This window comes from Haliotis asinina, chromosome 13 (genome assembly GCF_037392515.1).
Source record: "Haliotis asinina isolate JCU_RB_2024 chromosome 13, JCU_Hal_asi_v2, whole genome shotgun sequence".
In the NCBI taxonomy this organism is placed as follows: domain Eukaryota; kingdom Metazoa; phylum Mollusca; class Gastropoda; order Lepetellida; family Haliotidae; genus Haliotis; species Haliotis asinina.
In genome coordinates this window covers 30,842,625-30,974,690 of record NC_090292.1, presented here as the reverse complement: position 1 = coordinate 30,974,690, position 132,066 = coordinate 30,842,625, and the positions used below count along the sequence as shown (strand labels likewise).

Below are 132,066 nucleotides of genomic sequence, written 5' to 3'. Positions count from 1 at the left end.
GTGAAGCCCTAGAAAACAGCACCAGGAATTCTCGTGAGGACGTTAGGGATAGGTAAACCTAACCTAACCTAACCTAACCTAACCTATAACCTATAACCTAATGACCTTCAGTATAACTACATCAAAGTTAGTGGTGCTGTATTCCAAAGGCAGGCCGTGCTATACATAAAATATTTTCAAGACGACAAACTTGTTTTGTGATCGTTGAATTTGTCTTTGGACAAGAAACTTGACACTGGTGGTCAAAACATTTACACGCCCACACAGTTTCTTAATGAAGCAACCCTAAATTATTGAGTGGTGCCTTGACCGCTGTTAGAGTCCTGTGTCCCGTTGTTCAAAACAACCTTAGCTAAGATCAACCTTAAGCACTAAGGTTAGAGTTACGATCACCTTAAGAAAAAGATACGCCCGTTGCACAAAACAACCTTAGGGCAACCTTAACTTGGGCTCCAACCTTAGCCGTAACCTTAACCCCGTGGATGCCGAGTTTTTTTCAGGCGCACATTTTCGTAAGGTTTGAAAAGTGAACGTTGTGCGAGAATTGCACTCGCGTGGTCCTGGATCTGCGTACGGCTATAAAATTACACAGAAATATAGAATATTTAATTTCCTATCCATTGGTATAAATATAACTGCGACAACCTCAGGGGTTTGAGAAACAGATACTGCTAAATGTTGTCCAAAACTTTTGTGTGCGTTAAAAATCCGTAAATTTCTCCGTTTTCATCGTGTACCAATAAAAGCACTATGCTACGAGTTTTTAAATATATCATCATTACGAAAAGTGTGAGGGAAGGAAATACAGCCTAATGTCAGAACGACATAAGTGTATATGAAATGGATTTATGTGCTAATGCACAACGTTATACGCTCAATATTAAAATGGCCCGCAATAAATGTCAAATATGGATTCTCTTCTATGACGTCAAACATAGGCAAGGAGATGATGCACGCATAAAGATAAGGGGGCATAACTCCGCTATGCTTTACATCAGGTCAGTGTAGTGAGTGAGTGAATTTAGTTTTACGCTGCACTCAGCAATATCCCAGCTATATGGCGGCGGTCTGTAAATAATCGAGTCCGGACCAGACAATCCAGTGATCAACAACATGAGCATCGATCTGCGCAATTGGGAACCGATGACATGTGCCAAGACGGAGCCTGACCACCCGATTCCGTTAGTCGCCTCTTACGACAAGCATAGTCGCCTTTTATGGCAATCAGGTCAGTGTAACTCAGATCACATGGAGAGAATTAGCTGTGAATACGGACAGTATATTTTCGTTGCGTTTTGTACATAGTGAACAAAACTATTCCAATACAAAGTTCCCCGATGTGAGCGGATACCTGTTGGTAGTTTCACAGTTTATAAGTAAAGATACCAATGTACTTCATGAGAAAGCGATTTGGATGGCAATATCCGATACATAATTTAGTTCTTAGATTCCAAAATTCTCCTGTTTGTGTAGATGTAATTTGATTAATTTTGCATCACTATTAAAAGAGTAACAGACACATCTTCAAATGTAATGATATTATATAATAAGATAACTGAAAATGATGCAACATTTTAGCTGACGTCATGGCATGTTTTGTGCATTTTGTGACGTTCGAAAAAGACGACACGGCTGATTAGTATATATCTCACCTAATTTCCATTGAATATGTCTAAGGTCTCGGCTTCTATGCTAGAATTCAACACACTTAGACAAAACGAAAAACGAAATAGTGTCCTGAATATATCAACAAGTAGACGGCTTTACTACGTATATTATTGTGAGCAACACGCGCACCTGCCTGGCATCAATTTAGCGTAAATGAATATTCATTTAGGATATAAACATTTATGATTATGTTATTTCTTTTCATAAGTATGTAATGAAAGGTAAAAAGAGAGAACTATTAGATTATGGACGTAAGGTTTGTCCAAATTAAGACATGATCTGTTATATATTCTTAAGCAGTTTTCGTATAAATATTGAGTTAGATATCCTAGCTGCTATCAAAATATGTTTCAAAATATTTTTGACAAACTCGCACCTGGTCAAAATACGCAGAGTATACACCACAATACTGAAAGTGCAATCGGAATGACATGGCCATTGTGTTTACTCTTGTTCAACCGACCTTCACCTAAAACAAATTGCCTAATATGTGCAACAATGTTGACGTGTGACATCACTACCCATGACCGATTTCTTTCAAAATGGCGGCTTCGCTGACAAGGGTACATCGGATTTTGCGAGGACTCTTGCCTTGATTCAGGGATCTTTTGAACATAAATATGAGCTGTATGTAATCAGAATTATTCTGACTATCTGTGTATTGTTATATGTTTTTATCGTTTGCATTGTAAATGACGGATGAAGCCAGAAATGCCGATAAGTACCGTTGTCGTTCTGCGTGATTTTGCGTCAGTCATGGCGTTACGCTGCACGGAAACTTTGACAGTTGCTTATGAATCATTAAATGATTTTACATTGTATATATTTTTAATTTGCTATTTCTAGCAGCGATACTCTTCAACTCAATATTCTAAGCGTACTGAGTCATTGCAAGCAATGATTACACGGTTGGATGCTGGAAAATTTCCGAAAATTTCCGTAGGGTAAAATCGGAATTTTTCTTTCAGTTTGTTTACATTTGAAACGCACAGTCTTTCGAGCACAGCGTTCGTTCTCATGCCCAATATATTTCGTTTTGTTTTATCTAGACAGTTGCTATTGGTGACAAAGACCATTTGTAATTTGATTCTATGATGTGTGGAGAATTCAATGATGCATTTGTCGCAGCAGACAATGAAGTATACGTGATGTAATAGGTGTCTCAATATCGGCCTTGTCGAAACGTGATTTTGTAAACACTAGAAAGCGGAAAGCACACTTCGGCGTTCGTGTAAGTGTATTTTCGAAAACATCCCAACCAAATCTGGGTTCATCGGCGCTAAGTGAGCTTCGAAAATCTAGGCCCTGGCCGGTCACCTATACAGTCGGGCAATCGGACATTGTCCATCCAGAAAGATTACGTTGGATTCAACTCTGGTCGAAAATGTTGTGGTTTTCCTTCATCTTAAATCACCAGGTATGTTATATTGGCTCTGTAGACTAGTGGACACGGTATTTTATCAGAGTCACGTGAACCAATCAACACTCGACATTCTAACATGAGTCTAGATGATGACATTTAGTGATTAGAAACTGTTGTTAACTTGTTGTTTGATTCAATAGCTGTTGGTAATTTGTTGTTTGATATAATAATTTGTTGTTTAAGCACGTGTTCCGGCCGTTTGAGGCATGTCAGTAAATAATCCAATCGGACTGTGCAACGTTGCGCTGTCCAGAGTGTACCGGTTTCAAGCATTACGATGGTTTGCCATCTTTCATTTTCAGTTAGCCGTGGAGAGGAATTTAAGTAGACTCTTCCACCTTTGTTGTTTTTGGACCCGTCGATTTGGGTAACAATGATTCGAGTTTTAGAGTCACACTTTTTAAGGGGCACATTTTATACCCTTTTCCACGGAATTCTTGAGAGCACGAAAAACGCATGCGATGCTGTAAATACTGAGAGATACCTGTTTCAGTATATTTTAGGGAATATTAAAATGCCTTATCTAAATTTCCTAATTTATGTAAACAAATGTGTTGATCATAGTGACCTTTGCCTATAATGGTTAAAGCGTTCGCTCGTCACGCCGAAGACCCGAATTCGATTCCCGACATGGATACAATGTGTGAAGCCCATTTTCTGATGTCCCCCGCCGTGATATTGCTTGGATATTGCTAAACGCGGCGTAAAACTACACTCAGTCAGTCAGTAAGCCTACATTTCTCACAATGTAATGCTTAATGCACATCGAATGCCAAACAGAAAACCAGAAAATAGTTTTAACGTTTTCAACAAACTCATGCGGATCACAAATGTGGGTAGGATATGTATAATCGGAAGAATAGTTTGTCCAATGCTAACAGGAAAAAACTGTGAATAAGATAAATTTGCATAAGATGGAAGTTATTTGAAAAGTTCTGGAAATAATCCTAAATAAACACGCAGCAAAGCACTTTGTATGAAATTTGATGTTACGTAACGCGCGTGACACGTGCACTTTGTGCATAATAAACTTACTTGCTGCATGCTTTTTAACACCTGAAGTTCATACACCTGGCATTGAAAATTGAAGAACGGTTGATTATTCTGTAGCCTCTGAATGTTGTGGAAACACTTCTGACACGGATTACAGGACGTCAGCGTCTCTGCGCCGTGATAAACATAATGGCCCGAAATGACATCGCCAGGTGTTTTGGTGTCTCATCTCTATGTAGACGTGTTCAACATGAGATATTTGCTGCGAACCGGAAATGAAATCAATTCTAGACAGCCAGTTTGACTACTCGGACCATTCCAGGCTTACAAGGAACCGACTTAGGGAGCAGCGCATCCGACCCCGACGACCAGTTGTTAAATAATGCCCAGTTACTTTATTCCAGTAGTATGTGTAACCCATATACGTATGTACTGATAAGTGTAGGCTGTCCTCAGATTTGTGATTTGGCGAGAGATGTTTAATTGCTGAGCGTCCGGATAGCAAGTGATTTTACAGCCGTTTCTTACCACACAACAACCATCCTTGTGTCACCCTTCTGACATTGGCAAGCATCCATGTGCTCCTCTGTGCATAAAAGTTCTCTGACGCATGCAGTTAATGTGATGATATCTTTTTTGGTCACTTGGTAAGTTGTCGTTCGATCACATGTGTAAATCGTGTAGAGATGAATTTAAACTGTCTTTGATTTTACGAGATATACTGTGTGATGACCGACCGTCCGAATGGCAAGTCATTTTACAGCCGTTTCTAACCGCACACCCCTCCAATGTGCAACAAGAACTGGCGCCAGCAGGCGGAGCTGTGCTTCTCCTGTATACACAAATTCTCTGACTAACGTTGCATCAAAATATGACCATACAGTGAATGTGGTTGTAGAGTATTATATCTCATAGTTCTAAATGAACAGACCCGTGATGGTCTACCCGGGGTACAACAGGCCTTCAGCAACCCATGCTTACCATAAAAGGCGACTGTGCTTGTCGTAAGAGGCCACTAACGGGATCGGGTGGTCAGGCTCACTGACTTGGTTACCTCATGTCATCGGTTGCCAGTTGCGTTGCTAGATCGATCGAGAAATATTGCTCTGCAGATATATTAAGATAGAAGGCGATCGTGTGCTCGTGTGATCGTGAAGGTCTCGAACAGTAATATTACAGCCATGATCGATTCTGAACCTGACTATTCACACAAATGGGATACGTCTATGTGTAAGTCAACCACTCGATAACGCCAGTCGCCTTTAAGACATGCATGGGTTGCTGAAGCCTGCTTCTTACGTAGATCTTCACTGGTCGCCATCTTGTGTTACTGAAATCTGATACATAGACATGGTATGAATAACTGTAACACGGTACACAATGTCACACACTTTAAATGCCTTGAAAGTTCACCTTACTATCCTCGATAATTTTAAATAAATATCAAAATTTGAAACTTAACGGAACGAATAAAAGGAACAAAAGAACGCTCATATGATAGTAAGTCATGGGCAGGTTTGTTGTGATCTCGTTGACAGATGTTAATGGCTTCGATTAATGCCACCCACGCTGACAAAAGATCCGTGAAGATTCAGGTCCAGGTAAGAACTGATCTTCAGTAATAGTCTAAGTAAACTTAGTCTCAGTATTATTCGTTACACTCTCTACCGAGTCTAACAAACCCAAGCAGGATCGCGTAAGGTAACCTTTGAGATTGACCAATCAGAACAAAACTTACCAAATCGCGAAAGTGGACAGAATATTAGGGGGGTTGGGGTGGGTGGGTGGGGGTGTTTGGGGGTTGGGGTTGGGAGGGCAGCTGTTTTGCTTTTAATTTATTATTTTAAATAGGCAAGGCGGGTGGGGTGTGGGGTGTGTGTGTGTGTGTGTGTGTGTGGGGGGGGGGTGTCATGTGTTTTGTACATAGAAAACGGGAGGGGGGTGGGGGTGTGTATTTAAGGGGGGACTACCAGTTTTGTACAGATAAAATTTTAAAAATCCTCATCGGCCCCTCTAGTGATAAATTATGAACGGTCCCTAACAAAGTAAGAGACAACACCAGAAGTACAAGGAGATGGATATTTTATTCCAAGCAGGGCATCAGTCGCTTCATAGGCCCAGAGTGACGTTAGGACCAAGCTGACCGAGGGGTGTACTAGACTGCTGCCGAGACTGTGTCTACTCAATGCTTTGAGTCCTGGGTTCTTATATGCTTCGAATTCATGTGCCCTGGACAGATCAACAAGGGGACAAGCAGAACTCATCGTTTATCCTCTGTTATCGCGTGGCCTCTTGATGGGTAAACATCATATACCCTTGACCGGTCAACCATGGTTTAGATATGTCATCGTTTCTCCCAGGTTGTCTTGTGGCCACTTGGTGGGTAAACACTCGTCTGTCACCCTCTTTCGCCGCTGTTGTGGTTTATGAGGGTCTCCTGTTTGTTCTGCAATTCAGGAGAGTACTTCAAGAACAACAGTGAGTGAGAATCAAAAACAGTTTTCACTATGACAAACACCGTCATTGTAGTTATTGAGCAAGTTCAAACGATAAATGAAAACGTTTTTTTGTCTTGAGACAAAAATAGCGTCATGATATTTGTAGTACAAGTAGTGTCATACATGTACAAAAAGTTACATGCCATACATATCATGTACCAAAATATACATGCCATGCATACCATGTACAAAATGGTTGCATGTCATACATATGTACAAACAGTTACATGTCATACACAAATAGGTTACATAGAACATATTACTGGTCAATTGGTGGACAAAGTGAAATAACGAGGTTCAAAATCAGCCATCTATAATACTCTCACTCCTGTTGGAATGCATACAGTCAAACCCCTCTGTGTCGAACTCCTCCGGACCAAGGGAACAGTTCGACACATCCGTCAGCACAGAAACGACAAAGTATTTATACTTGGTTGTCATATGTGTTAACGTGAAACTCGCAACTGATAACGGCCATTTCCAGCTCTTCGCCGTTTTGAACAAAAGATATGTTTTTTTTCGTTCAGATCAGTGACATATATTATGATATTCATCACTATCACGTGACGATTCTGGGTCTGATTTGGTCTTCTGAAATAATTCTCTCTTTGAAGTGTGCACGGACTAATGGTAACAGCAAGAAAAAATAATACATACTTTGCTTAATTACTTGCTGGTATCTTATCTGGATGGTTGTTGAACGCCCCTCTCCGCAGTATTTCAGCAACATGTATATGGCAGCTGGTAGTATGGGCAAAGGTCAAGGTCGAATGCCGTCACTCTCAATAGTGACGTCATCTGTTTTGTTCTATGGCGTCTCCATGTTTGTAACACGTGGGCCAGTGACCTCTGTCGTTTGTTGTTAGTAGTAAATGCTTCAAAACCGACACCATTGTTTGTTTTTGATTTCTAAAGCAATCTCTCCATTTGAGCTATATTAACGATAATGCTATTTTTCAGGGCATTGTCATTCGCGGAAGCTCTCGATCTTTGCAACTGAGCTCCATCGACGGGCAGTTAATGAAAGACCTCGGGCTTCCACACATGATAATACCCTGAACAAGTGTTACACTTATTGTATGTTTATATATTCATATCTTAAGTAACCAGCAAACGAACGTATAGACTAGCAAAAGTTGGCTGTCTGAAAAAAATGAGATTCACAGAGATCAGTAGGTATTCTGATAGTTGTCTCTTAAGCACAGAGAGGGAAAAATAACATGGTCGAAACTCAACTCACGATGTCACGAAATATTGGTAAAACAGGTTTTAAGTCTACAGAACAAAATGTGTAGGTGGTGTACAGATGTGATCACCGCACAGCGTGGTAATGCTGCTGATAAAAGAGTGAGTGAACAACTGATAAAAGAGTGAATGAGTGAATGAGTGAGTTTAGTTTTACGCCGCACTCAATAATATTCCAGCTATATGGCGGTGGTCTGTAAATAATCGAGTCTGGACCAGACATCCAGTGAACAACAACATGAGCATCGATCTGCACAATCGATCAACCAGGTCAGCGAGCCTGACCACCCAATCACATTGGTCACCTCTTACGACAAGCAGAGTTGCCTTTTATGGTAAGCATGGGTTGCTGAATGCCTATTCTACGCCGGGACCTTCACGGGTCGCTGATAACAGTAGAGACCTACCGTGATTGACACGTAAGGAAAGACAGCGAGCCATTGGTGTTGCCAATATTGGGGCAACGCAGGTGCTCATTTGCCAGAAGGTTCGGCTATACGCCATTGACGGTATCCAGGCTTCAGCAACATTACCGACACAAGGAAATACTGAGGACAGGCCGAGAACAGAAAATGAGTGAGTGAGTGAGTTTAGGTTTACGCCGCACTCAGCAATATTCCAGCTGTATGGCGGCTATCTGTAAATAATCGAGTCTGGACCAGACAATCCAGTGATCAACACCATGTGCATCGATTTACGCAATTGGGAACCAATGACATGTGTCAACCAAGTCAACGAGCCTGACCACCCGATCCCGTTAGTCGCCTCTTACGACAGGCATAGTCGCCTTTCATGGCAAGCATGGGTTGCTAATTCTACCCCGGACCTATGCGGGTCCGAGAACAGGAAGACTACCAGTTACAACCCCACCGGAGGACCCTGATGGACGTCATCATACGTCTGACGTCATCGGTGAGACGACGACCTGCGGCACGAATTGAAACACATGGGAATTCTACGTCTGACGTCATCGGTGAAAACAACGAATTGCGGCATGCATTGAGGCACGTGGGGTTCATACGCAGTACTGATAATGTAATTGTTTCTCACATGAACTTAACGCTCATGTTTCACTGTTCACATATGGCAAGAAACAACATTTCCGAATCCACCAATGCTCAACTTCCGGTCACGAGTCACGTGTGGTCAGTACCTCGTTCAAAATGTCACTAAATGGTCATCTGCAACAATTCTCCATCTTACATTATTCTTGTGTGTCTTTCTACGGATCATCAAACTGGACCTATACTTTCTTTTGCCGCCTAGTTTATGTTGTCAACAGACAGGTATTCCGACTCTCTGTAGGAAGGACCGCTAGCAGGGTAATGCCCTGGTAACAGACGCCATGTGGTTGAGCTGGAACTCCGCTCTCCTTCATGTCTCAGCTGGCAACCCAGCTCACAGCTATCTCGAGTATTTGTTTATCATGTATTGTAAATAGAGAATTTTGGACTGTGAGCTATAGTCCGTTTGACTAAAAGAGGAAAGGTGAATTGCAATCTAGCTCGAACTAATGGACATAAAGTACTCAATGAAGCGCTGGTCATAATCCAGTCTAAGTAAACATAGTCTTAGTATTATTCGTAACACTCCTCTACTGAATCTAACAAACCCTAGTAGGAGGTTGCGTCAGGTAAACTCAGTAGAGGAGTGTAACGGATAATACTGAGACTAAGTTTACTCAGACTGATCATAATGAAAACATCATGGCTTTCCCGTTCTCTGCACTCACTCGTAACAAATAAAGAAGCGTGTCAATATTTTAATGATTGTTAAACAACTTTTTAAAACATTTTTACGACCAATATTCCGTCAAAACCTCACAGAGTGGTATATTTTGATTACGATCACCGTTTCATTGAGTAATTTATATATTGAGTCCAGTTCATCACCCCGCTTTTGAGCCAGACGGACTGCAGTTCCCTTGTCGACACTCAAAACATTCACATATTTTTTTTTTATCTCATCAAGGTTTTAAGATTTGTCTAACAGCTGAAGGGATGGTATAAAGCGAGCTAGGGTTCACGCAGAAAGCAAATGTACGGTAAGTCCCAAAGGCCCCTAGTATGGTGTTTCACGGTGCTTTGTTGGCAGTGTACATACCCTGATCTCCTATTGTATTGTGTTCTATAGTTAAGAAGCATTATATTTCCATACTAGTTTTATATCTAATAATCTGTGATATTCGGGTATTTTACTGTCCTTTCTTGACAGGCTATTTATAATTCAGGTCCATTTATACCTTTACTGAGGGTGTGAGTTTAGTTTTACGTCGCTTTAAGCAATGTTCCGGGAAATATCACGGCGGGGGACAGCAGTAGTGGGCATCACACATTGTATCCATGTGGGGAATCGAACCAGAGTCTTCGGCGTTACGAACGAACGCTTAAATCACCAGGCTAACCCACCACCCCTTATAAATTTAGAATTGTAACTCATTCATTCACTCACTCGCTCACTCGCTCACATGTCGACATATATAGTAATGAATGAGTTTATCTTTACGTCGCTGTTAGCAATATTCCAGCAAAATCACGGCAGGGGACACCAGATATTGGCTTCACACATTGTACCTATGTGGGGAATCGAACCTGGGTCTTCGGCGTGACGAGCGAACACTTGACTTGACTACCCTATACAGAAAGTGATTTGACATGAACCAATGGAGGCAAACTACGAGGGCTGGCTTAAAAGTTCTAAGCCTCACTGTGAAAAAAAGTTACAAAATCCACGTTTGTAATTTATTTTTCTACATAGTCCCCTTCTAAGTTCACACACTTTTGCCAGAGATGCTGCAAGGCCCGAATCCCGGTCAGGAAGAAATCTTCTTCAGCTACCCTAAAAAAATGACGTCATCATTACTTGCAAAATGGCGACCGGCGAGTTCCTTTTTCATTTTGGGGAAGAGGTGGAAGTCAGAAGGAGCCAAATCAGGTGAATAAGGAGGATGGTCAATGAGTTCAAAGCCACAATCGCGGATTGTTGACATGGCCACCACCGATTTGTGAACAGGTGCATTGTCTTGGTGGAAGAGGACACCTTTAGCGATCATCCCTCGTCGTTTGGCTTTGATTGCTTCTCGCAACTGGTTCAGTAGATCAGCATAGTATCTGCCGTTGATAGTTTGACCTTTTTCAAGATAATCAATGAGCAGAATACCCCTGGAATCCCAAAAGACTGATGCCATCACCTTTCCAGCTGAAGGAACAGACTTGGCTTTCTTCGGAGCTGGTGAATCAGGATGCTTCCACTGGTTTGACTGTAGTTTTGTTTCTGGTTGAAAGTGATGTATCCAGGTCTCATCCATGGTTACAAATCGTGCCACAAAATCATCGGGATCTGCTTCAAAACGACGCAAATTGTCAAGGGACGTCTGGAACCTGACACGTTTCTGTTCTGCTGTCAAGATCTTTGGCACCCATCTTGCAGAAACTTTAGTCATTCCTAATTCGTTGGTGATAATATGCTCAACCCTCTCATGAGAGATGCCCACTACACTAGCAATATGTCGAGTAGTCAATCGTCGATCATCCATCAACATATCGAGCACTCGCGTGATGTTTTCTGGAGTGGTTGCTGTTGAAGGCCTTCCTGAGCGTGGGTCATCATCAAGGCTTTGTCTGCCACGCTTAAATTCTGCAGCCCACTTCTTTACTGTGGAAAATGAAGGAGCATCATCCCCTAGAGTGGAGACTATGTCAGCATGTATCTGTGTTGGGGACATCCCTTTCTTTTGCAAGTACTTGATGACTGCCCTGTATTCAGTTTTGTCCATTTCTGATGAATTCAGAGGGTAGGTTTACCAAAAGAGCTGTACTTAAGATAAAACTATTAGTACGTTTGTAGTTCTTGTGTCTATGATTCACTAAATGATTGTCCTCATTGGTGGCAAACACCCGTCTCTACCTGGTGGGGAAAAACCACTCAGGCTGAGAACGTTTCAGCCAAACCTCGTACAGCAGTACCCAGACACAATTTGATACACCACATGTAAAGATTATGGATTTGTCACGAACAAGTACATCAACACAAATAATCGATATTAAGTCAGTAAGTAAATGAAATAGAAACATGTTATATTCACATCAAACCCTAGAGCCACTTGGTGCAAGTGAAATTCATTCATGCGAATCTAAATAATGAAATACGAGCAAATAGCCATGAATGTTTTACAGCCTTATTCAAATGTACCTTAGTCAGCGCCACGAAGTGTCATTTTCGTGTGATCATGGAGACAATACGAATCAACAATTTAAAGGAACATAGTTCCTGGAGTTATGACAACGCTAGGACATGTTTGAGACTTTTGAGACGTTTGAGAAGCGAGATAGATTCTGACAGCCAACTTGTGTGGAATAATTACGAAATGAACCTTACGTTTCATCTTTTGATCATCTTGAGCATGGATCTGCATCACTTCCGGTATGTCTTTATTTGTTGTTTGCTGTTAGACGCCGCTTTCAGCAATACTACAGCTACATGCTAGTGGTATGCCAAGAGGGCCCATAAGTAGGTCACGGTACTTCCCGAGACCTTAGTACTTTCGGTTACAAACACCGTTTCATACCTTTCCGAATGGTATCACGATTGTCAGTTGTAAATTGACAAGGAGCCGACAATCCTTGCAGGAATAAGTAATTTCTGATGTAGCAATTCCCCGAATTAGCATGGTTGTTGCACTGGTCCGGTCCAGTAATGTCATATTTGACGGCCGCGCAATTTTGAAGCAGAACTGGTTATGGAATATACACTGGTCACTGGAAATCTGAATGAATTCATTTTTACTTGAATGTCCTTAAAATGAAAATACATAATATAGAAATATATAGCTGAATATTATCTATGTAAGCCACCTCCACTGGCATTCAAACAGAGGTACTTAAGTCATCAACTGGCCACCACGTAATAAAAAAATTACTAATATCATATCAATATATATATATATATATATATAATAACAATTATGTAATATTATATCAATTATGTTCTTATCAAACGTTGCAGTCTGGTTTCGTAGAACCATCGTATTTCACTACCTGTACGTAATTTACTGCCTGTATAATGGTTTGCTGTTTGGATCACAAATTACTACTTATTGCAAGATATGTATACTAGACACATAAAGAAACTATACAAGAATTTAAAATAAAAATTTATCAAACCTATGTAGACACATAAGGATTTAAACCCAGAGATTAGTGACATGTCATGACGTCACTGGTTTCGTCCTTGAGACGTGCAATACGTTGTTGCACGTGCATTCCGGGACAGAGAAACAGAGCAAATGTATGCCACACAATACTGTCACTTTGGAAAGCTCAACTGGTGTGGGCTACAGGGATCAGATTCTTTGGCCTGTGGCAATTCCTTTTCTGCAACACCACGGCCCTGAGTTTACATTCCAATAGGACAATGCCCGCCCTCATACGGCAAGGGTTGCTATGGATTTCATGCAACACCACAACGTTGACTTACTGCCTTGGCCTGCAAATTCACCGGATCTCTTCCCAATAGAGCATGTTTGGGACGAGATGGAGCGACGTCTACGCCGTCCTCCTCATCCTTGCAACAGAACATGAGAGAATCTGGTGTCACATCCCACAGGCCTTCCTTGCACGTTTGATAGGCTCTGTGCGTCGTTGATGCACTGCTGTTCTCAATGCCGATGGTGGACATACCCGTTATTGAGCTTGTGACGCGGTTGTTTGACCCCTTTCCCGCTTGTGGACTCGTGACGTCAATGTGATTAACTTTTCAGACTTTTTAAAGTGTCCCTACATGTTATGGTTTCATGATCCCTCTATTAAAGTTTATATGTACGTTTGATATTGTTATCGTACTTGTCAACTGGGATACTATTTTGACAACGCACAGTTTCTTTATGTGGCTAGTATATAACGTACATGTTTAACTCCAGTGTATATCTTGTATGAGCCGAAGACCTTTTGTACAAAAAACATCTTTGACCTCAAGCGAATTGGTTTTGCTATGTTCCAACCTCGCGATCCCCATTTTGTTTGACTGTTTTATCTTAAGGAAGGTTGAGGTATCGGGATAGAGCCCACCTGTGACTGGGTGTAAAAATCTTGGAGTCAACTTTGTGTGCAGACTCTTCCCGTGTTGTCACAACCCCTAGTGTACAGTACACAACCATGTGCACTTAAAAGACCCCGCGAAAGCAGTTGGTATATGACCAGATGGTGGCCAGAGGAACACGTGCAAACGGTAGTTGCGGGTACAGCAACGTGCAGTGAACTTGGACAAAGTACTGTGACTATGTGTCCCAGTCCACCCGGCTGTTAATGGGTACCTCGTTAGGATGACAGAGCGATAGTAGCTCGGTGCGCCTAGTGGCTGCAAGAGTTGTATACTCTCCACGGAGCTGAGATTGATAAAGCGATGAGCTGTTGAGATTGACATCCAGGGGAAAAAACCCACCAGCACCTTGAACATGTACTAGTTGCGTGGATATGCGCGCTATATAGGTATCCTATAACCAATCTTCCAGCGTGGTGTGTATCACAATCGATTAATATTAATGAACCGTGTAACGACTGGGATCAGGGTCACATGGGAAAACAGGTGTGCTCTCCATTAAATGTTAAACAGACAGCAATTGATACCATCAAGTAGAGAACACCTTGCAAATGGGGACCGGTCAAATCAATTTGATCTTCCATGCTTGTCATTTATAAAAGGCGTTAAACAGGAATGCGTGGTCAGGCTCGCTGACAAATACCATCGGTTCCCAATTGCGCAGATCGATGCTCATGGTGTTGATCACTGGATTGTCCGGTCCAGACTCAATTATTCCCAGTGGTGTAGCTCGTTGGGCATGCTGCTGATCGTCTGGTTGAGACTTGGTTATTTACAGACCGCCACCATAAAGCTGAATACTGCGAAGTGTGGCGAGTCGGTCATAGAACAAAGTGAAATGTATTGACACCTGATTGGCTGACTGATTGATTAACTGACTGACTCAGCGATTGGTTGATTTATTTAAGTCTAACGTCCAAGAGGTATTCCATCCGTTTTCCTGCGGTTTGTAAATAAACAGTGGGCTCTGTTATCACTCATGATCCTTCTGGTCAGGCTGTCAACACTCTTGTCAAGATATCTTGTTTTGTCCAATCAACTCAGGAGAGGATGGGCATAGCGAAAGTGTTGGTGGCTTTGACATTGTTTCGAGCACTTAGCTCTGAACTACAGATTTTCTTTAAACGAGATTTATGCTGTGCCCGAAGATTGTCTTGAATCTTGGTATTCTGGAACTTGTCGTGAACTTGCATTTCAAGATAGTGTAGGCCTGATCTTCCACAAGATCCTCAATAACTGCTCTACCTTTGAACCTGACAGATCCACCTTGCCGAGTGTCAAATGAAGATAATTATATTTGTCGAGTCCAATGTCAACAGAAAAGGGCCTCGACAAGGAGAACCTGTTCTTTCAAATTGGTATCTCCTTTCACAAGGAGTTTCATGTCATCCATATAAAGGAGATGGGTATGCAATGCCTTGGATCTGTGCTGAGGTCAAGGATGGTAATCCTCCTCTTTATAGATCACAAAGCTCAAAGGTTTTAGAGACCTTTTATGTTGCCTCAAAGGAACCGACAGTTTGGAGAAGTATTGTTTCCTTTTTTGTCTTTTTTTGTAATTTTATTTTTTTCCAAAGTGCCTTTTGTCTTTTAGGCATGGGGTTCCCTGATGATCTGATTTTAAGACACATCTCAACCCAGGAAATATTTCTTCCTGTTACATTAAGTTTTACTAGAAACCGATTTTATAACCATTATTATTGATAGTTTTAAATCATTGGTGATGATATTTAATATTATGTCTCAGATTACATTGTTCTGGTGGCAACATACAGAATCTCAACTACGCCCACTTCGGAGACTACAAGGACAAGATGAGAACTAGCAGGATCATTATGGACGGGTCCACCAGAAGCATGGTTCATTGTGCACAACTCTGTTCGGAGACTGCGGCATGTGTTTCCTTTTTCCACAACAAGAACACAAGACACTGTAGTCTCCATGACGTCATCTTTTTCAGCCCAGATGATGGCGTCCATAGTCTAGGAATGAAGTATTACGTTTACGATGAAGGTAGGTACTTCACCCCAGATGATGGCGTCGATAGTCTAGGAATGAAGTATTACGTTTACGATGAAGGTAGGTACTTCACCCCAGATGATGGCGTCGATAGTCTAGGAATGAAGTATTACGTTTATGATGAAGGTAGGTATTTCACCCCAGATGAGGAACCAAGAATTTGTCTGTAGTCTATGAAGGCAGCATTACTAATTGAGAACAAAATTGGTTTCAATCCATTTTTTTCTTTTCTGACAACCCATGCTTGTTGTAAAAGGCAACTAACGGGATTGGGTGGTCAGGCTCGCTGACATGGTTGACACATGTCACCGGTTCTCCATTGCATTGATTGATGCTCATTTTGTTGATCACTGGATTGTCTGGTCCAGGCTCGATGGAATATTGGAGAGGTTGGTTCTTTGGGTCCTGCGTTGCACCATGCTGCAAGGTGAGAGAACCATGCTGAACTACGGCTATAGCTCTCCATAGCTTTATTTTCCCCGAGGTTATTCCAGAAGGATGCTGAGAAGCGTTTTTATCCCTGATTTCTGGACTTTATAACATTGCTTCTATTGGAAATTGTTTGACCATTTCAACACATTTGTTTTCGCTGATGCACTTTCCTCTCTTGGACATAACGTCAAACACGACAGTATAAGTACTGGAAATTTGACCGACAGAGTATTGGTTTTTAGCAGAGTATTTAGTTTTTTTTACACGTTTACAGACCTATGGAATCCATCGTGGCTGAATGGCTGAGATTGGCTCTTTGTTTGGGCGATGAAGTGACTTACTCTACTTCACAGAGAAAGCGTTATACCAAAGTTATATATGATGTGTTATTTTCTAAATATTCAAGACGTTTTCACTGCAAGAAACCCAAGTTCATGAGTAGTTCTCATGAACGAAAGCTTCAACCATTTTGCTTTTCAAGACAATTTTCTCCGCAATTGAGATAAATGAGCTGTTTGTTAAAGCTTATTCACCGAAAGATTAATAATTTACCCTTCTCTCTTAAGGTTTTGGGAATGTTAAAGTAGAATGCAGCCAACAATCCTCCAGCAGAAATTCCAGTAACGCACTTATGAACATTCTAAGACCAATTCTAACCAGAAATTTAGATGTTCCTGAATTCCTTCTAAATGGGTTAAGATGTTTTCAGCTGCGACACAGGCTCATTTTGCTTTCAGGAGACTGCTCCTTCAAAGAAGGATTTTCCTACAGTAGGATCAGCAGAGCCTGCTTCAGCATCAGGAGTAACGATGGTTTGAAAAACTGGGCTTCATCCAAACTGTTTTGCAAGGACAGGAATCTTCGACTCGCAACAGTAGACAGCGAGGAGAAGTTTGACTATACTGTTGCGACGATCAGGCAGTCCTCGCGTAAGTATTTTTTATGTCATGTTTTCATGCTGTTTTATTTGAAACAGCGTGAGAATACAACCACCGCGATATGCACACAGTTCAATTTTGAATTTTGACAATATTCGTCGATAAATGAAATGCGATATTCTTGTCTATTTTTTAAAATGTCCAATGCCTTGGTATTAGACGTTTTTTGTTTAGATTAGTGTCTGCAAGTAAAGCTAATCAACATCCTCGAAACCTTTACAACACGGTAACTAGTAAGTTCGCGTCAAAAGGACCACCTTCACGTGTCACATTGTGTAATCAAAATATTTTCATTATTTAATTAATTAATTAATTAATTAATTAATTAATTAATTAATTAATTAATTAATTAATTAATTATTTAATTAATTAATTAATTAATTAATTAATTAATTAATTAATTAATTAATTAATTAATTTATTTATTATCCCTCAATTACATACAATCACATTGAAATGATACTTGCAACTTATACACAAATAATATTACATACATTAATAGTAGGAGGGCAAACCGTAATCATGACATCATTAAACCTCATCGTTGACGTTGAAGTGTGAGACTAATTATGAAATCACACATTTGTTTGTGTTGTGTGTTTCGGTCACTGCACGTTCTTCTGAACTGAAAATCTGAACATTTTTGCATTTTTGGTAAAGATGTTGTAAGGACACCAATTTGTCCTCGTCCCCCAAAACCAACCAACCAACGAACCAACCAAACCAAAAAAAATCCCCAACAGACTCCATGGAGAAAAGTGATTTGATTTCAGCGAAGAATGGTTTGACATTTTACGCATCTAAGTAGTGTTCTGTATTCTGAAAGTATGTTAGCTGAACTAACCATGAAATGACTGCAACTGCACTTGGACCAACAACCAGTGTTCGCAATACCTTACCTTACCAGCTGGCCATCAGGGCCTGCTGCTTTCTGCAGGCCCTCAAACCAATGAATTGCACAGTTTCACACTGTTCCTACAGACACACAGAAACTTAGCCTGGTGATTCCCGAACATTAATATAGAAAAAGGGGAAACATTCCAGCTGAAACATAACTGACAGATAATTTACTGAAGGTCATAAGGGCCTGCACATATTTGAAACTGCCGGCCCGACACAATAACAAATGGCTCCTGATTTCCGTGCCGGCGATTATTTCGAACGATGCCAACAACGGTACAAAATGTCCTTGCACAGAAATAGTGTGATCTCTGGTTGGAACTGATATAACTCTATAGAAATCCAGGTCTTTCAAAGGTTCTTTTTAAGTATTTGTATTAAGTGAGTGAGTGAGTTTTACGCCAAAGTCAGCAATATTCCAGCTATATGGCGGCGGTCTGTAAATAATCGAGTCTGGACCAGACAATCCAGTAATCAACAGCATGAGCATTGATCTGCGCAATTGGGAACCGATGGTATGTGTCAACCAAGTCAGCGAATCTGACCACCAGATCCCCTTAGTCGCCTCTTACGACAAGCATAGTCGCCTTTAATGGCAAGCATGGGTTGCTGAAGGCCTATTCTACCGAGGGACCTTCATGGATATTTGTTTTAAAAAAGTTTGCTTAGGTCATATACTGATAGATAATGAAACCAAAGCTTCACGTATAATTTCAGGTTTAAATTTCAATATTTATAATAATATATATCAATACAGTAGAATACCTTTATAACGAACAGGGATATAACGAACTCACGGCTATAGCGAACTGTTTTAAAAGTCCCGAATAAACCACTATATGTTATCATATAAAAATGTCGTGAATAACGAATTCTCTATAACGAACTTACCGGCTATAGCGAACTGATTTGCATTCCCCGCGCGTCCCAGGTAACACTATTAACGGTGTGAATAACGAACTGAGCGAACTCAATCAGTGTCACAGCGTACACAGCAAACAGAATGGATGAATGCTTTGAAATGTTTTTGAATTTACACAATGTCCTCTTCAATTTATTTCAAATAGCTTTGGGATATCAAAAAAAATCCCTTCAATGTATTACCTCACCTTTATTATGATTTTAGAAGTAACGATGATCTAAGGGCCTGAATCATGCTGGTTTCATTTTATTAACACCTTTTCCTATAATGACTGATCAGGGTTCAAGACAAGTGCCAACTACTACATTGGACTTAATGACCATGCAAAGGAAGGCAAGTTTGTATGGGTTGATGGCACCCCTGCACAGTGGACCAGGTGGGAGAAAGGCAGTCCTTTGAAAGATGTCAAGAGAAATTGCGTCATGTTAGCAGGTAGAAGTACGTACAGTGGAGAGTTCCTATTTGTGGATAAATATTGTCCTAAAAATTTCTTTCGTTGGATATGTGAAAAGGTTCTGCCATAACTCAAGAACGGCTCCAAAGATGATTCATAATGCGGACCAAAGGTAACGTGTGTGTGAATGTGTATGGGCCGATCTACCTATGGCAGTATCAGATACATCAAAACTTAAAGTAATAAGTTTGGATGAACAACCATTTCAAGCTATGTGGGAGGTACTGAGGAATAAAACAGACGTTGATCCAACATCGGGTCAACATTTCTTTGCCAATACTAGGCCAACGATGGGAACTAAAGCTGCCCGAATGTTGGCCCAGTGAGTCACAATGACGTTGAGCCAATGTTTTGAATTAAACATTTGGAAAACCTTGGTGATGATGTTAGACCAACGCTGGCCCAACCAGAATGCTATCTGGGAACTTATGACAAGATTGTACCGTATTTCCTATGGCCTAATGTCATGCATGTTGCAGCTGAATGTTTAACATCGCTGACTAAATGGTTGGTAAATCTGGACAGGAAATCCCAGCTGCACCTTGGAAACCTGGTCTTGATGAACTCTCCAGCAAGATCATAATTGATTGAGTTGGTCTGACTCAAAAACGTCAGCAACACTGACCACCAGTTCCCTGTTTAAGGATGACGCAATGCCTATGTGACTTACTTAGATCCATGCTACATATTGTTGTTTTGTCAATATTCCAGCTATATGTCGACAGTCTGTAAATAATCAGGTCTGGACAGAATAATCCAGTGATCAACATTCGGAGAAGAGATCTACCTAGATTTGATGCGATGACACGTGTCAAACGGGTCAGCAAGCCTGACATCAGTTGCCTCTTTCCAGAAGCATTGGCTTGTTGAAGGCCAGTTCCAGCCAGGTATATATTCTCACCTGAGCTACCACTATTGAATTGAATCACAGTGACTTGAGTAAATAATCGAGACTGGACTAGAAATTGATTTCATGAGCATCGATCTACTCAATTTGAACGATGTTTGTAAAACCTACTACGTCCCAATGCCAACGGAATCGGTCAAGCCATGTACATGTGTAAGTTTGACCAAATCAAGGGTTATGGCAGATGCAACTGCCAAGTTTGTCTCCGTTTTGTGCCTGCGAATGGACTTCATCAATACAGAGTTCCATCATTCAGACTCAAGGGCGTTCCAGTCACCTTTCAGCGTCTCCTCTGTGACGTTGTCAGTTAAATGGAGTTGCACGTAAGCTAATGTCAATCCGTGCCTTCTGAAAGAAAAGTTCACTGAAAATTTAACGAAATGTGACCTGTGGTCCTCTTACTGCAAATTCGAACCAATATAATGAGAAATAAATGTACTTTCGAAAGCACCAATTTAAATTGTCTTAAACAAGATGAGAGTTATTGATTTGTCTGTATTGTGACTATAGTTTCAGACACTGACATAAAGAAGGGGGAAACCTGTTTAAGACTTTGGCATATAATTTATAATAATTTTGTTGACAGTGAGCAAATTAAATGCAACACCTATGCAACAGTTGCTGATGCATGTTTGAGGGTGATCATGTTTGACTTTGAGTATGACCATGTTTGACTGTATGTGACCCGTGAACACCCGGAGTAGAATAGGTCTTCAGCAACCCACGCTTGCTGTGAAAGGCGACGCTGATGTCGTAAGAGGCGACTAACGGGATCCTGTGGTTGGGCTCACTGACTTGTTTGGCACATATCATCGGTTAACAAACGCGCAGATCGATGTTCATGCTGTTGATCACTGGATTGTCTGGTCCAGACTCAATTATTTACAGACCGCCGCCATATAGCTGGAATATTGCTGAGTGTGGTGTTAAACTAAACTCACTCACTTGACTGAATGTAATCATGTTTGGCTGTTGACATAAGTCGGATTTTACGAACGCTTCTCGTAGTTATATTTTGTGATATGTATAATTGTGACCTGTGAGTCTGAATATGTATAATTGTGACCTGTGAGTCTGAATATGTATAATTGTGACCTGTGAGTCTGAATATGTATAATTGTGACCTGTGAGTCTGAATATGTATAATTGTGACCTGTGAGTCTGAATATGTATAATTGTGACCTGTGAGTCTGAATATGTATAATTGTGACCTGTGAGTCTGAATATGTATAATTGTGACCTGTGAGTCTGAATATGTATAATTGTGACCTGTGAGTCTGAATATGTATAATTGTGACCTGTGAGTCTGAATATGTATAATTGTGACCTGTGAGTCTGAATATGTATAATTGTGACCTGTGAGTCTGAATATGTATAATTGTGACCTGTGAGTCTGAATATGTATAATTGTGACCTGTGAGTCTGAATATGTATAATTGTGACCTGTGAGTCTGAATATGTATAATTGTGACCTGTGAGTCTGAATATGTATAATTGTGACCTGTGAGTCTGAATATGTATAATTGTGACCTGTGAGTCTGAATATGTATAATTGTGACCTGTGAGTCTGAATATGTATAATTGTGACAGCAAGAAATCTAGAATTGCTTTATTAGTGGCTGTATTTGAGCGTTCGCATCGTGGGGAGCGTGTCCCATCTCCTTGTTAATTTAAATGGGTTTGGTTGTATCAAATTTACATGTATTCTGATCAATTGTGGCAGTGCAAATCATTTCAAAACAGTGTCGTAATGCAATAACAGACTACAGGTATTGCTTTTGAAATTTTGACTGATAGTTTTAGTGAGCGAGTCGTTTTACACCGCACTCAGCAATATTTTAGCTACATGTCCGGGGTCTGTAAATAATCGAGTCTGAACCAGACAATCCAGTGATCAGCAACATGAGCATCGATCTGCGCAATTGGGAACTGATGACGTGTCAACCAAGTCAGCTAGTCTGACCACCCGATCCCGTTAGTCGCCTCTTACGACAAGCAGCATCGTCTTTTATGGGTTGGTGAAGGCCAATTCTACCCCGGGACCTTCACGGATCTCTTTTGTATCTCATGTTACATCAAGACTAAATGATCCGTGAAGATCTGGTTTAGAATTGGTCTTGAACAACCCATGCTTGTCGTGAAAGGTGATTAACGGGACCGAGTGGTCAGGCGCGCTGACCTGGATAACTCATGTCATCGTATCCCAATTGCGTAGAGAAATGCTCATGATGTTGGTCACTGAACTGTCTGGTCCAGAGTCGATTATTTACAGACCGCCGCCATTTAGCTGTTGCCACGTAAATATTACACGAAACCTTTTTTGCTGTTAACTTGTGTTTTATGACTCTTAAGATATATTTGTCGAATTCTCATTGGTCAATACCCAAAGCACACTAAATCATTTACGCGTCAGGCCGCGTTAATCCGGACACTTCTGTTTTTCATAAAAACGTTCGGATAGTGAAACGTACGGACTACTGAAACGAACTTTTATGAACACAACTAATGTATGGTTACTTCCCTTTGACATGGCAATACAAAAACATACGAACGTATTCAAGGTTCAAAAGACTTTATTACAGTTTGTAGACATAATAACTTGAATATTCATATAATAACCAATCAATGCATACAATCATGTCTGGATAGATTATACATACACGTAACAAAACTCACTTGTGAAAGAAATCTACATGACGAAAGTTCTGAATGGTGGAGCTTTTTACTTCGGACCAGGCAGTTTTCTCAGTGCTTCACGGAGATTAAGCGTCTATGGCCGGTCGGCACACTGGATGAAATGCTTGATGAGATATTTCTTGTAGTGGGCCTTGAAAGTTCTCATGATGCCAGCATCCATTGGCTGAATGTGCGATGTGGTGTTTGGGGGCAAGAAATTAACTTTCACATTGGTCAGTTTGACATTCTCACACTTGTAAGATCACATGTCAACCACGTGATTGCATCTGTCTGTCAAATGATCATAGCCAATTACAAAACATATCCAATGTCCGAAAGTGTGCTCTTGCCGATAGAATGTCCGAATTCTTGACCAAAATATTTACACATAAGATAAAAATTGACTTTAGGGTTTTCTCTTTTTTTGTGTGCGGTAGTAATTTCACATCTTTTACGCCTAGGGGCGGGACTTGCCATTATGACTGACAAACGTCAGGTGATCTCATTTTGACACGATCAGTGTTTTACGAGGGTTGGCTGAAAAGTTCTAAGCCTCACTGTGAAAAAAAGTTACAAAGTCCACGTTTGTAATTTATTTTTCTACATATCCCCTTCCAAGTTCACACACTTTTGCCAGCGATGCTGCAAGGCCCGAATCCCGGTCAGGAAGAAATCTTCTTCAGCTACCCTAAAAAAATCAGTCACAGAGGAAATGACGTCATCATTACTTGCAAAATGGCGACCGGCGAGTTCCTTTTTCATTTTGGGGAAGAGGTGGAAGTCAGAAGGAGCCAAATCAGGTGAATAAGGTGGATGGTCAATGAGTTCAAAGCCACAATCGCGGATTGTTGACATGGCCACCACCGATTTGTGAACAGGCGCATTGTCTTGGTGGAAGAGGACACCTTTAGCGATCATCCCTCATCGTTTGGCTTTGATTGCCTCTCGCAACTGGTTCAGTAGATCAGCATAGTATCTGCCGTTGATAGTTTGACCTTTTTCAAGATAATCAATGAGCAGAATACCCCTGGAATCCCAAAAGACTGATGCCATCACCTTTCCAGCTGAAGGAACAGACTTGGCTTTCTTCGGAGCTGGTGAATCAGGATGCTTCCACTGTTTTGACTGTAGTTTTGTTTCTGGTTGAAAGTGATGTATCCAGGTCTCATCCATGGTTACAAATCGTGCCACAAAATCATCGGGATCTGCTTCAAAACGACGCAAATTGTCAAGGGACGTCTGGAACCTGACACGTTTCTGTTCTGCTGTCAAGAGCTTTGGCACCCATCTTGCAGAAACTTTAGTCATTCCTAATTCGTTGGTGATAGTATGCTCAACCCTCTCATGAGAGATGCCCACTACACTAGCAATATGTCGAGTAGTCAATCGTCGATCATCCATCAACATATCGAGCACTCGCGTGATGTTTTCTGGAGTGGTTGCTGTTGAAGGCCTTCCTGAGCGTGGGTCATCATCAAGGCTTTGTCTGCCACGCTTAAATTCTGCAGCCCACTTCTTTACTGTGGAAAATGAAGGAGCATCATCCCCTAGAGTGGAGACCATGTCAGCATGTATCTGTGTTGGGGACATCCCTTTCTTTTGCAAGTACTTGATGACTGCCCTGTATTCAGTTTTGTCCATTTCTGATGAATTCAGAGGGTAGGTTTACCAAAAGAGCTGTACTTGAGATACAACTATTAGTACGTTTGTAGTTCTTGTGTCTATGATTCACTAAATGATTGTCCTCATTGGTGGCAAACACCTGTCTCTACCTGGTGGGGAAAAACCACTCAGGCTGAGAACTTTTCAGCCAACCCTCGTACATCTTACACCGAAGTACACACTGAATCATGTTTCTAAGTTTTTTTCTGTGACTTGCATATCTGACAACTTACAGAAGTACATAGTCAATGTATGTGCCATGGGTCTGTGATTATCTTGTGTATTTCACGCCTTGCAGAAGTACAGATTCAATTTATATTTCCTTAGTCTGTGTGTCTCTTCTTCATCTTACACAGAACAGAAGTACAAAGTGAATGCATGTTTCAAAGTTTATATGCGACTTGTATATCAGACTACTTACGCAAGTACATGGTCGATGTATATGACAAAATCTGTGTGTATCTTGCAATCTGACACCTTGGAGAAGGACACAGTTAATGCATGTGCCCCGAGTCTGAGGAGATCTTGTACATCTCACATCTCACATCTTACAGAAGTACACACTCAATGTATGGGACTTAAGACTGTATATGTCTTGCACATCTCACACCTAACAAAAGTACACAGTCAGTTAATGTGACTTTAGTCTGTGTGTATCTTGTATATTTCAAATCTTGCAGAAGCACACAGTCAATGTACATCTCCAAGGCCTGTGTGTATCCTGTACATTTCACACCTTACGGAAGTACACAGTCAATGCTTTTGTGAAAGTCTGTGTGTCCTGTACACCTGACCTACTTATAGGAGTAAACAGTCAATGTCTGCATCAAAGTGCGTGTGCATCTTGTACATCTTACAAATTACAGAAGTAGATAGTCAATGTTAATGTTAATGTGTATATCTTGCACATCTCACATCGTACAGGAAAGCATCCTCAATGCATGTGAAACTGAGAAACTGAGAAAATTTATGTGTATCTTGTATAACTGACACCATACAGGAGTACACAGTGAACTGGCACGGCTCCCACGGCCGAAAGCTATGATTACACGATACCATTTAGAAAGTGGTCAAATGCAACAAAGGTCATATTTGACTTTGTTGGCTGGCGATTGGGTACCTGACTCTGACTGTGCGGGTTCGAATCTCGGATGGGACTCAACCAAAAAGTACTAGAATTTGTACTTTACAGAGAAAGTGAAATCCCAAATATGACATATGTTGAGTAGGTGCATGTTTGAAACGCTACAAGTACATAAGTATCGTTGGATATATTATCCGTATGAGAAAATTATCCATACATTGTGAATCATGGCATGTGCAGGGATAATAATATAGGATTCAAATAGAACTAAAAAAACGGATATCCTCTTTGTTGTATAGACATTATCTTTTTCTAAATTCATGCACTCATTACTCGTGTACAATTTCGTGCTCTATAGTCTATTTGTGGACGAGTTATACAAGTTCGAAATGTTTCGCAACAAATTTCTCGTCTATGCGTTTCTTGTCTTGGGCAGATTATCATAATGATAACAGTCCATTTGTGTGGCGTTTTCCCAATATCACTTTCAAAGCCGACCTAAACTGTCTTTGAGGTATCGGATGGATAAGTGATATTTCATTCTACCTGGTATCCACCCACTGCTGGCTGGCAAAGGCAGATCTCGAACAAATTCATCAGCATCGGACATGACTGTACCATGAAAGTGCGTCAGGAGTCACACTATCGAACACAGTGACCCATTCGAGGATATCAACTGATGTTTCTGCCGATGTGGCCTGAATTTTGACAATATTTCAGTTTTTACAGCCTGTCAGCTTTATATCGGCGAAATGTCCTAAGTGATTAATGTGTATGGTGCTGGGATTCGAACTTATGATCATACTTATCTGGTGTGACTAAGAGACATAACTCTGCACAGCAAATTGCCTCGCCTTGAATGGCTGGGCCACCGTGTGCCGTGATTACTATAAATATTTGCGCAAATAATTGCCTTGCTGCTGAAACACACTTGATTGGCTAAATACATTTATATATAAAATAATTTTCAAACCAACAATGGAAGATTTGCATTACGTTCAAGAATAGCAGCCCAAATGCCATTCCGAGCACTGCCCCAATATTAAAAACCATTGGAGGTAGCGAAAAGATCACGGAAGTGTGAAAAAGTGTATAACTATTCCTGCGCATGCGTACTATAATTGACTGTATACGCATGCGCACTGGTAATCGAAAAGTGCCACAATGCGACAATGCGACATTTCCATTTTTAGCATTTTCTTTACAAATATTAGATAGGGCGACAATGCGACAACGCGACATAGTTTGACATTGAAAATTGTCGCTATGTCGAGTGTCGCACTTCAGAGGAATAGAGAAAATGTTATTCAAAACGCGACACGCGACATAGCGACAATGTGACAGATGGGCGAAATGCCGCGTTGTCGCGCTTTGGTTAGTTTTTGCCTCATTTTGTTGTTTTTGAGAGGGCGATAACGCGACAACGTCCCTTCTCGGATTCTATGATCAGTGGATGTCAGTCTCAACGACGAATCGTAATTTTTCAATCTCAACTTCCCGGGGACCATACAACTCTTGCATCCACATTGCACACCGATTATTGCGGTTTTCTCATCCTTACGAGGTTTTCATTCAGTATTTTCTATATTATCTGAAATTAAATTTTGAATATAAAGGTCAAAACATTACTGTTTTGATTGACGTCACACAGAATTCTTTTACATAAATTTTGTCAACTGTTAATTTATCTTACAATTTCCCTTGGTAATATTTAAGCGTAAGACACGTGCTCACTGATGATGCACATTATAATATTGTAATTGATAGTCAACTTACGTTGTGTGAATGAAGCACACATTATTCATTATTAGGGAGTGAGTGAGTTTAGTTTTGTGCCGCAGTCAGCAATATTCCTGCTCCATGGCGACAGTCTAACCGAATCTGGACCAGACAATCCAATGATCAACATCACTCAATATTAAACAGTCTTCCAAAGAATGTACTTAAAATAGCTTTGCTATGTCGATTGGTTTGTTGTTTTACGCCGCACTCAGCAATATTCCAGCTGCATGGCGGCGGTCTGTAAATACATTATTGTTTCTCAAACAACAACGTCGCACTCGGCAATATCATAGCTATATGGGGGTATAGGGTAAATAATTGTGTCTGGACCAGACAATCAAGTGATTAACAACAGGAGCATCGATCTACGCAATTGGGAACCGATGACATGTTTCAACCAAGTCAGCAAGCCTGACCACCCGATGCGGTTAGTCGCCTCTTACGACAAGCATAGTCGCCTGTTCTGGCAAGCATGGATTGATTTTGACGAAGTGGTTTGGCAGGTAATCAGTTTCATCCGCGTATGTGTCCCGTTCACTAAGATCCCATTCCCACCACCCCTTCGCACTTATCAGCTTCCTACTTACTACTTACTACTAACTTACTTCCTTCTTACTTTCCTGTTGCTTTCTTCTTACTTTCCTGTTGCTTTCTTCTTGATTTCTTCTTGCTTTCTTCTTTCTTCTTCCTTTCTTCTTGCTTTCTTCTTGTTCTAGGACACATCTGTCCTTCTATTGCTGAGTGCGGCGTAAAACTAAACTCACTCACTCACTAAATATCTCAATCAACATCTCTCTCTCTCTATTTCTCTCACTATATATGTTATCTCACTATCTCTTTCACTAAAATATTGTAGGTCTAAAATGCTGCATGTCACTGCAGTGTTATATTATGTGTACGCCAATAACCTTCTTCTTCACGTGTCAAATATTTATCGCACTTTCTATATTTCCCACTCAAGCCCGCCCTCTTTACTTATATGTATGTCTGTCTCTCTCACATACACGCACAGGCAAACGAATACGTACATACGCACGCGCGCACAGACGCACGCACATAAACGCGCGCACATAAACGCGCGCACATTTTCCTATCACACTATCACTGGCGTGGTGGGGTAGCCATTCGGTTAAGGGGTTCGCTCATTACGCCGTACAGTGTGTGGAGCATATATTCCCACAAGCATACTTGTACGTAACACAAACATGCTTCCACGACAGTCACACATTCCAAAGCACCACCCTACCCGCTCTTGCTTACACCACACACTTAACCTTAAAAATAATACCCCGCATGTGTGCATTGTATCTTAAGCGCATCCTCATTCACCCATAAACATTGTGCAAATATCTGGGGGCATTTTCACCAGTCACTGACAACAAACGTGTTTGTACGTTCAACAGAACAAGATTCCCACAAGGAAATTAATACCTGCGAATTTATAAACAGTTTGATTCAACGCTTAATTCAAACTTACGCTTCAGTGACTCTCGTGCGGTGACAACACAATGACGTGGACCCGTTGAGAAACTTGAGTTTAGAATTCACACGGCCGGGGGTGTTATCAGATGCCGTGAGAAGTCATGATTTACAAAAAAACAATCTAGCAACAGAGGTTTTCGGCATGGTTAAAGTGTCTTGAAGTCTGGTCATGTTTTACACTTTAAATTTTGTATGGATATACGTCAATAAACTGGTTTAATAATAATAAGGACGCTCGTATAATAAACGCCGTGCTCGATAATCTCTATGGTATACGGAGCATACAACCTGAAGATTATCGAGGATGATATAGCGCTGAGTGTAGATTTTCGAAGGTCTCTTAGCGCTGAGGTAGCCGTAAGTTATTGTCTGTGTATGGCACTTAAGACTATCTTAACGCTAAGAGAGTTTCGAAAATCTAGGCCCTGAACTTCACGCCATTCTCTATGCGCGTACAACATAGACATAATAACCGTGATAACTCAAGCTGATTGCAGACAGCCAGATGGTTAATAGTTGTATGACTTATCCCATCGGGTACCCATTTTCTGAAGTTAATTTGTTGTTTAATGAGGATATTACAACCCTGAGAAGTTCACACAGTTGGTCAGAGGGTTAATAGTTAAAATATATAACTTATCCCACCGGGTACCCATTGTCTGAAGTTAGTTTGTTTTCAGTCAACAGTATTTCCGTTATATGATTGAATAAATAATTAGGTCTACACCAGACACTGTTCTGATTGATGTTATCAGTATCTGGCATGGATGGACCCGATATGTACTATGACGTCATAGTTTTGCTGCCGAAACGGATCGGATCATCACAAGCAATATCTGAAAGTAAGCAGCAATGAATGAATGAATGGATGGGTGGATTGGTGGATAGATGCATGAATTAGACAGACAGATAGAAAGATAGATTAAGAAACAATTTGAAAGTGAGCAACAATAATTATCCATTTACGCATCACAGCACCACCAGCGGACGGATAGATAGATAGATAGCACACACTCTATGACAAACAATATATAGATAGATAGGACACACTCTACAACAACTAGATAGATAGATAGATAGATAGATAGATTAAGAAACAATATCAAAGTGATCAGCAATAATTATCCATTTACGCATCACCGCACCACCTGCGGACGGATAGATAGATAGATAGATAGATAGATAGATAGATAGCACACACTATCAGAAACAATCGATAGATAAATAGATAAACAGATAGATAGATAGATGAAGAAACAATCTCAAAATGAGCAGCAATAATTATCTATTTACGCATCACAGCACCACCTGAAAGTACAAACCAGTCATCCAGTTTAAATATCTCCCCGAGGTACTTTTGAGACGGTCCCTGCACGCAGTTCTCCCTAAATCGATGTCGGGTATTCATCTACCCAGTACGTGAGATAATGGCGTCTCCTTCCTCGCTGCACGGTTCATGGCGTCTGGAAATTACGTTCTTGATTTGACAGATGAGTCCCTCTTCGCCGTGAATCTGTCGACAGTGGAATGTCATTGTCCGAGTCAAACAGCTCTCTTTAGCCGTGCCCCAGGTGTGGACAGCGGCAGAGTGTCCACTTGTAACTGGACAAGGTAGACGGGTTACCTGGTGGACTACATGTGGATTGTATCGTAGCAGGTAGGTGCTCGTTTGTGGTTAGTGTGTGGTCTGTAGTGGGTCTGTTGAGTTACCTGTAGGTTTGTGAAGGTCTTGACATAGTTTTATGTAGGTAGTGCTTGTAACGTGACGAGGTGTGGAGATATGAATATAGTGGGGCTGGCATGTGAGGTGCAAGTCGTCGGTGTAGTTGGTAACCCTGTAAATCACACACGAACATACACACACACACAGAGAGACACACACAGACACACACACGAACAAACGGAAACGCACACATTTGATTTCACGATTTAATATGATACATTCTCAAGCCTGTCCTCTCTCTTCCTCTTGCTCTCTCTCTCTCTCTGTGTGTCTGTCTGTCTGTCTCTCTCTCTTCCATCTCTCTCTCCACTGTCAGTCCCCCCTCCATTTCTCTCTCCCCCCTCTGTGTCCTCCTGTCACTCTCCCTCCCCGCCCCATCTGTCTATCTTTCTCCCACTCTTTCTCTCTCACGCCTACCTGCAACCTACATGTGTAACATCGATGCCCGAAAGGCTTTCTGCAGCAGTGCCTCTTGTCTATTTACAAACAATACCTTTCTAAAATGCAAGTCAGCAATGCCCTAATAGGATCATAAACAAAACCAGACCCTCCCGGCGCCAAGTAGAACAAGTGCAGTACTCTCAAAACACCTGATGTCAAGTTTATTATTGGTGTTACACACAACAAGTGTCGCGAAACCATTTGACCTGTAAGCCAGGCCACATACTGTAGTTGATGTAGATCGCCTCGTAAGGTAAGCGTTGTGCCTGAGGCCTGTTTTGGTGTCAGTCCAGATACAAGCTGTTTGTGCTGGTATTTGTTACACTGTTAAAGCTACTGCTTTGTACACTGTTGAGATGAGTCATGATATTATATACCATGCCAGGGTGATTTGTGTGAGATTGAGGCTTTATGTTGTGGGTGGTTGCAGTCAAAGAGCATATGTCATAGCGAGTGGAATACAAAACAACCCAGCGCCGTCTTGTAAACAACAAAAAAACCCGGCAATATAGGTGTAACAAAATCCCTAATCAACTGCACAACAGAATAGCCCATACCGACGGAGACTGGCACTACGCAGCTTTTAGCAAATTATATTCAAGCAATATCACGGCGGGGGACACCAGAAATGGGCTTCAAATATTGTACCTATGAGGGAAATCCAACCCATGTCTTCGTTGTGATGGGCGAAAGCTTTAATCGCTAGGTTTGTGCTTTTAGTAAATTATATTCAAGCAATATCAAGGCGGGGACATGAGAAATGGGCTTCAAACTTTGTATTCATGTGGGGAATCAAACCCGGGGCTTCGAAGAGACGAGCGAACACTTTAACCACTAGGCTACTCCGCCACCCCTTTGACTCTACTTACGGGGTACAGACTCAGTACAGTACGGGGCTGTACTGATGCGGGAAACTGTACCGACTGTACATACTGTGTGATATTGTACTGATATATCATCTGTGGATTATGTACCATCCAGAAGATTCTGTACGCCTATGGATTATGTACACTTTCTTGATAATGTACTGTCTGTGGGTTATGTACAATGTGTGGATTATGCACCATTCTGCACCATAGATTACGTGCAATCCTGTGGATTATGTACAATTTATTTGATAATGTACCATCTGTGGGTTATGTAGTATCTTGTTGATTATCGGTGGATCATGTACTATCCCTTGGATTATGTACCGCCTGTGGATTATGTTCTATCCTGTGAATTTTGTACTATCCTGCACTGAAGTAAAGTTGGTACCCGGAAGGCCTCTACCTCTGTTTGTAATGCACACTAGCCTAACACCAGGGCAACGCGGGCAAACCCATAACGACAGCTGAACTGTGAATATGTGTCTCCGACGATGTGAATACCATGTGTGTAAGGGGAGAAGCATGTCAGCCATTACGCTCTGTATCGACTGTTCTCAATTGAAGGCCCTGTACCGAGTGTTCGTTCTCACGCAAGGGCTTGTGTGATAGCATCTACTGACAAGATCTCACTCTTCTCAAAACTCGTCAGGATTGTATATGTACCCTTTGTATGACCTCAAGCGAGGACACCTCTCAGTGTTCGTGTCTGTGTGTGCGTGTGTGAGAGCTAATGCGTATGTGTGTGCGTGCGTGGGTGCGAGAGAGAGAGAGAGAGAGAGAGAGAGAGAGAGAGAGAGAGAGAGAGAGAGAAAGTATGTGAGTATGCGTCCGCGTCTGTGCATGATAATTCGTATGAGTGTGTGCTTTTGTGCGCACGCGTGTGCCTGTATGTACATGTGCAAATATATGACATTTGTTCTACACTGCCGACAAATGGAATTCACAAGATCAAACTGAAGTTATAAAACTGTACTTCCAAATGCATCATATAGGTTGGTCGATTCATTAACTTTCAAAGGGAAGGGGGTGGGGGAATCCTGTTTGGTCCACCAATGCAAAACATTAACTTCAATGTGGTCCTCAGGGAGGGGGAGTCTGAGCTAAGAATGCCGTGATATTGCTGAGAGCGGCCTAAAACCATATTCATTCACTCACTCAAGTTTGTGATGGGAAAGGATCTCTGATATTACTCCCAAACCGAAGTTAGGACGGCCAATAGACGGCCGCTCTGTTGATTTGTAACTTGACACATTCGCCTTTGGTATACTGTGATAAATACCTATATAAACACGTATATAAATATACCAAGGGGATTTTACGATAAGTCATCGGGGCGTAAGTAGGACATATGATGTACTGCTCCCGTCACCATGGCAACCGCTTCAGGTAATGGTCACGTGTGACACCTTTAAAGGTACAACTGGTAATTTAGTTTCGGCTTCAAAATCGGATGCGGCATTACGCAATATTCTTTCGCTCACTTGTGTATTTTCAGCTTGAATATCTTCTTAAAAGAAGTATCCGTGAAGATCAGGGTTAGAATTGATCTTCAGTAACCCATGCTTGTTGTACGAGGCGACTAAAGGGATCAGGTGGTCAGCGTCGCTGACTGGACAGATACTTGCATCGTTTCCCAAATGCTTGGACTGATGGTCATAATGATAATCACTGGATTGTCAGGTCATGCACTGGAAAGGTTACGGCAGCATTAAAATAAACAAACAAACAAACAAAACCAATCAAACAAACAAGATACTCCTTTACGTTCTTTGAATAGTGGCCATTTTTGTCATACAAATCACAAGGTGTACTGATTAGTGCATTATATGTTTGTATAGTGTTTTAAATCTAGTGTTGATTATGTTACAATATTGTTCACAGTGGAGATTCAAATTTAGAATATGCCCCAGCAGCTTATGCAGCAACCGTGTACACCATATTACCATCTTTATTTTCCACTAACCCTTTAGGAGCCGTGAAGATCCGGGTTAGAACTGGTCTTCAACAACTAACTGACGCTGCTCAGGCAGCATGGCATCGTATCCCAGTTGCGTAGCTTGATGCTCATGTTGTTCATCACTGGATTGTCTGGTACAGACTCGATTATTTACAGAACGCTGCCATATAGCTGGAATATTGCTGAGTGCGGCATAAAATTAAACTCACTCACTGGCATGGAATGGAGCAACGTTTGTGAACTTCAGCAAATGGAATATGGAATGATCGTGGTGCTAAGAATGAGTGCGTTTTGTTTTTCGCCACACTGGTGAAAAAAAGGCGAAGCTGCAAGGCCTACTTCACAAGGTAGACATACTGGCCAACGTGTAAAACTCTCACTCACTCACTCACTCACTCACTCACTCACTCACTCACTCACTCACTCACACACTCACTCACTCACTCACTCACTCACTCAATGTCTTGTTATACACGGGAAAAAATAAGGGATGACATGAACGCCTCCCTTGTTTTTTTTCCAGGTTTCTTAACACGCTATGCGATACATGGAAAAAAATAAATGACCACTTGTCCTTTCATGTGATCCCTTATTTTTTCCATCAGTATATAAGTAATTAACTGCCAGTGATATGGGTTTCAACGAACAGTCAAAGGTGAATGATGGACCTCCAGCTTCGAGAGACCGAGCTCAAATTCTGAGGCAATGTGATTGATTTATTGTCAATGGTGCATGTACAGTTGACCTACTTTTACAACAATACACCCCTTCCTCGACCCTTACAATGGTTCCATCAGTTGAGGGCCAATAAATAGTTCAGGTGAATCAAATCCTGTAATGGGGGAATTTGATACCTCTAATCTGTGGTGACTGCCAGCATGAATGATTTGAGCAAGCCGATAGGGGAGGATCTGCAGACAAAAAGGCGGTTCACTGTGCAGACAGCGCGACATCGTCAGCAGGTCACCCGCTGGGTTCTAGATCATATCGATCAGGATTTGGTCATTGAACATGGTTAACTGGTATCAGATAACTAACAAAAGGGTAGTTGACGTGGACGTTTTCAAAGAATTATACTTAAATGCCCAAGATCTTTGAACAATCAGACTGAGTACAATCAGGGGCGGTGGGGTAGACTAGTGGATAAAGCGTTCGCTTGTCAAGCTGAAGGCCTGGGTTCAGTTTCCCAAATGCGTACAATATGTGAGAGACCCGTGCGGTGTGGGATAGAATAGGCCTTCAGCAACCCATGCTTGCCATAAAAGGCGACTATGCTTGTCGTAAGAGGCGACTAACGGGATCGGGTGGTCAGACTCGCTGACTTGGTTGACACATGTCATCGGTTCCCAATTGCACAGATCGATGCTCATGTTGTTGATCACCGAATTGTCTGGTCCAGACTCGATTATTTACAGACTGCCGCCATACAGCTGGAATATCGCTGAGTGCAGCTTAAAACTAAACTCACTCACAATACGTGAACCCATTTCTGGTGTCCCCTATTGCTGGAAACTCACTCAACTATTTTGTGACGTTTCCCCGGAAACATGAATGCTCTATGTTGATTGTGGTGGCTAAGTACCCCTGTTCAAATCAACATATCTCGGGAAATATAACAAGTTGTTGTAGCGTTTATCCCTAAGGGGGAATATGAATATCAATAAGGGGGAATATGAATATCAATAAAGGGGTATATTGAGAGTAATTTGCATGATTATTATATATTAGCTAGTATTATTTCTAGTAACATATTTCCAAAGCATGACAAGGTCATCCCGGTAAATGAATTTTCACATTAGTACCATGGGAGTATACTGTGAGTGAGTGGGTGGGTAAGTGGGTGGGTGGGTGGGGGAGTAAGTGAGTGAGTGAGTGAGTGAGTGGGTGGGTGGGTGGGTGGGTGGGGGAGTAAGTGAGTGAGTGAGTGAGTGAGTGAGTGGGTGGGTGGGTGGGTGGGGGAGTAAGTGAGTGAGTGAGTGAGTGAGTGAGTGAGTGAGTGAGTGGGTGGGTGGGTGGGGGAGTAAGTGAGTGAGTGAGTGAGTGGGGAGGATACGGGCGGGTGGATCTGTTAGTAGGTCTGAGGGTGAGTAAGGGAGGTACGTAGGGACTTAGAGTAGTAAAGCACTGTATGTACATCGTTGTGAGTGTTCACAACGTCTTTACATGCATTCCTCTAAATAACAGCTCGTACTCACAACCTGAGCCCCCACATATAGCTGGAATATTGCTGAATGCGGCGTAAAACTAAACTCACAACCTGCATTCATATCACAAATCCCTGGTCAAAGTACACGGGTGTCATTTGAGAATATTTAAGCGTACCTTCATATGTTTACCGTTATCAATACATATGTATTTACTCTGTCAACAACAGCGGGATTTCATAAGGTAGGCGAGGATTTGTCCTGACCTCTTAGGTTTCAATAGTTTTATTTGACAGCAGACTACGTGTGATAGAAACAACACGTTTCCTAATGCGAGACATTTACTTATCTTCCCGTACACTTTCCCGATAAAGGTAGGTTTTATCCGCATTCTGCAATGATAATACACTTGACCGAATTGTTTCGTTTACGATATATTCAAAAGAATGCCACGCTACATCCAAGCCTATTACTACGTGTGTATCATGGGCGAGAGAAAGTATGCGCTGTAAATTTAGACCAGAGCTGTGCAGGATGTGATGTCATTTGCTAACCAAAACAGTGTTCACGATATTCGGGACTACTCGCCTCATTTCGTGGCCCACAAGAAGACTCGTACCTGAATTGTACGCCATTATTGAAAAGAATCGTGGCAAACCAATTAAATTGCGCGTAGTAAAACGCATTTCGAAGCAGGGAAATGGCGTCACCGTCGAACTTTGAAACAAAACTATGGAACGCACAGTTCAAACGTAAACCTTGAGCTGGATCAGCATCTTTCAACACCGACACATCTTTACGAAGGGTATGACTGTGTAACTGTTTGTCTATATGGGATATGGATTATATTTTAGGAGTAGCCATATTTGGGATTCCACAGTTATCTTTCCTTTGAAATAGTCCTAGACTATTTTCATCTCCTTGCCCATTTGCGGTTAGGTAAGGTCCAGTCCTGATAATGGTGCGAGCCGCCTCTAAGATGTCGGAATGACACGAGTAGTTACGAATGTGTTGACATTGGGGTCTTGGATATTTACTAAAAAGAAATAAGGTTCAAAGCGGCATAAAACAACTCAACAACAGACCATTCGCTCTCCAGGCAGATGCTCTATCTAATACAACCCCAGCGATCAATTAATCAAACAAAACGACCATTTTCATAGGAAAACTGAAGTGCTGACAACCTATTAACAATGCTCAACATTACATTGATATGTGCCATGATCAATTAAAAATTAAATATTTATAGCTTATAGCTTTACAACCAATTAAGGGTGGATGCAAATCGACATCATTATTGACGGGTCTAGTTAGGGAAAACTTTTTACACAACGACAACTAAGTGGATGATTATTTCCACTGATTATTTTCCGTCGGCGCAGTCTTGCATAACGTTAGAATAGTGATGTTGGTCACGTGACCTGGACGTTATTCTGAAGTTGGCGTGAGAAGAGACAATCGTTGACAGTCGTTGACACTCATTGGCCACTGCTGGTAATGAGCAGTTGTAGGAGCTCCAGGCAGCCCTTGAGGGGATGTGTCACAAATTAATTTCCGCGTTTTTCAGTGGCTGCGCACAACTTAACACCACTTTGAATAGAATACCAACAATTTGGACCGGCACGGGTCCAAATTCTCTGCCCGGGTACCCAATCCCTTATTACCCTACCGTACCCGGATAACCTGTATGTTAATTCGCAACATTAAATTTGTAAGAAATGGCATTATATTCCGCAGCTTGGAGGCTACAATTTCGGTTATTTAACATCTTAACTATGTATAATATTAAAAGAAGTGACTGTAATTATGCCCAAATCTCCAAAAACAGCCTTACAATCGTTTTAAGATATGACCTTGTTTGATCTATTGGTCACATGACCATAACAGGTCCAGGTATTGAGACGGGTACCCGGTGCAACTCATTACCGACCTGTCCCGGGTATACGACTTACCCGTCCGAGCCCTAGCAGCAGTGTCCATTCTTAACTGCTCGCCACCAGATGACTTATACCTGTATAGTATGCCATTATTAGCTAGAATGGTAGGACATCAGTCTAATCGCGAAGAGTAAGATGTGAAATGAGTGAAATATTTTCGTTGCGATTATCGATTTTCATTATCATTTCCGTGGTTATGAAATTATCTTGTTACGATCGATGCTCATGTTATTGATCACTGGATTGTATGGTCCAGACTCGATTATTTACAGGCTGCCGCCATATAGTTAAAATATGCTGAGTGTGGCGTAAAACAGTTCAATGCTGGAGGAGAACATGAAACGGCGAAGTTTCCCATTTCTTAAACATGTTCAAACGTGCGACTCCTCGATCGTTTCTTGAACGGCTCAGGGCAGTGGAGGTCATCACAACGAAGACCTGGGCCCATATTTTCGAAGCTCTCTTAACTCTAAGATGGTCGTAAGCGCTATACATTACCATTACCGTTACCACCAAATCTAGGCCCAGGGTGCAACGTGTGAAGCCCATTTCTGGTGTTCCCCGCTGTAATATCGCTGAAATATTTCTAAAAGAGGCGTAAAACTAAAGTCACTCACACACTCTTGCATGCTCAAGGGGCGTAACTCCGCGTACCGAATTTCGGCGCCTATCCTTACAGCAAAACCGTGATCACTAATCTGTTTCATAACATTTGAATTACATTATTTTCCCTTTCTGCAATGCATAAACTCGTTGATGAAAAATGCCAGGATCTTCTAACCTCTGACCTCAGTGGGACGGCTCTTGCTCACTTGAAAGGGGACCCGTGAAGATCCGGGGGTCACTGATCTATGACTCTTAAGTCTGTGTTAGAGTAATGGTGTTACAATCGTCGACAGCTAAGAAACAATTGATCTTCAGTAATTCATGCTTGTCTTTAGAGGCGACTAATGGGATCGGGTGGTCAGGCTCTCTGATTTGGTTGACACATGTTATCGGTTCCCAATTGCATAGATAGAAGTTCATGCTGTTGATCACTGGATTGTCTGGTCCAGACTCAATTATTTACCCTCCACCCCTATATAGCTGGAATATTGCTGGGTGCGACGTTGTTGTTTAAGATGCAATCATGTAGTATTGTCTTATTTCACGCTTTACAAAAAGGGGGGTGGGGGTGGGGGTGGGGGTGGGGGGTGACAAACGGTTGATGGAACAGCAGCGTCGGAAGTTAGCACACCCAGGTGAGATGACCCGCAGCTTGTCAGGCGCTGTTCCATCACCCGATGTGAAGCGTTAAAATAACACAATATTATTACATGATGCTTTCTTAAACAACGTTTTCCGCGATCGATCAAAAACGTCAAATTTCAGATCCTGTTGGGTACAGCTGTTTCAGGACCACGTTTCTTATAATTTTTGGTTCAAGTGTGCCAAGTTATTTAATCATTTGTCGTTCTCATTTGCACCAAAACGGACTGTAAGTTGCCATAGTTTGAAGAGTGGACTTACTTCCCTTAACCATATCAGGATTTGCTGCTTGTTTGTCCGAACCTAATATTTTGAACTATTTTTATCATTCCCATGTTCTTAAATCTAGCCTCATTGCTCCGATGAGCAACGTGACCCGCATGGATTACAAATATATATCCTTTCACATCAAGATATTACTGAACTATATTAGAGTTACCTTAAACCCAAGCATGAATAAGACAAACTTTACTTCTAACTGAAGACCACAGGTCCGAAGTATATACCGTGTTCAACAACAGACAGGATTTCCATTCTCAATTACATGATAAATGAACAAATCAATAACTTCAGTAAATGTTGAAAATAATGGCTAATCTTTTGACATGGAAATCTTGTGGAGGTTCTTTCGTAAAAACAAACTAAGTATATTTGTTCTGCTTAGGTTACTAAAATATAATGACCCCCCCCCCCCCTCATTAGTAGAACATAGTGTTGTAAAGTAAACGAACCGTATGTTCTTGTTTATATAGTATGCTGTATATTTTCTCTCGTTGCCAACTGTAATGTAGAATGGGCCTGTGGTCTCCACTACAAGACATAATGGTTGATTGACTGATATAGCGATCGTTCGGTTGATTATTTGATTTAGTTTGATTTGATTCGAGTCTTTTCCATTCCATTGATTGATCGATGGATGGATGGATGAATGGATGGATTGATTGATGCTTCATACAATTGTCAAGACGCCTGAACATGCCTATTACATAGAATTTTGGAATGCACTACAAAGTGTTTCCACCTTCATGCAGTATAGCGAGAATATTATCAGTCCTTGAAGTCCACTTTGTTCGCCTGCAGCATGACATACACGTTCATAGACAGCTCTTTACGTCTAATGTCACCATTAGGGAAGTTATATACATTTTATGGGCATTACCAAAACTATAATATACACGCTGCAAGCCTTTGATCCGGACTTATTGTCCGACATTCCTTCATATAAAACTAGACTTAGTAGGAAGTCAATACGTATGGCATCTTTAATACGGCTTTTATTCGGACTCGTAGTGAGTCCGAGAATAGGGGTGGGATGTTTATCGGGTCAGTTGTTGCTTCGTTGGCGATGGAAGGTTAATTAAAGCAAATCGGCCTATTAAATGATCCTATAATATTTCACAACAGCAGACGTTGATAGCATCGTAGTACTTTATGGTAGTTCCAAAATATTATTATTGTTATATCGGGTTTTGGATTATGCAGCGGAACCCCATGTGGTTCTCTTGTTATGCACAGATCTCCCCGTGTGTCTTTCGTTCAGTATTGCACTGAGCTGTCTGGATTGAAGAAGGTGTTCGATTAGGTCCTGACCCCATAGACGCCGAAATCGCCGAAAGAGTTATGTCCCTTTGGAACACTTGACACCTGGCGTTGTGTGGTTCGAATCTCAGTTCGCGTCAGTTATTATTCCAAGATTGTCAGCATCATGTAATTAGGCATGCAACACCGGGGGTTTCCATGCCACCAAAATGCTGACACGTCATATCTAACTGGAATTAAACAAACACCAACATACGGGAAAATGATGGCAATCTCAGGTCCTGTCCATTAGAGGACAAAACCCATACCCCCACCCACACACCCACCAACACCCACACCCCAACAATACACAATGTACAGAAGGGATGTGCTGATTTTCGGTCTCCGAAAGAAGCAAACAAACAAATCAAACATGTTCCTGATCAACCTCCGCAAGGCGGATTCTGCTCGCCGTAGTCGCAGCACGAACGGCCATGCTACCATTCTTTCTGAATATATACACGAGACTGGGTCCTTTATATACATGTCGTTACATAAAATTAACACACAAAAATACATCTGACAATTGTTCATGTCACGGGTGGAGATAACGAAGTGAGTGAGTTTAGGTTTACGGCGCTTTTATCAATAATCCAGCGGGGGACATCAGAAATTGGCTCCACACATTGTACCCATTTGGGGAATCGAAGCTTGGCCTTGCCGTGACGAGCGAACACCTTAACCATTGGCTACCCCACCGCCCCAGATAAGAAAGATATCGTGTGAACATCAAACATAAGTTACGCACACGCACACGCACACGCACACGCGCACACACTTGCACAAACACATTGCGTCAGTATTATCGTTTTGAAGAAACAGTCAAATTGTGTTTCTTAGATTAACATAAGTCGGATTTGTTACCAAACTACCTTATATTTCACAACCATTTCAGCTTTTCCTAATAATAAATAATAAATAATAAATAAATGATAATAAAAATTCCGTTTTCAGATGACCTGAATTAAGATCAACATGGAAATGCCTAACATTGACCTTGACCTTCACGAAGAGGCGCTCGTGGTCCAGAGAAACCCCGAGGCGTTATTAGGTGAGTGGTTGCTTTTAATGTGTTGGTAAGCATTAGCTCAGCGATCTCACCCGTGTAGGTCCCGGGGTAGAATAGACCTTCAGCAAACCATTGCGTGCCACAAAAGGCGACTGTGCTTGTCGTAAAGGGCGACTAACGGGATCGGGTGGTCAGGCTTGCTGACTTGGTTGACACATGTCATCGGTTTCCCATATTTTCTGGCAGAAAATATAAAAATGACCACACAATCAATTTTGTTGGAACATACTGCAAGCATCTTTCGGGGTTATCTACCTCGGCATGTGCACGAAGAAACGAAGCCCTTTAAATACACCACTCAAGTCTTGAGAGCCATACACGAATAGATCGCACTGTTACCTAACTTTGAAACACCAGCACTGCACACAAATCGTGTCCTTACTTTCATAAACTTTTCATTTTCGTTTCGTGAAGCTGAATACAATACAGTTGCCTGGTAACATGTTGCACTTTTTTCATGACGTGATTCTTGGAATTACCTATTCCAGTGTTGAGCTGTACATTGTTCCACTCATTGCCCCATTGGTCTGTTTGTTGTTTTTACACCACACTCATCAGTATTCCAGCTATATAGGTCGGTCTGTAAATGAGCAAGTTTGGACCAGGCAATCCAATGATCAATAGCATGAGCACTGGTCTAAGTAATTGGGACATGATGACATCCGTTTCAACCAAGTCAGAGATGTTGACCACCCGATCCTATTAGTTGCTTCTGACAACACGCATGGGCCACTGAAGATCAATTCTAACCCGGATCTTCATGGGTTCTGATTGTTCAGAGCAAGTTGCAACAACAACAACAACCCTCTAAACAGGGCTTCTACAGATACTAATGATTTTAGTAGGGATTCTTCACTTACAAATGGACCCGTTACTTACTTCATCAAGAAAGAATTTATTCTGAAAATACATCCGCAACGATTATTGCAATTTGAAGAGTCAATCCCATCATAGAACATCGTTTTCTCAAAAACAGTTTGTGCCAGATGCACCATTCCAGCGTCCCTTGTTCTGATAATGCTGCAGGGCAGTGGGGTAAAAGTGTTCGCCTAGTGGTTAAAGTGTTCGCTCGCCACGCTGAAGACCTTGGTTCGATTCCCGACATGGGTACAACGTGGAGAACATTTCTGGTGTCCCCAGTGTGATATTGTTAGAACACTGCTAAAACAGCGTAAAACTAAACTTGCTGAATGTAACACAACTATTCAGCATAGTAAGTGAAACGTTTTATACACACGTTGCTAACCTGTCGCTAAAGCGATCGGATCAGTTCGCCGTAAGATTATTATGAAATTATGGAGATGAAATTAATGAGAATTTGGCTTCGACAACTAAACTTACAACTCCGAAAAGTGTGTGAAGCACTTTAAAATCATTCAAATCAAATATACGTGCGCTGCCTAAAGAGAGTTACTTCCCTTGGATTGGTTTTGGCAAATATATTTCACCAACGTTTGATCGCATTAAATGACGAAACAGCAAGACATTGTTGATGGTTTAATGCATATCAAAAAGGAAAAATAGTTTTGGAAACTGATTGTTTAGTATTTCTGTGACTGCTTTCATCATGGTAACATTTTGAACGTTTGTAATGTTTTGGTCCCAATGTGTACTTTCCTTGTTTAGTTATAGTTATAGTTTAGTTATAAACCATTATAGTTACAGTTTAGTTATGAACCATCCCAAAGAGTAGAGGATATTCAGTTTTGCGAGCATACCACTAACCGATGCCAATTGATATGGGAAAGAGTAATATATATCCATACAGAAACATTTTCAAAGGAATTGACTAAATTGTCACACTGTCCTTGAATTTCTCTTCATCATCTGTTTCCTCCTTGGCTTCATCATTTGCATTTTACCAATCTTGTAAATCCAATACTTTTTTGAATGATATAGTTAACTCAGTACTTACACATTTATAATAGAATACATAATAATAAAATAATAATTATTATTATCATTGCGACATATACAGATTTGTATTGTACACTTTAATAGAGATATGAAAACATAAATAAAAATGACTAATTCACTCTCACTGATCCCAGGTTAAAATAAGATTGTAAGAGGTAATCTGATAGATTGTGTGACTTGACTGATGGCGTGTCATCGTGCCCTGTTGCCGTGGATCGTTGCTCATGATGTCAATCATTGGACTGACAGGTCCAGACTGTAGTATTTACGGCCATCGTCATTCTGCTGTGAACCAGCTGAATGTTGCTTTCAACAAACACACAAACCAAAGCAATCCAAACCAACCCCCAAACCAATCAAGCATCCAACCAACCAACAAACAAAAAACAAACAACCAACCAGCCACATATATACCATCCCACCCAACAACCAACCAACCAGCCATCCAACCAACCCCAAAACCAACCAGTCATCCAGCCAACTCCCAAACCAACCATCTAGCCAACCAACCAGCTATAAAACCAACCAAAGAGCCAGCCAGCCAACCAACCAAACGAACATGTGTCCATCGGTACATGTAATATAAATGTCATTATGTCTTCTTGCAAGTATACACTTACCAGAAATTTGCAGACAGAGGTTCCATTTACCATGTGTCGTTTTGTTACAGACGTTCTCACAATAAGATCTCTGCGCTCCCGAAAAATGGACCCGGAAGTGACCAGCATAGCATCGGAGCCCCTGCTCTCGTTAGATCGAGATATCGACACATTCGTGCGAGACTTCAAAATAGATGATTCAATTTCGGATATTTTTGCAATGGAAGAAGAACCAAAGACGACAAAATCAAAGCAGGTAATGTCAACCAGTTGAAAACGTGAACGACTAAAATTGGAAACATACGTGGCCAAACATGCAATGAATGTCTGAGTATAGTTTTGCGCAATCTTCAAGCAATCCATGGCGGGGACAGGTGATTTACTGCACATATGCACACAAAATCAAACCGATCTCTTCGGTGTGACGAGCAAACGCTTAAAAAACTGGGCTACCCGCAGCCCAAACGTCGGAATAAAGCATAAGCCTGAACGTAACATACAGCGAATAGACCAGATATTCCAGTGATTGATATTTTGATCTAAGATTCTCGACGTTTGTGTTCGTTGCCGTCACCGGTCACCAATTCTGACTACCGGATCCATTAAGTTGCCTGTAACGAATAACAAAACATCATTCATCAGGTTTGGTAGGATTGAGTTCGAGTCTTGTCTACATCTAACATGAACATGAAATGCAATCTGCAAGATTAATTATGAGCATGGAAAAATGTCTTGGCCTCATCTTTTTCTAATTTTGTTTTCATTATTAATGCAACGCTTCAGGGCTTGTTCAGGAAAACCTCGTATTCAAGATTAACAAAAAGATGAAACCCAGAAAATTATCTATTGTCATCAGAAAAACCAATCAGGAATCTAAGGTCAATCATCATTTTTAATGTCGGCCCGCACATCTAGTTTAGATTTTAGGATAATGTCTTTTGTCATAGTTCAAAGCCAGCGACAGTTAATGTTATGTCCTCTGACACACACTTTGTTGCACAAATAGAGTTATTTCCATTTACTTGTTTGTGTGTCGATAAAACAATGCACCATATGACTCGCATGTTGGTAATTCGAAGTGATCATGTGTTATTCTTCCTGGTTTAACATCCGTGAAGTACCGTATCTGGATTACCAGCCCAGAGAAGATCCTTGTTTAGAATTGATCTTCAAAAACAATGGTTGTCATGACAGGCGGATCAATGGGGGCTCCATGATTTTGACAAAATGTTTGGGGCTGGGTGTGCAATTGACCGAGCACGTAGATGTTACAATATCTAAAGAACATTTCTGGATCGGGTGGTCAAAGTTGCTGTGTTGACCGATACAAGTCATGGTATCCCCATTGCGTATATTATTCATAGGATCAATAAGTCATAGAAGATCCTGGTTAATATTGGTCTTTAGCAACCGATGCTTGTCGGAGGAAGTGACAAACTGGGTAGGGTGGTCAGACGTGGTTAACACATGTCATCGTTTCCAAATTGGTGAGATTAATGCTCACGACGGTAATCACTGGATTGCCTGGTCCAAACTCGATTATTTAGAGACCGAGGCCATATGATTTTAATATTACCAAGTACAACAAACAGAGGCCTTCATTTTCGAAGCTTTCTCTTCTCTACGATAGTCGTAAGTGCCATACATTAACATTATCTTATGACTATCATAGCACTAAGAGAGTTTCGAAAATCTAGGCCAAAGATGATAGTGTCCGTTACTGCCTAATCCAACCTGCCTGATATTTCCGAAATTGAATAATTTGAAATATTATTCCTAATGACATTGGACTACGACAATTCTAGTGTCTTAATGGTTTTGTACTGGTACTGACCAAGAGTGAGTGAGTGAGTGGGTGAGTGAGTGATTTGGTGAGTGAGTTTGGTTTCACGACCGCTTTTAGCAACATTCCAGCAATATCATAGCGAGGGACACTGGAAATGGCCTTCACACATTGCACCTATGTGGGGAATCGATCTCGGGTCCTCGGCGTGACGGGCGAATGCTCTAATCTATGTGCTACTCTACCGCCCTCATTGACCAAGAACTACCGATTACTTATTGTCATTCAATATCCACAAAAATTAACGAGTGATATTATGCATTCATGTCCCTTTAACTATTTCTTTCAGAGCGCTGGACTACGGTTACACGGTCCGAGCCAAGCAAAACTTTGGAAGAAAACATGTCGACGAGCTCAGTCTGTGGACAATATCCTTGAAGCAGCTGAACTGGGTTCTACCAGTTCCAAGAAGCAAAAGACATTCGGAAGTATTTTTTCCAGAAAACCAAAGGCGAAATCCGAAAGTCGAAAAAATAAAGTCCTAACATGGCATGCAGATACCAATAATATGCCTCAACCAGCGTTAGAAACAAAAGAAAGGGGAGGTAACTCTAAAACTTTTCGTGACAAAGTTGAGGATGTCGACGGTGGCTATATGACTATGAATAAAGCTGTGCACACTGGATTAAGTCCCACAACAAGCAGCAAAGAGGAGCAAGACTCTAGCCAACTGGACAGTGGGTATGCAGTGTTACACACTGTGTGCACACACAACTCCACGTATGACGCTCTAGTGCAATGTATTGACAGAGGTCAAAAGGAGGACTTGGTAAGCTGACAATTTCTATGATTACACGACGCCATTTAGAGAGTGGTCAAATAATGTAACACATATTAAATTTAGGATCACTATTTCTTGGATAAGTACAGATTCTAGTTATTTTTCTTGGGTTCGAGTGAGTGAGTGACTGATTTTGGTTTTACGCCGTGTTTAGCAATATTCCAGCAATATTCCATCAATATTCCAGCAATATAACCCGAAATTGACTTCACACATTGCAATCATGTGATGATTCGAATCCGGGTCTTCGACGTGACGAGCCAACGCTTTAACCACTAGGTTACCCCACAATCCAGTTTAGTTGTTCTCACAAACAACTATATCACAATAGCCTTTAAATATTCTGATTAAATAACTGATTAATGTCATATACAATAGCACCCGTGAAGACCAGGGTTAAAATTGTTCTTCAGCAACCCATGCTTGTCATAAGAGGCGACTAACGGGATCGGGTGGTCAGGCTCGCTGACTTGGTTGACTCATGTCATCGTGTCCCAATTGCGTAGGTCAATGCTCATGCTATTGATCACTGGATTCTCGAGTCGAGACACTGTTGTATGCATACCTTGATATAACAGGAACAATGAGTGGGGCGTAAAACTAAACTCACTCACTTAAAGCTAAGATTGCTTTGAGCAAGCGTGTCCAGAGTATGACATGACGAAAACTGGCTATGGGTCCCCATCGACCAAAATTGGAACACCTTAATATGACCGAGCGAGATTTTCTTCATTGCTGCTGGCGAGTTCTAGTTAAGCAGACCTTTTCAGTTAACATAATTCACGATTATAACAGGACTAATCATGGAACTGCTTCAAATGACGAGATTGTAGCCCCATGCAGGCCACCAGCAGAAAACACGTGGCAGACACAAATAACATAATCCAACAGTAGCCTCTCTCTGCGAGGGTCAGAAACATCGTCGAAGAAGTCTTTATTTGACGCAGGCCTAATTACATGGCGGAAGTATTTTGAGAGACATAGTCCCCCGCTCAATCTCTAAGTGTTCCCAAAGTAGATTCACATCAACTTCAGGCAATTACGCCTGTGAGTTTGTGACCAGAAAGGAGCGTCTCGAAAGACACCATGGTTTTTGCTAGTCATTATCTGTGTGTGGTGTTTTACACACGGTGTGCACAGTTGAGTAGATAGATATTTGTGATGTTAATCACTGGCTTGTCTGGCCAAGACTCGGTTATCTACGCACCGCCGCCATGTTGTTGGAATATTTCTGAGTGCGTCGTTAAATAAGAAGCAAACATATTTAAATTGGGTACAATATGCCTTGCCAAAAGTGGTAAAATGTAACATATATATATATATAAGATGATTACACTTTCACAGTAAAGTGGAGATTTCTCGCATTCATCTCCTCTTCATTGTGTCTTGCTTACTCTGTAACCCGTCGTAATATCGCCATGGTGACCACTAAGCATTATGTGCACTGATATAAAATGGATGTGTTTTTCTGAGCTGAATTTCTTAATGAATATATCTCTTCGTCAGATTCATGACCTAAGCACCATGCCACCAGAGGTTGCCTATACACTCTGCGATGTCCGAGGTAACACACTACTGCACAGGTGTGTTCTGAAGAACAAGGCCAGTTTTGTGTCAGCCATTGTCTCAATACATCCGGGACTTATTTCACGTCAAAACAAAGAGGAGATAACTCCAGCTGAATTGGCTGTAAAGGTAGGTTGTCGGGTAGCACTCAAGGTTTGACATTGTAGATATACAAAAACTTGGTAAACCGAACAGTAGTGTGCCAGAGACATCGTCCTGACTGACTAAGTATGTCCAGTGACGACCTATACTGCAAAATACATTCAGAGTCGCCATTATTTCGACATATCCGATTCGACTTATTGGAAGAAAGAAAGTTGTACAAATAAAACACATTCGTAACTACTCGCCTCTTTCCATGACCTACAAGAAGAATTGTACCATTATTGCCAATAATCGTGGTAAATCAAATCGAGCATGGTAAAATGTGACATGAGTCAAATAGTTTCTTCGACAGTTTCATTTTATCGATTTTCATATTATTTCGACATAAGATATTTACTAAAACTGAATTTCGGGTTGTGTTATAAATTTCTATCAGTGGCCATGTTTTGAAATTCTCGAAATATCACTTGCCTGATAAAGGCGTTGGTACTTCATTGCCATAATGAAGCTGACTATCCATAGAACTTGCTTTTCCTTCATGTTTACAACTTCTACAATGCCTCTCAAAGAAGTTGTTGTTTGGAGTTATCTTTCCTTGGATATAGTCCTAGACTATTTTCACCTCCGTACCATTTGCGCGTAGTCAAGGACCAGTCGTGAACGTAGCCACAAGAGAGGTGCGAGTCGCCACCAGAATGACATGAATAATCACGAATGAAATGAAACGATGTGTTGGAGCGCAGTTCAGCTGCAGCTGTTTTCCTTCCAGTGTCCCCCTGGTGCAGTCGAGATGTTGTGTAAATGTCGCCCCGCGAGGTTCCGGCTTAGAATACTGGCCTTCAGCAATCCATGCTTTTTTGTATGAGTCAGCTAACGTGAAGAGTTAGTCAGACTCGCTGACTTGCCTGACACATGCCATCGTATCCCGACTGCGCAGATTAATGCTCATGCTGTTGATCACTGGAGTGTCTGACCCAGACTCGATTATTTACAGACCGCCGCCATATACCTGGAATATTCCTGAGTGCGGCGCAAAACTTAACTCACTCACTGTTATGAAAATGTAAAATGAGATTTGAGGTTCTTCATTAGTGAAAACAACAATGCAGCAAGGTGTGAGCTGGCGGCATATTTGTTTGTCTGGGACGAATTTACACATTATTGGTGTCAAAATTCGGACACGCCGGAAGTAGTTTAGAAACGAAGGACAACGAAGGAAAATTATGGAAGGTTTTATGATCATGATAGCATTCTATTCCATAATCAGGAAGCAGCAGTAGATTCGGACTGTGGGGTAGCCTAGTGGTTAAAGTGTTCGCCCATCACGCCGAAGACCTGAGGTCGATTCCCCACATGGGTGCAATGTGTGAAGCCCATTTCTGATTTCCCCCGCCGTGATATTTCTAGAATATTGCTAACAGCGGCATGTAACTAAACTCACTCACTCTGACTATAAAAATGTGTAGATGTGTTTTTGAATCTCTATTAAATAGTATCCTCGAACTAGAACGTACGCGAATCCTGACCTCCAAATACATGCAATGTCAAGTCAATTTGTCACTTAAATAGAACCCAATCACGGAACTGCATAGTAAGGTCAAAATACGGAGTTGAGTGAGTGAGTGAGTGAGTGAGTTTCACGCCGCACTCTATCTATTCCATCTATTTGGCATCAGCACGTAAACGGGAATTGAATTTGGACACAATATTTGAAGCTGATTTCATGTGTACATGGATTTTATTTCTTTGTTGTACAAGATCTTTTTGGCTGTAATGATCTTATGAAACTAATTGTAACAATGACGGTGTGACTTTAAATCAGGCAATTAGCTTACTAACAACAAAATGTCACAGTATCTAAGACTGAAAAAAGTAAAATGTTTCTCGCGCATCGGCGCGCCATTTATATTTATGTGCGTAACAATATTTGATTGCCATTCAAAAAAAGAAATTTTGACTGTGCCGCGTACCTATCATTCATTTGTCCACTACCAGAATGAGTGTTTGTAAAAACGTGGGTACCTGAATCTACAACTCGTAAACACGTGCTAAACTTCCTAAGCTGTATATCTGAAACAAAACCAAAGCAACTAAAAAACCAAAACAAAAAAAACCAAAAAAAAACAAAAAAAAAAAACAACAACCCAAAAACAAAAAACAAAAACAACAAAAAACAATAAAACCAAAAAACCAAAAAACAAAACAAAAACAAAACAAAACAAAAAAAACCCCACAAAACAAAACAAAACAAAAAACAAAACAAAACAAAAAATACGTTCCGCTCTCCTCACTTTTCTCTAACTTAAAAAAAATAAAAATAAAGTCCAACCGCCCTCGTCACTTGTCATGGACGTTTGCCATGTCCTCTACACGAGTACTTCTGGTGTCCCCCGCCTTGGTATTGCTAGAATATTGATAAAAGCGGCGTATAACTAAACTCACCCAATCAGTCGACATGAGTAGCGTCATGTAAAATCTCTGATAAAATTTTCCTTCAAGCATCACACAAACATTGTCACATTAGAAAAGGAACATGGTTTGAAACATCGTCCACTGTCTCTTCAAACTGCCCTGGCCATTTTCATTATCGGGGCTGTAGGGTAGCGCAGAGGATAAAGCGTTCGAACCAAAAGCGGAAGTATCCCCCATTAACCATGTTGTTAAATTGCTTCGACCTAATGGCACGTGTCCTATACATGTATCTGACGTCACAGGGTGCATGTTTTTTCAGCATCTATTAATGGAAGCTATCAGTAGTAATTTCCGACTGTGCTATATTCTACCATCCATTTGTTGACGTAACACCGTCAGGTACTGCCTAGTACTGTTCTTTATTTATCACACGTTACCAATTCTGGCAAAATACCTTGTGGCAAATCATATCATTATGCAATAAATCCATATCGGTACACACGCACCCTTGCTGTGATATGTAGTAGTTATTTATGTTCGGTAGCCATGGAAACTGGTGCAGTTATGGATAGTTAACAGGAAGCTGTGGTTCTGAAAATGTACCGGGCAAACTAAATGAGCGTGGTGTCTTTGCAGAAATATCACTTTAAGGAATGCTCACTCACAAATGCTTGACAAAGACAAAATCTGAAAATGGAAATATAATGAAAAACATGATGAAAGAAAATGACTGTCCAAATCGTCCCCCCAATCCATTACAGAATACGGGGCAGTGGGTTAACCTCGATAGGGCTGAGACGAGCTTCCAGTGTTCCACAATGATCGGACTGGAGCCAAGGCTGCCTGTTTCCGATTCTGAACATTTAAGGCGCTCTGCGGGACTTATTTGATTACGCTGTTGTATGCTTAAAGCAAACATCAATATGATATCGACTCTGGAGATTAATTCCTGACAGTCATCATCTACGTGGAAGTGATAGCATATATTGTATATTGTATATTGTACTAAGCAAGATATTAGTCTTAAAAATACTAACCAATAAATAAATAAAATTAAAAAAACAACAACAAACAAACAAACAAACAAATACAAAAAGAAACTAAAAACAGTTACAGATTGGTACCTGATGCTATTATTCCTGTTCAAACTTCTGTTATGACTTGCCAAAACTTCACATAAAAAAGATACATATTTTAGCTAAACAAAACTAAAAAACGTTTAAAACACATCAACACGTTAAGTATACAGGTGACCCATTTGCTGTGTTGTTGTTGTAGCACTATTAACGTAAATGGAACAACCAGGACTTGGGTGTTTCAAACTTTAATGAAGCAGTGATACAACCTGATCCAGTACGTTAATGTCTCTCACAATATTAAATTTCACCCCATGTGGATGTATTTTACACTGAAGGTCAATTCTAACCCGGATCTCCACGGGTATTGGCAAGCGAAGCTTTACAGTTACATGATATAGTGAAGCGCTGAAAGCGGCGCAGATAGAGATACGTTTGAGAAACCTACGAGCGGCAGCATTGTCCGAGTAAACAAGGGTCGTTATAAAGAGGAACTGGAGGTTCGAACCCATATCCTGGACCTAACTAGGAACGACTAGCCGCGGTATGTCAGACCAGCTGGGTATCCACATGTGTCTTTATACTGCATGCTTCACAGCCTGTCGCGGATAATCATGATACTCATTACTAACACAAATACTCTATCCCTTATAAGTATTAATAACCCGTCTCAATAACCCGTGCTTGTCGTTTGAGGCGAGTAACGGGATCGGTTGGACGGACTCACTGACTTGGTTCACACGTCATAGTATCCTAATTTTGTAGGCCAGTGCTCATGGTGTTGATCACTGGATTGTTTGGCTCGGACTCGATTGTATACATAAGTGACGTTAAACAACTATCTAACAGGAGTACAAGTACGACCTGGTACCCATCTGCAGACAAGGTCTGGACTCCTTAACACTTGTGTATTGTATGAAACTGACAACGAGCAGCATGAAGTTAGCACATAAATTCGAGGGCGATGAACATAATAGCAGTGGCTGCCAGTTTGCGGGACACACGATCCCTTTAAAATTGGAAAACAAAATGACATGCGAATATATACATACCATCGACATCAATGCTCGGTCATCCTAGAAGGGATGGTGTGGTAGAATTGCGGTTGGCTCGTCACGGCGAATGTCGATTTCCGACATAGGTGCAATATGTGAAGTCCATTGTCGAGAGTCCACTGTCGCGATATTGCGGGAATATTGCTAAAACCGGCATAACACCAAACTCACTCACTCACTCATGCCTGCGCGTACATAAGCGACGTCAGAACGGTGTTCGCGAAAAGAGGAGGCATGTTTTGCTCTCCCGGTAGTTTACGAATTCACACAGAAAGACAACAGATCATGCAACTATTTGTAACCGAATCAGTAACGATATTACAAATGCATTTTTAGTTTATCTCGTCAAGAAAGAAATACAATCAAACCCCTTTGTATCAATGATTAATGTTTTGAACCTCCGGTTTTCTCAAAGTAAAGTTTAGTTCCAGCGTATTCGTAATTAATTATATAAGCCATATATCGGGTTTATGTCGAACTTAGACAACTCAAAGTACTTAACTTGGACGCCCACAACAGTGGGGCGTTGAGTAGCCTAGTGGTTGAAGCGTTCACTCGTTACGTTAAAGTGCCGGGTTCGATTCCACTGATGGGTACAATGCGTGAAACCCATTTCTGGCGCGCCCTGTCGTGATATTGCGGGAATAATCCTGAAAGCGACTCAATGATATTTAGCTGTATTTACAGGTCACCATCAAATAGGTGGACTATCGACCACTGTAATCTTAACCAACAACAGAATCGGCTTAGCTGATGGATTCCTGTTTAATAACACCGCGCTATTTAGGTAACCTAAGGAAGCAACATAACTGATATATTTTCGTATTAAGTCAACACCTTGTTCGTGTAGCCATTAATATTTCCGAAAATACATCTGAACATCGATTAACTCTCGTTGCTTTCCATTTACAACCCCTGAGTGTCATTTCCAGATTGGGAGAATATCGACCGGTCGATCACGTTATGTCACAGGATATTCCGGGTTGTGTAACAGGCCGTGTTTATTTTGCACTAAAAGTCGGAACAAAGTTTGTAATAATTTAGGACGTTTCACGTATGTCAGTTGGATATCTACAGGGTAGAAATAGCTGTTTTTGTGACTACAGTCAACTGCGGTTATGCCAACGGGCCCTTTAGCGTTACGACAGCCGTTGGTCTATGTTAAGGTATGGGAATTACGGCCCCTTTAGCGCTACGATTGTCGTAAGTCTGTGTTAAGGTATGGGAATTAGATCTCCTTAGCTATACGATTGTCGTAAATCTATGTTAAGGTATGGGAGTTACGATCACTTCAGTGCTGCGACAGTCTTAGGGCTATGTTAGGGTCTGGGAGTTACGATCACATTAGTGCTACGTATGACGCACGTCAATGTTAAGGTATGAGACTTACCAATCACCCTAGCGCTGCAACAGTCGCACGTCTATAAAGGTATGCGAGTTACGATCACCTTAGTGCTACCACACATGTCTATGTTAAGCCATGGGACTTGCGTTCATCTTAGCACCGCGACATTCGTAAATATATGGGATTAACTTTTTAAATAACTGCTATGTGTTGACATGACTAAGCGGACGCTACGATCATAGTCTCTCCCTCCTTAATTCTGAATGCGTTCATCTTAGCACCGCGACATTCGTAAATATATGGGATTAACTTTTTAAATAACTGCTATGTGTTGACATGACTAAGCGGACGCTACGATCAGTCTCCCCCTCCTTAATTCTGAATGCGTGGAGATCAATCGCAAAACAAAGATCGTCAAGCGTGTCCGATAATCGGAATAATGTATATCGATGCTCACCATGTCAGTCACTGGATTGTCTGGTCCAGATGTGTTATCACAGGACACTGTCTTACACTTGAAACAACAGCTGAATGTGCAGAACAAACTGATACTTTGTCACTAGATGTAGTTTGACTATGGCTTCACAATGGTCAAATAACTGACGATATATCTTAGACATCAGACATTACCCGCAGGTTTCCGCATGTGAAAATCAGTTTAGGATTGTAAACAACGAACTGCCATCACCATTCACAAGTCAAGCTAATTTTGTTATCTTCCGACTATTTGCATTCGTTTGCCCATAGTAAAACATTTCTTTCAAATTTCACATTTGTTTGTAACGCAATAAGTAAATACCACGCTTGAAGCCATTTTCAGCCCTAACAAATGCCCGTTATAAACAAGAACCATTTGCACGTTTTTAAATAGAAATAGATGCCTTTTATTCAGACTGATTTTTTTCTCGTACGGATTGGACATGAATCTTGTATTTCAGTGATACTTAGATATACTTCAAGCATATGACACAAGTTTAAAAAGTGGGTAAGGAACAAGGTGGCGTATCGCACAGGGGTGTTCTGGGGTTACACTCTTTGCCCGCTTCTTTTTACATCTGGTGTTACAGTAGCTCTGGTAATAACTCATGGAGTATAGGATAACAGTTTAACGTGGCGATCTCTTTAAAGGATCGAGCAAAATCGGATCGGCTATCAGAAAAGTGAATATCTTTTGTGTCACTTCCAGGGAAAAAACATCACTTTATAATGTGTTCGCGAGTGTTTAATTCAATCATGAATATTGTTTTATTCCACTTTCATGTCAACCAGACAACCGGTGGAGCAAGCAATGCACCTGATCATTGAACATGACGCTGTCCTTAAACACTGACGTCATCGGGTTATGCTTTATGAATATTGTTTTATTCCACTTTCATGCCAGCCAGACAACCGGACACTGACGTCATCGGGTTATGCTTTATGACGTGGTGTCGTACAGCGTTGCTGTTGACGTTGGAGGACGTTGTGTGTGAACAGGTCCTGAATTCGTAAGTGAGGTGGTGAATCAGAAACAGTAGCCCTAAAAAACAATATCCTTCACATAAAACTGAAAATCGAATAGCACTTTCAGGACTTCCCAGACAGAATGTCCTACCGTGCAAGACTTGTAGTCAAGTGGATTTATGTGTTTTATCTTCACGCTTGGCTTCCCGTCTTCACGTCGGCAAATTGCCCCACGGTCATTGCAGGAGTCCCCGGGGTGATAGAAACATAGATTGAGCGATAAAGCCCATCGGCTCGATAAACTATGAATTGCAAGGTATGTTAGCGTTGGAAGGGCGGTCAAGGGGAATAGGAAAAAGGGGATATTTGATTGAGGAGGCACCTGTATTGCATATGCATTCAAAGAGGACAAATACTTGTGTTTCTAGATCTGTGAGTACCTTGCTCAGTGAGATCACAAGAATGCATACCTCTGAGACCGGCATTTCTTCGGGGGTTTCTCCCACGTTAAAACAGACACCCCGTAACGTAACTGGAACAATGTTCTACACTCCGTAAACCCACAACCTCAGTTACATATTGGAATTTCATTGACAAAAGTATCGCGTTTGTATGGGGAAGAGTAGGGCAGTGTCAAATAATGTGACATGGTGAAATTTAGGTAAATGATACAAATGAATGGTTCTTGCTTTCAAATAGTACTAGTCGTAATCAGTTTGTGGGATTGGAGGGAGAAGGGTGGGATTCGGGAACAGCAATATGAAGTTAGAAACGGATTGGGGATTGGGGATTGGGGATTGGGGATTCGAATCCCGAATCTGAACATTTTCGAATCCCCAATTCCGAATCCCGAATCCGTTTCTAACTTCATGTTCCCTTCGGGAACGCCATATATACTGGTGTTATTGCATCCACGTGCTCCATGGAGTAGTGGGAGGGTCTTTGAGAGTATGGTCCTTTTGTGCAGGAGGTCTTGCATCCACGTGCTGCTCCGGGAGTAGTGGGAGGGTCCTAGAGTGTATGGTCCTCTTGTGCAGGAGGTGTTGCATGCACATGCTCGGGGAGTAGTGGGAGGGAGTAGTGGGAGGGAGTAGTGGGAGGGTCTTTGAGAGTATTGTGCAGGAGGTGTTGCATCCACATGCTCGGGGAGTAGTGGGAGGGAGTAGTGGGAGGGGCAGTGAAGGAGTTCCAAGGTCAAATCACTGCGTCACGTCTTGACTCTGCGACACGAAACACCGCCATGCTGAAATAATGCATGCTGGAGATTACCAATCTTCTGTTGCCAGGCGTCCAAATGACGGTCCCCGTAAAAGCAGACCTCGAGTTAACACTGCAGCTTAAGATCGGCATATCCGGGTATTACCGTTGCATGATCGCACTGCGACTGGTGAGAGAACAGCAGTCAGGATGCTTGGACTTCAGAGGATATCCGATCAAACTGTACAGGTTGAAAGAGATTGGTCTAAGAGCCGGGAAACCCGACGTCGAGGTCGTGCTACGTCGTCACCATCGCGCTCAGCATCGTCGTTACCTAAAAGTATCCACTTGGTTGTATAGACATTACCTACAGGGGTGTGAAATTTCATGCACTAAATTCTATTTGTGGACGAGGTATACATGTTTGAAAATACAACATTTTCGCAACAGATATATCATCTATGCGTTTCTTTTTTTTGATAGCATATATTTAGAGAGCTAGCGTTGGTTTAGGGTCGCCAGTACCCGGATAATACATCTTCTCACTTTATCACATTCTTGGCAAACACTGTCACCTATCAACAAGATCGCCCGGTAAACGAGGTGGTCGGTCTCATAGGGTCAACAGACAAAGGGGATACTAGGAAGTAGAGTATGTAGCAAGTCTACTAAATCGTTTTCACCTCCCATTCCAGAACAGCTTACACAATCAACTTAAAGATTTACGATCGTGCACTGACATCAATTTATGTCACCGAACATCGACCCGAGCACTGAAGCATTCTATGTTTCGTAAATGCAGTGGAAATTCAATCAGAGTCATGACCCTGTCAAGATTCTGTGTCCACAGTGGAGGCCAAGGAAATTCTATGGGACTATTTGATCCAGCTTGTGGAATTCTGTTTACATCCACCAGGAGGAATGTATGGGTTCCAAACGCGCTTTCAGCTTTCCTCACACTTTTAATGAAGCTGCTCTTGAGTAGGCGAGGCTTGCTGTGAAACCCTAGTATTAAAACCCTGGCCGAGGGCTGTATTTTTGCGTAGGAGTGATCGATATTTTCCTCTCCTAATGGTTTTCTTCGTTATTGTGAGTAATGCGTTATTTTGATCATTAAAGATGCGATTATTATAATGTTTAACAGATTAACAATTAGAATGCAGCAGAGGGAGGTCTTGTGGCCCTGGCACAGTCAAGTTGGCCAGGTTCATCACCAGCACTGGGCCATTGTCCCCTCTACACGCAGCCCAGACAGTGAATTGGACTTGGCCCAGGAAACGCCTCCTAGGCGAACCCCCCAAAACGTTCCGGAGAATATGTAGACTCCTAAACACTACAACACTCTGCATTACTCAGAGTGTCAGAAGGACTGTGCTCCTGGTGGAGAACCCGGATGCTTTCCCTATCTACGCCAGGATTTCGTCTTGTCGACTTTATGGTTTGGATGGTGGCACCCGATTGGTTTTGGCGCCATTTTCCATTGATCTATGAATCTCAACGTCTGTGAACTCCAGTACGTGTTGTTTAGTCTTGATGATTGCACATGAATTGTATAAACAAAAACACTGACAGTGTTTTCCTTTCATCTCGAACATTCCTATTCTTGAAACTTAATACTTTGTATCATATTTCAGATGGCTCCTTAAACGTAATGTCTTAATAATGACAAAAAACATTGTGACAGCCTGTTTTTGTTCCAGATCATTTCCGTGTGTTGACATTATGTGATATGGGTTTTTGTGTGTATCTTTGTATGGACATTTTTATACACCTCTTTCTTTTTTTTCTTTACGTTCATTAACAACAGATCACATTTCAAAATTGGACGCCAGATTCTAGCAGACTGCGATTAGCAGCATGCTAAAAGAAAACGATTCCTGCAAATTCATATTTCTGCACGTCTTTTTCCAGTGGGAATTGGAGAGATGAATTTATTCCGGTCACAAACTCTCAGGCATAAATACCTTAAGATGATATGAATTTAATATTGGTAACACTTAAAGACAGTTCTCAGAGCTAGAAGGGTAATTTTCTCGAAATACTTCTGCTCATGGAATTACCCTTGAGTCCAATAAAACCTACTTGTCGATGTTTCAGTAACGCATAGCATCCCGTTGAGAAGCTATTGTTGGACTATGTCATTTGTGTCTACCACTGTTTTATTAGTGGAAAATGTTTAACCTATATTTTCGGCTTGATTTGCAACAGCCGGTTGAGTGGTGGTGTGTTTTCCGCTGGGGTTCTGCAAGTGGCTGTTGTACGACCTCGTCATTTGAAGGAGTTCCTGGTTCAGCCCTGTTGTTGTCGTTGATTATTATCCCCGTCGGGTTATAATGGACTCCGTCCGTGAGTCCGTGCTCATTCGTCTTTTCCGGGTGCAGAGGATAAAAACGTTCAATATTTCTTCACCATATCGCTTAAGCAGGTCTGGTGCTGAACTAGTGCCTTTTGTTAGTTTGGGATTTCTGAATATGTTTTTGGTGTTTACATGGCAACAAGTTTGATTTCGATTGAATTTTGTAGTGGTGCTCCTGTCAACGCATTTCTTCCAATGTGCTATATAGTTGCCGACTTGACTGACACATGCAAGCGCTTCCCAGGTGCGTAGATAGATGCTCGTGTTGTTGATAACTGGATTGTCTGGCCCAGATTCATGCATTTACAGACCACGGACGTATAGCAGTAATATTGCTGAGTGCAACGTAAAACTAAACTAACTCACTCACTGCTATATGCATGCCAAAGCATTTAACATGAACCGTAATAAATAGTGTTTGTATTGATGAAGAGCATTTTGCCATTGTAGGGGATATTGATGACTTTGCCTTCTTGTGTTTATCTGAGATGTCTGCTTAACTACAGACTGTATCAGTCACCAGCTGCAGTGGTGTAAACGATATTGGATCCATGATCCGTGGACCATGTTAAAGTGTTCCAACTTTGGTTATTGGTGACCCATGGTCAGTTTTATTATATGTGGCGTCATGTTATACTCTTCACTCACTTACTCAAAAAGATCTTTAAGTGAGTGAGTTTATTCCAGCTATATGCCGGTGGTCTGTAATAATATGGACTGGACCAGACAATCCAGTGATCAACGGTCATCGATCCCTTGAGTCGCCTTTACGATAAGCATGGGTACCGGTAGATCAATTCTAAGGTGCAGTAAACTTGGACAAGGTAATGTGACTATGTGTCCCAGTCCACCCAGCTGTGATTTGGATACCTCGTTAGGATGAGAGAGCCACAATAAACTCGGTGCGCCTAGTGGCAGCAAGAGTTGTATACTCCCCAGAGTGTTGAGATTGATAATACGGTGTGACGCTGAGACGGACATCAGATGACCGAGGGAAAGCGAATACCAGCGCCTTGAGCAAGCAATAGTTGCAAGGATATGTGCGCTACATAAAGATGAGGTGAGATGAGATGAGATGAGATGAGATGAGATGAGATGAGATGAGATGAGATGAGATGAGATGAGATGAGATGAGATGAGAGAGATGAGATGAGATGAGATGAGATGAGATGAGATGAGATGAGATCTCACGGGTTTCGTAGTTATAGACGATTGTAATACCATTACTCTAACACAGAACTGAGAGTCTTAGAACTAAGGCCACTTTATTCAACTGGTTCCTGTTTGACCAGTTCTTCAACCAGTATCAAAAGTAAAATTATGATATTTTACAATACATAATACGGTAATTATGAGACTGTTTTTAAATGAAAAAATGAAAAACAACGCATAACCTTGTTCGAGTTATATTAATGCTGAATTATTACCGACGGAATTTGAATTATACCAATCTGAGGAAGCAATTCATGTATTCTCCTTATAAACAACTCCTGAATAATTCATCCAAGATAGCTATACCAGTGTAGGGTGATAATAAAAGAGCGATGCGCACGTTATTTGTGTCTTCAAACTGATGCTTTAACGGAAACCGTCGTAATTCAAGACCATGTTTGATGGGTACTAGAAAAGCCTAAAGGGGGTAATTACAATATTTTCTACCAAATGGTGATTTATGCCATCCCGATATTAGAGACTGCCCAAAATAGCAGTGACATTTTGGCTGTGATTAGTGGAACACGACGCTGAGGTCTTTATATTCGGCAGCCAAACGCATTTGTTTATTGAGCGGCTCTATCATATCCATCCATAATACTTGATCTTGTAACTTGGGTCAGGTAACGTTGTGGCACCATCGAGTACCAGATGGTGAAATGTCTGCCCAAGAGTCTGTGTTGTATAATGATAAACCACACCGTCTGTATCTTCTATACTCCCGTTGACTCCAATTACATCAGTCAGTAACACGTCTTACGTCATGCATTGTTTGTAGGCGTCCATGTAGAAAATCCGGATGCACACGTGGTCAAGACATTTATGCATTATTCAAGACCATTCCCTAATCGAATATTTAATAATATAATCTGCCTGCTAGGATTTTTTTCGAAAAAAAGTGAATTCATATGGGATGAGGGATTTGTTTTTTGCGTCTTGAACCGTGTATTTCAGTGAATGAACTGAACTGATTATTTGAACCCACTAATACTACTGTCACCGTTACATATGATATTCTTGAGAAACTGAACTGACACATCCTGACAGAGAATTAAAAGAATGTCAGAACCTCAGAACTGCTCAGACCCGAGGGAACAAAGCAACGTATATGATATATATTTATAGTTGAATCCATTTATATGATAGTCTTCTTGATGAATCAAGCCATCATTTCATCATGTGATAGCAGTCTGACAACTGGAATCGACTTCCGCCAAAACGTCCTCGTGGTATTGCTCTTGTTGATGTATTTTAATTTGTTTACAAAATTATTTTATGAAAGAGTCCTAAGGTCGTATGGAGATAAAACGTGCTGCTTGTCATGGATTCAACTATTCTTATTTTGGGAACTGTGTCTCCGGGTTCGGTGCTGTCCCCAGAGAAGTTATGTCGGATACTTCCGATCTAGGTTTAGAAGCCAGGGCCTAGATTTTCGAAGCTCTCTTAGTGCTAAAATGGTCGTAAGTGCCATACATTAACATTAACTTATGACTATCTTAGCGCTAAGAGAGCTTTGAAAATCTAGACCCAGAACAGTAGGCTGGTCGCTTTCAGGTTTGGTGCGGTGCCTGTGGTTCCCAGAACACGAAGCTGACTGTTGTTTGGTCCCCAACAGACTATGTTGGTCATTTTCCTGGTTTAGTGTGGTTCTCGGGAAACTAGGCTGCCATTTCGGGTTAGATGTTGTTCAAAAACACCAGCCCGTCGCTTCTTGGATAGGTGTGGTCCCAGCAAAACACCGCCGATCATTTCCAGGTTATGATTGTCGCCCAGCAGACTATATTGGTCGTTTTCGGGGTAGATCGGGTAGCCAAAGCTCAAAACTGGTCGTTTCTGGGTTAGATGTCGTCCCCATATGATCCATTGACTCTAGTGGTCACACTTAGTGTGATTGTGGGTATTCTGGTGTCATAGGACAAGGTCCACATGTTGACCAACAAAATGTTCATGAGACTGAAACTTTTCACAGGAACAAATAATTTCAAAATGAGTCCGTGTCAGATGGGTGGTTCTAGACCACATCTATTTGGGCTTTGGCTGTGTAGACAGGGGTAGGAAGAAGGGAAAATAGCATTATTCGGGACTGTGATACAGACCTGATGTTTTGCTGTATTATTTACAGGCCGGCGGCATATAGTTAAAGCGTCGCTGACAGTCGCCTTCAGCAAGAAGCAAACAGGACTGCCAGCTTTAAAAGCTCATAAGCATTGTCCTCCAGTGCTATAACCCAATCTGCCTAGACTAAAACAGAACGCTCTTCAATTAAACTACATACTTAACAGTAACAACACCAGCACTAAAGTATAATTTCTGTCGTAACACTCTTAACAATTTGCAACACAATTACTGCAGAGGAACACGATACGTGACTCGTGCTTTCACAGGTTTCTGTAATTGAAATTTGCAACGGTTGGCGATAGACCAATGGGTACCACTCAGTCCAACGCTCGCGGTAATTGCTCTAAATTTGATTCCAGCTAAAAATAACCGCTCAATCGCCTTGTTATGCTGCGATAACAGTTCCCCTACGAACGATAACGAATTTTTCAACCGGCATCAACTTTACAATGGTGACTGTCAGTAAACATTACCGCTTGATGGAGCATTCCAGTGTGCGAGTTAACAAGGAAAAAATGACGTCAGGTTTCGTTTATTGCTGGAGATACGGCTGCTTGTGAATGAACGCTTCATGAACGTCGTTGAAGAAATGAACTTACATCTTTATTCATGACTCGTGCTCGTGTTTGTGTGCGTGCAGTGGCCGACCAGAGAACCTTTTTAATGCAAGTTGGAAATTCAACACTTGATGGACGTTTGATCCAATGTTTGTAATGTTTGTGCGTTCTTGCCAATGTTATGAATGTACAGGGGAAGCTGTGAAAACCGGCCTCTGTCTAATCCAGTAAGTTGTCAACACCGGCATACAATCCAAGTCCTTTGTAGCTTGTACATTTATCATCAGCTCTGCAATCCGGCATATTGTCTAAAGCGGATCATTTCCTCAGTCACAGGGAGTGTCGGATTAAACAGCTTCCACTGTATTTTAGTTAAGACAGTTTTGTAGACGTCTTAAACGTTTATTACGCCTGATTATACATGGATAGGTCAGTGGTTGTTCAAGAAGTGTCATTTCATCTTAAGAAATATTGCTTTGCTTTGTCAGTTTTTCTTTTTCCAAATTGATGTGTATTTTCTGAACGCGTCTATCTATGATATCGTGGGCAATCAGTGTCCTGTGTTTGGGGTTTTGGTAGGGTTCGTCTTGACGTATTCGGTGATGGCTCACAGGAATGAGAACCGTGAGTGTTTGTTGGTTGAAACAGAATGTGGCGATTTATTAGTAAGGGGAAAATACTCGAAGCAACGGTTAATTACTCGAAATTTCAAGTTTTTGAAATCAGATTGACGCAAGGAGAAAATACTCGAAGCCACAAGAAATTAAGCGAAGCAACGAAAAGAAAAAAATAGTTAAAATAACGAGAAAATATTCGTAGGAACGAGTTAATACTCGAAATTTCAAGTTTTGAAAGCACTCGCAGGATGTGAGAAAATATTCGAAGCAAAGAGATGTTATAGAAGCATATTTCAAATCTTGTTATAACTTCAATTTTCACTCATAATAAAGAGCGGGTAAAGCTGTCTGTGAGAAATATTGGCGCAATGGAATGGTATATCGTGTGTCGAGGACGTAAATGAGATTTCTAAACCCAGCATTTTGCACAACACAAAACGGTCTTAGATCCTCGATAATGAAGTTCAATATTGCGCTATAAATGTCTCCTACTCTCTGAGAATTTCGAAGCGACTTTAACAGTTTTAGAACAAGTTTCTTCGCGCTTCATCTGTTCTCTTTTCATATCACCAACGACACTGTCAGATTTCGTCTCGGAACGGGCCTCGGAACCATGTCTGTGCTTCGCGGGTCTTACAAATTTGTAGTGTTCCCTGAGTATTTAATCACCATTAGGCACCATACGCACCTCATATTTTTATCACGAACTCCGTCTTGCTTGACGAAACCAAAGTCTTTCCACACGGCTGATTTTACCGCATTGTTGTCAACTATTTCAAAATCTGACACGAGCTTGAAACTCGCCATTTTAAAAGTGGTCGCTATTAGCAACAAGAAAGGTAACTCTTGATTTTACCATCGAAACTATCGATAGTTGGCCTTACTATCGATGCGAACGATTGTTTTCGATGAAGTACTATCGTCACAACAACTATCGCAGTTAATCGATAGGTCGATCAGTCGTTACAATCCTACATTGTTGCACTTTTGAGTCCCATCCGTGATTTGAACCTACGCCCTCAAAGTCAGACACCTAATCGTCAGCACACAAAATCATTCGCCCAACCCGCTCAGCCACCGCGACTTCCACAAGAATGGAAGTCGGAGAACTGGACTACGGACGATCTGTACAGTGTAAATTGGCACGACTCCTACAGATTCTAGTACTCAGATGTAGCACATGTAATATTTGGGATTACACTTCCTCTGGAACTACCTAGTACAGATTCTAGTACTCAGATGTAGCACGTGTAATATTTGGGATTACACTTTCTCTGGTACTACCTAGTACAGATTCTAGTACTCAGATGTAGCACATGTAATATTTGGGATTACACTCTCTCTGGTACTACCTAGTACAGATTCTAGTACTCAGATGTAGCACGTGTAATATTTGGGATTACACTTCCTCTGGTACTACCTAGTACAGATTCTAGTACTCAGATGTAGCACATGGAATATTTGGGATTACACTTCCTCTGGTACTACCTAGTACAGATTCTAGTACTCAGATGTAGCACATGTAATATTTGGGATTACACTTTCTCTGGTACTACCTAGTACAGATTCTAGTACTCAGATGTAGCACATGTAATATTTGGGATTACACTTCCTCTGGTACTACCTGGTACAGATTCTAGTACTCAGATGTAGCACATGTAATATTTGGGATTACACATCCTCTGGTACTACCTAGTACAGATTCTAGTACTCAGATGTAGCACATGTAATATTTGGGATTACACTTCCTCTGGTACTACCTGGTACAGATTCTAGTACTCAGATGTAGCACGTGTAATATTTGGGATTACACATCCTCTGGTACTACCTAGTACAGATTCTAGTACTCAGATGTAGCACATGTAATATTTGGGATTACACTTCCTCTGGTACTACCTAGTACAGATTCTAGTACTCAGATGTAGCACATGTAATATTTGGGATTACACTTTCTCTGGTACTACCTAGTACAGATTCTAGTACTCAGATGTAGCACATGTAATATTTGGGATTACACTTCCTCTGGTACTACCTGGTACAGATTCTAGTACTCAGATGTAGCACATGTAATATTTGGGATTACCCTTCCTCTGGTACTACCTAGTACAGATTCTAGTACTCAGATGTAGCACATGTAATATTTGGGATTACACATTCTCTGGTACTACCTAGTACATATTCTAGTTCTCAGATGTAGCACATGTAATATTTGGGATTACACATTCTCTGGTACTACCTAGTACAGATTCTAGTACTCAGATGTAGCACATGTAATATTTGGGATTACACATTCTCTGGTACTACCTAGTACAGATTCTAGTACTCAGATGTAGCACGTGTAATATTTGGGATGACACATTCTCTGGTACTGCCTAGTACAGATTCTAGTACTCAGATGTAGCACATGTAATATTTGGGATTACACTTCCTCTGGTACTACCTAGTACAGATTCTAGTACTCAGATGTAGCACATGTAATATTTGGGATTACCCTTCCTCTGGTACTACCTAGTACAGATTCTAGTACTCAGATGTAGCACATGTAATATTTGGGATTACACATTCTCTGGTACTCCCTAGTACAGATTCTAGTACTCAGATGTAGCACATGTAATATTTGGGATTACACTTCCTCTGGTACTACCTAGTACAGATTCTAGTACTCAGATGTAGCACATGTAATATTTGGGATTACCCTTCCTCTGGTACTACCTAGTACAGATTCTAGTACTCAGATGTAGCACATGTAATATTTGGGATTACACATTCTCTGGTACTCCCTAGTACAGATTCTAGTACTCAGATGTAGCACATGTAATATTTGGGATTACGCTTTCTCTGGTACTACCTGGTGCAGATTCTAGTACTCAGATGTAGCACATGTAATATTTGGGATTACACATCCTCTGGTACTACCTAGTACAGATTCTAGTACTCAGATGTAGCACATGTAATATTTGGGATTACACATCCTCTGGTACTACCTAGTACAGATTTAGTACTCAGATGTAGCACATGTAATATTTGAGATTACACTTCCTCTGGTACTACCTAGTACAGATTCTAGTACTCAGATGTAGGAGATGTAATATTTGGGATTACACTTTCATTGGTACTACCTGGTGCAGATTCTAGTACTCAGATGTAGCACATGTAATATTTGGGATTACACTTCCTCTGGTACTACCTGGTGCAGATTCTAGTACTCAGATGTAGCACATGTAATATTTGGGATTACACTTCCTCTGGTACTACCTAGTACAGATTCTAGTACTCAGATGTAGCACATGTAATATTTGGGATTACACTTCCTCTGGTACTACCTAGTACAGATTCTAGTACTCAGATGTAGCACATGTAATATTTGGGATTACACTTCCTCTGGTACTACCTAGTACGGATTCTAGTACTCAGATGTAGCACATGTAATATTTGGGATTACCCTTCCTCTGGTACTACCTAGTACAGATTCTAGTACTCAGATGTAGCACATGTAATATTTGGGATTACACTTCCTCTGGTACTACCTAGTACAGATTCTAGTACTCAGATGTAGCACGTGTAATATTTGGGATTACACTTCCTCTGGTACTACCTAGTACAGATTCTAGTACTCAGATGTAGCACGTGTAATATTTGGGATTACACTTTCTCTGGTACTACCTAGTACAGATTCTAGTACTCAGATGTAGCACATGTAATATTTGGGATTCTACCATGACTTCTGTAAATACTGGATTGTCATTGGTTTATCAAAGTCATCCAGAGGTATATACTCACGTTATATACCTCTGATTTTCTAACATGTTAAATATTTGTTTAATATCTGTAGAATCCCAAATATTACACGTGCTACATCTGAGTACTAGAATCTGTACTAGGTAGTACCAGAGGAAGTGTAATCCCAAATATTACATTTGCTGCTCAAACATTTGGCCACTTTCGAAATGACACTGAGTGTATGAAACAATGCTGTCTAGGAAAGTATGGCACAGAGATACTGATATCAGTTGTTAATGTCACCATTTAAGTGTTTTCGTCCACAGCAAACATTGATACCGGCTGTGAAATCCATTCACAAACATTTACAAACAAAGCTTGTTAAAGATCTTCGTGTCTAAACATGGTTTACCTTTGGCTATGAAGGTTCGGGTTGATCTCATATGCTATGCACCTTAATTAGGAACATGAGAAACATTATTTAGTCAATTAAATTGTAGTATTACATTTATGTGTAATAAGATACTGTTAATTGTCGAACAATAATAGTGAGTGAGTGAGTGAACGCCGTTCTTAGCAATATTCAAGCAATATCACTGTGTGGGACAGCAGAACGAACAATATATAATACCAGATCGGTTTTGTGTAACATTATATGTATCTGCAATTCTTTTGACCTAACCAGGGGAATTAGAGTGAGTGAGTGAGTACGGCTTTATGTCGCTTTTAGCAATGTTCCAACAACACCCAGACACCAGAAATAGGCTTCTTCACACATTGTACCCACTTGGGGAATCGAACCCAGGTCTTGTTGTGATGAGTCAACCACTTTAACATCTGGGCCACTCCATCACCCGCATGTTCTTCTTTTGGTAAAGGCGGGCATGCATGCTTTCTGATATTGTGGTAGGAGCCTGGGGCGGGTTAGGAGGGTCGTTCTTACTACACTGTTTTTGAAGTGGTTGAGTGCTTTTCGTTTCCGTGTAAGAAGTTTAAAAGAGAAGTCTGAGGCGGATCTTTAACTGAAACACATTTTGACGTTGATATGCACATATATTGTGTAACTGGGACACTGACCTAGATATGCGTCTTAACAGATTTGTTTTTCACTTCCAGCTGGGACGAGTAGATTGCATGAAGGTGTTACTACAGAAATGCCTGCCGGACTCCTCGGAAACCTGTTTGTCAGAGCTCTCCAGTCTACTGTCTACTGCAATACAGTCTAGACAGGTACGTCTTGTCGATTCGAGGATATTATTATTACTTTGTTTACTTTTTGTTTACTTTTACTTTTACTTTGTTTACTTTTTGTTTACTTTTACTTTTACTTTGTTTACTTTTTGTCCAGCGGGCAACTGAATACATGCCTCGTGTTGTCTGTAGCCGAACATTTTCCATGATAGTTATTATTAACCTCCCTCCCACCAACTGTGAATTGGCTACCCCTTTAGGATGAAAAAGCCACAATAAAAAAACTTGGTGCAGCTAGTTTCAGGAAGAGTTGTATACTCCCCAGGGAGTTGAGATTGATAATACTATGTGACGCTGAAATGGACATCTAGTGATCGAGGGAATCAAATACCAGCGCCTTGAGCAAGCTATTGTTGCATGAATATGTGCGCTGTATAAATATCCTAATAATAATATATTAGTGTTGTGACTTGTCTGGTGTTTACGTAAATGTGCTCTTATCGTATAGTGGGTGTGGTTGTACCCCTCTTTTGGCAATATTCCAACAATACCACGGCAAGGGACACCAGAAATAGGCTTCACACATTGTACCCATGTGGGGAATCGAACCCGGGCCTTCGGTGTGATGAGCGAACGTTTCAGCCACTATGCTACCTGAGCGCCACCTTAGCGCATAGACCTTGCGGGAGTAGCATTTGTCCTCAGTGTAATATGTAACCACCTTATGTTATATAAATGGCAGATGTTTCTCCAGGAATAACTGTACAAGGACATTGTGGAATATTTTCTCTGTAACATTTAAACGACGTGACTAGGTTTTCACACTTTAGACTAAGTGTAAGGCAAGTTTTTGGTGTCGCCCAAAGTGAATTTTATAACATTGCAGTGTAAAGTCATACTCACTCAAACACTGGCGGTTGAATGCACGCATGCTCTCGTGCAACCAGGCCACTCACTGTCATTCAATCACTCATTTTATAATGATTATTAACGTTTATGGAATACCTTCAGTTAATAGTGCACGTGATGTCACGTATTTTTGACTGCGCCTGGTGTGACGTCATTAACGATATGCTACAATGGATGATGTCATATCTGTTTCCATGGTAACACAGCTGAACATGTTTCCAAGAGCTACACACGTCTATGACAAATGGCGATCAGTCTGACACATAATTATAAACAGTCAGCAAGCCAAACAGCTTTGAGATTGAGAAACGAAAACAATCATGCGCAGTGAATGGTTTGTCTGGACCGAATAATTAAGTGATCAACATCATGAGCGTCGACTTATTCAACCGGGATACGATGACATGCGTCGCAGTGAAAAGTATTCACGAAGTCTTGGATCAAATCCGAATATAAAGGTTTTATATCAAACAGCCGCACGCAATTGTATGTCGCACTAAAATTATCCTAAAACGTTCAGAAAGCACGTGCAGAACGTGCACGGCTTCCATCTGAACTCAGTAACCTCAGCGGTCAGCATATCTGACCCACCCTTGTAGATCAGGGTTAGATTTGATCGACAGTAACCCATGTTTGTCTTAAGAACCGACGAATGGGATCGGCTAGTCAGACTCGCTGACCTGGTTGCCACACGTGATCGGATCCCAAATGAGTAGACCGACGCTGATGGTGGCCTTCACTAGAAGATCCTGGGTAGAATAGGCCTTCAGCAACCCATGCTTGCCATAAAAGATCGCAGATCGATGCTCATGCTGTTGATCACTGGATCGTCTGGTCCAGACTTTACAGGCAGCCGACATATAACTGGAATATTGCGATGCGGCGTATAAACAAACTCATTTACTCACATCTGACCACTCCGGCATTTTCATAGTGGACATCCAACGAGCGTTTGTCTGACATAATACCAGTCTGGAGAAGGAGCTCAACATGACACGGAGGACGTGATCGCGCGTCCTGTTCGGGCTTACAATTATGTGTTGAGTAAGGGATTATACTGATCATCCAATGACTGGGTACCGCGTAGTCACTATGCTGTGTCTGAAACCCATATTAAATTGCCTAATGGTGGCATAATGGGCTAGCGCTTAAACATCGGCTTTCGTCCGGACAAGACAACAGGAGATACACACGCATGCACGCACGCACGTGCGCACACACACGTGCATTCCCGGCGTTGTGACCTCACCTGACTTTGATCACTGGGTTGTCTGGTCCAGGCATGATTATTTCCTGACTTAAAGAAGTGATAAGCAATGATATCGAATAATCAAGATGTTTCTATATCCAAGATGGCCGCCAAAATATCGGATTCACGTTTTGATTTTATTGAGATACTCAAATGACGTGTTATATTTGGGATTACGTACGCTTTGTTAGTAAAGTAAAGTGGCTGAGCGGGGTAGGTGGCTGACTTTGTACACTGGCGATGACCTGACTGAGGGCCTGTGTTCGAATCCCGGATAGGGCCAACCCAACCAAAGTACAAGAATCTGTACTTGACCATGAAAGTGTAATTTCAGTTATAACACGTTATATTTGACATAAATAAATATAAATGACATAAATGACATTGTGAAATCACATACTCAACTTAATCATCACGACATAAGAGTGATATAGTTATGCTGCTTTTAAAGTGAGTGAATGGACACAATTTCACGCCGGGGCTTTTATCAACAAATAAAAAGTATCAACAAATACTTGACTGCAAATGTCAAACGAATACAAGTCACTGCTTGGGGCGAAATTTCGATAACGTGTGCACCTGCATCTGTCGTTACTGACCCAGTATCATGATTCTTATGTTTCCTCCTCGTGTTTCAGAAGGCAATAGCAGATGCTCTTCTGGATCATCTTTCAACGCTGACAGCTGGTTCCACGACGTCCATGCCGTTGCGAGAGAAACGTGGAAACCCGAGTCACGTGGCGGCGAAACGAGACGACATCAGCAGTCTTCAGGTATGACTCGTGCCAAGGTCAGGGCCTCAGGAGGCTGCCTGTCTTCACACCGAAAAGCGACAAAGTTAGGGTTTGGGAACGACTCAAAGCCTAATGTTCTTAAGTTAATGTAATATAGCTTTCTGTCAGGCCCCGTTCGGTAATGTCAAGAAACTTACCTTTGCCACGTTTTCTATTACCAAGGGATCTTAATTGAACTCCCCTTGTAAATATTACAAAATACATTGCTTCACGTAACGCTTCACATGATGTTCCACATATGTAAAGCTTCACATAGCGCTTCTTGTGACGGTCACGTTCTTCGGTTTCGACCTCCAACCACAACCACCAACACCACCACAACCACCACAACCACAACCACCACAACCACAACCACCATCCCCACCACCGAACCGCTGACAGAATATTAAATGAAGTGCTTCTGGGTGGCCTTGTGGTTAGAACGTTCGCTGGTCATATCGGAGACTCGGGTTCGATTCTCCAATATGTGAAGCCAACAGCTTGACCTGAATACTGATGTACCTTTGTCGCATTTGGGATTAAAGTACAAATTCCCTAACAGCCGAGAAATGGACGCCGTTTGACATCTCATTATCGAGAAATGTGAGTGAGTGAGTTTAGTTTTACGCCGCAGTCGGCAATATTCCATCTATATGGCGGCGGTCTGTAAATAATCGAATCTGGACCAGACAATCCAGTGATCAACAACATGCATGAGCATCGATCTGCGCAATTGGGAACCGAAGACATATGCCACCCGATCCCGTTAGTCGCCTCTTACGACAAGCATAGTCGCCTTTTATGGCAAGCATGGGTAGCTGAAGGCCTACTCTACCCCGGGACCTCGTCGAGAAATCGTTAGCAATGTCCTAACTTTCATTAGTAAAGAAGCTACAAATGGTTTACACGCTTCTCCCCTATGTAATGAAGTTAACGGGACCTGCTGGTTGTGTCAAGCCAGAACAAGCGGTATGTCGGGTGTCCCCCTCCGTGATATTGATAACTCATTCACTTACTTCACCTATTCTCATCTCTGACCAAGTTCAGGACGAAGTAACGAAAGAACTACACGATAACCTGTGTATGATATGTTGGAGAATTCACTTTTCTTTGCATAAATTTTTCACAAAACCACCATGACAAAATTCGAATTGGAAAAAGGCAGCGCATTTTTTGGTATAAAATTCGAAGAGAATGCACACTGTAAACATATTCTGTTCGAAAAGCCCCATTCAAATTAATGTCATTATACGTGTCAGGAATGCTGTGTCTCTCTGCATTTCTGTCGAATTTTCTGTCACGCGATTTTCTTTCTTTGGCATGGAATCGGTTATGGCGTCAAATTGGAACCTGTGTAAAAGTAGACATCTGTCTCAGCTGACATTGTCCAAACAATGTTTATTTTATTTTCTCTGCCTGCTCAGGAAACAAATCGTAGAGTGATATCACTCAAAACCCACGAATTATGTCCACGTTTGTTTGTTTCTTGTTTACCGCACTCACCAATATTCTAGGACCCTCCTCCACAATCCTAACGCTACAATGATTATATAAACACTATATACTAGGTCATCCCTTGTTTCCCCGGAACAACCGCATTTGAGGTTTTTGTTTTGGAGGGACAGGTTTTACTTTTCGCCAGTAAGACCGCTGCCCAGGGTTTACTTTTCCTAACTTTATATGAACATCAACATTCAAATGATACATGTGTGTCTGAAATCAACTGAAAAATATCGTTCAAGATTTAAGTCACAATATTATAGTTTTCCGAAGCGAGATTAGAACCGCATTTCTCTCATCCGTAGGCAGATGAAGCGGAACGAGTTAAATTTTCTACTTACAGTTACTGTCATTAAATTGACTTTACGTACACTTCAGTTATAGTTATGTAGCTTCATTAAATGATCATCTACATTGTAATTACCCATCATTGACGGTATATGTGATAGAGAAAACACTTCGGGAAATCCCTCCTCTCGGTTTGACATTGTCTACCAAAACCTCGGAGGCACGTTTTCTCCTATACGTAACTCCCATTCTCCAACATAGGCTTATGTCAGTTGTGCAAATGGGCCCTGGTTTTACGCTGCGGAAACCTATGCTTGAAGCATAGTCTTGTATCACTTGACAAAGTATGGCTAAAACTTTATTTCTCATATTTATGCTTTTCTGGTTTTCCAAACACATGCATGTTTTAGACGATAAGGAATAATATTAGACTTCAGAGGCGGAGGGTAGTCAAGTGGTTTGAGTGTTAAAGCGTTCGTTCGTGATGCATGAAGAACACGGTTCGGATCTGAGCATGAATACAATATTATGTACCTCGCTATGCTGGATTATTGCTAAACAACCGTGCTGGTTCACCCACACATTCAGCCCGAGGACGTACAGCAAGTTAGTTTTCCTTATTTCCCGATCCTAAGTTCCTGAGGTCGAATCCAAGATTCTCACAGCTTTTTGCTTGTGCATCAGACCCTTGTAAATGTGTTTGTTTGCTTCGGCGCCGGCGAAATACTTTGACATGCAGACACAGATCCTGCCCGATCCATTAAGCATCGGAACGTCCATTTGTGTCGAGGTATATGACACGGCAGCATCTTTAATGGCAAAATGTCTGCCGCCATCGTTGTAATTTAATACGATTTGATGCTTATCTGAGGTCAAGTATGGTAATTCATTTAGTTTCTTCTATCTGTTGTCAGTTGCGAACTTGATGGCGCAACCAACTCAAGGATACAATTTTCCAGCTGCCAGAATTATGAAAGTTTTTGGTTTGGATCGTATTTCACTTACAATTGATCTTCAGAAATCCATGCTTGTCGTACGAGGCGACTAATGGGTTCCTGTGGTCAGGCTCGCTGATTGGGTTGACACATGCCATCGGTTCCCAATTCATCGATGCTTCAGCAGCTGGTCACTCGATTGTCTGTTCTTACTCACTCACTTTATGATCTCTGCATCTTTATAAAAACTTTACGTTTCATGTTTGTGTTTCGCAAAGCGAGTCAGAAATAGTAGCTTTCATAACTGCACAACTGTGAAACCTGCATTACTCCGGGCTTTTCTCCCACAAAAATGGGAGACACACATTGTACTCAGGTCTTCGGCATGACTAATGAACGCTTTAAAGATCACGGTTACTCGAGTGGAGTACAAATACATAAACAGGTGTTATCGACATCGTTGTAGATTAAACCCCGTCATTACAACTGCTCGTTTCTACATTTAATTACTTTAAATCGACCTTATTGACAACAGTGTACAATTCACTCCGAACGAAATGTCAACCAATCAGAGAGGCACGCCTCCGTGACGTCATGTGAGATATGACTATGAGCATTTCCGGGGGTAAACTATCATGTCTAAACCTGAAATAGTGACAGTTGTTGTGAAAAACGAAAACGTTTTCACAATCTTCTGTCATTAGATCTTGTCACCTGCTTTGCTTAGCTTCCGAGTTACGACTTGTTTTCGTAGATGTTTCTGTCAAAATCGCTCGTTGTTATGACGGTTGTAAATCGCTATGTTACATGTTGTGTCATGCAAAATGTGTTTGGTCATGATTCAAATACATAAGTGTGGGACGTAGACCTTCGGGGAACATAAACAAACATCGAGGGTACCTCAAGCCATGGTCCCCGACAGTCTATGTAAACTTAGTCTCAATGCATTTCGTTACACTCCACCACTGAGTCTAACAAAGCCTAGTAGAAGGTCGAGTCAGGTTAACCTAGAGTGACCAATGACCGTCCAATCAAATGCGAGACGGTTAAATAGATTTAACCAATCAGACAACGGCTGCTATTTAGGGATCGGAGGGACTTTCAAAATATTCAGGTCACTGACACAGATCCCTCCACAAACAAAAATCGGATATAACACAATTATTAGACCTGCAGCTTATACGCTTTGGGGTTTCTGTTGACATGGTTACCATTAGCTAATATTTCCGCAAGATGACACCCTTGAACATTGCCAAAAACACCATTTTCAGCGACTTTTTACTAGGAACATGAAGTTAGAAACGGATTCGGGATTCGGGCTAATCTGAAAACAATATTCAGATTCGGGATTCAAATACCGAATCTGAAAATAAAATATTCATAGATATATAGATACATACATAGATACATAGATACATAGATACATACATACATAGATAGATGCATAGATACATATACAGATACATTGATGGATACATAGATAAATAGATACATAGATAGATACATAGGTACATACATAGATACATGGATACACAGGTACATACAGAGATATATAGATACATTTATAGATACGTACATAGATACATAAATATATAGATATATAGATACATAAATACGTAGATAGATGCATAGATACATAGATACATATATAGATGCATAGATACATAGACAGATACATAGATAAATAGATAGATACAGAGATACATACATAGATACATAGATAGATATATACATACATAGATTCATAGAAACATACATAGATGCCTAGATACATAGATAGATACATAGATACATAGACACATAAATAGATAGATAGATACATGCATAGATACACAGATAGATACATAGATACATACATGATACATAATACATACATAGATACATGATACATAGATACATAGGTAAATACATACATACATACATACAAACATACATACATACATACATACATACAAACATACATACATACATACATACATACATACAAACATACATACATACATACATACATACATACATACATACAAACATACATAGATACATACATAGATACATACATAGATACATACATACAAACATACATAGATACATACATACATACAAACATACATACATACATACATACATACATACATACATACATACATACATACGTACATACATACGTACATACATACATACATACAAACATACATACATACATACATACATACATACACATACACACACATACACATACATACATACATACATACATACATACATACATACATACACATACACATACATACATACATACATACATACATACATACATACATACATACATACATACATACATACATACATACATACATACATACATACATACATACATCCCGAATCCCGAATCCCGAATCCGTTTCTAACTTCATGTTCCTCTGTTTACTCACCATTGTCATGGTTGTAGTTACGCCGTGTGCATCACCCGGAAGCGAGCGTACGCAATATAGCATTCGGAATCGTTCGGGTATGAAACCTTTTCGAGAAAAATGTTCGAAAGTATGTGCGAATGTCCACTTTCGCGATTTGGTAAGCTGTGTTCTGATTGGTCAATCTCAAAGGTTACCTGACGCGACTTCCCATAAGGGTTTGTTAGACTCAGTAGTGGAGTGTAACGAAAAGTACTGCGGGTAAGTTTACTTAGACTGGGTCCCCGAGGGACCAGTGAACAGCTTATAACACTCCAGCATAATCATCACTAGATTTAAACACCACACAAAACTAAAATGGACTAACAATCACACCGGCACGTTGTGATTTGTGTGACAAAAATGGCCACTATTCAAACGACTTAAAGGAGTGGCTTGTTTTTTTTCTTTGTTTTTTTTTAACGCTGTCGCACTCAGCAACCTTTCGGCTGCATGACGGCGGTCTGTAAATAATCGAGCCTGAACCTGACAATCCAGTGATTAGCGTTATAAGCATCAGTCACAGCATTTGGGAAACGATGCAAGTATCTGCCAAGTCAGCAAGCACGACCACCCTATACCGTTAGTCGCCTCTTACGACAAGCATGGTTTAGTGAAGACCAATTCTAACCCGGATCATTAGGATCAGAAATAAGTAATCGGTATTGTCGTCAATATCGGTTACGTAACAAAAACAAATATATTCTGGCATTCTAACTAATCCATAATGTACTGACGCCCATTAATATTTTACAATTACAATTATTTTACAATTTTACAATTACAAAATATGAACAACGCCAACGCTTACCATCCACACCGCCATAAACACACGCGGAGGCACACCAATTGTTCATCCATAAAATACTCTGGAGTTCCCGAAACGTTTATAAATAGGGAAAGTCGTCGGACCTTTTTTTTCATCTCTGATGAGTGAAATATAGACTTGACCTTTACAAGTCTGCCATAAAGCATCTTGAAAGTGTTTAAGAAGCTTTGCATGCCACCTTTTGTGCAAGTGTCGTAGAACGTTCTTTGAACTCTTCAAAGCTCAACGTCTTTGTTCTATTTACATTATTTTCATATACTTTCATATGTATATATTTTCTTTAAATCAGAGGCTGGTGGAAATGGGATTTGACGTCACTTCCGGGACCACTGAACAAAACCGTCCAATCAATATCGCGTACAGCAATGACTGTCAAACCAGCTTCCGGTATCTTCTTTTACTACAAGTTTTGGAGACTGTCATGAAAGAGGCGATGTCATTGGAGGAATCAAACAACAGGTAACCAGAATTATTTGGGATGTGTGGGCGACTAGGCTCCAGTCTGCGGTGACTTGAAGACGTAATGGCTTTAAAGCGGGAAATGGGTGCAAAGTGGAAATCGGACTTTTGATGCCGCTATTGTTGGGAGCGATTTAAGACCTTACCCTCTCTTCGTTATCTGTTAAATGATTGAAACGTCTTGCATTTTACAAGAATGTAGCACAAGCATAGAAAATAATTTGAACATGACACAAACACCACCTGTGACGAATCGCCTAAATGAACAAATATTCATATAAGAATATGTTATATGCTATAGATTTTTGTCTTAAGTTACGACCATATTAAAAAAAATATTTTAGTTCTAAATCTCATGGCTACGGTCAGACAATCCAGTGATCAACAACATGAGCATCGATCTGCGCAATTGGGAACCAATGACATGTGTCAACCAAGTCAGCGAGCCTGACCACCTGATCTCGTTAGTCGCCTCTTACGACAAGCATAGTCGCCGTATTGCCTTATGGCAAGCATGGGTTGCTGAAGGCCCCGGGACTACCCCGGGACCTTCACGGGTCGATAAACATCATGATAATCAATCTTCGCAGTACAATGACATGTATCAAAGAAGTCAGTGAGCCTGACCACCTGATCCCGTTAGTCCCCTCTTACGACAAGCATAGTCGCCTTTTATGGCAGGCATGGGTTCCTGAAGGCCTATTCTTACGACGAGCATGGGTTGCTGATGACCAATTGTCACCATTATGAACCACCCGATCCCGTTGGTCACTTCTTACGACAAGCATAGTGGTCAGATCGGGTGGTCAGATCATGTCATCGGTTCCCGGTTGGACAGATCGATGCTCATGATGTTGATCACTGGATTGTCTGGTCCAGACTAGATATTTACAGACCGCCGGCGTATAGCTGGAATTTTGTTCACTGCGGCGTAAAACTAAACTCACTCATTCACTCACTCACTCTAAACGTGGTCACTGGCGAATGTCCATTGCTACGTTAAGTGAGTTCACGGGTTGTGATTAAATCGATTCGAATGGCCTAACACTATTTCAGTAATATCGAGGCGAGATATCATCACAAGGATCCTTTGATGTATCGAACATTGGTTGTCTCGAGGTAAAACCTTGATCCCTGTGTTCCATGTTAGTTCATTTTTTGCGGTTGTCGAACAGGTAGCTCAAAGAATTATTAAGGAAGTGCAACCCCAAATATGATATATGCTACATTTGACCACTTTGTAAATGGCGATGTGCATTCATACCTTTGGCCGTGGGAGCCGGCAAAACTAACACTTATCAGAGGGGTACACAAAGTGCGCAGTGTAGACTGCAATTTGTACCATTTCCATTTTTGTGTGCTGGCGATTAGGTGCCGAATGGGACTCCAAAAAACCCACAAAATTTGTACATTATTGTGAAAGTCTAGTCCAAATAAGACATATGTTGCAGTTGACCTCTTTCTAGATGAGACTGTGTAACTATGAGTATTTAATCAACTTATCGACAACATAGCACAGTTTGCAACGAATTAATGAGATCGATGTTTTGGGGCTTTCTGATACAATGTTCAAAAGAAGTTACGGAACGCAAGATTAGATAATAATAGTACAATGAATTTGACGGTTTATATAAAGTCAGTAGTTACTTCTTTGAGGATTGTTGTGAATGCCTTCTTCAGCATGCATTATGCGGAGAACTTCGGGTGTAAGGAATTCAGAGTGACCACATAATGTAGTATGCTATAACCGTAGTTCGCATTTCGACTCAAATTACATATAGTATAGAGGGTTTATTTATTTATTTATTTATTTATTTATTTATTTATTTATTTATTTATTTATTTATTTATTTATTTATTTATTTATTTATTTATTTGCTGAATTCGTTAATCACTTAATATCTTCAAACTCAGGGCGGGTGTAGGATTCGAACCCACGACCATGCAGTTATGTCACACATCGGCAAACTACTGCGCCCTACTGGGCGAAATGTACATTGCGGCGTACTTTAAAATATACTGGTCAATAACATATCTGAAAAACATTTGTCGGATTATGAAATTGCAGCTGGGAACCGTATTCAATTTCAGCATCCACTGCTCACTAATGAGTTTAGGCTTTTTTTCCAACGCAATATTATGCAATTTTATATTGTTGGTTTTTTTTCCAAACTGTGGTGGCACTTGTTTTTGACGATGGTTATTACTTTGGCACCAAGGAGGAATGTATAGTTCACGTATAGTTCATTTAGGATGACCGCTGTTTGTAGACAATGTTATCTTTTACAGGTTTGAGAGCAACTCCTTACACCATCTTACCATCTTCATTTCTCACTCATCATTATGAACCACCCGAAGTGACCACTATGCTTGTCGTAAGAGGCGACTAACGGGATCGGGTGGTCAGGATCGCTGACTTGGTTGACACATGTCATCGGTTCCCAATTGCGCAGATCGATGCTCATGTTGTTGATTCCTGGATTGTCTGGTCCAGACTCGATTATTTACAGACCGCCGCCGTATGGCTGGAATATTGCTGATTACGGCGTAAAACTAAACTCACTCACTCACTCTATAGACGACAAACGTGGGATGTCAAAGACTAACTTGGTCAGTTTTAGAACGAATGAAAACAAACTAACTTTTTTCATTGTCGGAAACTATTCCAACTAAACTGTTCTACCTCATCTTCCAAAACAAACTTAACCATTTTTCTCTGTTACTCATTTTTACTCATTTAATGAAATTAATGTGACAATTAAGTTGCGCAAAGTCGAGCTGTCTTGCAGGTAGGTTTCAGGAGTTAATTTAAATGAGTCATCATAAAAACATTCTTTAAGATAGTATTCTTGGAACCGATTCTCATATATATATATATATATATATATATATATATATATATATATATATATATATATATATATATATATATATATATATATATATATACCTAGTCCAAATTACCTCACTAGAGTCGAGAAGCAATGACAGTGTGCATGTTTTGCAAACTACTTCACATATCTTTGACGCCATGATCCCGTCTCAAAAAAGAGCGGAAAGGTTGAATTACATTCAGTGATTACCTAATTGTCTTTTTCAGTTCAATTTGGAAGCGTAATTAACCGTAATGAAACTTGAAGATGTATTTTATGGTTGCAGGTATGGAACTATAGATACTGAGGAGAAGAAAGGAAGAGATCAGGTGAGTGTTTGCCCCCCACCCTGACCCCACCCTGACCCCACCCTGACCCCATCGAGTACCTGATGAATTGATTAGGGTGAAAAGAACCAATCTTTTGATACTTGATGTGAGAGGAGGATGTGATTATGTTATTTTGGTCGCTGTTTTTATACATACAGTTTTTTCTTCGAACAATTTCGATAGATGATGATGATGATGATGGTGGTGGTGGTGGTGGTGTTGGTGAGGCTCCAGACACTTGTATCCGCGAAATATTGCTTATGCTGCAAGTCATGTTGTTGATCACTGGATTGTCTGGTCCAGACTTGAGCATTGTAGTTGTAATATTGCTGAGTGCGTAACACTAAGCTCACTCACTCACCTGTTTACTCAAAACAACTCCAAGACACTATGTTACTGACCGCCATTCTCACACCTGTTCCTCTCTTGGGTGTACAGGTAACGGCCAAAGTTCAACTTCTTAGAAAGGCCCACAGCCAGTACCAAAAACTGCTGTCAAGGCACACGACACTGGCCAGGCAGTGTGCAGACATCGTGGACGACGTGATGGAAGACAAGGAAAACAGGTGAGATGTGGTTGATGAAGACGATAACGACAATGACGATGACGATGACGATGATAACGACGACGACGATGACAACGATGAAGGTGATAATGATGAGGATGACGACGACGACGACGACGATGATGACGACGACGACGATGATGATGATCATAATGACGATGATGAAGATGATGCTGCTGTTGCTGCTGCTGCTGCTGCTGCTGATGAAATAAAACAAGGAAATAGATGTGACATGGTTTAGATAACAACTAAGACATGGAATAGAAAGACCTAGGGCTCCTTTCACGAAGCAACCTTACTAAGTTTAACCTTAGGTCCCATTCTTTAACATTACACTAAGGTTACCTTAGTGACTTACGATCACCTTAGTGCTTCCTGAAAGGAGGCCCTGGACCTCCTTTCACAAAGCAGTAAGATGATCGCAAGTCACTAACGCACCCACTGTGCATTGCTAGAGAATGGGACTTAAGGTTGAACTTAAGGTTAAAATTTAAGGTTCAACTTAGTAAATGTTGCTTCGTGAAAGGAATCGCTGAGATGTGACTAAAACAGATGAGATAAATTTAGGTAAACAGGTGAGATGTAACAAAGTATTCACAGATAATATGTTTAGGTGAGAATCAGGTGAGATTTACTTTAACGAAACATATTATCATAAAGCAGCTGAAATATGACAAGGAAACATGTCATACAGTAAGGAAAGAAAGCAGATGACATATAACAGGGAAGTGGAAACATGCTTTCAAGTGGTCTGTCACCCTGTCTACTTTATAAAGTCAAGGCTCTACCCGCGGAGATTTTGTAACTCGTTGCTGTGAAACCACGATAACCGCATCCTGGCACAAGTAAGAGAGATAATTCATATAACGACCTCAAGGTTCTCACAGGCTCAGCTATATTACATCTCAAAAGAGTTGTTAATCCAAATCACTGATTAGGAAGGGTTGACAAGAGCTCAGCAAATCAGTTATGTTGTTAGTCTTAAATTCTATCACAGTGTGACTTCTTGACACGCCTTTGATGACACCGATTCCCCAAATGGGTACAGTGTGTGAAACCAATTTCTGGTGATAATGCTACACTGTTGCTAACAGCAGCGTAAACCTAAACTCACTCACTCACGTTGATGTGAAAGATGTTCAAACGTGGGAGTGACACTTGCGTTCAAGAACGTAATCTGTTAAAGTGTGGTTAATACAGCGAATTATCTCTTGCAGGGCCTGTGTGGAGAAGATGAAACAGCTCCGATCTCTGTTGTCATCCATGATGGAAAGTGGATCTGACAGATTTGGCACGAGTCGGGAAATTGACGACATTGCACGTTTCCTTCGGTCAAGGGAGATTACTCCGTCAGAAAAAGGAATGATTGATATTGAGAGGGCACAAGAATCAACCAGGTATTCGAGTACCACCTTTTAGGTTTTCTTATAACCTGAAAGCTATAACTGTTACAAAGGAGGAGAGGCTTGGATTTGAATTACAATAATGTTTGAGGTCCCTGGTTTTCGTTATGATTGTTTAATGCCGCTTTCAGAAATATTCCTGTTACACCAGTCAATCCAGTGGTTGATATCATGACAAACGTCGATCATGCGTCATAAGGGTATGATGTCACAATCAGTAAAACAATCGAGTTTAACAAGTATGTCTCATTCAATTGTCTCTTGTAAATTAAAAACAAATCATTTCAGCAAACGTAAATGCATAACATCCAAATGCACAACATTTTTTCTAACCTTGTTCCCTCGTGGTTTGGAACCTTGGGCAGAGCAAAGATGTTATTAATCAGAAATATATACACAACTACGAAACGCAAGTTTTGAAAAAAAAATTCTCATAAAAGTACGCGTTCATGTTTATCTCGTCTCTTTGAAAACGTGACCGAAAAACGGAATTGCGTTTCTTTTGATGTACAGTATATCATTAATGGATATTATTATAGTGTTTCTTTTAAGACTAAGATGAAAAATTATGTAAACATGGATTTTTTATCAATGTCTTTTGTAAAAGAAAAAAACTCCATTTGTTTAACAGGTTTCTGTTGAAAGGCGTTCACGAGTGCTGGAGCTCTAGAGACTTTAACATGACACGTGAAGTGAAGAGAGTCCTTAATCGCTCAACATCAAACCAAAATGCCAAGCCTTCGGTCAAAACACAGCGGCGTTTGAGGAATGGGGAGCAGGTTCAAGTAAGCTCTACTTGTCAAGACGGCGATGTTGTTGCCGAGGCCGATGACGCACGAAGCAGGCATCCGGGGCGGAAGGGAACAACTTCTAGAGCAGTCATTACCGCGGGCGGTTTGTCACACGAAGCGACCAAATACAAGAACAAAGCCAGACTTGGACAAACGCCAAAATCGATATCATCTGTTGACGATAGCCACACGAGTATATCAAGATATCTGAACAGACACCAAACACGGTCCCACGATTATGTATCTCTTGACAGAGATACCAAATCAATAGATGATGTGACGGAACCACCATCAGAAACATCAAGACACACGCAAGGTCATAAACATCTTCAGCCAAAAGTTTCACATGACTATGCTGTTATTGATAAACATTCGATCGAAAGACAAAATTCAGTTATCGCTGAATTTAATGAAAACGAAAGTTCCACAATCGGTGAGGGATCCCCAGGGGTAAAGAAGATCCCACTGAGTGCTCAGAAATCCCCGGATTACGCGACAATCAGTTCCGATATTGGCGAAAAGACTGAGACTGAAAACAGAGATTATGGACATGATGCTGAGTTGTCAGAAGGGGACACTATGTCAACAATATCATCCCATAATTCCTCACTTCAGTCTGCAGTGGCGCACCTGTCACGTGACTGCCTTTCGGAGACAGGGGAGAGCTTTCGTTCAGTTTCATGTGTTATAAATGCACGTCGTGGAAGCACAGACATCGGTCAGTTTGACGTGTCAGACTTTTCCGCAGACAGTTCTTCTGATTTTTTGTCTGTATCGTGCCCCACTCAGAACAGTCAGAGTCAGATGACATATTGCAGTGAAGATGACGATGAGAATGTATGCTACAACTACGTCAGACTCAACCTCGAAAACGAGGATCTCCCTGATGAGGTCCTCCGCAACCATCGTCTCTTCCGCCATCTTGAAGCTGTTCAACGTTTGAGCACAGAAAATAGTGACGTCATCGAAACTGTGGTCACTGCGTCTGGCGAAAGAATAAGCTCGGATTCTTCGGATGACAGCACCACTAGATTTATCAACGTCAGAGAGCAGGAAAGTGATAAATCCGTGCAAAAACATGCAGTTAACGACAAGAAAAAAAGAAGAGTAAAACTTTTCAATCTTTGTGAATTAGTTTCCAAACGAGAGTTAACCCAGTCGGACTTTCTCGAATGCTACGATCGATCAGCTGACGTCATTCATACACAGCGTTGCCATGACAACCTTGATCTGCCGTGGGATCAACTGCAGTTTTCCGTAAGCTTTTCCCCATCCTCTGCATAATCATATTTCGAAAACTTCCAACTTACGGATTTTCTTGGAAACTCAATACCCACACCGTCTGAGTAACTTCAGCCATGCTTCGCCTGACAAATAGCCTATCATTCCTTAGATTTACGTAGTTATGCAATAAAACCGCCAACGCTAATTTCCCCCCATTCCCTGTTACCTGAAACCACTCTGTTTAAAAATGAAACAGATTTTTGTCCAGCAATATCTGGCGACCTTTTTAGAACCATTATTTGAGCTCAGCTAGAGACAGGAATATCAGCAATGCGTTGGTGTTGTAGATTACTGTGGAATGGCGGTCTTAAAGTGAAGTGGTGTTATATAACTTGTGTAGTGTACGCTGTAAAGTGTTGTGTTTCTGCAATGCACTAAACAGAATTCTTGATCGAACCATACCAATTGTACAAAGTCACTAAGGATTGAATACAATTACTGATGGTGTAGGCGGTTGGGTAGCGTGGTCGATGAAGGGCTGGGTTCGATTCCCCATGTTTCCACTTTATGTTAAACCATTTCTGGCGTCCCTCGCCGTGATGTTGCTGGAATATTGCTAGACGCGGTACAAAATCCAGCACGCTCAGTCATGATTCAGCCGAGTTCAGTGCGAGTTAGGACGATAAAGCATAGGTTCATGATCACACAACACCACTTAACGTTTATACAATGTCAATTAATGATAATACAGTGTCATTTCATGATTCACACAATACCCATGTGAGGTACTCAGTCGTTATTAACGACGACAATTTTGATCAATACCGCGGCATTAATTCAAGAGCAATGTTGCTGATTTGAAATAGCCTTTCGGTACCTTCTCATTAATGAATTCGCTGGCATCAAAGATAAAACGTATCCAGCAATAATTCATGATTATCTGATTATTACACTGTGCTGTCGTCGAAGCGAGAGTTATTATAATGATTTTTCACTGTTAAAAAACCAAATCCTTTGATTTATGGCTGCAATAATGATCAAATATTGACTGGCTCGTTGTGGGACGATCCCTATTTGTTAGTTGATCATCACTTCGTAAGGACCATTCAGAGCAGTTAGGATATAGGGATTGGAATTATTAGCTATATACGTCGATAAAACGAGCAGAGATAACAGTATTTTGTCCACACCTTTTCATTTTTTTGTTTCGCACCATTGTTGGCGATTAACAGGTGGAATGTTGTGTTGCTTCCATCCTTCCATGGACAATAATGGTAACAATGGAAACAGACCCAAAGTCCCTTAACGGCCTCAGAGCGTACAGTGTTATGCATTTAAATTATGTTCTGGGGTTTTAGCGATTGCAAAGCTGTGCAACATAATAGGAAATGCTGAAGGAATTGTGACAACTTGCGTGTTTACCAAGTGTTTTGGTAATATTCATATGTTTTAACTGACATTCGTTTTCACTCGTGTAAACATGATTATTTAGAATTTGCATAAGACTTTCTTGTTCAACAGTACACTCAATGTTCATTGATCATATGTCAGTGACATCATATCCAATGTTTGAGATGTGCAGCTACATGCGGAAAATGCAATGAAACCTCGCTAAACCGAACCCTATTTATCCCAACTCCCCTCAATTCTGGACCCGTGAAGATCCGTGTTAGAGCTGGTCTTCAGGAACCCGTGCTTGCCTTAGGAGGCGATGAATGGGACCAGGAGGTCAGACTCGATGGCTTTGCTGACACATGTCATCGTATTCCAATTGCGAAGATCGATGCTCATGCTGTTGATAACTGGATTGTCTGGTCCAGACTTGATTATTTACAGACCGACGCCATATAGCTGGAATATTGCTGAGTGCGGCGTAAAACTAAATTCTCCCACTCACTGCCATTCCAGACACGCACCCCAGGAACATCGACATAAATGCACACTATTCATCTCTATAGTTTGTAGAAAGGACCTGGCCATCTGAAAATTACAAACGATTTTGGCAAACGCTACTTTTGGGATTAGCGAGGATTTGTTGTATCTATGCAATCCCTAGATTAACCACACACCCTGCAAAATACGGCACACTCGACATCCTCCCTCGAGACCCTTTCAGTAAGACGATGGGGGTCAATAACTTTGAGGGTCACTATCTAACTTTTGATACTCTCGAACATTAGATAGGTCGACCTCTTCCTTATTCGATTTCGAGTTAAATATGCTTCGGTGTGTGTTTTTGTTGGAATATCGCTAAAAACTGTTTTCATATTAAGCGCAAAATCACTTCAGCATTTATCAATAATTTATTATTCAACTTCCTCTTTTCCTCTTGACAGGACGTGGAAGACGAACCTGCCGAGGAAAGGCCATGGTAAGTCGTACCTTTACAGGCTGTAGGCAGTACTTTCTGATCGATGTTCATTAATGAAATCTGTTTTCCCAAGAACATGATGATCAACCGTAATTATCGTAAAAGCTGGACTTCAAAAGAGAAGAAGAAGATCTGATGTGAGATGTGATGTTATTGCTTGGTTGTTAATGCATGGCAGTGTTATAATTGGGAAATACCGAATAATTAGAGTAATTTAGTTAATCGTGATAAAGGGCGATGCATTATTAGATGGTAAACGTATAGTGTTTGCATATCTGGAATACATAATGGCTATGTGTGATGAGTTGGTTATGTGTAATATATTAGTTTTATGTGATGAGTTGGTTATGTGTAATATGTTAGTTTTATGTTATGAGTTGGTTATGTGTGATATGTTGGTCTTATGTGATGAGTTGGTTATGTGTGATATGTTGGTTTTATGTTATGAGTTGGTTATGTGTGATATGTTAGTTTTATGTTATGAGTTGGTTATGTGTGATATGTTAGTTTTATGTTATGAGTTGGTTATGTGTGATATGTTGGTTTTATGTGATGAGTTGGTTATGTGGAATATTTTGGTTTTATGTGATGCGTTGGGTATGTGTGATATGTTGGTTTTATGTGATGAGTTGGTTATGTGGAATATGTTGGTTTTATGTGATGCGTTGGGTATGTGTGATGTGCTGGTTTTAGGTTATGCGTTGGTTATGTGGAATATGTTAGTTTTATGTGAGGCGTTGGTTATGTGTAATATGTTAGTTTTATGTTATGAGCTGGTTATGTGTGATATGTTGGTTTTATGTGATGAGTTGGTTATGTGTGATATGTTAGTTTTATGTTATGAGTTGGTTCTGTGTAATATGTTAGTTTTATGTTATGAGTTGGTTATGTGTGATATGTTAGTTTTATGTTATGAGTTGGTTATGTGTGATATGTTGGTTTTATGTGATGAGTTGGTTATGTGGAATATGTTGGTTTTATGTGATTCGTTGGGTATGTGTGATGTGCTGGTTTTATGTTATGCGTTGGTTATGTGGAATATGTTAGTTTTATGTGAGGCGTTGGTTATGTGTAATATGTTAGTTTTATGTTATGAGCTGGTTATGTGTGATATGTTGGTTTTATGTGATGAGTTGGTTATGTGTGATATGTTAGTTTTATGTTATGAGTTGGTTCTGTGTAATATGTTAGTTTTATGTTATGAGTTGGTTATGTGTGATATGTTAGTTTTATGTTATGAGTTGGTTATGTGTGATATGTTGGTTTTATGTGATGAGTTGGTTATGTGGAATATGTTGGTTTTATGTGATTCGTTGGGTATGTGTGATATGTTGGTTTTATGTGATGCGTTGGTCATGTGGAATATGTTAGTTTTATGTGAGGCGTTGGTTATGTGTAATATGTTAGTTTTATGTGATTCGTTGGTTATGTGTGATATGTTGGTTTTATGTGATTCGTTGGTTATGCGTGATATGTTAGTTTTATGTGATGAGTTGGTTATGTGTGATATGTTAGTTTTATGTGATGAGTTGGTTATGTGTGATATGTTGGTTTTATGTGATGAGTTGGTTATGTGTGATATGTTAGTTTTATGTGATGAGTTGGTTATGTGTGATATGTTAGTTTTATGTGATTCGGTGGTTATGTGTGATATGTTGGTTTTATGTGATGCGTTGGTTATGTGTGATATGTTAGTTTTATGTGATGAGTTGGTTATGTGTGATATGTTAGTTTTATGTGATGAGTTGGTTATGTGTGATATGTTGGTTTTATGTGATGAGTTGGTTATGTGTGATATGTTAGTTTTATGTGATGAGTTGGTTATGTGTGATATGTTAGTTTTATGTTATGAGTTGGTTATGTGTGATATGTTAGTTTTATGTGATGAGTTGGTTATGTGTGATATGTTGGTTTTATGTGATGAGTTGGTTATGTGTGATATGTTAGTTTTATGTGATGAGTTGGTTATGTGTGATATGTTAGTTTTATGTGAGGCGTTGGTTATGTGTGATATGTTGGTTTTATGTAATGAGTTGGTTATGTGTGATATGTTGGTTTTATGTGATGAGTTGGTTATGTGTGATATGTTGGTTTTATGTGATGAGTTGGTTATGTGTGATATGTTGGTTTTATGTGATGAGTTGGTTATGTGTAATATGTTGGTTTTATGTGATGAGTTGGTTATGTGTGATATGTTAGTTTTATGTGATGAGTTGGTTATGTGTAATATGTTAGTTTTATGTGAGGCGTTGGTTATGTGTGATATGTTGGTTTTATGTGATTCGTTGGTTGTGTGTGATATGTTAGTTTTATGTGATGAGTTGGTTATGTGTAGTATGTTAGTTTTATGTGATGCGTTGGTTATGTGTGATATGTTGGTTTTATGTGATGAGTTGGTTACGTGTGATATGTTGGTTTTATGTGATTCGGTGGTTATGTGTGATATGTTGGTTTTATGTGATGAGTTGGTTATGTGGAATATGTTTGTTTTATGTGATGAGTTGGTTATGTGGAATATGTAGGTTTTATGTGATGAGTTGGTTATGTGTGATATGTTTGTTTTATATGATGAGTTGGTTATTTGTGATATGTAGGTTTTATGTGATTCGGTGGTTATGTGTGATATGTTAGTTTTATGTAATGCGTTGGTTATGTGTGATATGTTGGTTTTATGTGATGCATTGGTGATGTGTTGGTTATGGCGCTTTTAGTAATATCCCAGCAATATCACGGTTGAGGACACCTGTAATGGGATTCACACATTTTATTGCACGGTAACCAGACAATCCAGTGATCAACAGTATGAGCATCAATCTGTGCAAAGGAGAAGCGATGACATGTGTCAACCAAGTCAGCGAGCCTGACCACCCGATCCAGTTAGTCGCCTCTGACGACAAGCAAAGTCGCCTTTTATGGCAAGCGTGGATTGCTGAAGGCCTGTTCTACCTCGGATCTGCACGCGTCTTCTTTGCCAGGAAATATATTTGGCTCTTTCGACAAGCAAAAGACTGGGTTAAATTCAAAATGAGTCCCCACGGGAACACACATGGCGTGTATTTGCATTTCTTATGTGACTCACTCTGCTTCATTGATTAGTTTCTTTCCGCCTTCTGTATTAGACCCCGCATGGAGGAGAGCAAGCGTTTTGTTGAGCTGAAATAATGACGAATATTACGCTATCGACCTGTCATCTCTTTATAAATCAATTTTAGTGTTACATGAGGAATAGTGCATTCTGTTTGTGTGGACTCATATCGCAAAGCTTTCCTGTCTTCTCTTCAAAATGTTTATACTTTACATAGATTAAACAGATAAAAGATTTGTCGATGATATCCAGCGCACAGTTTGTACACTTTCCGGAATGCTTGACGGAAATAGCTCGAGAACCACCCACCTTGTGTTAGATAAGTAGGAGGATTTGACTCTGGAGTGGTTAGAACATATTTAATCTTGTAAATATTAGACATGTCTGCCCACTTCTGTGAAATATCGGTTAATCTGATCAAAACAAATACCATCAAATGATTTAGAGCCTGATCATATTCTCAGTCTGAATGTCATAAACTGACATTAAGTCCCAGAAATAACCCTATTCATTCAAAAGTACATAAAAATATATCAATCGACAAAACACGTCAGTATCGCCCAGAGCAAGACTTAATATCCGGTCTACTGCTCATACAGTCAAAACCATGAATGATTTGCGTGGGGCTTTTATTAAATTTGTTAATTTGTTGCTGTAGGGTCTTTAGGCAGTTTGGCTAGTCTAGTGGTTAAAGTGTTCTCTCTTCCCACCGAAGACCGGCCTCGATTCCTCACACGAGACCAGACGTATAAATCATATGTGCTAGAATAATGCTAAACCCAGCATAAAATCCAAATCGCTCATAAGTTCGTTATTAATAATTCTGAATTTAGTAATTCGTTCACTCACTCAGTCTGTGGAACAGAAGACTGATGTCAAACCAGTTTCCATTACTGTTGCACTTAACTCACATCCGCTACAAGACCAAACGAGCGTACGCATCGAAAGTCGAATTCGACGCAAGACTTGTAAACGCCGTGAAAATCTTTCTAGGCTAGTAAGCAGTAATGAAAAAGCAGAGGCGTGTACACATGATCAGGTTACATGTACATTGACTTCTCCTCTGTTTAATGTGCACCACTATTAAACATAGGAACGTTCTCCTTAGCACGATTGTTAGAGGACCATATCTTCGTGAAACGTGTTCAGATATTATTTTAGTGATAGGTGAGCCCCAGTGCCTACGGTCCATTTGTTAAATTTTACATGATCAGAAGATTGTTAGAAAGTAATTCCAAAACCAACGAGACACTTCTTAATTCATGCACTGATAATATCTTCCTGGTATTTGTTGTTCAGATATTGTTTTAGTGAAAAGTGAACCTCAGTGCCTATATTTGGCATATTTGGTTAACTTTGCACAGTGACCAGTAGAATTAATTCCAAAACCAACCAGAGACATTTTTCTTATGTTTTGATTGTATCTTGGTGGTATTTGTTGTTCTGATATTTTAGTGAAAGGTTAACGCCAGTGCTTGCGGTCCATATTGTTAGCCTTATGAGATCAGAAGATTGTTAGCAACTGATTCCAGAGACGTCCAAACTAATGTACTAATCAGATGTGATTTTGTAGTACATCCTACAGCCATTTAATTGGTGGCCAAAGGTGCAGACTTGCGACCCTTAGTGATCCAGAAATCTTTGTTCTTGGTTTTAATCCCCGATCGAATCCACAGAAATATGAACGAGTGACTTTCACATTGCCGTTAACCCTTGCCAAATACATGCACAGGCTTGCCAATTGTTCATCTAAACGCCATGATGGTAAAAGTCAAAATATGGTATTACACACCACATTATCGTTGTCTGTGTTCAGGATGTCATGTCTCTGTCACAACATTTTAGCAATTCCATATGATGAAGGGGGCAGTGGTTAAAGCGTTCGCTGGTCACGTCGTAGACCCGGGTTTGATTCCCCATGGAGCAACAATGTGTTAAGCCCATTTCTGATGTCCCCCGCCGTGATATTGCTGGAGTATTGGTAAAACTAAACTCTCTCACCCACTTATGAAACGTTTTCGAAGTTTCTTGTTCCACACGTAAAAAGGTAAAACACGCAACATATAATCAGCATCTATCAATGTCTGCTGCGTACATGTGTGATGACGCTCTTAAGATCAAATTAGAAATTAATCTCCACCAGGTTTTATAAACTTTAGCTACCGTCTACTGCGCATCAACACTTCTTGCATCCTGACTCACAAACTTCATGAAAACAACTTGTTATGAACAATCTATAAATACCAATATGAAAATCACCTCTCCTCTTTCATGGATAAGTACACAGGGTTTAACATAGGTTTTCTCATAACAGGTGGATAAAAGTGAACTGAAAATTCAAATCCAAGTACAAGAATGGGAATTTTTAAAATCAAAATATTTTTTCACTGGTATTTTGAAGTAAAACGCTTGAAAGCATGACATTTCTCTTTTTTGCCCTGCTCGTTAAGGGATAAGAAAATAAGCCAAGGCCAGGTATTGCGAAATCCAGCCCTAGCCTACACATTTCTGTGGGCTCCAAATAGCCTGAGTGGGACGGTAAGGAGGACACTTGCTGTCAGTATCAATACAGCGCTATGTTGAAGATGCTTCGAGCACTAATCAAGACGTCGATATTCAGTCTAAATATGGATTGAGTTCGGTGGAGGATGTTGCTATTGCAAATAGATATGTTGTCTGGGGTTGAAGTGATTGGAAACTTTGGGCGTATATTACTCTCACTGCTGTAACTGTTTCCATGGCAACGTGTATTCGACTGCTGTGGCTATATCACGTCAATTTGCAGTTTGCTGCTGTGTTCTCTTAGTGGCTCTACAAGAACTGTTCGGAGACAGTAACCCACTACAGTAATTGTTCGGAGACAGTAGCCCACTACAGTAATTGTTCGGAGACAGTAGCCCACTACAGTAACTGTTCGGAGACAGTAGCCCACTACAGTAATTGTTCGGAGACAGTAACCCACCACAGTAATTGTCCGGAGACAGTGCTAATTTGGTATAGTTCCAGGGGGAGAAGCCATTTGGTTACTGTAAATGCACCTATACACCAGTTATCCGACTACTGTGACAACATCAAATCAACAGCTATTTGATAGCCAAAACTGCATGCATGAGGGCAATAGCTATTTGACAACTGTAACTGCACCAAGGCAATAGCTATCGACCTCAGTAAATGCACCAATGCAACATATACTTGACTGCTGTAACTTCACCAAGGGAACAACTATTTGACAGCTGTAACTACACCAAGGCAATAGCTATTTGACTACTGTAACTTCATCAAGGCAGCAGCAATTTGCCAGCTATAACTACAGTATGGCAATAGATATTTGACTACTGTAACTGTATCAGGGCAATTGTTGTTTGACAACTGTAACTACACTATGACAATGGCCATTTGACTACTGTAACTACACCAAGGCAGGAGCTGTTTGACTATTGTGACTGCACTAAGGTAATAAGTATTTGGCCGCTGTAACTGCACCAGGGCAAATGCTATTTGACCTCTGTAACTGTATCAGGGTAATTGCTACTTGACTACTGTACTTGCGTCAGGGCAATAGCTATTGGACCTCTGTAACTACATGAGGGAAATTGCTATTTGACTACTGTAACTGCATCAGGGCAAATGCTATTTGACCTATGTAACTGCATGAGAGCAATTGCTCTTTGACAGCTGTAACTACAGTATGACAATGGCAATTTGACTACTGTTACTTTATCATGACCAGTCCCGTGAAGGTCCCGTGGTAGAACAGGCTTTCAGCAACCCTTGTTTGCCATAAAAGGCGACTATGCTTGTCGTAAGAGGCGACTAACGGGATCGGGAGGTCAGGCTCGCTGACTTGGTTGACAAATGTCATCGGTTCCCAATTGCACAGATCGATGCTCATGATGTTGATCACTGGATTGTGTGGTCCAGACTCGATTATTTACTGACCGCCGCCATATAGCTGGAATATTGCTGAGTGCGGCGTAAAACTAAACTCACTCACTCATCATGACCATCTGCACGAAGGCAATGACAACTTGACTACAGTAATTTTTTTCGCTCTCTCTGTACTACGCCGCATGTGAGATGGCTCGGTACCGGTGACCTTCCGAAACAGAGACGTACGGAAACTGATGCTTAACGCTTTCAGGCTCACATAATTTCGACGATCTGTCGATGGTTTTTTAATGAGATCCGCTGCTGCAACGATACCATTATTTTCTTTCTGAAGTTGAACAATACATTTCGTTCCTCATATCCTAAGTAGAAGCTGCAGCACTGATAATAGTAAGATTTGTTTCACATTAACGACATGTGCAGTCGATTAATACTACTTAGAACCGTTTTCAGTAATAATAGTGACATTTCACTGAATTCAGATGAAAGGTCACGGTGACATTGTTTGACGAAGGAAAAACACATATTTGAACAATTGAAACAAATGATATATCAATTTTAATGAAGTAAATTATGATCACAGAGATCATTGATACTTTTTGAGGACCTAGTGGATATTTATAACCTGCCGCTAGTAAATCTGGTTTGTTTCCCCAACATTCCGGGTGCATGGCAGCTGTCTATAAAAAAAGAGTTTTTGCCCTTGTTCTTAACTTTGATCGTAGATAATGTGCCAAGAATGGACTTAAGAGGTTCAAAGGGTTACGAACGTTTCCCGAATAGCAAACTTTGGCAGACTTTGGGGGTGTGGGACTTTGATCGTAGCCAATGTGCCAAGAATGGACTTAAGAGGTTCAAAGGGTTACGAACGTTTCCCGAATAGCAAACTTTGGCAGACTTTGGGGGTGTGGGACTTTGATCGTAGCCAATGTGCCAAGAATGGACTTAAGAGGTTCAAAGGGTTGCGAACGTTTCCCGAATAGCAAACCTAGGCAGGCTTTGGGGCTGTGGGACTTTGATCGTAGCCAGTGTGCCAAGAATGGACTTAAGAGGTTCAAAGGGTTACGAACGTTTCCCGAATAGCAAACCTAGGCAGGCTTTGGGGCTGTGGGACTTTGATCGTAGCCAGTGTGCCAAGAATGGACTTAAGAGGTTCAAAGGGTTACGAACGTTTCCCGAATAGCAAACCTAGGCAGGCTTTGGGGCTGTGGGACTTTGATCGTAGCCAGTGTGCCAAGAATGGACTTAAGAGGTTCAAAGGGTTACGAACGTTTCCCGAATAGCAAACCTAGGCAGGCTTTGGGGCTGTGGGACTTTGATCGTAGCCAGTGTGCCAAGAATGGATTTAAGAGGTTCAAAGGGTTACGAACGTTTCCCGAATAGCAAACCTAGGCAGGCTTTGGGGCTGTGGGACTTTGATCGTAGCCAGTGTGCCAAGAATGGATTTAAGAGGTTCAAAGGGTTACGAACGTTTCCCGAATAGCAAACCTAGGCAGACTTTGGGGCTGTGGGACTTTGATCGTAGCCAGTGTGCCAAGAATGGATTTAAGAGGTTCAAAGGGTTACGAACGTTTCCCGAATAGCAAACCTAGGCAGGCTTCCCTTCATGGGTGCAATGTGTGAAGCCCAGTGTCTTGGTGTTCTCTGTCAGACTGTTGCTGAAGGCGGAGTAAAACTAAACCCACTAAATGGAAAAGAGGGAACGGTGTATTTGATTTCTTTCCATAGCATATTTACTACATGTGTCATGTCAAGCTACACGTATAATTTTCTTATTTGATCGTAACTGAAGACGTATTTTTATGATTGCTGTGCAAATATAGTAGTTATATTTATTAGCATAATTGTTATTATTATTTCCCCTCAGCTGTCTTTGCTGTCAATTCTCGTAATCTAGGAATCGATCGAACAATGCAGTAATTCATCTTCAACTGAAACTCTTTAGCTTTTTTCTCCACTGTAGTTTCAAATATCGAATAAAACGTTTCTGTTATATACGGAAAGAACAGTCTACATAAATTGAGTGTTTTTAATACAGTTCACATTTTGAAGTATATGTAATTAAGAAGAGTTTGTGATTGCAGCTTCGGACAAAGACCGCATACAATAGTGAATGAGTGAGTTTAGTTTTACGCTGCACTCAGCAATATTCCAGTTATATGACGGCGGTCTGTAAATAATCCAGTCTGGACCAGACAATCCAGTGATCAACAACATGAGCATTGATCTGCGCAATTGGGAAGCGATGACATTTGTCAACCAAGTCAGCGAGCCTGACCTCCCGATCCCGCTAGTGGCCTCTTACGACAGGCATAGTCGCTCTTTATACCAAATATGCCGAATACACTAACTATATATAGCGCATGCTGTAATGATAGCTACAAACCTTTTTATGTGGAAAGGGAGGTGGCGTCCAGGCTTTGAGGTATTATTACAGACGAGATTATTCTGACACTTCAAAGGCTTGTGTAGGAGTGTGTTGCACGTCAGTGCTAATGCTAACGAAGGGGCTTGGATATGTCGTCAACAGGTCTTCCAACACATCAAAACATCCAGTTATAAATATTCTGCCGGGCTGACATTTATAGGGTACTTCAATCTTTTTGAGAATGCAATTTTAGATGCATGGCTGCCGAATATAGACATGTTGCGTATTACGGATTTAAGTAGAAAACTTAGATAATTTTGGAATTGAAGCCTTTGGTGTAAAAGTGGAAAACGGAAGCCATTTATTACAAAACTGAAGACTAATGGGCCCTTGACTGGCATGTTTATGAACAGGGGGTAATTCAAGTTTGTGTAGTCAACCAGACTTGACCGGGCGTGACGAGCGAACCACTGTGCTACCCCATCGCCCCCCCCCCCCCCCCCCAATGACACATACGCACTAGACTTGCAAATTCTATTTTGTTTCTTGAATTACGACAGCAGCATTTGAAGCACCTCTGTAATATTATGGATTACGTCACAAATGCAATTTCTGTGAGGTCAAGGCCACCAGTAGTAATTTGCTTTCATGATTTATCCGTATGGTCAATTCTAGATATAGTTATGTTCCAATGGCATCGCCTATATGATCATATTTCTCCTTATTTTCCCTGTGGCTTTGAATAATAAATTAACGAGTTCCTCAAATTGTCGTTTTCAGGTATGAAGTCTCAGAGGATGAAGAAAGTCTTGCGCATGCGTGGTCGAGTGATAGTGAGGCTTCTACACTGTGCGGTAGTTCAACTGATTGAAGATGAAGCCAGCTCTCTGATGAGAGCTTCGGCCAAAATATGCACAATAACATGTTTCAGTAATATAATGTGATAAACAATAATACATGTTTGACTGAATGTATCTTCTGCAATAAAATATTCACATCAGCTGAAGTTCATTTGGCGTAGTGGTTAAAAAGTTGGCTCGTAACGTTGATTTCTATTCCTCACATGGATACAAAGTGTGAAGTCCGTTACGTTAATATTGCTGAAAACGGCGTAAAACAATACTCAATCATACACTCACTCACTCACTCGCTCGATAAACTTACAATATCATCCAAGCCTGAGACCTTCCGGTTTTCCTTTGACGAGGATGATGATCGTAGTGCCGGATCCTGACAAGGACAAGGGATGTAACTCTCCTAAACGATACACAGCACCTGAGATCAACACCAACTGGTCTTCAGCAACCCAAGCTTGTTGTGAGAAACGACTAACGTTACTTGGTGGTCAGGCTCGCTGAGTTGAATATAGTTATCATTGCACTGCGTGACCCGGACTCCAGTGGGCCGTGGAAAAAGTCAAATACAACACATCAAATCTTTAAAGGACATTTAGAAGTGGAATGCTTTAAAACAGAAGATATATGGATGTCAACTTCTTTATTGCGATAACACCACGTGCACATCTTGTATTTCATGTTTTTCTTGGGAGCGGTGGGGTAGCCTGGTGGTTCAAGCGTTTGTACGTCACGCCGAAGATCCGGGTTCGATTCCCCGCAGGGGTACAAAATGTATATACCGACTACGGATATAACGAACCAAAATTAATACATTACCCAACATGGGCAATGTCTAACTAAATGTATATACCGACTACGGTTATAACGAACCAAAATTAATACAGTAACCAACACGGGCAATGTCTAACTAAATGTATATACCGACTACAGATATAACGAACCAAAATTACCACATTATCCAACAAGAGTGCACCTGAGTTTACACATTTTCAGCTTTTTTCCACGATAATGCAGAGAAATCCCGGAACGAGTGGACTCAAACACTGTATTGAAGAGCTAAAAGGGCAGTCAAGCAGCTAAAGCGTCAGCTCAAACATTGTATTCTAGAGATAAAAGAGCAGCCAAGCAGCCAAAGCGTCAGCTCAAACACTGTATTCAAGAGGTAAAAGAGCAGCAAAGCAGCTAAAGCGTCAGCTCAACCACTGTATTCAAGAGGTGAAAGGGCAGTCAAGCAGCTAAAACGTCAGCTCGACACGCCGAAGACCAGGTGTGTATATTCCACGCGTGGAACAATTTCTGGCAGTCCCCAGTCCTGATATCCTGGACCATTCCTAAAAGCGACGTCAAACGCAACCCACCCATGTCTTTTATAGACATTTCATGAAGAGCGAACGATTTCACTACTGGCTACCTGTCCGAACCTATTCGCTGAGAAGTGCTACACAAACGTCACAGACATAAAGTCGATCCGTCGGTGCTCGGTGTATATGAGTCGATCTTCGAGCTGGTTATTAAACCAATTTTCCGACTAAAACTTTTCAGATTAAAATGTCTGTTGTCATATATTGCTGTCAGCTGAGGGCCAGAACTTGACGTCATCTAAGTATGTGTACAATTTCATCTCGACATAATAACGTGTGTAGCAGCGAGATTGTGACGGAGACACAATTACCATCCACAGACATCGGGCTTTATATGGTGATGCAGAGGCAATGTTGGGAAGTCTTGCATGCAGGAGCAAGAGCAATTTTATTACAAATCTTTTTGGCATTCTTACAAATGCCATACTTAAAGGTCTTATCCAGGCGGGCTTTTTGCCTCATGGGACGCATTCCATTTTGAAATTCCAGAGGATGCATTCACAAAATATATACTAGACAAGAATAGTGAGGAATATGTGTCAATTTTGAAATTATGAATAATGATCTATTTATTCATTTACACTTTGATGAAATATCAATTATAACACTACCAATATCCCTAACTTATTTTGTCCAGTATAGATTATGTGTTAAATATTCATAAGTGTGTACGTCAAGTATGTGTTGTGGTCATGTCTAGATGAGGCTGTGGGGAACCCGATTGGTTACAACATTGACTCATGACACTGAAAACCCTGGTTCGATTCCCCAACTGAGTACAATGTGTTATTTCTGGTGTCCCCCACCGTGATACTGCTGCAATGTTGCTAAAAGCTATGAAACTAAAGTCAGTCATGCACTTACCCATCTTTAGTTACATAGCTAATCATACCAGCTCATGTGGCACAACATTAATGGGAACATGGGCGATTTTAAGATTTGTGTCAGATGTAGTAGCAGTAGTGTTAGTGGCAGTAGTAGGGGAAGTAGTAGTAGATGCAGTAGCGTTAGTCGACGAAACAGCAGCAGCAGCAGTAGTAGTAGTGGTTGTAGCAGCAGTAGTAGTAGTAGTGGTAGTAGTAGTAGTCCTCGTCGTAGTAGTAGTGGTAGTGGTAGAGGCAGTAGCAGTAGTAGTGGTGGTAGTAGTAGTGGTGGTAGTAGTAGCAGTCCCTACTTAATATTTAAGATGGCAGCAGAAGCAGGCCAGTGTCAGTAACTGTAGTAGATATAAAAATAAGACATGACTGCAACTCTATCTGCCCTGATGTATATATATTGACGAAATAGTTTCAGGGGCATCAGCATAAGAAGAGAGTAACACAAACGATAAGTCCTCAATTTCACAATGTCTGCACATAATGTGTAGACGGGCATTTGACTTGAGGCGCACTGTGGAGAAGACGTCTAGGTCAGTGAAGTGATGTCGCGGAGACAGTCGGAATGAAGTGATTTTATCGCCAAGAGCTAGTTCGTCGACAATGTTTACAATGGCCACATTCTGGCTGTCCTGAAGAATATAACCTTAGAATGGACGGTTGATTTTGGATTTGGATCAGTTTGGTTCGGTTGTCTAGTTTCTCCAAGCATCCTGACTAATCAACAATATGGTATTGATCATCCCTTTAATTCGATGCATACTGCTGGTTCAGTCGACATTTCTGAAAGTAGTTACCGATGCAATTTAAAACTTATAATCCCAGAACCAGTCTGACGTTTCTTTTTGTCGTGTGAATTTCGACATAAGGTAGAATTACACAGGTGTGGATTCTAGATGAAAAGTCCAGTATTGTGCTGGCAATTACTGACAAACAAGTATACGTTGAGCACCAACCTGACAATTGACACCGACAACGTGAGAGTCTTATGTGCAAGGCAAGTGCAGATCAATTTCATCTGCACGTTCTCTGGCCTACATCTGCTCTACCTTTTTACTAACCAAATTGGTTTACTCATTGCCATGCTCTGCCTACGTCTGGGAAACGCGTTCTCTGCTTCAACTTATCCTTGTTTGCCGGCAGGTGCCTGACTCAGGGCCTCCATCTAAAATGTACTCGAGTCTGTACTTCACTAAGAAAGAGTCAACCCCCCACACCCCTCCCCCATCCAAAATGGCCCATGCTACATGTTATCCCTGTGTGTATGGCAGGGTGTATTCATAGTTTTCGGTCCTAAAAGGCTTGCTAATTTGCTCTTGTCAAATGGGCATACAAGATACGTGCTCTAGAATGCTAGCTGTAGGACTTCCTTTACCTGGAAGTCATGGTAAAGTGGTTAGATGGGATGACAGTCAACCCCTCAAATAGTCTTTACTTTACTGTAAATGTGCTACAACCCACACAAGATCAACTCCTGTCACATACCCCCCTCCCCCCTCCACCAATCAAAAACTAACCTCACTCACTCACCCACTAGATTCATACAGAGACTCATCTCAGTACTTCAAACACCCTCATTCAACATCCAAACAATTACCATTCACCACATGACACACCGTCTCACCATCGTACAACCAACATCAACCAATACCAAACCCTCATTCAATCCAGACTGATCTCGATGACCTCAAACACCTTCATTCAGAATCCCAAACAATCACCTTTTACGACATGACACACCATGTCACCCTATTCCAATATTCAATCCAGACTCATCTCGATGACCTCAAACACCCTCATTCAGCATCCAAACAATCACCTTTTACGACATGACACACCATGTCACCCTATTCCAATATTCAATCCAGACTCATTTCGGTGACCTCAAACACCCTCATTCAGCATCCAAACAATAATCTTTTACGACATGACACACCATCTTACCATCTTGTAAAGCAAAATCAACCAATACCGCACCCTCATTCAATCCAGACTGATCTCGATGACCTCAAACACCTTCATTCAGCATCCAAACAATCACATTTTACGACATGACACACCATCTTACAATCTTGTAAAGCAAAATCAACCAATACCGCACCCTCATTCAATCCAGACTCATCTCGATGACCTCAAACACCTTCATTCAGCATCCAAACAATCACCTTTTACGACATGACACACCATCTTACCATCTTGTAAAGCAAAATCAACCAATACCGCACCCTCATTCAATCCAGACTCATCTCGATGACCTCAAACACCTTCATTCAGCATCCAAACAATCACCTTTTACGACATGACACACCATGTCACCATCTTCCAATATTCAATCCAGACTCATCTCGGTGACCTCAAACACCTTCATTCAGCATCCAAACAATAATCTTTTACGACATGACACACCATCTTACCATCTTGTAAAGCAAAATCAACCAATACCACACCCTCATTCAATCCAGACTCATCTCGATGACATCAAACACCTTCATTCAGCATCCCAAACAATCACCTTTTACGACATGACACATCATGTCACCATCTTCCAACCAACATCAACCAATACCACACCCTCATTCAATCCAGACTCACCTCGATGACCTCAAACACCTTCATTCAGTATCCAAACAATCACCTTTTACGACATGACACACCCTCATTCAATCCAGACTCATCTTGATGACCTCAAACACCCTCATTCAACATCCAAACAATTACCATTCACCACATTACACACCGTCTCACCATCTTACAACCAACATCAACCAATACCAAACCCTTCTTCAATCCAGACTCATCTCGATGACCTCAAACACCCTCATTCAGCATCCAAACAATCACCTTTTACGACATGACACACCTTCATTCAATCCAGACTCATCTCGATGACCTCAAACACCTTCATTCAGCATCCAAACAATCACCTTTTACGACATGACACACCTTCATTCAATCCAGACTCATCTCGATGACCTCAAACACCTTCATTCAGCATCCAAACAATCACCATTTACGACATGACACACCATGTCACCATCTTCCAATATTCAATCCAGACTCATCTCGGTGACCTCAAACACCCTCATTCAGCATCCAAACAATAATCTTTTACGACATGACACACCATCTTACCATCTTGTAAAGCAAAATCAACCAATACCACACCCTCATTCAATCCAGACTCATCTCGATGACCTCAAACACCTTCATTCAGCATCCCAAACAATCACCTTTTACGACATGACACATCATGTCACCATCTTCCAACCAACATCAACCAATACCACACCCTCATTCAATCCAGACTCACCTCGATGACCTCAAACACCTTCATTCAGCATCCAAACAATCACCTTTTACGACATGACACACCTTCATTCAATCCAGACTCATCTCGATGACTTCAAACACCTTCATTCAGTATCCAAACAATCACCTTTTACGACATGACACACCCTCATTCAATCCAGACTCATCTCGGTGACCTCAAACACCTTCATTCAGCATCCAAACAATAATCTTTTACGACATGACACACCATCTTACCATCTTGTAAAGCAAAATCAACCAATACCACACCCTCATTCAATCCAGACTCATCTCGATGACATCAAACACCTTCATTCAGCATCCCAAACAATCACCTTTTACGACATGACACATCATGTCACCATCTTCCAACCAACATCAACCAATACCACACCCTCATTCAATCCAGACTCACCTCGATGACCTCAAACACCTTCATTCAGCATCCAAACAATCACCTTTTACGACATGACACACCTTCATTCAATCCAGACTCATCTCGATGACTTCAAACACCTTCATTCAGTATCCAAACAATCACCTTTTACGACATGACACACCCTCATTCAATCCAGACTCATCTTGATGACCTCAAACACCCTCATTCAACATCCAAACAATTACCATTCACCACATTACACACCGTCTCACCATCTTACAACCAACATCAACCAATACCAAACCCTTCTTCAATCCAGACTCATCTCGATGACCTCAAACACCCTCATTCAGCATCCAAACAATCACCTTTTACGACATGACACACCTTCATTCAATCCAGACTCATCTCGATGACCTCAAACACCTTCATTCAGCATCCAAACAATCACCTTTTACGACATGACACACCTTCATTCAATCCAGACTCATCTCGATGACCTCAAACACCTTCATTCAGCATCCAAACAATCACCATTTACGACATGACACACCATGTCACCATCTTCCAATATTCAATCCAGACTCATCTCGGTGACCTCAAACACCCTCATTCAGCATCCAAACAATAATCTTTTACGACATGACACACCATCTTACCATCTTGTAAAGCAAAATCAACCAATACCACACCCTCATTCAATCCAGACTCATCTCGATGACCTCAAACACCTTCATTCAGCATCCCAAACAATCACCTTTTACGACATGACACATCATGTCACCATCTTCCAACCAACATCAACCAATACCACACCCTCATTCAATCCAGACTCACCTCGATGACCTCAAACACCTTCATTCAGCATCCAAACAATCACCTTTTACGACATGACACACCTTCATTCAATCCAGACTCATCTCGATGACTTCAAACACCTTCATTCAGTATCCAAACAATCACCTTTTACGACATGACACACCCTCATTCAATCCAGACTCATCTTGATGACCTCAAACACCCTCATTCAACATCCAAACAATTACCATTCACCACATTACACACCGTCTCACCATCTTACAACCAACATCAACCAATACCAAACCCTTCTTCAATCCAGACTCATCTCGATGACCTCAAACACCCTCATTCAGCATCCAAACAATCACCTTTTACGACATGACACACCTTCATTCAATCCAGACTCATCTCGATGACCTCAAACACCTTCATTCAGCATCCAAACAATCACCTTTTACGACATGACACACCTTCATTCAATCCAGACTCATCTCGATGACCTCAAACACCTTCATTCAGCATCCAAACAATCACCTTTTACGACATGACACACCTTCATTCAATCCAGACTCATCTCAATGACCTCAAACACCCTCATTCAGCATCCAATCACCTTTTACGACATGACACACCTTCATTCAATCCAGACTCATCTCGATGACCTCATACACCCTCATTCAGCATCCAATCACCTTTTACGACATGACACACCCTCATTCAATCCAGACTCATCTCGATGACCTCAAACACCCTCATTCAGTATCCAAACAATCACCTTTTACGACATGACACACCCTCATTCAATCCAGACTCATCTCGATGATCTCAAAAACCTTCATTCAGCATCCAAACAATCACATTTTACGACATGACACACCTTCATTCAATCCAGACTCATCTCGATGACCTCAAACACCTTCATTCAGCATCCAAACAATCACATTTTACGACATGACACACCTTCATTCAATCCAGACTCATCTCGATGACGTCAAACACCCTCATTCAGCATCCAAACAATCACCTTTTACGACATGACACACCTTCATTCAATCCAGATTCATCTCGATGACCTCAAACACCTTCATTCAGCATCCAAACAATCACCTTTTACGACATGACACACCCTCATTCAATCCAGACTCATCTCGATGACCTCAAACACCTTCATTCAGCATCCAAACAATCACCTTTTACGACATGACACACCTTCATTCAATCCAGACTCATCTCGATGACCTCAAACACCTTCATTCAGCATCCAAACAATCACCACCCACCCCACGACACACAATTCACAGCACTTCATCATCTTCCAACATCATCATCGACTAATACTACACACGCATGAGATCGAGACTCATCAAATGTTTACACGTACCAGTCACCAAACAAAAGCTAGTCTTAGATCCTTTAATGTGTACCCAAATCCATTTAATCTTTACCGTACAACCCAGCCAAGACTCCTCCAGAGGGACCCATAACAAAGCATCGTTGTGACAGCAGGATGGTACCGTTGTATCGGATGTACGGCAACACGGCATGAATCTATTAATCACTATCAGCTAAACTGAGTACATCCTTCCTGGCTGTGCACTCATTGGTTAACACTGAATTATCACCACCTTTGTTTGAAGGTGGTCGTTTCGGAAACGAATGTAGTCTTCATTCATAATCTGTCAGATGAATTACCTCTGGGCATAACTGTGGCATCCTAGAAGGAACATTGTCGCAATGTCGCGTTGTCGCCCACACGAAACAAGCTAAAAAGTCAAAACACTCCGTATGGGAATACGAGCTTTCCCAAGTTGTGTTAATCTTTTTTTGTATTTTATCGTTTTCAAAGCACATTTTAGATCAGTCGACAGTGCGAGATAAGTTCACCTTAAAAACACCGCTGCTGTGCCATTGTCTCCCCTTTGTAACGCACACAAAAAATATTATCCACAACCCACAATGCCACACAGCGATAATGTGACAAATGGATCAAATATTGCGTTGTTGCATTGTCGCGATTTGGGTAATATTGAAACATTTTGCTTTTTTGTAAGGGCGAGCACGCGACAATGTCCTTTCTAGGATTCCATAAATCACACACCACTTGGCGGTATCCTAGCAACATACAAATACCAGTTCAGTTTACAAGGTGTAGGCATGAGACTAATAACACAAAAGAATGATTCTGCTGTTGTCTGACATTTGTGCTTCTGTGTCGGCCATTATTTGCATTTGGGAATTAAATATACCTTGGAGGGCGTGTTCAACATGTCGCAATGTTGTAGAGGCAAATAGCTCGAAACCTGGCACACTTATCGCTTAGTATCCAACGCTAACTTTTGAGAAGAGCGATGGGGGAATGTAGTGAACTAATAAACCCTCGTTAAGTACACACGGATATATTGTGTATTACAAGCATTTTGACAGTATGTAGATATCTACAAGTACGTGTATTTCCCTACATGCTTAACCATTTGCATTTACGAGTACTGATATTCACAAGAACATAAACGGTGATTTACAAAATATCAAAATTTGTAAATATCATATTTAAAAAAAAACACCCAATAAATAAAAAAAATAAAAAATTGTGAAAAGTATATTTACAAGGCTTGTGATTTTTTGTAAATATTAAAGGGATTTTAGCACTACTTCTTTCAATTTCTCCTCCTCCAAAGGATCCCCATGAGTTTATATTTCACCCATCCTTTGTTCTGTTAGAGTTTCAATTTTGTTGGTGTGCATTATGCATCTTGCATGTGACATATGTATTCGTGAGAACTGCAGGAATAAGCCGTGTTGTGATATGATCCATTGCTGCTTTATATTAATGTTCATATTGCTTGCTGCAAACTTTAAACGTTTACAGGATCAGGAACAAGGTAAAACCAGCCACATTAACCACACACGACCTTTAGAAGCAGGAAGGTACTTTCTGCTTAATGAAGGGTGGAAGGGTGGAAGGGTGGAAGGGTGGAAGGGTGGGGATGATGGAGCCTGAACACCATTGTTTGGCAGAAAGATTACAAATAACAAATGTGGAGAACTGGACCATGTAAACAGTCAAGCACACAGTAAGGGAAATAATATCAAATACAGTTGAAGCTGTCTAATCGCATTGGGACTGAGGAGATAATCCGTTTTAGAGAATGTGCCGGATAGCGGAGCTGATGATAATTGTAAACGCCACGGAAGGGACTTGGCTTTTATGGCCAGTGTTGACAACTTGCTGGTTTTGACAGCTTCTACGAAATTAGTATAATGCTTACTCTGCATGTGGTAACAGCGAGTTCTTTACCTTCTGGTCATCTTTCCACAATCTATTTAATGGAAATCTTAGGTCAGAAAATAGGTTGTAGGTGTATTCAATCACTATTACTATTATTGGAAACATAGATTTGAAGTATGCAACACATGTTGCTTATTCACTGTACGATGGTGATTGGTGTAAGCTTGTTGAGTACAGTGGAAGCTGTCTAAACCAGCAGTCATAGGGACTGAAAAAATAATCCAGTTTAGACAGAATGCCGGATTGTAGAGCTGATGATAAATGTACAAGCCACGGACAGGACTGAGACTATACACCGGTGTTGACAACTTACGGGATTAGACAGATGCCGGTTCTGACATCTTCCACTGTATATTCATGTTAATGTAGATGTGGTTAAACAGTATAGGACAGTAAATGAGCCCATGAGCTACAAAGCGTTTGAATAAAAATGATTTTTAAAACTGCTTTTGAAAAAAAACCATAACTCCATGGGGCCTAAAGATGATGCTATCCAAAAAGGTTAGATAAGCTGCGTATCGGCGTATAATACGCACTGAAATTTCCGAAGTACGCACTGAAATAAATCTGTAGCGTCCCAAGTATGCATAGGAAATACCAGAAAGCCTTTTTTTAGGTGTTGACTTGCCTACCCTGACTTCCCGGTACAAACCAAATACGTAACAGAATGTGAAATGTTACGAGTGGATCGGGTTAATGATTGACTGAATTTCACTACGTAACTGTACACTTCATAAACTACAGAAACAGACCATCGTACAAACACTGCTGGCAATGGTTGTAACATTCAATTGATCAGTCCAAACAAATCTTGCTGGAACCTCTAGATATACATTTTTAACTAACAGGGATGACTTTTAGTCTTCTAAACATTATTCCAAAGTAAGATTTCGGCAATGATTTTTATCAATTCGAAATTTATCTTTTGAGCATTCTGTCATTGAAAAAGAAATGATTCGTGAACTTCTTGAACATTGTTTTGAATCGGAGGTTTGCTGTTGATATAATACTGGCAAATTTGATGAAAGCTGTCACTCACCCACTGGCGAAGAAACATGACGGCAATAGAATTTCGAAGAAATAACAACCTCAGGATGCATGGAAAATTAATTTTCCGTGACTATCTTTCAGCAAACAATCAAGTGAAATATGACTATGCTGCAATAATCATGTTAATATATAGGGTAGAAAAAAATAAACAACTCTTTTTTAACATTAATTTAAATTACTGAAAAAAATACACATTTAGAAAAAAAGTGAATATCCGTAGGTCTAAGCACCCATATAAGATGAATACCCATTCATAACAAAGACCAATGGTAAAGTACCCAAGTTGCAAAAGTCCCTTCTTTTCTGATCCGCATACTTCTTGACCCAATGTGTCCTGCCATGCCATTCCCAAAGACATTCCTCAATTACCACAGTTTTTGTTTTCCTGATTCCAGCTGACAGTTTAATGTGTTTACAGACACAGATACATCCAATATGCCTTAAATAGACATCAATCGTCCGACGTTTTGATAATGAACAAAACTGGCTGGCTGTGTTACGAAACGGCTCTCTCATTATTGACTGAGATTTTGGATGCAAGGCTATGTTTGTCAAGTGTAATATAAACCTGAGAACGGAAACAAATGTGACAAGGTCTGAATGAGTTATCGTATGCCTTGAGAAAAATATATATTTTAACAACCCGTTATCGTAGCAGAATGCATATTTATGCCTTTTATGAAGCAAGGGGCTTTCAGAATGTAACCGGATGTCTTAATTGAATATACATGGTGCTTGATGGTCAGTGTGAATGATTTTGTGCCTTATTTACCTTTGTGTTCCTTGTCCCTATGTAAGTATTTTTTTATTAGTAATACTTATTTTTGGTATGTATGGTATGTAAGTATGTCCAGTCCCAACCAGGCTATTAACTTCACCATGTAATAAGGTTTAATTAAAATAACTATTTTATGTTGTAGTTTCGAAACGTGAAGGGTAGGTTCGGTACATTATGTGCCGTGCCTGGCAAAAGACAGAAGTCATTCATGTTTACTGGTGGCTAAAGTGGAAACAGCCAATGTTGGTTATTCGATGGGGAAGTATTTAGCAGGGGTGGGCGATAACACCAGTTAACCCATATATTGCAATACGAAATTCACAATATGATATATTGCGGTACACTTTTCGCGAACCAGTTCACCAGATACAATCGGCAGTTTCCGTGATAATGATTGGTAAGTTTAGAGATTACATCATTATACTTTTGCGAATGTTTCCTGGTCATAAAATTCCATTTACATGACTTTTAACATATATTATTTACACTGGTACCGGCACGTGTTAATAAACAAACCAAAATGACGGACTCTGCTGCAGACGCTACATCCTCGAGTTCCAAACTTCAGAGTGGAGTCTTCAGTTTGGAAACATTTTCCGTTGTTCTAGGTCTTGACATAGGCAGGGGTTACACTTTCGCAATATGCCAACACATACCTAAAAAAATTAGCAATACCCACCCCTAGTATTTGATAGGGACATGATAGCTGGTTTCGACCTGACGTTAACGGTGTGTCAGCGACAAGTTACAGCCAAGTGCTTTGCAATTTGTAGTCAATACAATTAACATAATGACACCAATAACACAAAAATAATACCACCACCACCACCATCACCACCAAAAACAAGCCAAATCCCATTACATCCCATTATAATATAACTAAGCAATTAAATAAGTATAAAGGTAACGCATAATGATTTCAATCATCCAAATACTTTAACCTAGAATGTCATAGATATTACGGCGCAATAAAGCCTAATACAACTCAATATAAACAATGAATTCCACTACTATGGAACAAAAAAAAACCCCAACACACTCCAAAACATTTGCAATCACTCCAAAATGGAAAAAGTGAAAAGCGTTTTGGAAGGAAGCAATGAAATTGTTTGATGTGTACATTTTGACTTGATTTTCAATCAGATCAACACTGTCAAGGGTTGAGAGTGTTTTCTCTCATCTGATAATTAATCATATAGGTAAGATATAAAAAACCGTTAATCCCTGATCAACGTTAGAAAAGTAGAAGTGATTTCACCCCTTGAAATCATTCCATTCTTTATGCATATGAATCACTTAGCAAGACCTGGGAACTTGACCAACAAGTGTACACAATCACAATCCAACCTAATGCAACCCAACTCACATTAACGCACTTTGAAACAGGTGTGTTCAGAAGGCGAGTTTGGGAGGGAGGAATTGAAATGTCAAGACTCGAGAATTCGATTAAGACCATTTAACTGATCAAACAACCATATCCCTTTCACTGGTTTACTTATGAAACTAAATCTAGCTGGAGCAATGATACGTCAGCATCCCTTTCACATAAAAAGCTGTGCATTAAGATCCAGACAGGAGAAATGCTAGCGAATGAACAACTTCCTGTTAGTAGTATTTGAGGTGGTCCAGTCGTGGTGCCACTTTCAATCTACAGCAACTACACTTTAACATACATTCAGGACTGTTTCCATTTTTTTAAAATCTGCAATGTCTTTCTTCACAACAGGAACCAAACCCTATTGCAATTCTTCTCACTCCAAAATAATCTACATCTGACGAAAATAATTCACTCTTGGAATTATGGAAAGAGAACATTCTTTCCAAAAGAAGAGCTTTTCGTATCAGCTCAGTGCACCACCTACAGTTGCTATACTAAATGCCAATATGTCAGGTCTCCTTTATTGTTATGTGCACAGAACTAATGGATCAATTTTCCTAAAGAAGTCTATAGCATTAGAGTTAAACACATTCATACCTTCTAGGATATAAAACTGTGAGTCTGGTATATATATCTAATAGAGACGGACGAAAGGATTGTCGACAGCGCTGTGAACAGTGAACACGTTTGCCTAATTGCCTAGTATCCCATGCTAACGATTAGACAATATGTAAATCGTGACAGTTGGTTTGTAAAACAGCAAATAATGGTCATGAATATGACTGTTTTATCTTAACAGTTCCACGTTTCTGCTATGTCAATAAAATATTTCAATCCTAGCAACGTACAAATACCAGCTCGGTTTATATAGTGTGGGCATGACACTACTAACACAAAAGAATAATCCTGCTGTTGCCTGACATTTGTGCTCCTATGCGGGGTATTATTTGCATTCTGGAACTATATATGTTACTTGGCGTGTTCAGCGTGTTGCAGTGTTGTAGAGGCAAATATCTCGAAACCTGTTAGGCACATTAATTGCCTAGTATCCCATGCTAACGGTTAGACAATGTGTAAATCGTGACGGTGGGTTTGTAAAACAGCAATAATGGTCATGAACATGACTGTTTTATCTTAACAGTTCGACATTTCTACTAATAAAATATTTCAATATTGTTTTGTGAAGTGCTAATCAAAATGTCTTCTGGCTGGAGTCGTGTACAAACATAACAAAGTGTGATGTTCGTGTCTCAAAAGTTCTCTGAAAGAATTCGCTTGTTGAGAGATTGTTCCAGAACTCCCCACGTTACTGGCGATGGTCGTATGTTCTCGAACGCTCAGGAAATGAGTGAATATGTACATAAATGCTAGTTCTACTATGTCAGTAAAATATTTCAATAATGTTTTGTGAAGTGCTAATCAAAATGTCTTCTGGCTGGAGTCGTGTACAAATATAACAAAGTGTGATGTTCGTGTCTCAAAAGTTCTCTGAAAGAATTCGCTTTGCTACTTTTCTTTTGGAAATTGTAGGTTGGAAAGTACATGTATTGATGTTCACAAAAAGCTAACTTATGTTGTTTTATCTCTCAAATGATGTACGTTTCCATTCTGACAATGGATATCATATATAATGTGTCACGAGAGTGTATTTTCTGTAATTTGTAGTATTATTGATGAACTGATAGTTATTATTGGGTCACAATGTTCAGAGTTTGAGTGGGTCATATTTCGTATCACGGTAATATGCACGCTTTTAAGGCAGCCTCCCTTTGGGCACTCTTCCGTTTCCGTATTGGTAAACACGAGGCCGATCGCGAGGGTTCCTTACTTAGCTGGAATGCTCAAGATTCAAGAATCAGTGATTGTGTATGTAAAGGCTGGTTGTTGTGGTGATCGGACTTACACTTGCATAACTGTAGTTGTGTCATCATTTGGCCAGCCCACATCTGTCTGCCTCTTCTACCACTCTTGAAAAATCGCTGTGAAAGATAAAGTAGAACTGTTTCTTACTGATAAACTAGACTTTGGTGAGTTGACATTATATTTGTGACCCATTACTTCAGGTTTGACACAGTTGCATTGTACTCGAAACCTCAATTTGTGAATCTTTGTATCTTGGTTTTGTCTGCTCAATACATAATACTGAAAATTTAGACTTGTCTGAGATATATTTTGCTGGTTCTGAGGGGATTTCATAAACCTTTTGTAGCAGAAAATTACTAACCGTAAAAAATGTAATGTATGTGAAGTGATGTATGAACCTCTTTTCTTTTTTTCTTTTAAAAAAATACACAACAATAATTGAACATGTCAGCTACAAAACATTTGCACTGAAATAGTTAAGATAGGTGTTAAGAATATCGCAACCCCATGACATCAATGTGTCTCAAAACAAAACTACCCATCAAATGATGTATTCCTAAAATATTCACGCTTTAGTAAACCCATATTTCCAGCCATGCTGTTCCCAAAGTCATTCCTCCATTAACATTGATTGCAAAACAGTTTTCGTTTTCCTGATTCCAGCTAAAAGTTTCCTGTTTTAGCAGACACAGATATATCCCATATGTCCAAACTAGGCATCAATTGTTCAGCTTCTTAATAATGAATGGACAAAGCTGGTTGCGCTACGAAACGGGCTCTCTTATTATTGATTGAGACTGAGGATGTAAGATTATGCTTGTAAATTGTAATAAGAAACTAAGATCGGAAACCAATGTGACAAGAATATATGGGTTATTGTATACCTTGAGAGAATGTATACATTTTCACAATAATTTATCGTTACAGAATGCCTATTCATAACAAATTGTTGCACATAACAGGATGTCTGAGGTATATGTATATGTATATGAAGTATATATGATGTATTTGTATATGTATATGAAGTATATATGATGTATATGTATAGGAGGTATATATGATGTATATGTATATGTATATGAAGTATATATGATGTATATGTATAGGAGGTATATATGATGTATATGTATAGGAGGTATATATGATGTATATGTATATGTATATGAAGTATACATGATGTATATGTATAGGAGGTATATATGATGTATATGTATGTGTATATGAGGTATATATGATGTATATGTATATGTATATGGAGTATACATGATGTATATGTATAGGAGGTATATATGATGTATATGTATATGTATATGAAGTATATATGATGTATATGTATAGGAGGTATATATGATGTATATGTATAGGAGGTATATATGATGTATATGTATAGGAGGTATATATGATGTATATGTATAGGAGGTATATATGATGTATATGTATGTGTATATGAAGTATATATGATGTATATGTATAGGAGGTATATATGATGTATATGTATATGTATATGAAGTATGTATGATGTATATGTATAGGAGGTATATATGATGTATATGTATATGTATATGAAGTATATATGATGTATATGTATAGGAGGTATATATGATGTATATGTATAGGAGGTATATATGATGTATATGTATAGGAGGTATATATGATGTATATGTATATGTATATGAAGTATACATGATGTATATGTATAGGAGGTATATATGATGTATATGTATGTGTATATGAGGTATATATGATGTATATGTATATGTATATGGAGTATACATGATGTATATGTATAGGAGGTATATATGATGTATATGTATATGTATATGAAGTATATATGATGTATATGTATAGGAGGTATATATGATGTATATGTATAGGAGGTATATATGATGTATATGTATAGGAGGTATATATGATGTATATGTATAGGAGGTATATATGATGTATATGTATGTGTATATGAAGTATATATGATGTATATGTATAGGAGGTATATATGATGTATATGTATATGTATATGAAGTATGTATGATGTATATGTATAGGAGGTATATATGATGTATATGTATATGTATATGAAGTATATATGATGTATATGTATAGGAGGTATATATGATGTATATGTATAGGAGGTATATATGATGTATATGTATATGTATATGAAGTATATATGATGTATATGTATAGGAGGTATATATGATGTATATGTATATGTATATGAAGTATATATGATGTATATGTATAGGAGGTATATATGATGTATATGTATATGTATATGAAGTATATATGATGTATATGTATAGGAGGTATATATGATGTTTATGTATATCTATATGAAGTATATATGATGTATATGTACAGGAGGTATATATGATGTATATGTATATGTATATGAAGTATATATGATGTATTTGTATATGAGGTATATATGAAGTATATGTATAGGAGGTATATATGATGTATATGTATATGTATATGAAGTATATATGATGTATATGTATAGGAGGTATATATGATGTATATGTATATGTATATGGAGTATACATGATGTATATGTATAGGAGGTATATATGATGTATATGTATATGTATATGAAGTATATATGATGTATATGTATAGGAGGTATATATGATGTATATGTATATGTATATGAAGTATATATGATGTATATGTATAGGAGGTATATATGATGTATATGTATAGGAGGTATATATGATGTATATGTATATGTATATGAAGTATATATGATGTATATGTATAGGAGGTATATATGATGTATATGTATATGTATATGAAGTATATATGATGTATATGTATAGGAGGTATATATGATGTATATGTATATGTATATGAAGTATATATGATGTATATGTATAGGAGGTATATATGATGTTTATGTATATCTATATGAAGTATATATGATGTATATGTATAGGAGGTATATATGATGTATATGTATATGTATATGAAGTATATATGATGTATTTGTATATGAGGTATATATGAAGTATATGTATAGGAGGTATATATGATGTATATGTATATGTATATGAAGTATATATGATGTATATGTATAGGAGGTATATATGATGTATATGTATATGTATATGAAGTATATATGATGTATATGTATAGGAGGTATATATGATGTTTATGTATATCTATATGAAGTATATATGATGTATATGTATAGGAGGTATATATGATGTATATGTATATGTATATGAAGTATATATGATGTATATGTATAGGAGGTATATATGATGTATATGTATAGGAGGTATATATGATGTATATGTATATGTATATGAAGTATATATGATGTATATGTATAGGAGGTATATATGATGTATATGTATATGTATATGAAGTATATATGATGTATATGTATAGGAGGTATATATGATGTATATGTATATGTATATGAAGTATATATGATGTATATGTATAGGAGGTATATATGATGTTTATGTATATCTATATGAAGTATATATGATGTATATGTATAGGAGGTATATATGATGTATATGTATATGTATATGAAGTATATATGATGTATTTGTATATGAGGTATATATGAAGTATATGCCTGATAGTCAATGTGAAGAGTTTTCAGCACTGTCTCCTTATTGTTCTTGTCATAGCATGTCAGTCTCAACAAGTCAGTTTCCTTCATGATGTAATTACATTAATTAGTATCACAAAGCTTTTTGTTCAGAATTTTGAAAGAGCGAGTGAACTCAAACAGTAAGTACATCAGTCAGAAGATTAGATAACTGAACAAAGTGTGGACAGACAAGAACAGAGAGATTGGAAACAGATGGAAAATGCAATGAGTAAAATATATTTTTGATTGAGAAACATGTGTCCGAACAATTTTCAATATGTTTTGATTTATGCGAATAGTCAGATCCACATTGCCATGTAATCGGAGCTCATAGTTAATATTCACATAGCAACACTGGATAAACTAAGCATCATGGCAATTAATCTACATAGCAGCGTCGCTAAATGCAATACAAGTTATCATCCATAAAATTCTACGTTTTCATATTTACTCTTTAAACTCCGCTATGGCATTAGAGACCCAGTATTGTAGAATTTGGTACTCTTTGCCAGAAATAATTTTATCGAGATAATGGATGTAACCTTATAGACAGGAAATTGGGCATGTATTTTGCCTTTGATGTCAATTTTTGAATTTGGTTCATTTAATTGACCAATGTTGTCTGGTACTTTCATTTTCTACTTGTTATATAATGAATATGGTACTGCTCAATTGATAATTATAGGATATTAAACGAGCTTCCCCTTTCATATCAAGTTTATGTCCCGAGTGAAATAACGCTGCATGTGAGTACGATATCTGTGATGTTTTGGCAACATGTATACAATACTGTACTTAGTTGAAATGAAGCCGTCGTTCCAGTATGTACGACCATGTCGTTTAAGGGAGACTATTCCTAAAACACCGGTTTTGTACTTTAGTGTAGGTCGGTTTACACTCAAGACGTCTCAAACTGGTTACCGTGACATCTATTTAACTCTTTGTGTCACTCTATTCAACATCTACAGACTTTTCCATTATTGATTGAAATCAGCAAAAGAAATCAGCAAAAGAAGAACTCCAGTTTCTAATTTTTTTGACCGAATCAGGCAAATTGAATATTCCTTAATTTTGAATAATATTCTGTTGGGGTATAAAGAATTTTATGATAGTTATAGCTTGCTGTTGAAGACAATTCTCCACAAGCGTGGCCAGAACAATCGATAGGGTATTATTGCTTTCAAAACGCCTAAAGAAACATGTGTTTTAATATTTTCTACCGGAAATGGATAGAAATGGAAATTGAACGGCGGATATGTTTTTTTATAAAACAGAAATAAAGGCATTGACAGTATGCTGTGACGTGCAGCTAGACTTGCACGAAAATTTGTTTTGAAATATTTGCACAATTATTGATTACTGGATGTATTGGTGCTGGGATCCATGGACAATATTTGCACAATTATTGATTACTGGATGTATTGGTGCTGGGATCCATGGACAATATTTGCACAATTATTGATTACTGGATGTATTGGTGCTGGGATCCATGGACAATATTTGCACAATTATTGATTACTGGATGTATTGGTGCTGGGATCCATGGACAATATTTGCCATGTCCTGCAATAAACCCACGCATTTTCTAAATAAATCTCACCACAATGCTGACATTATTTACAAAGGATTACCTTTAACGATTGGAACTTACAATTCGGGTGTACCATATCCTTATCTAACCATGTGATTACAATAACAACGCCCCGTTGTCTATAGAAATTTATTATGTATTTTGATGGATTATGATGTGGCAGGGAGCTTGTCACTATAACTTTATAGTAATAGTATATGATGGTTGAATTGATGGTTATTGCTCCTCTTGGTTTCTGTTGACAGACGTTTCAAACGGAATCAAGAGTGTCATCTTCAGTGTCCCAGGGTGTTATATGCCCAACCTATTATGAAAAATAAGATGGTTTCCGTTTTGGTTTATGCCGTTGTTGGTTTCTGTTGACCAACTTTTGAAAAGAGAAACAAATATATCATCATCAACGTTCCAAGATGACAAATATATTGCATATGATGATTTCATTGACGGTTAATGCGCTTCCAGATTTCACTCCTTAATTTCTTGAGCTCAGGCTAGATAGAATAGCCTTACCAAGTCATTCTAGGCTTGAGTAGGCATTTATTCTCTAGGTGGTCCTGGGAGACTGCAGTGATGTTGTTTTCATGGTGAGGAAGAGATCTTCAAACTAATCAAGTCACTGTTCATGTTTGGCTAATGGCTCCACACAGATTCCAGAACAGACGAACTGGCCGATCAGAAACTGTAAAAAATTCATCGCTGTCACACAAACAAAAGGCGAGATATGAATCATAGAAATAGTTACTTCTATGACATTTCTCTCCCAATGATCTATGCATCGATGCTGCACACTAGCTAGCAAGTACATCTGACTATTGTGGTAACATGAGTCGTCCTGGTTATTACTCCTGTCTTTCGTCAGGTTAACGTCTGTAATGTCATATAAGCAAAGAACCTGGATTCGACGACAACTAAGTATGTATACTATTTCATCTCGACATAATAACGTGTGTATTAGTGAGATAGTGACGTAGACACAATTAGAACCCACAGAAATTTTAATTCAGAAGGTCCGGATTCGATAACACGTCAAGTGACATAGTATTAATTAGAGCATGGTTAACTTCAGAATTTGTGTAAGATATAGTGGTAGTAGTAGTGGCAGTAGTAGGAACGCTAGTAGTAGTAGATGCCGCAGGAGTAGTCGTAGAAGCAGCAGCATTTGTGGCAGTAGCAGTAGCAGCAGCAGCAGCAGCAGCAGCAGCAGCAGTAGCAGTAGTACAGTCATAGCAGTAACACTTGTAGCATGTAGTAACAACGGTCGCTCTTTGGTAGTTAAAAGTAACTGAAAGCAGGTCAGTATACGTAAGTGTATTAGATATAAAATAAGATATGACTATAACACTATCTGCAGTGATGTATATATTTATGTTGACGAAATAGTTTCAGGGGCATCAGTATAAGAATTCAGTAACACAAAAGATACGTCCTTAATATCACAGTGTTTACAGAGTGTGTAGACGTGGACTTGCTTAGAGCGCTGTGGAGTGGACGTCAAGGTCAGTGAACCAATGTCTTAACATCACAGTGCCTACAGAGTGTAGCATGAAATGGAGTCCCATCTCAACAAATGTTTTCACATGCCCAAAGAAAATCTAGTCTTAGATCCTCTGATATATACCAAATTCATTTATTCTTCATCGTACAAATCAGTCAAGATTCCACCTCAGGCACCCATAACAAATCATCGTTGTGGCAGCAGGATGGTACCGTTGTATCGGAATGTACGGCAACACGGCATGTATCTATTAATCACTATCAGCTATACTGAGTACATCCTTCCTGGCTGTGCACTCATTGGTTAACACTGAATTATCACCACCTTTGTTTGAAACGTGGTTGTTTTGGAAACCAACGTAGTGTTATGAGAGTTATTTTCCGTGATTTGAGATGTTATTAATTACTATTGCTGTAGTTGTAATTGGGTCACAATATTTAAAGTTTTAGTGTTAGTTATTATGGGTCACATTTCCTACAGAAAATTATTTAAGCGGCACTCCTCTGAGGCAGTACTTTGGAGTTATCTGCCCTTGGCTTTCTATTTGTTGACTTCCGAGAGATTGTTCCAGAACTCTCCACGTTACTGGCGATGGTCGTATGTGCTCGAACGCTAAGGAAATGAGTGAATATGTATATAAATGCTAGTTGCCGTGTTGTCGACGGACGCCAACACGCACACATTCAATGGAGTAGCATCATGAATTGCTGCCAACACTTGATCTACAAACCGCTGCCAGAATGCTTGCTGTGTTACATTCTGCATAACTGCCTCTTTGACTTTGGTGCGTTTGCTATATATTTTGTAATCTATTGCCTTACATTTTGTCCCATTTGCATTGTATTTGAACTCGGTAATGTGAAATTGACTTGTGAGTTTGTATAACTTGCTCTCTTTGCATAATAATACAACATTTGAATGTTTTAGACTTGTCTCTGTTCTGTTTTGCTGGTTCACAGGGGATTTCTTACACATTTTGTCACGGCAAATTCTGAACCGTAACAGTAGTCTTTATTCATTCTATGTCAGATAAATGTTCATTACTATCGCATCTTAGAACGGACATTGTCGCTTTGCCACCCACACCAAAACAAGCAAAATGTCAAGATATACCAGGGCATGGAAATACGAACTTTTCCGCAATTGTCTTCAGGTTTTTGCATTTTACCTCATCTAAGAAACATTTAAGATTATACAGTTGCGACAACGTATGCTATTTTTACTTTAAAAACTATGACGCTTTTTCCCAATGTCCTGTTCTGTAAGTTAGCAACACACTGGTCAAATATTGCGTTGTTACATTGTCGAAATTTGGGTTATACTGTAACATTTTGCTTATTTTTGTAAGGGCGACAACGCGGCAATGTCCCTCCTGAGATTCCATGAATCACGGACCACTTGGCAGTATCCTAACAACGTACAAATACCAGCTCGGTTTATATAGTGTGGGCATGACACTACTAACACAAAAGAATGATCCTGCTGTTGCCTGACATTTGTGCTTCTACGCGGGGTATTATTTGCATTCTGGAACTATATATGTTACTTGGCGTGTTCAGCGTGTTGCAGTGTTGTACAGGCAAATATCTCGAAACCTGTTAGGCACATTAATTGCCTAGTATCCCATGCTAACGATTAGACAATGTGTAAATCGTGACAGTGGGTTTGTATAACAGCAATAATGGTCATGAATATGACTGTTTTATCTTAACAGTTCGACATTTCTACTAATAAAATATTTCAAAAATGTTTTGTGAAGTGCTAATCAAAATGTCTTCTGGATGGAGTCGTGTACAAACATAACAAAGTGTGATGTTCGTGTCTCAAAAGTTCTCTGAAAGAATTCGCTTGTTGAGAGATTGTTCCAGAACTCCCCACGTTACTGGCGATGGTCGTATGTTCTCGAACGCTCAGGAAATGAGTGAATATGTACATAAATGCTAGTTCTACTATGTCAGTAAAATATTTCAATAATGTTTTGTGAAGTGCTAATCAAAATGTCTTCTGGCTGGAGTCGTGTACAAATATAACAAAGTGTGATGTTCGTGTCTCAAAAGTTCTCTGAAAGAATTCGCTTTGCTACTTTTCTTTTGGAAATTGTAGGTTAGAAAGTACATGTATTGATGTTCACAAAAAGCTAACTTATGTTGTTTTATCTCTCAAATGATGTACGTTTCCATTCTGACAACGTATATCACATATAATGTGTCACGAGAGTGTATTTTCTGTAATTTGTAGTATTATTGATGAACTGATAGTTATTATTGGGTCACAATGTTCAGAGTTTGAGTGGGTCATATTTCGTATCACGGTAATATGCACGCTTTTAAGGCAGCCTCCCTTAGGGCACCCCTCCGTTTCCGTATTGGTAAACATGAGGCCGATCGCGAGGGTTCCTTACTTAGCTGGAATGCTCAAGATTCAAGAATCAGTGATTGTGTATGTAAAGGCTGGTTGTTGTGGTGATCGGACTTACACTTGAATAACTGTAGTTGTGTCATCATTTGGCCAGCCCACATCTGTCTGCCTCTTCTACCACTCTTGAAAAATCGCTGTGAAATATAAAGTAGAACTGTTTCTTACTGATAAACTAGACTTTGGTGAGTTGACATTATATTTGTGACCCATTACTTCAGGTTTGACACAGTTGCATTGTACTCGAAACCTCAATTTGTGAATCTTTGTATCTTGGTTTTGTCTGCTCAATACATAATACTGAAAATTTAGACTTGTCTGAGATATATTTTGCTGGTTCTGAGGGGATTTCATAAACCTTTTGTAGCAGAAAATTACTAACCGTAAAAAATGTAATGTATGTGAAGTGATGTATGAACCTCTTTTCTTTTTTTCTTTTAAAAAAATACACAACAATAATTGAACATGTCAGCTACAAAACATTTGCACTGAAATAGTTAAGATAGGTGTTAAGAATATCGCAACCCCATGACATCAACGTGTCTCAAAATAATACTACCCATCAAATGATGTATTCCTAAAATATTCACGCTTTAGTAAATCCATATTTCCAGCCATGCTGTTTGTTCCTAAAGTTATTCCTCCATTAACACTGATTCCAGTTTTCGTTTTCCTGATTCCTGCTTTAGCAGACACAGATATATCCCATATGTCCAAACTAGGCATCAATTGTTCAGCTTCTTAATAATGAATGGACAAAGCTGGTTGCGCTACGAAACGGGCTCTCTTATTATTGATTGAGACTGAGGATGTAAGATTATGCTTGTAAATTGTAATAAGAAACTGAGATCGGAAACCAATGTGACAGGAATATATGGCTTATTGTATACCTTGAGAGAATGTATACATTTTCACGATAATTCATCGTTACAGAATGCCTATTCATAACAAATTGTTGCACATAACAGGATGTCTGAGGTATATGTATATGTATATGTATGTGTATATGAGGTATATATGATGTATATGTATAGGAGGTATATATGATGTATATGTATGTGTATATGAAGTATATATGATGTATATGTATAGGAGGTATATATGATGTATATGTATAGGAGGTATATATGATGTATATGTATATGTATATGAGGTATATATGATGTATATGTATATGTATATGAGGTATATATGATGTATATGTATAGGAGGTATATATGATGTATATGTATATGTATATGAAGTATATATGATGTATATGTATAGGAGGTATATATGATGTATATGTATATGTATATGAAGTATACATGATGTATATGTATAGGAGGTATATATGATGTATATGTATATGTATATGAGGTATATATGATGTATATGTATAGGAGGTATATATGATGTATATGTATATGTATATGAAGTATATATGATGTATATGTATAGGAGGTATATATGATGTATATGTATATGTATATGAAGTATACATGATGTATATGTATAGGAGGTATATATGATGTATATGTATATGTATATGAAGTATATATGATGTATATGTATAGGAGGTATATATGATGTATATGTATATGTATATGAAGTATATATGATGTATATGTATAGGAGGTATATATGATGTATATGTATATGTATATGGAGTATACATGATGTATATGTATAGGAGGTATATATGATGTATATGTATATGTATATGGAGTATATATGATGTATATGTATAGGAGGTATATATGATGTATATGTATATGTATATGAAGTATACATGATGTATATGTATAGGAGGTATATATGATGTATATGTATATGTATATGAAGTATATATGATGTATATGTATATGAAGTATATATGATGTATATGTATATGAAGTATATATGATGTATATGTATATGAAGTATATATGATGTATATGTATAGGAGGTATATATGATGTATATGTATATGTATATGAAGTATATATGATGTATATGTATAGGAGGTATATATGATGTATATGTATATGTATATGGAGTATACATGATGTATATGTATAGGAGGTATATATGATGTATATGTATATGTATATGAAGTATATATGATGTATATGTATATGAAGTATATATGATGTATATGTATATGAAGTATATATGATGTATATGTATATGAAGTATATATGATGTATATGTATAGGAGGTATATATGATGTATATGTATATGTATATGAAGTATATATGATGTATATGTATATGAAGTATATATGATGTATATGTATATGAAGTATATATGATGTATATGTATATGAAGTATATATGATGTATATGTATAGGAGGTATATATGATGTATATGTATATGTATATGAAGTATATATGATGTATATGTATATGAAGTATAGATGATGTATATGTATATGAAGTATATATGATGTATATGTATAGGAGGTATATATGATGTATATGTATATGTATGAATGTATACATTTTCAGAATGCTTCATCGTTACAGAATGCGTACTCGTAACAAATTGTTGCTCATAACAGGACGGCTGAGGTGTATGTAGATGTTGCCTGATTTGAAGAGTTTTCAGCACTGTCTCATTTTTGTTCTTGTCATAGCATGTCAGTCTCAATAAGTCAGTTTCCTTCATGATGTAATTACATTAAATAGTATCACTAAGCTTTTTGTTCTGAATTTTGAAAGAGCAAATAAAGACAAACAGTAAGTATATCAATCAGAAGATTGGACAACTGAAAAAAGTGTGGACATATTTCCTCAGTGAACGGTGAAGACGATTCACTATGCACCGTGCCTGGCAAATGACAGTAGCCATTTATGTGTGAGGGTGGTTGAAGAGGAAACAAGCAATCCTGCTTATTTGAATTTTTGCAGTGACAAAGGTGAAACATCAGAGTTACGAAGAATATTGCTGTTTTTAGCTGCTACGTTCCCGGTAACAATGTTATTAAAGACATGGTGGTGCCTCATTACTCTGTATTTCGTTTTGTTTTCTCCTGCTTTCTACTAACGTTTTCCAACTAGTTTCATAATACATATCCTCATGATTAGTATATTGAGGTAAACTTGTTAAAATTCTTGCTTTGCTTCTATAAAGCTAGACGACACCACTGATACTTTCTCATATACAGAGCTATGGATTAATATCGGAAGTGACAACAGATGGATCTTCCATGATGAGGGAGGAGATATATGATATCAAACAAACAACTTTCTGTTAATATTTGGTTGTATTTGAGCTGCGCCAGTCATACCAATATCTGCGTTCAGGCGACGGTAGAATTTCAGGTGATATGGATTCCTGAACAGATGCTTGCAATAGAAACGTGTCACGTGGAACTGATCGTACCACTCTTTCTTTACAGCAACTGCGAACATTCATTTAAAAACGTTTCCAATTTATTCAATTAATCTGTAATATATCTTTTCACTATAACAACCAAACCCAATAACCCCTATTGCAATGCATCTCAATCCAAAGTAATGTACATCAGACTAAAATACTTAATTCTTGGAAATATGCAAGGTGAACGTTCTTTTTCAAAACAAGAACGTTTAGTTTCAGCTCACTGCACCACCTACAGTTGATATACTAAGTGCCAGTTTGAATTGTCTCTTTTACTTTTATGTACACAGAAGTAATTGATCAATTTCCCTAAATAAGGTTACAGCATTAGTGTTGAAACACATTCATACCTTCCAGAACACAAAAGTGTGAGTGTGGGATATCTGATAAAGACGGATGAAAGGACTGTCGACAGCGTTGTGAACAGTGAACACGTTTGCAGTCCAGATATCGTTTTCCTTCGTTCACAGCATTGGCGTCCCACACTGTCGCCTGTCTAATGACTGGCGTCCTCCTCTGAAGTGAATTATCATCAAATATTAACGGGTAGATAAAAGCTCTTTGCGCTGATCAGTTGAAATACCTCCACACAATGTGTCGGACATTTATACAGAAGATACTTTCCGTCTGTTTCGTGTGTTTCATGTAGGACTGTGACCACGAACAACACCGCTTCGTTTGTATGTAGATAATTGTTTCAATCACTGAACAGACTGCTGTCATACAGGTATCATTGAAGCATTCCAACCAACCAACCAACCAACCAACCAACCAACCAAATAAACAAATAATGGAGGTAATGCCACAATGATTCTCATGGAAGGTGCTCTCCCACCGTGGGAGATACTTAATCCCTAATTACTCTGTGGGTAATTTGAGATGTAGTTCAAATGAAGGGTAGTTCTTATGGGAGTAAACCCATCAACTGTGGTCGGGTAAATCCCAGGGAAGTATGAGTTTGTGTTTACTTGTGAAGCTACATGCCAATTTCACAAGTGGACTCTTCAGTGAACCAGTATCCCCTGCATCAGAAGCGGCCACAACCTTGGTGATGATGGACCTCATCAGCCTCGGATTACAAATGTACATCACCTTTCATCCGACTTGCTTGCTCGAGAGGTCGGTGAAACCAGCGATGTCCATTTGTCCACAGTACATGAGTGATATTGAGACCGTGTTGGTGAATATTTGATATATGTTCTCTAAACGTTATGTGAAGCTTTAATCACCATTTGCCAGAACGATGAAATAATTGTTCTCCTTTGTTAATAAATTTGCTTTGTCTCGGAAGACAGGGTCCTTTTTAGCGCTAAGCACTCTCCACTCAAAGCTATAAATCAGGTTCAATTATGTAGATGCTGGTGACGAGGATGCTATTATACAATATCAAATGACAGCACGACAACAATGAACTCTTTTTCCAAACATTTGCAGTGCTTCGACTGAAGATTCTATCATAGTTTTGGGTCTGAAAGGATACTGATTTATATGGAAGATTGTCATATTTCCCTGGAAGTAGTTTTGAAAGACCGCAAGAAGTCGCTATTAAATCACTGATGGTAACCTGAAAATTGGAGAGAAGCATGCACAGAAAACTGTTGACCGACTAAAATGAATGTTCATTATGTCTGTAGTGTCCAATAGAGAAACGTTACAAAACATTCTACAAAAGAGATTCGGAAAGAAAGTTAAATATTTTACAGATTACAAAACATCAAGTACATGTCATCGCGTAGCTAATATCATCTCTCGATAATGCTCTGGGAATGCAACAAGTTGTAAACCATAAGTTGTCACCTATTTACTCACTAACCTCTAGAAAGCGAAAAAAATATTGTGAGAGACTATTAGTAGTACCTTGGCATTAAGGTACCTAATAATGTAGAACTTTTGAACTCATTGCCAGAAATGATTTAATCAATACAAGGCATAAGTAGTTATATATACGGGATCTCAGGGAAATTAGGACATACATTTTGCATTTGATATCAATTTTTGAAATGGATTCTGTCCAGGAATACATTCAGATAAGGACGGAGTGATTCAAAGTCACATAAAACTGACAGATTCATGGCATTTCAGCAATCGTTTTCCGTGTTGTGTTACATGATAAACTACCTTCATTATCTTTTTGTGTGGCTAAATTACACCATTATTGGAACAACATAAACATATTTATTATTGTAGAAATGGGTAAGATAAAAAAAATCAGCTTCATATAATGGCAATTTCGAAGAGGAAAAGTGTAATTTAGTCTTTCTGCATGTATCTTTATCTTATAATTTGGTACATTTAGTTAACCAATGTTGTGTTATAATGTAAGTTCTTTCTTACGATCTATATACTATTGCTTAAACTGTAATATTGACTCAGTGTTTTATCACCCTTCACGAACTATTTGTGTGTCTAAATTACACCGACATGTGTTACTGTACAACTGGCTATGATGTAAAACATCTTTATCATACAATGATATCGTCAGTACAAAACCAACTGGTAATCTTGGTCATATACGGATATCAATGCAAATTAGAGAGGTATATGCAAATTCTAGGGACTATTTTCACCGTGTAAACAAACATGGCGTGAAGGGTCGGTGGTCGTGACCGACGTGGTGGTCGTGATTGATCTGACAACATGTGCCTTATGTGCTTTAACATAAAAACGTATTGGGAACTAGATGACCTAGCGCAGTCAACTATGTGATCAGGAGGATTTTATGTCACCCGCCTTGTTACGTAATTTATGACGTCATAGATAGTCCACAAACTTTAGTTTCATGACATGTGGCATCTAAAATAGCACTGAGTTTTAAATTATAACGCAAGTATGACACTGAATGGTAAATAGGTTATCACACATTTGTGTTTGAGATGGTTAATATCCAGCAGTAGCAATTATCACTATGTATTCTGTTCGTCAAAGCTCGCTAAATACAAGGATATATCGCCTTCGTTCGACTTTGTGCATTGTCAGTTTATTCACATGGCATAGGAACCATATTTGAGGTGTGGCGAGTCACACTGCTTCCATTTCCCTCGCTACTCTGCTACATCTTTATTGGATAAAAAAATTGGATAAAAAAAACATTTTGAAATTGTTTCTGAGGAGTTGTAGGCTGGTTTGACATCTTGCAGTGTCATCATTGCGATAATGCGCCAAGGAGTGGGTTGTTTAGGTGGTGAAAGTTGTAATGTGCTGAATTTGGTTTATGACGTGTGAACAAGGAATTTAGCATATCATAACATTGAAATAAATTTGATGTTCGCTTGATAGTGCTCCATGGTCAATACTGCACTGTTGATGGAAATGGTATTCTTTAATGCGGAATTTGTTTCACGTTTATAATACTCCCGTCTTTCATGCAAATTAAATTATCCCAAAACAAATAGACAGTGTCAAGCTTACACTAGATGTTTATTTACAGATTATAACAAGAGGAAGATTAAATTTCATACAAAAACATTCCATTTACAAATTTACGGAAAATATGTTACACATTATTATCAAACATACAATCAAAAACAATGGGGTAGCATTGTAGTTGTGCATTCTTTAATACTTGTTCATATTTTGCTTTCTTATGGCTGGGGAGGTCTGCCTGTTGCATCCCTTCGACTCGATTTCTGAAGAAAACAGTCAATATGATTATACTTGCATTAAGTGAATGGTAAACCAATGTGAAAATAGAATCAATGGTTATTCTCATAATCTCATAGCAGGTATTATTGATACTTGTGTATTTAGTGCACTAGAACACAGGTGTTGTATGGTACAACCTTTTTTCTCCTTTGAAAGATCACACGGATTAATACTGTGGGGTGATTGTTACTGCATCTCCCAGCTTTGAACAAAGCCTCAACACATAACAAGGCCTAATCCCTTGTTCATTGATGAGCAAGTCATGTCAGTAAGGGTTCATTAATTAACAAGGCCTAATGCCTTGTTAATTGATATCATCTCAGTTAAGATTCATCAATTAACATGCCTTCTTCCTTTCTAATTGATGGTAAGCCAAGTTATGTAGTGCATCCTCTTAAAAAAATTTCATCTAATTCTTGATTCCCGAAAGCTACTTAAATTGGTTTTCATGTTTACTTACTGTAGTTTTTCTGGAACTTCTTCTCATGACATCATTGTGTTTGTTTTGGTTGTTTTTCTTTCTTGAGACGGTTTCCTTTTTTGTCATAGCCACTGCAACCAACAAAATACAATACCCTGACAGAAACTTTATCTTTCAATAAAACTGACGTATATTATAGAGTGATTACAGAATTATAGCAAGAAGTCGTCACCAAACACATGCACCCGATTCAAACGGTTGAACAAAATCGCCCATGAACATCACATTTTGTTACATAATTTTACTGTTTGGAGCTCAAGAAATGAGCATTCTTATTTATATGACAGTGGGTTGTGTTCATTTTTTGTTTGCACTGATGCATATAGGACAGAGCATTAAGCAGAACTGCAATACCTTGAAACTCAGCGTGCGGAATAACAGGGAGAGCTGCCTTAGCGTCCTTATTCTGTCCTGTTTCCAACCTAAAAAAATACAATTCTAAATTTTTTGTCAGCACAGTGGAGATAAATTCATGTCGAGGTTATTGTAGAAACACCTGAAGTTTTACTTGTTGAATGGTTTAATGCATTGAAACTCTTGCAGTTACTGTATTTAAATCATATTAAAGTATATTCGTACGTCTGTTGTGGATTTAGGGTCATTCCTTCTACAGACTCAGCATTCCGTAGAGCCTGCCTCATAGTTGTCTGTGAAAGTAAATTCATGGGGAAAATGCAATTAGCATTTTGAAAAACCTAACAAAATGACTAGCAGGTATTACAACTAAAGTCTTAAATAAAGTCGAATTGCTGCTAATACAATATCGTATAAGAATATCTTGTCTGAAAACGTTACAAACATTTACAAAGGAATAAACAAACAATCAATAAAAATGAATAAACCATTCATTGGTGGATGTTGTGGTGTACTCATGTATGCCGGTGGTGGTGCCCCATGTATTGGTGGATGTTGTAGTGTACTCATGTATGCCTGTGGCAGTGCTCATGCAGTGGTGAATGTTGTGGTGTAGTCATGTATCTCGGTTTTGGTGTACCATGCATTGGTGGATCTTGTGGTGTACTCATATCTGCTGGTGGTGGTGCGCCATGGCTTGGTGGATGAGATGGTGGTGGCTCATGTATACCGAAAGTGGTACGCCATGCATTGGTGGATGTGATGGTGGTGTCTCATGTATGAGGGTGGTGGTGCCCCATGCATTGGTTGATTTTGTTGTGTGCTCACGTATGCTTGTGGTGGTGCACCATGCATTGGTGGATGTTATGGTGTACTCATGTATGCCTGTGGTGGTGCACCATGCATGAGTTGATGTTGTTATGTACTCATGTATGCCGGTGGCGGTGCCCAATGCATTGGTGGATGTTGTGGTGTACTCGTGTATGGTGGTGGTGGTGTCCCATCCATTGGTGGATGTTGTTATATACTCATGTATGCCGTTGGTGGTGCCCCATGCATTGCTGGAAGTTTTGGTGTACTCATGTATGCCGGTAGCAGTACGCCTTGCATTGGTGGATGTTGTGGTGAACTCAAATATGTCAGTGGCGGTGTGCCATGCATTGGTGGATGTGATGGTTATGTTTCTTGTATGAGGGTAGTGGTGCCCCATGCATTGGATAATGTTTTGGTGTACTCAGGTATGTCGGTGGCGGTGTGCCATGCATTGGTGAATGTTGTGGTGTTCTCATGTATACCGGTCTTGGTGCCCCCTGTCGTTGTGCCATCCATTGGCAGATGTGATGGTTAGGTCTCATGTATGCCTGTGGTGGTACCCCATGAATTGGTGGATGTTGTGGTGTGCTCATGTATGCCGATGGCGGTTTGCCATGCGTTGATGTATGTGATGGTGGTGTCTCATATATGTCGGTGATGGTGTACCATGCATTGGTGGATGTTGCGGTGTACTCATGTATGGCTGCGGCGGTGCCCCATGCATTGGTTGATGTTTTGGTGTCCTCATGTATGCCGGTGGTGGTGCTCCATGCATTGTTGGATGTTGTGGTGTACTCATGTATGCCGGTGGTGGTGCCCCATGCATTTGTAGATATTGTGGTG

The 132,066-nt window shown here is 39.9% G+C and overlaps 2 protein-coding genes across 2 annotated transcripts; both read left to right on the top strand.

Annotated features, from left to right (window-relative positions):
• Nucleotides 1-12,193: 12,193 nt before the first annotated feature.
• On the top strand, nt 12,194-19,658 carry LOC137259503 (uncharacterized). Its single transcript, XM_067797142.1, has 4 exons — nt 12,194-12,249; nt 15,671-15,936; nt 17,112-17,303; nt 19,414-19,658. The coding sequence occupies exons 1-4, from the start codon at nt 12,194-12,196 to the stop codon at nt 19,656-19,658; spliced, it is 759 nt and encodes a 252-aa protein (XP_067653243.1).
• Nucleotides 19,659-30,558: 10,900 nt separating this feature from the next.
• On the top strand, nt 30,559-98,553 carry LOC137259304 (uncharacterized). The gene is made up of 14 exons (XM_067796935.1): nt 30,559-30,838; nt 42,033-42,129; nt 44,735-44,919; nt 46,796-47,275; nt 48,794-48,982; nt 69,183-69,296; nt 72,054-72,188; nt 78,480-78,649; nt 81,809-81,851; nt 82,290-82,417; nt 83,635-83,814; nt 84,452-85,868; nt 88,172-88,206; nt 98,328-98,553. The coding sequence occupies exons 2-14, from the start codon at nt 42,054-42,056 to the stop codon at nt 98,416-98,418; spliced, it is 3,243 nt and encodes a 1,080-aa protein (XP_067653036.1). The 5' UTR covers nt 30,559-30,838; nt 42,033-42,053; the 3' UTR covers nt 98,419-98,553.
• The last annotated feature ends 33,513 nt before the right edge of the window (nt 98,554-132,066 follow it).

Coding starts and splice junctions, on each gene's coding strand:
- LOC137259503 (XM_067797142.1), top strand. CDS start 12,194: ATGAACCTTACGTTTCATCTTTTGATCATCTTGAGCATGGATCTGCAT. Junction 15,937..17,111: donor GTATTACGTTTACGATGAAG/GTAGGTACTTCA, acceptor TTTTGCTTTCAG/GAGACTGCTCCTTCAAAGAA. Junction 17,304..19,413: donor GACGATCAGGCAGTCCTCGC/GTAAGTATTTTT, acceptor ATGACTGATCAG/GGTTCAAGACAAGTGCCAAC.
- LOC137259304 (XM_067796935.1), top strand. CDS start 42,054: ATGGAAATGCCTAACATTGACCTTGACCTTCACGAAGAGGCGCTCGTG. Junction 69,297..72,053: donor CTGCAATACAGTCTAGACAG/GTACGTCTTGTC, acceptor CTCGTGTTTCAG/AAGGCAATAGCAGATGCTCT. Junction 72,189..78,479: donor ACGACATCAGCAGTCTTCAG/GTATGACTCGTG, acceptor TCTTTAAATCAG/AGGCTGGTGGAAATGGGATT.